This window comes from Eulemur rufifrons, chromosome 5 (genome assembly GCF_041146395.1).
Source record: "Eulemur rufifrons isolate Redbay chromosome 5, OSU_ERuf_1, whole genome shotgun sequence".
In the NCBI taxonomy this organism is placed as follows: Eukaryota; Metazoa; Chordata; class Mammalia; order Primates; family Lemuridae; genus Eulemur; species Eulemur rufifrons.
Window position 1 is genome coordinate 54375390 of NC_090987.1, and position 127347 is coordinate 54502736.

A 127347-nucleotide genomic window follows, 5' to 3' on the forward strand; every position below is an offset into this window, starting at 1 on the left:
TTGGAAAATAGCCTGACAGATTCTCAAAAATTTAAAGATAGAGTTAGCATACCCAAGAGAAATGAAAATGTATGTCCACACAAGGACTTATACACAAATGTCCACAGCAGCTTTATTTCCGATAGCCAAAGATTGGGCATAACCCAGATTTCCGTCAACAGGTGATTGGATAAACAACTGCGGTGTTTACACACAATGGGCTACTACTCAGCAATAGAAAGGAATGTTGATATACCCAATAATGTGGATACATTTCAAAATAATTATGCAAAGTACAAGGAACTAGGTTTTTTTAAAAAGTACATATCGTATTATACCATTTGCAGAAAATTCTAGAAAATGAAAACTAATCTATGACGACAGAAGCAGATCAGTGGTGTCCTGTGTGAGGAGTGGTAGGAAGGATTACTAAGGGCACAAGGAAATTTGGGGGGATGTCTTAGTCCGTTCCTGCTGCTATAACAAAATCGTTTAGACTGGGTAATTTATAAATATAGTCATGTGCCACATGTATTGGTTAACAATGAGCCACATATACAATAGTGGTCCCATAAGATTATAATACCATATTTTTGCTGTACCTTTTCTATGTGATGTTTAGATGCACAAATGCTTACCATTGTGTTATGATTGTCTACAGTATTCAGTACAGTACCGTGCTATACAGGTGTACACAGGAGCTCCGGGTTCCCAGAAGCAAAAATAGGCCCCACCATATAGCCTAGGTGTGTAGTGCCATCTAGGTTTGGTTAGTACACTCTGTGACGTTCACGCAATGATGAAATCTTCTAATGACACGTTTCTCAAAACATATCCAGTGACACAAAATTGCAATAGACATTTATTTCTCACAGTTCTGGAGGCTGGAAAGCCCAAGATCAAGGTGCCAGTGGATTTGGTGTCCGGTGAAGACCTGCTGTCTCTCTGCTCCAGAGGTGGTGGGTGCCTTGCCACTGGGTCCTCACGTGGGGGAAAGAGGCAAACATGTTCACTTCAATCTCTTTTTCAAGGACACTAATCCCATTCACAAGGCCCACCTCCTAATACTATCACATTGAGGATTAAGTTTCAACATATGAATTTTGGGGGTACACCAACTTTCAGACCACAGCAGAACGTGATGTGTATGTTCATCACCTTGATTGTGGCGATGGTTTCATGGGTGTACACATGTCAAAATTCATCATATTATACATTTTTTAAATGTTCAGTTAATTTTTCACAAAAAAGTTGAGATAATAAAATAGGCAATACTTATAAATTCTTTTCAAAAAGAATGCTGTATGTTTTTGGAGGCTATCTTGTATGTAGAGATTCCTTTCTTTTTTTGGTTTACTAAGAATTTTTCTCTTAGGTGGCTGTTGAATTTTATAAAATGGTTTTTCTGCATCTATTGAGATTATTATATGGTTTTTCTCTTTTAATCTGTTGCTGTGGTATATTTATAGATTTTTCTAACATTAATCACTTTTATGTTTCTGGGATAAACTCAACTTAGTTATGACAAATTGCCATTTTAATACACTGTTGAATTTGGTTTGCTAATAATTTTTAGGGACTTTTGCATTTATCTTTTTGTTACTGACTTCTAATTTAATTGCTTCTATCTTCTTAATAAGATTGGCCTGTGATTTTTTTTTTTTTGTCATGGAGCCCTTGCCTGTCTCTGTTACCAGGGTTACATTGGACCTGAGCTGAGAAATGTTTTCTTTTTTTCTGTTCTCCGAAAGAGTTTTTTGTTTTATAGTTGGAATGATCTGTTCCTTGACAGTTGATGGAACTTGCCTATAAAGCCATTTGGGGCCAGGCGTGGTGGCTCACGCCTGTAATCCTAGCACTCTGGGAGGCCGACGTGGGAGGATTACTTGAGGTCAGGAGTTCGAGACCAGCCTGAGCAAGAGTGAGACCCTGTCTCTACTAAAAACAGAAAAAAATTAGCCAGTCAACTAAAAACAGAAACAAAAAATTGGCCAGGCACGGTGGCTGGTGCCTATAGTCCCAGCTACTTGGGAGGCTGAGGCAGGAGGATTGCTTAAGCTCAGGAGTTTGAGGTTGCTGTGAGCTAGGCTGACGCCACGGCACTCTAGCCCAGCAACAGAGCGAGACTCTGTCTCAAATAAATTAAAAAAAAACCATTTGGGCTTGGTATTTTCTTTGTGGGGAGATTTTTAATTAATAACTCAATCTTTTTAATGGTTACCAAAAAAACCTCAAGCTCCTTTTTTAACTATTTTTTTTCTTTTGAGACAGGGTCTTGCTCTGTCAGCTGGGCTGGAGTGCAGTGGCGTGACCATAGCTCACAGCAACCTCAAACTCCTGGACTCAAGTGATCCTCCTGCCTCAGCCTCCCAAGTAGCTGGGATTACAGGCACATACCACCAGGCCTGGCTAATTTATTTTTATTTTTACTTTTTGTAGAGATGGGGTCTCGATATGTTGCCTAGGCTGGTCTCAAATTCCTGCGTTCTCAAGCTTCTTTTTTTTTCCTCTTCTTTTGAAAAAAATTTATTATGGAAAATATAAACCATATACAAAATAAGAGAGAATACTATAATATAATAAACCTTGATGTGCTCATTACCCAGATTCTATAATTAACAGTTGATGAACAAACCTGTTTCATCCATACTCCCACCCACTTCCCCTACCCATATCATAGACTATTTGGAAACTAATTGCAAGTATCATATCACTTTATCTGTGACTATTCCAGTAGCATCTCTAAAAGATAAGGACTATTTTTTAAAAACCCTAATATATTGCACTCACAAAAATTTAGCAAGACTGCAATGTAAAATATTCAGTCTGTTTTCATCTTTCTCCAATTGTCTTATGTGTTGTTTTTGTTGCTGGTGTTATTTTTTGTTAATTTTATTTATATATTTTAGTTTGTTTGAAGCAAGAGCCAAATAAAGTCCTCTCTCTCTCTCTCTCTCTCTCTCTCTCGGTCTCCTCACAGATCTGCTCGAGATCTGCGAGCCCCATCTCCACTCCCTCCCCCGTCTGTCTTTCCTTCTCAAGACATACACAGGACTGGTTAAAAATGGGCAAAGGGGGCCGGGCGAGGTGGCCCAAGCTTGTAATCCTAACACTTTGGGAGACCAAGGCAGAGGAGGACTGCTTGAGCCCAGGAGTTTGAGGTTGCAGTGAGCTGTGATGACACCACTGCACTGTAACTGGGGCAACAGAGGAAGACTCTGTCTCTGAAAAAAAAAACAACAGACTAGGTATTGGATGTTACACTGTTGTTAGGTTTGTATATGTGCAATATAGGAGGGGGAAAAGAGCAGCAGGCACACCTTAGTGATGGCTCCCAAGGGGGCAGAGGCCACAGCCCCTCCTTTGTGGCTTCAAGGACAGCCCATGCTGGGCCCAGCCTTAGGTCACTCCTGCTCCCAGGGCCCCAAACAAGGCCCCATCCTGCCTCAGCCTTGGCTTCCTTGCAGTGTTCTTGGGGACCAAGCAGGCTTTCGTGGGCCTTGGGTCCCTGCCACAGCCCACCCTGATGGCCACCAGGCTTCTGTGCTCATCTGCCCCACACGTGTGCAGATGCACGTGGGAAAGCACTGGGCACAGGATCTGAGTTATCTAGTCCCTCTCTGCAGCGTGCGTGAGCACAGACAGGCAAGGCAGTGCAGGGAAGGGGGCTTGCACGCTGACCAGGCTGGGGGTCATCATGGTACGAATGGTCTCAAGAGCATCATGGCAGATTTGGGACCAACATTTGAGTGTTGGAACTGATGGGTGAGGCAGAAGCAAGACTAAAGTGACAACGGGAAGCCATTCAGAGCTGAGCAAGATGAGGGTAGGAAAAGTAGAAAAATGAGGGCCAATGGCTGAGTGCAGTGGCTCACGCCTGTAATCCTAGCACTGTGGGAGGCCAAGGCGGGTGGATTGCTCGAGGTCAGGAGTTCGAGGCCAGCCTGAGCAAGAACGAGACCCTGTCTCTACTAAAAATAGAAAGAAATGATTTGGACAGCTAAAAATATATATAGAAAAAAAATTAGCTGGGCGTGGTGGCATGTGCCTGTAGTCCCAGCTGCTTGGGAGGCTGAGGCAGGAGGATTGCTTGAGCCCAAGAGTTTGAGGTTGCTGTGAGCTAGGCAGATGCTACGACACTCTAGCCCAGGCAACAGAGTGAGACTCTGTCTCAAAAAAAAAAAAAAAAAAAAAAAAAAAGAAAAGAAAGAAAAAGAAAAAAACCATAAATGAGGGCCAAGACTGTGAACACTTTGCTCCTTCCCAGACAAAGGGCAGGCAAGTGGCTTTCTGAAAAATACCCCAGGCCAGCTGTAATCAGACAGCCCAGGACCCCTGAGAAGAGAAGGAGGGCCCAGCCCTACCCCATCCAACACAGGGCCAATGCATGGATCCTCCTTGGGACCCGTAACCATGGCACATGCCCACTCGCAGTCACATCTGTTCCTCTCCCCTTTTATCCTGCACGTGTTCTCTTAAGCACTCTGTCCTGGTAATTTGCAGGTTCTGTTTTCTAGACAGATTCTCTCTCATATGTTTTTCATCTTAAAAGTTGAGGGCTGGACGCAGTAATTCACACCTATAATCCCAGCACTTTAGGAGGCCGAGACAGAAGAATCTCTTGAGGCCAGGAGTTTGAGACCACCCTGGGCAACATAGCAAGACCTCATCTCTACAAAAAATAAAAATAAAAAATAATGAGCCAGATGTGGTGGTATGTGCCTGTAGTCCCAGCTACTCAGGAGGCTGAGACAGGAGGATCCTTTGAGCTCAGGAGTTTGAGGTTGCTGTGAGCTAGGCTGACACCACGGCACTCTAGCCTGGGCAACAGAGCGAGACTCTGTCTCAAAAAAAAAAAAAAAAAAAAGTTGTGCTTCCTGTGCTCTTTTTGCTAATATTCCAGTCTGGTATGCCCACCTCTCCATGGTCACCGCTGACCATTTTTACCAGCTCTCATTGTAGTCCCAGTCCTGTGCTGGCGGCTGGGCTGAGGCACACAGTGCCCGCCGCAAGTCAAGGTCCTGATCTTGTCGCTGCTGCCTGCTGAGCCTGCTTCCGACGCTGGGATTCGCCGGCAAGGGCTGTGGTTTGGGGCCCGAGAGAAGAGCCTCCCTGTGCCTCACAGTCACGTCCTGCAGGCCGCACCTCGGCACCACCCACTGCCCAGCTCCGCCCTGGTCCTGGCACTGGTGCGGCTCTCACTCCACATTCTCAAATGTGCAGGAAATGTGGTTTTAAAATGTTTTTCCGTAATGCGATTTGTAGGCCAAACCTGCCACTCCACTGTAGTGGTAGAAAGTGAACTTCAGACAGTTTGGAGGTTTCCCTACTGCCGTTCCCAGGGGTGCGTCTAAATACTGAGCCAGTACTGAAGCGCTGTGCCAGGAGGACTGTCAGATCTCCGTGGCACCACCCTCCTTGTCCCGAACCCCTTCCACTAGTCACACTGTGGCCCCCTTTCTTTGGTTGGCTGCCCATCTATTTTGCCCCCGTGAACACTGTGACATATTATTGTCATTGCCGCAGATCCCTGAGAAGCAACCCCCAACCACCACCCCCTTGCCATTCCAGTTTTGCTGCACCGAATGGGAAGAATGGCCTCCTGGCTTCTGGTGGTTAGGAATTGTTAAGAATGGTTGAGAATTGCATGGCAGCATCTCCTGCTGTCAACCCTGGCCCACAGAGGATAGCCACCAACCACTTTCTATGACACTGCACATTCTGTATTGCCTTAGTGAACAGAGCCTCCTCTGGGCAACTCCAGGAAACACCTTCTCATCTCCAACATTTCCACTTCCCTGAGCCTTTAGACTCCTTTAAAACTTTGCCAAGGTGGTGCCGGCATCTCCATCTCATCAACTGTAGGCCTGTCCAAGCTTCTGGGAGCCGTCTGGTAGCACATGAGAACCAGCTCCAGGTGTCCTTGGCAGGACTTCATTGATTTTTTTTATTTTTTGAGACAGTGTCTCACTCTGTCACCCCAGCTAGAGTGCAGTGGCATCATCATAGCTCACTGCAACCTTAAACTCCTGGGCTCAAGTGATCCTCCTGCTTCAATAGCTGGGACTACAGGTGCACATCACCATGCTGAGCTAATTTTTCTTAGTTTTTGTAGAGTTGGGGTCTCACTATGTTGCCCAGGCTGGTCTCAAACTCCTGGGTTCAAGCAATCTTTCTGCCTCAGCCTCCCAAGTAGCTGGGACTAAAGGTGCACGCCACCATGCCCGGCTAAGTTTTTCTATTTTTAGTAGAGTCGGGGTCTTGCTCTTGCTCAGGCTGGTCTCAAACTCCTGACCTCAAGGCATCCTCCTGCCTTGGCCTCCCAGAGTGCTAGGATTACAGGCATGAGCCACCTCGCCTGGCCCTTGGAAGAACTTTAAATCCTGAGTCATGGAGGATGCTCTCCTGTCAATCAACTCCTATCCAGTCTAATACATCACCCTCCCCCCAGGTCTGGTACCCTCAAGATCCACTCCCACAGGTGTTCTCCCAGGTCCTGCAACTTCTTGGGTGACTGAGCTATTTCCTCCTGGAGTAGGGAATACTTCACTGCTTGGGCTGTGTTGAGACCTGATCCTGGTTATCGGTCTGGAGGCAATAAACTGAGGTGGGTCTGGAGGCGGAGGTCATCTGAGAAGGAGCTCACCACAGTGGAGATCTTTGCATTGCCTCCAGGCTAGATGAAGCTGTTCTTTCTCAATGAGAAGGAGGCAGATTTTGCTGGCCAGGAGGGTTGAGGGGACTCTGGGATCTTAAGGGTCTTTGGCACATCCACCCAAACATCCCACACCAGGCCTCAGGGTTCCATTCCTTCCCTTTAAAAGCCCCAACTTTAATATAGGAAACTGTTAAGGATGCACTGGGCGTCCTTTGGAGCTCTGCTGCCCTTATGATTGTATCTTGGGCCTCATTTTCAGCATGCTCTGCCTCCTGGCCATGGAAGTGAGGGTTTTTTCTTTCTTTTTTTGAGACAGAGTCTGTCTCTATCACCTGGGCTGGAGTGCAGTGACATCATCATATCACACTGCAACCTCAAACTCCGAGGCTCAAGGGATCCTCCCACCTCAGCCTCTCGAGTAGCTAGTACTACAGGTGTATGCCACCATCCCCAATCAATATTTCTGCTTTTTGTAGAGATGGGGTCTCCCTATGTTGCTCAGGCTGGTTTCGAACTCCTGACCTCAATGGATCCTCCCTCCTTGGCCTCCCAAACTACTAGCATTACAAGTGTGAGCCACTGTGCCTGGCTGAGGGCTTCTGTACATGCTGCCTGGGGAGAGTTTCTGGCTTTCACAGCACGCTCTGAGTTGATAGTGAGCCAACCAGAGCCTTTCACCTTCTTTCTCCAAAGCTTCTCAGGCAGTTTAGAGTAGCTGGCTACCTGCATGATCCTTGCAATTACACAGCATCCAAGCTAAAGCTGCTGCGTAAGCCACACTTTCCCTTCAACTTCTATTTCATTCCCACCTACCACAGGTTTGAGTCTTTGAGGACACCAGGTTATCACTTACCAACACTGTGTGTTGGGGTTGTCTTTGCTGCCTTATGAGTGGTAAGTGATCCAGTTCTGTAAGGGATTCCTATCCCAAGGGTCTGCCTTCTAATGCTACTTCCAGTACCAACTGCCTCAGCTTGAATCCCCCCAAAAGCAGAGCTTGAGTCTAGAACATGGATAGATTTTATTTGGTAGATTCCAGGAAACAGGTAATAGAGAGCAGAAAGAGTGACACGGGGTGGGAAGGAAATTTAATGAAGTGTTTTGGCTTCTGTCCCCTGCTGGTTGGAAGTTGCCTCATAAGGCCTTAATTGTCCTCACTACCAGGCTGTGTCTGTGGGTTGAGAGAGCCCCTGAAGCTGAGGAGAAAGCCCCAGTAGACACTGGAGGTGAGGGCTGACAGTGTACACAAGGTCACCCACCACGGCTGCGGCTGAAGTCAGAATAGGGCTGATTCGATACGAATAGAAATTCCAAGAGTATCTGCTGCACTTTTTCTGCCTTCTAGGGGCTCAGAAATCTGTGACAATGGCCAAGGTCAAATGCTATCTATTTCCTTGAGATTCAAGTGCCTATTTCTTGTGGACCTTTGTTCATTCTAGAAATATTTGTAGAGGACCTAATGAGTATTAAGCACTTCTCTACGCTGAGATATAGGAGATAACAGAACAAAAAGCCCCGTGGAGCTTACCTTTTGGTTGGGGGAGAATGACAATTAATAAATTATGTAGGCTGGGCACGGTGGCTTACGTGTGTGATCCCAGCACTTTTGGAGGCCAAGGTGGAAGGATCACTTGAGCCCACAATTAGAAAACCGCCTCAGCAACATAGTGAGACCCTATCCCTACAAAAAATTAAAAATTAGGCCAGGCGTAGTGGCTCACGCCTGTAATCCTAGCACTCTGGGAGGCCGAGGTGGGTGGATCGTTTGAGCTCAGGAGTTCGAGACCAGCCTGAGCAACAGTGAGACCCCCGTCTCTACCAAAAAAAAAAAAAAAAAAAATAGGAAGAAATTAGCTGGGCAACTAAAAATATATAGAAAAAATTAGGCGGGCATGGTGGCGCATACCTGTAGTCCCAGCTACTCGGGAGGCTGAGGCAGGAGGATTGCTTGAGCCCAGGAGTTTGAGGTTGCTGTGAGTTAGGCTGACGCCACGGCACTCTAGCCTGGGCAACAGAGCAAGACTCTGTCTGAAAAAAAAAATAAATAAATAAAAAGTAGCTGGGTGTCGTGGTGCATGCCTGTAGTCCTAGCTACTTCGGAGGCTGAGGCAGGAGGATCGCTTGAGCCCAGGAGTCCCGGGCTACAGTGAGCTATCGGCACCACTGCATTGCAGCTTGGCTGACAGAGCAAGACCCTGTCTTTAAAAAATATTTTTTAATCAAAAAAGATAAATAAAAAATAGAATATGTAGCATGTTAAATGGTAACAGATGCTAGAAAACACAGAAGAGGAAGGGAGGACATGTCGTGCTGGTTTGGTTGTGGGCGGGGGAGAAGGTGTGCTCTTAGAAATAAAGTCATTGGGGAACACCTCACAGAAGTGACACTTAAGGGAATACCTGAAAGAAGTGAGAATAAGTGAAACCAGCAGCACTCTGTGAAGGCACAGCCGTGAGTGGGGTAGGAGGGAAATCAGAAGAGCATGGCGCCCTAGAAGCCGCATGGAGCCAGTGATTCAAGGAGGAAGAGGGGTCAATGCAGGAAATGCTGCCAATGTGCCAAGATGAGGACAGAGAATTGGCAACAGGACTTGACCACAGAGAGGTCACTGGCATCCCTGACAAGAGCAGGGTGGAGAGAGTGGGGGCTGAGAAGTCTGAAGGGGATCATGAGCAAACAGGGAGGGGAGGAATTGGAGACTGGAATATAAGCAACTTTTTGGAATTTAGTTATAAAGGGGAGCAGAGAAATGAGGCAGTAGCTGGAAGGACAATGTGGGATCCAGAAAGGATTTTTTTCCAAGATGGGAGACATATTGGAGCTCTCCTCTTGCTATAGACAAACCTACAGCCTTTGATGTGCCTCCTCAAACCCAAAAATATCTTTGCAAAGCTCTAGTCTGCAGAAGGCTCTGAGCTGCAGGTGGAGAAAACCAGTCTTCAGTTCTGCTTTTAGCCCTGTCACTTCCCTCTCCTGGGGCAACGAACTTGGCTGCCTCAAGCAGGGAGTGAAATTCCAGAACAGAAAGAACAAAGTCAGATATCTCAGAATATCATCTTACTCCATTTAATTCAGGCCCTTTATCCACAGATGCCCCTTTCCAAACAGGGCCCACGCTGCGGGGCTCCCTGCCTGGCTGCTGCCAGCTTGGCAGGGCAAATCCCTTTCTTTACCCTAGACTGTTTGTGTTCAGGTATCCTGGCCAAAGCTATATTCCCTAAGCTTCAGGCATTCTTGGGAACTTTTATGATTTTGCTATGTTGGCATACCACACTGACTTTTTACTTTATGTTTTGATCATGTAAGCACCTCCTTTACTTTTCTATTATTGTGGTAAAATTCACATAACAAAATCCACCGTTTTAAAGGGTGTAATTCAGTGGCTTTTAGTACATTTATAATGTTGTGCAACAATTACCACTGTAGTTCTGAAATATTTTTCATCATCCCAAAAGGAAACCCCATTAAGCAACTCCCTCCTCCCATCTCCTGGTAACCTAACCTTTCTGTTCCTGTGGCTCGATTATGGATATCCTTTTTTCAAGAGTCAGGTTCCTGCTATGTTGCCGAGTCTGGCCTCAAACTCCTGGAGTCAAAGGATTCTCCCACTTCAGCCTCCCGAGTAGCTGAGACTACAGGTGTGAGCCACTGCCCCTGGGAATTCTGGATATCTTATATAAATGGAATCATACAATATGTGGTCCTTTATGTATGGCTTCTTTCACTTAATATGTTTTCTCCATTACTAGCCCATTTTGTGCTTAATTTTTTTTTTCTTGTGCATTGTATTTTTTTTTTTTTGGGAGACAGAGTCTTACTCTGTCACCAGAGCACAGTGGTGTCATCATATCATCATAGCTCACTGCAACCTCAAACTCCTGGGCTCAAGCGATCTTCCTGCCTCAGCCTCTCGTGTAGCTGGGACTACAGGCACATGCCACCATGCCCAACTAATTTTTCAATTTTTAGTAAAGACAGGGTCGCTCTTGCTCAGGCTGGTCTCCTGGCCTCAAGTGATCCTCCCCCCACACACACACAAAGTGCTAAGATTACAGGCATGAGCCACCATGCCTAGCTCTTACCTATTTTTAAAGGAAATCTTATTTCACAACCACTATAATTAGGTTATTTACTCAATCCCTATTAAATACAGGATTAAAATACAAAAGAATATTTCTCAAAAGAAGTCATTTTCAAGCTTAGTGCCTAATGACATGTTTTGTGTTTTGCTGATTAGCAAGACCACATTTTTACAGGAAATGGTGGTTTAGTAATCCCTAATCTACTCCTGAAAGCAAGTCAGGCTGAGGAAGGACACCCACATTCTCTCATGGTAGGGAAAAGGTCCCAATCCCGTAGAACTTACAACGTTGTCTTGAATACCAAATGGTTTGTCTACATTCAGGTGGAAGTTTGCAGATTGCAGGGACCAGTGGCCCCATCTTTGTTCTGCATCCGTAAGTATCTTTCACAAATACAACACACTCTCTTTCGCAACAACTCATATAATACTTCATGTACATGTGTGGGTGTGGGTGGGTGCTCCCCACAGATCTACGACGGGCACCTACGGCAGAAAAAGAGTGAAGCTGGCCAAGAGGTGATAGAGAGCAACAGTTCAGCTAAAGGCAACCGCTGCTAGGCAGAAGGAAGGTCCAGGTGGCCAAGTCTTCCTGATTTTTCAGGGGAGTACAAGAAATCTGGATTTTTAATGGGATATCTCCAAATTCTAAAACATTGACAACTAATGCAAATTTTTTTATTTTTAAAGTGGGTCAAACAGGACCCCTCATTCTTCGGAGGAGAAAAAGGAGGCCTGTAACGGAGACGCCACTCTCCAAAAAGACAAACAGGCAGGTGGGGGCGGCAGAGCCCAAGATTTTTGGAAAGCTTTCGTCCGGTAAGTAAAATAAATACACTTATAAGACCTGGGATTCTTAGTCTCTAAACCCTCCTGCGCCTAGGGCCCAAAGGACCAAGGACAAAGTCCCCTCTCCGCCCACCCCAGCTTCCTCACCGCCCTCCGCGCCACACCCTCCATTCCCTGAGCGCCGCGGGTTCCTCTGTCTCCTGGACCTCGCCCTCGGTTCCTTGGACGTCGCAAGAGTGCCACTATCTACCCCCTCGCCCCGCACTGCCTGTTGCAAGCCTGGCTGCCACTCTGCGCTCCCGGAGGGCGGCACACAGACCCTGCCCCACGGCCCCACCGCGCACTCCCGAGACACGTGGCTCAGGTGTGCGGCCCCGTCGGCACCGACGGACAGGCCCGGAGAGCACACAGCCCGCCGCAGGTACAGCAAGCGCCAGGGTCCCAGCGCTCGAGGCGCCAGGCGCGCGTGCCCGGACGGGGCTTTATTGCGTCACCGCGACTCCAGAGCGCGCGGCTCGATCATGAGCACGCCGCCGGCACCTTCGCGCTTGCGCATCTTCCTCTGCCAGGCGCGCGCCGCGGCCGCCGGGCTGACCTCGGGGTTGAGCTGCTTCTCCAGCAGGTGCATGCGCGCCGTGGTCTCAGTCAGCATGTCCATGAGCAGTTCCTGCTGCAGCTTCAGGTAGTTGTTTTCCTCCAACAGCACCTGGCTCTTGACCCGGTGCACCTGCGCCTTCCAGCCCGACATGGTCGGCGAGGGCAGCGGCGGCCGTGTCCGCGCCTGCTCGCCCTCCGTGACCCAGCGGCCGTCGTGGAACACGAAGGCCTCCTCGGTGAGGCGCGTGCGCGGCGCGCCGTAGTTGAGGCCGAGCTCGGCCTGGCGCGTCCGGTGGTCCAGCATGTAGAAGGTGGACATGGAGGAGATGCGGCGCAGCGGCGGCCGCCGCGGCGAGAAGCGTCGGGAGCAGTGGTCGGTCCAGAACCGCCGCAGCTGCTCCCACAGGCTGCCGGCCTGGCTCGCAGCCAGGCACTCGAAGGCTGCCAGGGTGAGGGCCGGGTGGGCCTCGTGGGGCGCGCAGGTGCCGGGAGGGGAGCCGCGGCGACGGTGGCGATCCGGGCTGCACCCTTGTCTTGAATGTCCTGGACCCGGTGTCCTGAATGATGAAGGCGGGCCAGGGGCGCTGCTGGGGAGCAAGAGTCCAGGTGACCAGCCTGCGCGGCACAGGCCGCCCCCTCACACCGCGAGGCCCAGTGGACGTGGCTGTAGGCCTGCGGCCTGCGCGGGGCTAATCAGCTGCGCCTGCTGAGGACCCCATCCCTCCACACTCGCCCCAGCAGCAGTCTCTCCGAAACCACCTTCCCCAAAGACCACTCGGTGTCAGGCCCCGGGGACAGATATACCATCCCCTGTTCTCTGAGCTGCACCTGGAAGGGGTTATGAGTAGGGGAGAAGGGAATAGTGATTAAAGGTGGAGCAGGACTGTGCTGGTGGGTTGGGGGTGGGAAATGCTAGGCAGAGTGAAGAGCCGGCAAGGCTTTCACGTTCCAGATGTGAGGAAGAGGTTGGGTGGGATCGATGTTGGGAGCAGCAGAAGAGGAAGGTGGACCAGGGCCCTCTGTGAGGGCCGTGTACAGGCGGGCTCAGAAGTTTAGACTTCATTCTGCAGGTAAAAGGGACCTGCTGAAGGACTACGAAGCCAGGGTTAGATTTGGACTCTGAGAAGAATCTGGTGGGACGTCAAGCATAGCCAACACCTTTACTGCCCTCATTGTTATTTGACACCTTTGCACTGGCACCTACTCCGTACTAGGCCCCAGGCTGGTCCCAGCACAGCCTGTGCCTGCCCTCAAGATGCTCCAGGTCCAGCTGGGAAAACAGACGTGTGTGGGGGTCACAGTCTGATGTATTCAGTGCCATCCTGGGGCATGTGACATGTGCTTAAGGCTCCAGGTAACAGGGATTGTGCACATGACTTTTGTTCCAAGCAGACTACACCCTCCAAGAATCTAAAGTCCAGATAACAGACAAATCCCATTCGGCCCACCTCTTCCCTTCTAGTATGTGCTGATTCCATTGTGTGAGAAAGGAAGCTACATGTTTTTGATTCTTCTTCTGCCCACAGAGAGTGAAAAGAGAAAGAACTGGGGAGGATTCCCTATGTCATGTCTTTGTTAGTTCAACACACACTTATTCCTCACATATAGCTGGGCAGAGGCTGGATGGTATCATCCCCTAGAACTGGTTCAGGGAGACCTCCTCCGGAAGCCCACATCCAGGCCCACCCCTAAGGTTGCATCTTCCCAGAGGCCCCTCCCCCAATAATCCTCACTGCATGCTGTGTCTCACCTGGAAGATGTGGAGGTGCCGGTGCCTAGGTGCTGTCCAGGCCCGGCCCCGTCTCTGAGCCTCAGCTCCTGTTTACCGGCTGTGACTCACAATGCCTCCAGGCCAGGCCAGCCCAGGACAGAAGGGGCATCAGTTGCTGAGCTGTGAAACAGACTTCGGCTCTCCCCTGCCTGCATTCAGTGCAGTTATTGAGCACTTACTGTGTTGCAGGCACTGTTTTAAGGAATTAAAGAAGATATTCCTTCATTAAGCTATCATTCATGGGGGAGAGGGGGGTCATCAGCAGAGTCTGAGACTGGAATTTGTTATAGGGGAATTAACAATTTAGTCCCTCATGACGCTAATGTAAGATGTCATGGGTCAGTTTCCCTAGAAGCAGAGCCTACCATGAGCATTCCTGTTGGAGGGGTTTAGTGAGGAAGTGCTCTCAGGAGAAGGGAGGGAGGGAAGCAGGGCAGGGTAAAAGGCTAAAGCTGAGCTAGAGTGTGGTCTGGAGTGGAGACCAGCCTCAGCCTGATCCCATTGGGAACACTGAGCACCAGTGGCCCCAGAATTAGGTGTTCTTGAGGCAAGAAAGCCAGTCCTTTGTACCCTCCCCCACCTTTCCCTCCGTTACTGGCAGAGGCTACTGGGTTTTGTAAGCCAACACTTATCAGCACCACCAGTGATAGGGATCTGAGTGGGGTGCCCACCAGCATAGAGGAGGGGGGAAGAGAATAGATGATAAAAATGAAAGGAAATTACTAAATGAATAATAATTTCTGATTGTGATACATGCAGTGAAAAAACCAGGGAAATACAGAAAGTGACTTTTGGATAAGGTGAGGGGTGGAAACTAATTTAGGCATGATACTCAGTGAAGGCACTTGTGACGTCCATGCTAACACCTGCGTGATGAGGAGACCCTAGCCCCTTGATGATCTGGGGGCTAGAGGCAGGGAGGAGCTGGGCATGTTGGAAGTGCCCGTGCTATGTGCTGGGACAGTGGAAGGAAGTAAGCTCAGCCCTACCAGCCATGCCGACCCTTCCCATCCCTCTACTTGGCACTCCTGACCCCAGAGGCCTCTTCCAGAGCCTCCCAGGTAATCCTCCCTTTCGCATGGCTCTGCAAGGGGGCAGACCCACCTCTAGGGGAGCTCACAGCTGGGGCAGAGCCAGGCGGTAGTAGTGCCACCTCCTACAAAACTTTTCTTCTTTAACAGTTTTATTGAGGTATCATTGGCATACCTCAATTGAGGTATAATCAACTACATATATTTACAGTGTATAATTTGATAGGTTTTGATCATTTGTCATATGAAATCAGTCCCAAAATCAAGATAATGAAGGTATCCATTACTTCCAGAAATTTCTTCTGCTTCTATCACTATATATTAGTTTTTAGTTTCTAGAATTTTATAATATATGAATGGAATTATTCAGCATATACTTATTTTGGTAGTGGCTTTTTGTAGCATAATTAAGATTTATCCATGTTGTTGCATTTATTAACAATTCATTACTTTTTATTGGTGAGTAGTATTCTGTTGCATGGAAATACCACAAAATTTGTTTTTCCACTTGTTGATGCTAATTCAGGTTGTTTCCATTTGGGGGACTATCATAAAGAAAACTATTATGCACATGTCTGTATAAGTCTTTGTGTAGACATATGCTTTTTTTTTGTTTGTTTGTTTTTTGAGATGGAGTCTCACTCTTTTGCTCGGGCTAGAGTGCTGTGGTGTCTGCCTAGCTCACAGCAACCTCAAACTCCTGGGCTTAAGCAATCGTTTGCCTCAGCCTCCCGACTACAGGCATGTGCCACCATACCTGGCTAATTTTTTCTATATATTTTTAATTGTCCAGCTAATTTCTTTCTACTTTTAGTAGAGACGGGGTCTCACTGTTGCTCAGGCTGGTCTCGAACTCTTGAGCTCAAATGATCCTTCCACCTCGGCCTCCCAGAGTGCAAAGATTACAGGCATGAACCACCATGCCCAGCCTAGACATATGCTTTCATTTCTTTTGAATAAATACCTAGGAGTGGAATGGCTGGGTCATATGGCAGATGTTTGTTTACCTTTTTATGAAGCTGCCAAACTTTTTTTCCAAAATGGTTGTACCACATCCCCACCAACAGTGATTGAAATTTTCTGTCCCTCCATATCCTGGCTGACACTTGGTATAGTAAATCTTTTTAATTTTAGCCATTGTAGTTGTGTGTATAAATTGTGGTTTTAATTTGTATTTCTCAAAAGACTAACGATGTTGAGTATCTTTTCATATTTGTTACCCATTTTGATGGTTGTTCAAATCTTTCACCCATTTTTTAAAAATTGGATTGTTTGTCATATTGAATAATGGTAGGTCTTTCTTTTTTTTTTTTTTTCTTTGAGACAGAGTCTTGCTCTGTTACCCAGGCTAGAGTGCCGTGGCGTCATAACTTACTGCAACCTCAAACTCCAGGGCTCAAGTGATCCTCCTGCCTCAGCCTCCTTAATAGCTGGGACTATAGGTACAAGCCACCACGCCCAGCTAATTTTTCTATTTTTTGTAGAGACAAGAGTCTCGTTCTTGCTTAGGCTGGTCTTGAACTCCTGGCCTCAAGCAATCCTCCTGCCTCAGCTGCCCAGAGTGCTAGGATTACAGGTGTGAGCCACTGTGACCAGCCTGAACTGTAGTTCCTTAATGCTAAAAAAGTCCTTTGTTAATATGTTTTGCAAATATTTCCTCCTAGTCTGTGGCTTGCCTTATCAGGCAAAAGTTTTTAGTTTTGATGGAGTCCAATTTATTAGTTTTTTTCTTTTTCATGCTTTTTGTGTCATGTTTAAGAATTCTTCATTAAACATAAGATTACTATGATTTTCTCCTCTGTTTTCTTCCACAAGTTTTATAGTTTTGGCTTTACATTTAGGTCTGTGCTCCATTTTGAGTTAATTTTTGTTTGTGATTTTTTTTTTCATATTAGATGTTAAATTGAGTCAGCACCATTTATAGAAAAAAGTAGCCTTTTCCCCACATAATGCAGTGATGTTTTTGTTGTACATCATGTGACTGTGTGTGTCACTTTCTGTGCTCTCTGTTCTTTTTCTTGTCTCTTTATTCTCACACCAATGCCACATTTTCTTAATTATTGCAGCTTACTGTGAGTCTTGATATCTGGTAGTGCAAATCTTGCAGTAATAGTCATTAAGATTGCTTTGGCTTTCTAGGTCTTTTGTATTTCCATATAAATTTTAGAATTAGAATGTCAGTTTCCACAAATAAATCCTCTCCCTCACTGTTTAAAGCTCTCTCATCTTGTCATCAGGACACACGGAGAGCTCAGAGCAAACCTCAGAAGGTTGTCTGATGGGCAAGGAATCAGAGCCCAGGAATATTTTAATTGAGCCAGTGGTTCATTTTTTTTTCTCTTCCTTTCTCTCTCTCTCCCTCCTTCCTTCCCACCCTCCCTCCATGTCTCTCTCTCTCCTAATTGTGTCTATGCTATTAAGATTAATTTTGTTAAAAATCATGCTATTTCAGGCAGGTCATAAGCAACCTCCAGGAATGGTATGCAACAACTTTCAATTTCCCTTATATCCATGGACTGCCAAAAAGGGAAAGTTACAAAGCCCAAGGAAGTCTTTATTTGATGATTTGAACAGGGAAAGTTAAGAGAGATGAGGGATAATTCCCATTTAACATGTTAACTCCTTTCCCAAGAAGACCTTGATTTTGAAGAAGTTTAATTAAAACTGCAGAATTTAAAGATTCACAATAAAAAAACAATGGTTCCTGGCTCCTCTGAGGGAATCCATCTCAATGTGGTCAATGAAAAGTCTGGATTTGGAGCCTGTGAGGGAGGGGGTGCCAAGTCCCAACAGGTCTGAGTTTAAAGACATAAAGTTCATTCTGATGCAGAGAGGAAAGGAGAAGAGGACCTAAATGTGATTTTTGAAATTTCCCCCCACACAGGCATTTGTGCCACACCTGCTAGGGGTATGAACATCAATGGGTCTTTTTTCCTGGCAATCAGGAGAAATACTCTGCAAACCAAGGAAGTTAAGTTTTTACCCATTGCAATTTCAATCTGGCTTCTGTGATACTCTGTTAGTGATATTTGCCCTTCCTGGAAACAATAAGGTGTTCTCTGCTAATATAGCTTTAAAAAAAGTAAAAATTCTGCATTTGTATAAAATTTGATAAAAATATCATTCAAGGGGTCTGGGTTCTCAGTTGAAGCCAAGGGGAAAAATTAAAAAAAAAAAAAGAAAAGAAAAAATATCATTAAAAAATACAGAACACAAGAATTGCACAGTTATTTTAAAAAAAAAAAAAGCATGGGCTTCATTGAGCACTTCTACTTTCTCTCACTTTTTTGCAAAGTACCTTTTTAGGAAGAGCATAGCATCTCCTCTGTAGTTCTTCCTTCACTTGGGCTTTTTCCTGTCTTTGGTGTTTCTCTAGGGCTCAGTGGTGATAGGAGATGGTGGATGCACAAAAGATCGTGGCAGTAGTAGTGGTTTGGGGCTGCTATTGATCCTGCCCCTGTGCTGATCCCAACCCAGTGTTCCTTAAAATTAATTCCATGGATGTTCATTGGACTTTTCTGGGTTTTTTTTCTTTTTTAGACAAAGTGTTGCTCTGTTGCCCAGGGCTACAGTGCAGTGCCGTCAGCCTAGCTCACAGCAACCTCAAACTTCTGAGCTCAAGCGATCCTCTCACCTAGGCCTCTCAAGAGTGCTAGGATTACAGGCATGAGCCTCCACACCCCGTCCTTGAGGTCAGGAGTTCGAGACCAGCCACAGCAAGAGCGAGACCCGGCTCTACTAAAAATAGACAAAATTAGCTGGGCGTGGTGGTGTGGGCCTGTAGTCCCAGCTGCTCAGGAGGCTGAGGTAGGAGGATTGCTTGAGCCTAGGAGTTTGAGATTACAGTGAGCTATGGTGATGCCACTGCATTCCAGCCTGGGCTACAGAGCAAGACCCTGTCTCAAAAAAAAAAAAAAAAAAATCTGTTTTCAGAAAAAAAAAAAATGTTGATGCATGTTCTCTCTGCTCTGGATGACTATCTCTTTTTTTTTTTTTTTTTTTGAGACAGAGTCTCACTTTGTTGCCTGGGCTAGAGTGCCATGGTGTTAGCCTCCCAAGTAGCTGGGACTACAGGCATGCACCACTATGCCTGGCTAATTTTTTCTATATATTTTTAGTTGTCCATATAATTTCTTTCTATTTTTAGTAGAGATGGGGTCTTGCTCTTGCTCAGGCTGGTCTTGAACTCCTGAGCTCAAACTATCCGCCCGCCTCAGCCTCCCAGAGTGCTAGGATTACAGGCATGAGCCACCGGGCCCGGCCTGGATAACTATCTCATAACCAGGGTGTCAACAGAACTTGAGAGGCTGGAGAACCAACCATGTGATTAGAGGGTTGGAACTTTCAACCCCTGCCCCCCACCTCCAGAAACTAGAGAGGGGCTAGAGATTGAGTTCAATCACCTATGGGCAGTGATTTAGTCAATCATGCTTACTATGTAAAGGAACCTCCATAGAAAACCTTAACCAGTGGGGTTTGGAGAGCTTCCAGGCTGATCAACAACTGACGTGCCCGGAGGGTGGCATACCCAGAGAGGGCATGGAAGCTTCTCATACCCTCCTACCTCATCCCTTACTCTATGAATCTCTTCTGTTTGGCTGCTCCTGACTTATATCCTTTATAATAAACCAGAAAATGTAAGTAAAACACTTTCCTGAGTTCTGTGTTGAAGTCAAATAAAATATAGGATGAATCTTTAAGTTTAAAACATTTTGTTGGGGAAGTAAGAATTGCAATTCGGGGTATACATGGAGACTGGGTGGTCTTTGGTTTGTCCGTAGAACAAAGAGAAGGTTAGAGGTTTTATAAAAAAGATATATATTTTTCACAAGAAAGTCCACTGGCACTAGTAAAGTTTTGGGCAGCTAGCAGGCTCTGATTGGTGAGTGACAGCGCTGGATCACACTAGTTTGAGTTGCAGCAGGTTGTGTCAGCAGCTATTAGATAAACTGATTCCAGGTCACAGCAGGCAGTTTCAGCAGCCAGGCTTGCAGAGATTTACATCCTTGGAACAATGTTTTGTGCCTTGAGTGTTTTTTTCCCCCTGGCCTCTCAAGTCTGTTTTAGTTGGGTATAAAAAGAATGACCCAATTTGTATGATCAACTTTGACATCTGTGAGTGGTTCTAGCTAGCAAATTAGGAAACCTGAGGGAGGCTTGTGGAACGCTGAAATTTGTAGTTGGCTGGGCAGAAATATGGATGGCCTGGGGACCTCATTTGCAGCAGGCCTCTAAAGTGAGGGCAGTCTGTGGGGTTGAACCCCTAAATCTGTGGAGTGTCAGATTGAATTGAATTGACAAAAATGATGTGTCTTAGCCTGTTTTCTATTGCTATAACAGAATGCTACAGACTGGGTATTTTATAAAGAAAAGTTGTTTCTTTCTTTTTTCTTTTTTTTAAAAAAAGCTATTCAGGCAGATGAATTTTATTTCTCAGAGTCTAATGTTGAGGGTCCACATCTGGTGAGGGCCTTCTTACTGCATGATGACATGGTGAAGGGTATCACATGGCAAGAGGGCAAGAACATGCCAGCTGGGTCTCTCTTCCTCTTCTTACAAAGCCACCAGTCCTATCCTGGGGGCCCCACTCTGATGACCTTATCTAATTGTCATTACCTCCCAAAGGCCCCACATCCAAATGCCATCAACATATGAATTTGGGGATTAAATTTCCACCACATGAAATTTGGGGGACACGTTCACACCATAGTATAGTGTCAGAAAAAAAGACATCACAATTGGTCTCAGAAGACAACACCCTGTATTTGGTATCAGGGAAAAGAAAACTTCAGAGGAACATGTTTGGGTAATGGGAATGTTCTGTATCTTTACCATGATAGTGATGACATGATATATACTGTATATTTTTCAAAATCATGGAACTGTAGGCTGGGCAAGATGGCTCATGCCTGTAATCCCTGGCACTTTGGGAGGCTGAGGTAGGGGGATCACTTGAGGCCAGGAGGGTTTTTGTTTGTCTGTTTGGTTGGTTGGTTTTTTTTTTTGAGACAGCCTCGCTGTGTTTCCTGGGCTAGAGTGCCATGGCGTCAGCCTAATTCACAGCAACCTCAAATTCCTGGGCTCAAGCAATCCTCCTGCCCCAGCCTCCCGAGTAGCTGGGACTACAGGCGCATGCCACCATGCCCAGCTAATTTTTTCCATTTTTTTTCTTTTTTTTAGTAGAGATGGGGTCTCACTCGTACTCAGGCTGGTCTTGAACTCCTGGACTTAAGCAATCCTCCTGTCTTGGCCTCCCAGAGTGCTAGAATTATAGGAGTGAGTCACCATGCCTGGCCAACGCCAGGAGTTTTGAGACCAGCCTGGGCAACATAGCAAGACCCTGTATCTATGAAAAAAAAAATCAGCCGGGTGTGGTAGCCCATGCCTATAGTCCCAGCTGCTGGGGACGCTGAGGCAGGAAGAACACTTGAGCCAGGAGTTTGACACTGCCGTGAGCTATGATCGTGCCACTACACTGCAGCCTAGGGATGGAGCCTGAAGATATGACTGAGTTCTGCAATCTCATGGTAAAACTTTAACAGATGAGAAGTTGCTTCTTATGGATAAGCAAAGTAAGTGGTTTCTTGAGATGGAATCTACTCCTGGCGAAGATGCTGTGAACATTTGTTGAAATGACAACAAAGAATTTAGAATATTACATTACTTAGTTAATATAGCAGCAGCAGGGGCTGAGAGGATTGAGTCTAATTTTGAAAGTTCTACTGTGGGTAAAATGCTTTCAAACAGCATCACATGCTACAGAGAAATCTTTCATGAAAGGAAGAGTTAATAAATGCAGCAAGCTTTATTGTTGTCTTATTTTAGGAAACTGCCACAGCCACCCCAACCTTCAGCAACCACCACCCTCATCAGTCAGCAGCCAGGGAATTGCTGGGTCAAAGGATCTGTGCATGTTATAATGCATATAAATAATTTATTTTGAAAACCTTCTTGCAGATTATATCATAATGTCAGAATACATTAAAATTTTCTGTACCTTCTACATCTAAGAACTATAAAATGATTATTTCTCTCAATAAAATACTTTAATGCCTCAAAGTACTTTTTGGATTACCAGGAAAAGATGTCATTCTTCAGGGTTTTGTTCTCAGCTTCCTCCCTTGAATAACATACTTTAGTTGAAAAATCCCCATCTCCAGTCCTTTGTCTCGGGCCCAGACCCAGGATCAGCCAAGCTTGGCTTTCCTTTCTTTTGGGTCTCTACACTTTACCTCCAGTCACCCAGTCTCAAACCCTCAGTGTCAGCTTTGCTTCCTCTTTTTCCCTATCCTCCTGAGTCCAACGGCAACATTTAATGGTTTTATTTCTATATACCTTGCTATTCACTAATCCTGCCCTTTTTATCAACAGCAAGGGGTGGTTTCCTAACTGGCTTCATAGCTGCTACACTCTATTAGATCTCCCTGGAATAGTTTTAAAATAATTCTGCCCTAAATTATAATATATAATCATTACATAATTATATAATTGTATGTATTAATAAATTATGACCCAAATCTGAAATATCTCCCCACAAACTCCCTGGCTACACCTTCAAGGCCTGGTCCCAACCCAAATCTAGAGCTGACTTCCCATTACTCACTTTTCTAACACTCTTCTTCAGCCATAACACTCTTGTACGTGGTGTCCCCAGTCCCCAAACATGATGCCTGTGTTCCTTCCTTTGCACATGCTGTTTCCTCATCTAAAGGAGCCTTTTTCCAACTCTTCACCTATAGAAACCCTGCATGTCCTACCAGGTCTAGCTCAAGTCTTACCTCTTTCCCCATCCATTCTATATAATATAAGTATTCCCTCAGAACCCCATTAAATTCTCTTCAGTATCACACTCTTTTAGCACGTACCTTTGCTGGAGTAGCTGTTTTGCTCACATATAAAATTCCATTTTAAGCTCATTATTTGGAATATGTGGCACCCCGAATTTTATTTTTCTTTGAATACCCACTTCCCCACGTAAATAGGAAAGCAAAATTCTCCTACACAAATTTGGGGGCTGAGAGTTGGAGAATGCTAAACTTATGCAGACACCAAACCCTGCCTCCTTTCTTCTTCCAGGTGGCGGGAGGGAATAAAGCTGGCTACTCAGTTGGTACTAGTTTTTTCCACCCTTGAGAGCCTTTGGGTCTCCAAACAAATGGAGGACAGAGGTCAGGCCCTCTAAAGGTCTAGATGTGCTGAGTGGGTTACTAACACGGTGGTGTGTGTTAAATCTTTCCATTGTACCACCCTTCTCTCTCAATCCTGTCCTCCGTGTGTCTCCGTGCCCTTACGTCTGATGTTTCTTCAAGAAACATCACAAAGTGAAAGCTGAAAGACGGAACCTCGACTGTTCCGCACTGCGTGTTAGGTTAGGTAGTGAGGCGGCCGCAGGCTCCAGGGCCCAGAGCGATGACTCTGCAGGAGCGGTGGCGCCTGCCTACACGGCGCGGTGCGGTCACCTCCAGGCCCGGCCAGGCAGCAAGGGCCGGTTCCGTTGGCGTCCCGTTGGAGCCCGCACTCGCGGCAAATGCCCCTTCCTGATGGCCGACCGGACCTCCCACCCTTTCTGCCAGCTGCCATTTGCCCCTTCAGCGAAGGCCGCCGGATGCCGGTCCCGGGTCCGGGTCTAGGCACCCGACGGCTGCCGACCACAGGGGCGAGAAGAGCCGACCGTCCGGCCCACTAAGGCACCAGGGCAAACGCGCGCGGGAACGCCCGCCGCGCCGGGCCGCCCCGCCCCAGACGCGCGCGCCCGGTGTCCCTGATCTACCGTGACCGCCCCCTCACCTCTCGCCCAACCGACAGCCACTTCCTGCCTCACTCTCGGCAAATCCTCACACTCCACGAAGAATAGCCCTAGGGGGCGTATGGGAAGGTGCATGGAGCGACGCCCGCGCCGACCAACCGAATACTGGAGCTTGCGCGGGGGGGCGGGACTTAGCGTTGGCTGTAGCTTCTCAGGAGGGAGGGGCGGACGCGAGGCCGGACTTCGTGTGGTGGGGCTCGCTCGCGCGGCTGTGGTAGCCGAGGCCTCTTGGTTTTGCGGCACGTGACGGTCGGACCCCCCTTCACTGCCGTGTCCACTGCAGCGCGGGGCCAGGTGTGCGGGCGGGAGAAGGCGTGGGCACTGCCGGCGGTCCCAGGGAGGCTGGAGGTGAGGCCGAAGGCCTGCGCGCGTCTTGGGGCCTGTGAGGACCCGGGGGGACCAGGAGCGCGCTTTCGCGGCCGAGGGGTCGGGCGTGGCCGGGGGCCGCGGGGTCGGGCTGGCTTTAGACCGCCCAGGCCTTGGCAGACGTGCCTGCGCCGAGGGACGAGGCCCGAACGCCGGCGCCTTCGGTTGGGGAGCCAGGCCCAGGCCGCGCCGCCGGATTCGGGAGGCGTGGCAGGTGCCCTAGAACCTTTCTTGACCTCTGGGGAAGCTAACTGATTGCTGTAGCTTTGCTTTTAGGGCTTTCTTAGGCCGCTTGTTGGCTGCCTGGGCAGCCGCATGGTGGGCTGAAGTAACCAGGCAAACGTCTGGAGTGGGATTGGGCCTACTAGGTACCCCTCCTAGTGGGGAGAGGTGATGTTAGATCGAGAGAATATTTAGCATTAATGTTACTGTTGAGTATTCGAAAATAAAACCCGAAAGCGAAGACTGGATCCTAGCACCCTAAAGAATAAGAGGAATGTACTAGAACGAGAACGTGCAGTGGTTGAGAAACTTTAGTCTTAACAGTTAAAGCACCTATTTGGGAGTGGGGAGTAATCCAGTCAGAGAGTCACAGGACGTTAGAAGCGGCAAAGCACCCAAAAGCTAAGTGCACCTTGTTTTATTACGGTGGAGGCCTAGAGGGCTGAAATGACTGGCCCAAGGTCATGTGATTAGTTTAATGATCACTGGGATTATAGTTGAGGGCCAGGCAGTTTGGGTGTAGTGGTTAAAGTGAAGGCCCTGGTTCAGGTCCTTAATCGCTCATTTGTTACTATGTGAATCAGCCTGGGCAGTTCTTACCCTTTCCTTTGTGCCCATTTCTTGCAGAGTGGTGGTTAACTGATGGACTTGTGAGGATTAAATTAAGATGTGTATAAAATAAGACAGGGAAGTCTGATACATAGTAACCAATGAATAAATAATTATTGCAATAAATTATTATAATCTGAATGCTTTTGGTGCACTACACTGACATCCTGGTCTTTCAGTTGGTTGAGTCCTGTTTCCCAGGACCCGAAGTATTTATGGCAACGGAGGAAGAAACTGACATTGTGGATTGACTGCTGGGCATGACACAAGTGATTGCTAGTTTAGGGAAGTTAAACTGAGCTGAATATTAAAAGCTTAGGAGGACAAAGGTGAACCACAGTTAAGTCTCTTTACCTCTAATTTAGGTAATGGAAGATTTCGCTTAATTTTTTAATAAGTTTTTGTTTTCATTTTTAAGGAAAAGAATTGTATTGATCTCTAAAATTGTATCAATCTTTTCCCAGCAGGGTTTGAGAGTCATAAATAGACATGAATAGACTCAACCATTATGTTGATCAAATATACATTTGCTCTAATTATGTCTAGAGCAGAGGTAAAGAGTTGTGGGACTATGTGGGAGTTCTCCTTTCTGTTAGCCAGAGTGCACAAACAAGCCCAGGTAACTGGATCATGAGAAGGCTCCAGTGAACTATGTATTAGAGTAATTTTCTAACCTATCTGAAAATGGGTGCCAGCATTCTCTGCCCCACCCCCTTCACTATCTTAAGTCTACAGTTCATTTAGCACATTATCTTCCAGGGGCCACAAGAGGTAAATGTTATGACAAAAGTCAGTTGCTGCAGTTTTCGCAATCACACTATTGCATCCTTTTAGTTACAGAGTTCACTTTGCCCTGTAAGATAGATAGCTTAAAGGGATGAAGTGGCAGTTGGTAAGCATAAATGCAGGCTCATGAGATGTGAATCCTGGCCCAGTGTGATAACTAGCTTATGTACCACTTTGGTTTCCATAACTTAAAATGAGAATGAGAAATCTCCTGGATGCCTCACCTTTAGCGGGCAATGAGAGGGGCAAATAAAATGTTGAACATAAAATTACTTTGAGGCCGGGCGCGGTGTCTCATGCCTGTAATCCTAGCACTTCTGGGAGGCCAAGGCAGAAGGATCGCTCAAGGTCAGGAGTTCGAGACCAGCCAGAGCAAGAGCGGGACCCCGTCTCTACTAAAAATAGAAAGACATTAGCTGGACAACTAAAAATATATAGAAAAAATTAGCCAGTCATGGTGGCACATGCCTGTAGTCCCAGCTACTTGGGATGCTAAGGCAGAAGGATCGCTTAAGCCCAGGAGTTTGAGGTTGCTGTGAAGTAGGCTGACGCCATGGTACTCTAGCCCGGGCAACAGAGTGAGACTCTGTCTCCAAAAAAAAAAAAAAAAATTACTTTGAGAAGTGTAATGAACTGCAAATAAGAGAATTGGCAGCTAATAATAATTCATAGGAAATAATAAAAGTGCCCAAACAGTTGTAACCTATATAGCTTATGGTAAAACTTGTCAGGAAAGTGCTAGTTAAATGCTTTGTTACTGCAACAGAAGTACTTGTAAATTAAGCTTAACTGTGAAGCTGTAAAAATTATTTGAGAATTTTGTTTTTTAAAGAATTTAGAAATCTAAATTCTATTTTGAGTATTTACATCTTAAACCTACTTTAAAGTTTATAGGGAAAAAGAAAGTGCTATGCAAAAATCAATTCTAATGTTTCTGTCAATTAAAAACAAAATCCAAAAATGTAAGTAAGGCAGTGTAGATTTATTTTAAGATGGATTAGCATTTATAATAAAGACCACTTTGATTTTATGTATTTTGCCCCTTTAAATGCTTTTATTTGTTATTTTTTTTTCTGAAAGGGGATAAGACCTGGATAAATGTTTTTATTTTTTGATTAGATGCATATGGTAGTAAAATCAGAAGCTACCAAAAGTAGTATAGCTTGTGTCCCTTATTTAACATGCTTGGGTCAGAATTGTTCCGATTTTGGATTTAGGGAGATTTGCATTATATTTATCAGTTGAGTATCCCAAATAAAAAATGTTATGTTACTGAGCAACATTTAGTAGTAATAATAATCACTGTTAATACTGAGCAGGTGCTGTAAACCAGGCACTGTCATAAGCACTTTATATGCATTTTGTTTATACAAGAGTTCTAAGAGGTAGATATTGTTAATTGTCATTTTAGAGTTGAGGAAACTGAGGCCCAGAGGTTAGTAATTCACCGAGATGACAAGTTATTAAGTAGCCAGGGTTCCTTCAGCTGACTTGAGTTCCAGCTTGTGAACACTGCTCTATCTCTATCTTTGACTTTGGACAGACAATGTAATTTTTCTTAGTTTTAGTGTCCTCATGTGTAGAATGGGGATGGTAGAGTCTTCTGGGGTTCTTGTAAGGGTTATTAGATTACCTAAAGTGTCTACAAACTACAAGACAAAATTTTAAAAGTGTGTATTAGATGAATAGATGGCTTACATGAAAGACTGCCTCTTCCTTATGCACCACCTATTTTAAAAGTCACCTAATATTTTTTAAAAACAACCAAGAACATTAACTTAGGTCGTTTTTTCTATTTCTCTTTCCAGTTTCTCATTGATTAAAGGAATTAAGGCTCAAATTTCTTAACTTCTTTTGAAAGACAGTCTCACAAGTAAAAACAGAGACCCAAATGGCTTGTTTCACTGGTGAATTCTGCTGAATACTTAGGGAAGAATTAATACCAATCTTTCACAAACTCTTGAAAAAATGAAGGATGGGGAACACTTCCCTACTCACTCTGTGAGGTCAATATTACCCTGATAATATCAAAATAAGACAAAGACTTTACAAAAAAAGAAAACCATAAACCACTATCTCAAACCCTCCCCCCTTTTCTTTAAGAAGGTCTCATCATGTTGCCCAGGATGGCCTCTAATTCTTGGGCTCAAATGATCCTCCTGCCTGCTTCCTGAGTAGCTGGGATTATAGAGGCATACCACTGTGCCCAGCTAGACCAATATCTTTTCTGAAAAACGGGGGCAAAAATCTTCACTCAAATGCTAGGAAAGTAAATCCAGCAACATATAAAAAAGGTGATACACCATGACCAACTGGTATTTATCCCAGGAATGCAAGGTTAGTTCAATGTATAGAAATGAATGTATTATAATATACCACATTAATAAAGAACAGATGCATTTAAGGACTGTAGGCTAAAGGGAAAGAAAAAAAAAGAAAGAACAGAAACCACATGATCATTTCCATAGTTGGAGAAAAACACCCTTTCATGATAAACATTCAACAAACTATCAGTAGAAAGGGACTTCCTTAGCCTGATTCAGAGACAAAGAAATGATCTCATCACTTGAAAAATAAAATATAAAAAGAAACCTGGAAATAGTTTGAGCCCACAATTTTTTTTTTTTTCCTTTTTTTCTTTTGGAGACAGAGTCTTGCTCTGTTGCCCGGGCTAGAGTGCCATGGTGTCAGCGTAGCTCACAGCAACCTCAAACTCCTGGGCTCAAGCAATCCTACTGCCCCAGCCTCCCAAGTAGCTGGGATGACAGGCATGCGCCACCGTGCCCGGCCAATTTTTTCTGTATATGTTTAAATGTCCAACTAATTTCTTTCTATTTTTAGTAGAGATGGGGTCTTGCTCTTGCTCAGGCTGGTCTCGAACTCCTGACCTCGAGCGATCCTCCCGCCTCGGCCTCCCAGAGTGCTAGGATTACAGGTGTGAGCCACCGCGCCCGGCCTGGACTGTCTTTTTTAAGGATGTGTGCTGAGACTAGGCGTGGTGGCTCACACCCATAATTCTAGGACTTTGAGAGGCAGAGGCAGAAGGAACACTTGAGCTCAGGAGTTTGAGACCAATCTGAGCAAGAGTCAGACCCAGTTCTCTACCAAAAATAGAAAAAATTAGCCAGTCATGGTATGCAAGCCTGTAGTCCCAGCTACTTGGGAGGCTGAGGCAGGAGGATCACTTGAGCCCAGTAGTTTGAGGTTGCAATGAGCTATGATGACACCACTGCACGCTACCCAGGGTGACAGTGAGACTCTGGGAAAAAAAAAAGTGTGCTGAGAACAGAATTGTAATCAAAAAATGTTGATTTAGGAAAATTCACAAAGAAAAGTAATTATTTGATGAAGCAGGAATAAATAGCAGATAAATACAAATTTCCGTATCCAAATGCTAAAATTACATATACACTGTTGCAAGGAAGAGTTAAGAAGAAATTGTATAACATAATTGGAAGAAAGCAAGTTTTTCTTGTTATGTAAAATCATCCAGGAATATTAGACCTTTTGGTCAGGTGTGAGAATTTAAAATTTTTCAATATGATCGTACGAATTGTGTTTCTTTTTTTTTTTTTTTTCTTTTTTTTTTTTTTTGTTGAGACAGAGTCTCACTTTGTTGCCCAAGCTAGAGTGAGTGCCGTGGCGTCAGCTTAGCTCACAGCAACCTCAGACTCCTCGGCTTAAGCGATCCTACTGCCTCAGCCTCCCGAGTAGCTGGGACTACAGGCATGCGCCACTATGCCCGGCTAATTTTTGGAATATAAATTTTTAGTTGTCCATATAATGTCTTTCTATTTTTAGTAGAGACGGGGTCTCGCTCTTGCTCAGGCTGGTCTCGAACTCCTGACCTCGAGCAATCCACCCGCCTCGGCCTCCCAGAGTGCTAGGATTACAGGCGTGAGCCACCGCGCCCGGCCACGAATTGTGTTTCAAAGAACAAAACATTTGAATATGCCTATGAAGTACTGGATTGTGGTAGACTTTATATTACCTTTTTGTATTTTCATAGCAAGCCTTTGAGACAGTAGTACTATTATCCACATCTATAAAATAGGGAAAGAGGACTTCTGGAGTTAAATAAATTGACCAAGGCCACCCAGAGGACCTGAAGAGACTGGGACCCAGGTTTCTCTGACTTGACAAGTTATTCCACCACATGCACCATGCTACCTTGTGTATGAGGAATAAATTCTCTGAATCATCAGCTTAAAATAAGCTTCCACCTCTAGAATTTAATTCACTCTTTCAGAAAAGTGGACTGAAATATTAAATGTGAGTAGATTAGGTAATCTTGAAAGTTCCTTCTGATCTGAGGATTTGAGCCCTGGGCCTTTTTGCTCTGTCTTTGATAATCAAACCAGAAAGCTGTATGTTATAAATGTGTACATGTTTGGCTTGTATTTTCTTGGCTTTGTGTACATTTGTTCACATTTATATCTGTGATCCTAGAAGATAGAGAATCTTTTACCTGGGTACAGATAGAGAACTATATTTGATTACCAAATTCAAAACCCTTCTTAATTGAAAAGAAGGGGAAAATACTTACCTCATCAAGCTCAAATTTCTAATCCAGATCATATTTCTGAGTCTGTCTTTATTGTTTTGTGCTTTAAAGCAGTGGTCCTCAACCTTTTTGGCACCAGGGACCGGTTTCGTAGAAGATGATTTTTCCATAGAGGGGAGGGCAGGTGGTTTACCTCTCTGCTAATGATAATCTGTATTTGCAGCGGCTCCCCTGCGCTAGCATCACCACCTCAGCTCTACTTCAGATCGTCAGGCATTAGATTGTCATAAGGGGCACGCATCCTAGATCCCTTGCATGTGCAGTTTGTAGTTTATGGTAGGTCCATGCACCTATGAGAATCTAATGCCTCTGCTGCTCTGACAGAAGGCGGAGCTTATGCGGTGATGCAAGTGATGGGGAGTGGCTGTAAATGCGGATGAAGCTTCCCTCGCTTACCTGCCACTCCTGGTGTGTCTGGTTCTTAATAGGCCAGGGACCAGTACTGGTCCTCTGTCTATAGCTTTAGAGGACTGGGTCAATTTTAAGTTTGTTTCTAGACAACTTTGATCAACTCTAAAGAACCATTTTCACAGATCCAGTAATACATTTTTTTAAAAAACTTTTAATTTTGAAGTAATTGCAGTCCCACAAGAAGTTGTAAAAATATTACAGAGAGGTCCCTTGTACCCATCACCCACCTTCCCCCAGTGGTGACTAACTGTAGTATTTAATATCAAGACCAGGAAGTTGACATTGATACAATTTATAGACCTTGATTTCACCAGTTTCTATGTGCTGTGTGTATAGTTCTGTGCAATTTTATGTCAGTAATTGGTTTTGGAAATTTACCTTTTTTTACTTTTTTTATTTATTTATTTTTTTTTTTGAGACAGAGTCTCTCTCTGTTGCCCAGGCTAGAGTGAGTGCCGTGGCATCAGCCTAGCTCACAGCAACCTCAAACTCCTGAGCTCAAGCGATCCTCCTGTCTCAGCCTCCCGAGTAGCTGGGACTACAGGCATGCGCCACTATGCCCGGCTAATTTTTTCTATATATATTTTTAGCTGTCCATATAACTTCTTTCTACTTTTAGTAGAGATGGGGTCTCGCTCTTGCTCAGGCTGGTCTCGAACTCCTGAGCTCAAACGATCCGCCCACCTCGGCCTCCCAGAGTGCTAGGATTACAGGCGTGAGCCACCGCGCCCGGCCTTTTTACTTTTTTTAATAGAAGGAAAAGTCTAGTGTGAGTCTTAAGTAGTACTAACAAATTTGTATGCATTTTTGCAAGTTAGATAAGAGATAGGTTATAATATTGTAAGTTTATCTTGATACTAAATTAAACTCAAAAACTTGATTAGTAGAACTAATACCACAGTTTATTCATAAACCCAGAAAACATGGGCAGATATATGCAATATCATCAAGGTCACCCTCAATCCATTTTTTAAAAATTTTGTTACTAGCCCAGGCACTGTGGCTCATGCCTGTAATCATAGCACTTTGGAGGCCAGGAGTTTGAGACCAGCCTGAGCAAGAGTCATATCCTGTCTCTACAAAAAAAAAAATAGAAAAATTAGCTGGGTGTAGTGGCACATGCCTGTAGTCCTAGCTACTTGGGAGGCTGAGGTCAGGGGATCACTTGAGCCCAGGAGTTTGAGCTTTAGATTAGAAAAAAATTTTTTTTTTTTTTTTTTTATAAGTGTGTGTGAATGTGAGAAGGAGAGAGAAAATGGCTCCTAAAAGAAGACGAGTGAATGAAGTGCTCCAAGAAAGTAAGAAAGTGATGGCTTTTAAGCAGAAAATAAAAATATGAGGGAAACTGCAACAGTGGAATTTGAGAAACCTTGCCCTAAAGAAGCTCACCTATCTTTTAGTACAAGCTGGGAAATAGAGAATCCTAAGAAAGGTGGTGTTTCGTTACTACAGGAAAGTATTAATTGGTTTAAAAGTAATTTCTAAGCATTCCAAATCTAGTGACTACTTGCTCTATAGCTTTGGGGTAGGGAGAACCACGCTGTTTGTTTTTTAAAAGCATTGTTACTTTGTTCTTGAGCTACTTGCTATATATTTCCTTTCCATAATCTTAGAAACAGTGGATGACAACAGAAAAGAATGCTGTCTGTTTTAACAGTCAGTAAATGTAAAGACAAATGAAGACTTAAGATGGGAAAAAAGTTGTGAAATCCTCATAGAGGTTAAAATATATGAAAAATCATTTTGTGTCTTTAAGATAAAAGAGGTATAGAATTAGCAAGTAGGGTGTACTGTACTGGGAGTCAGAAACCTTGGCTTCTGATCCTCATTCTGCCAATAGCTGTGTAATTTTGGGCACATCACTCTCTGGACCTCAGTTTTTCAACAAGGAAAGTTAGACTAGATTCCTATGGTATATTTCAGCCCCAGGATTTTTTGTTGGAGGGATGGGGGCTCAATCACTTGAGGCATTATAGTGGAACATCCTGTTTTTTTAAAAAATTAACTTTAGTTTTTGGAACAGTCACAGATGTGTAAAAAAATTGCAAAGATAGTACAGAGGATTTCTGTATACTTGACACCTACTTTTCCCTATTATTTTTAACAACTTAGGAGGCTTAGGTGGGAGGATTGCTTGAGGCCAAGAGTTTGAGCTGTGTGAGCTGTGTTCTTGCACTGCACTCCATCCTGGGTGACAGAGTAAGACCATGTCTTTTAAAAACAAAAAACAGGCTGTACGCAGTGACTCATACCTGTAATCCTAGCACTTTGAGAGACTAAGGAGGGAAGATTGCTTGAGGCCAGGAGTTTGAGACCAGCCTGAGCAACATAGGGAGACCCCGTCTCTGCAAAACATAGAAAAATTAGGTGGGTGTGGTGGCACGCACCTGTAGTACTAGCTATTCAGGAGGCTGAGGCAGGAGGATCATTTGAGCCTAGTAGCTAGAGGTTGCAGTGAGCTATGATGACAACACTGGGGTCTGGCCCAGGCAACAGAGCAAGACCTTGTCTCAAAAACCAACAAAAACCTCCCAAAAAACAACTTACATTACTATGGTACATTTGTTACAATTAATGAACAAATATTGATACTGATAATATTAAGTCCATACTTAATTGAGATTTCCTTTGCTTTTCCTACCATCCTTTAATTTTTAATTTTTAGTTTTGTTTCTTATCATTATTTTTTTAGAGACAGGGTCTTGCTGTGTTGCTCAGGTTAGACTTGAACTCCTGGGCTCATGCCGTACTGGCACCTCAGCCTCCCACATAGCTGGGACTACAGGCACATGCTCCCCCCCAGCCCCCCACTGCTGTCCTTTTCTGTTCCAGGATACCACGTAGTGTTTCGTCATGATGTCTCTTTAGACTCCTCTCAGCTGTGATGGTTTTTCAGACTTTCCTTGTTTTTTGATAACCTTAACATTTTTGAGGAGTACTGGTCAGGTATTTTGTAAGATGTCCCTCTACTGGGATTTGTCTGTTTTTTTCCTCCCTCATGATTAGACTGGGGACATGAGTCTTTGGGAGGAAGACCACAGGAGTTAAATTGCCATCTTCATCACACTATATCACTTGACATGACCTGTCACTCTTGATGTTGGCCTTGACCACCTGATTGAGGTAGTGTTTGCCAGATTTCTCTGCTGCAAAGTTAGCCTGTGTTTTCCGTCTCTTTTCATACTGTACTTTTTGGAAGGATGTCATTATGTGCAGCTCACAGTTAAGGAGTGGGGAGTTAACGAGTCTATCTCCTTGAAGGCAGAGTATCTACATAAATTACTTGGAATTTTGCATGGGAAATTTGTCTCGTCTTCCTCATTTAATTATTTGGTTATATATTTGTATCAGTATGGACTCATGGGTATTTTTACCTTGGGTTGTAATCTAGTGCCACTTATTTTATTGCTCATACTGTTCCGGTTTCGGCCATTGAGAACTTCCAGTAGGTTCTTGTAACATATCCCCGTTTTTTCTTTCTTTTTGATCTTCAATTTGAAGAATTTGTTTCTTAGTTTTTGAGCACTTTACTTTCTGGCACTACAGGATGCTCCAGGCTTGTCTTATATATTTCCTGCCCCACTTATAGAATCAGCCATTTTTCCAAGGAGTGTTGTTTGTCTTTTTTGGAGAATGATATGAGAAATGAAGATCTTGGCATTAGTTGTGTTTATTGCTGCTGGAATATAGTTTTCTTCTAGGCTCTACCAACTGACGGCAAGGAAGTATATGTGTACATCCTAACTGGTACACATATGCACATATCTACAAATACTTCTATATGTAACTCTGTATCTTAAGCTGAACGTAAGCTTGTACTGATGTCTCCAGTTCTCTTCTAATACTATATGGATTTCTCTAGTCCCCTTCTCTTGCTTATCTGTAAATTCCCACTTCAACAGTGAAAAAGTAGCTCTCACCATCCATCACCCATTTAATTGTTCAGTTACAATATACATGTATAGCAATGTCAGAATTGTTAATCTGTATATGAATGGGAAACACCTTTTTTTCCCCCCAGAGTATCATGGGGATATAAATCCTTTGGTTACGTAAATTGCCTTTGCCCTACCCGACAAGCGTGCCATCCCCCAAACAGCTCGCACTGCATCCATTAGGTGTGGATTTAGCCATCCCCTCTTCCCGGAAACAACTTTATTAACCAGAACAGTGCTCTTGTACAGTCTAATATTGCAGACTCGTTTTTTTTCTAATTTTTTTCTTTTATTATTTTTTTATGTAGAGACAGAGGTCTTGCTATGTTTCCCAGGCTGGTCTTGAACTCATGTCCTCAAGCAATCCTCCTGCTTCAGCCTCCCAAAGTACTGGGATTACAGACATGAGCCACCATGCCTAGCCTTGTACTCATTTCCAAAGTTTCTTAAATGAGGACCTTTTCCCTCCCCCCCTTCAGTGAGATTGTTTCAAAGATTTGTAATAGAGTTAGATTGTTTTATCATATTTTGCATGTTATCCTTGGATCACTTAACCTCCTAAATGATTTTTTCAAATTTTCATGTATTAGGATTTATTCACTCTTTTTTTTTTCACATTTCTTTTTTTTTTTTTTTTTTTGAGACAGAGTCTCACTCTGTTGCCCGGGCTAGAGTGAGTGCCGTGGCGTCAGTCTAGCTCACAGCAACCTCAAACTCCTGGGCTTAAGCGATCCTACTGCCTCAGCCTCCCAAGTAGCTAGGACTACAGGCATGCGCCACCATGCCTGGCTGGATTTATTCACTCTTTGTGCTACAAAGTTTTATGGGTTTTGACAAATGCACAGTGTCATGTATCCACAATCATAGTAACATTAAGAATAATTTCAGGCCGGGCGCGGTGGCTCACGCCTGTAATCCTAGCACTCTGGGAGGCCGAGGCGGGTGGATCGCTCGAGGTCAGGAGTTCGAGACCAGCCTGAGCAAGAGTGAGACCCCGTCTCTACTAAAAATAGAAAGAAATTATATAGACAACTAAAATATATATATACAAAAAATTAGCCGGGCATGGTGGTGCATGCCTGTAGTCCCAGCTACTCGGGAGGCTGAGGCAGTAGGATCGCTTAAGCCCAGGAGTTTGAGGTTGCTGTGAGCTAGACTGACGCCATGGCACTCACTCTAGCCTGGGCAACAGAGTGAGACTCTGTCTAAAAAAAAAAAAAAAATAGAATAATTTCAATGCCTATAAAAATCCCCTGTGCTTTACCTATTCAACCTGATTTCCTCCCCCAAACCCCTTGGCAGCAACTGATCCTTTTACTGTGTTTGTTTTTGCTTTTTTTAGAAGGTCATATAATTGGATTTATATAGCATGTTCCTTTTTCAGCCTGGCTTCTTATACTTAGCAACATGCATTTAAGATTCATCCATGTCTTTTTGTGGCTTGATGGCTCATTTCTTTTCACTGCTGAACAATCAATATTCCATTGTATGGATATATTGCAATTTGTCCATTTACCTATTGAAGAACATTTTGGTTGCTTCCAGTTTGGGGTGATTATGAGTAAAGCTGCCATAAACATTGGTGTATAGATTCTCTCCAGCCTTAGCGACAGAGTGACCCTGCTCTAAAAAAAAAAAAAATAACTAACTATAACCATTGTAACCATATATTGTTTTAGCTGTGTTTTATACTGATTTGGTTTTGTAGCCTATCTTTGGGACTCTGACCACAATTTATAGCATTGTTTCTATGAGTGGTCACTTGGATAGAGTTGATTTAGATAGAAGTGTTGAATTAACCTGTGTAGTTTTTGAGAATCTCTTGTAGTTGTATATCAAGGCAATATGCCATGCTTTGCATTTTATTGTATATTATTTTATATCATATATTATTGCATATTATTTTGATGGTACAGAATAATGGTCTTTCCAATGAATAAATGATTATTGTATTTCTTTTTTTTTTTTTTTTTTTTTGAGACAGAGTCTCACTCTGTTGCCCAGGCTAGAGTGAGTGCCGTGGCGTCAGCCTAGCTCACAGCAACCTCAAACTCCTGAGCTCAAGGGATCCTCCTGTCTCAGCCTCCCGAGTAGCTGGGACTACAGGCATGCACCACCATGCCCGGCTAATTTTTTTTCTATATATATTTTTTAGCTGTCCATATAATTTCTTTCTATTTTTAGTAGAGATGGGGTCTCGCTCTTGCTCAGGCTGGTCTCGAACTCCTGAGCTCAAACGATCCGCCCACCTCGGCCTCCCAGAGTGCTAGGATTACAGGCGTGAGCCACCGCGCCCGGCCAGATTATTGTATTTCTTAAGTACATAAGAAACCATAGCAGAATGTTAACATTGCAATTGTCTTCTAAAAACTAATATCAGTCCTAGGAAAGGTTACAAATGATTTTATTTAGTACTTTATTTTCTGCACTGACTGCTGAGCATTTAGGAATCAGTGGATTTGACTTTGTTTCATTTTGTGAATGTAGTCCCAAGATGTCTACATAAAAGAAATGCCACCAAACCTGATACCTGAAATTCTAATTCTGTGTCCTAAGTTACTCATTTTATTTTTTAAATTTTTTATGTTTCCCCTTTTGGGTTTTTTTTTTTTTTTTCCTTTTGGATACAGAGTCTCACTATGTTGCCTGGGCTAGAGTGCCATAGCATCAGCCTAGCTCACAGCAACCTCAAACTCCTGGGCTCAAGCAATCCTCCTGCCTTAGCCTCCCGAGAAGCTGGGACTACAGGCATGCACCACCATGCCTGGCTAATCTTTTCTACATATTTTTAGTTGTCCTGCTAATTTCTTTCTATTTTTAGTAGAGACAGGGTCCCGCTCTTGCTCAGGCTGGTCTTGAACTCCTGAGCTCAAATGATCCTCCTGCCTCAGCCTCCTGGAGTGCTAGGATTATAGGGGTGAGCCACTGGGCCTCGGCCAAGTTACTCACTTTATTTTATTTTATTATTTTTTTTAAGGCTGGTCAAGTGGAGCAGTGGGAATGGAGAAGGAACAAAGGCATCTGTAACTGGTTGTGATCAATTAGTTGTAAACACCACTGCACCAGGACCAACCAAGTTACTCACTTTAAATGATTATAGAGTTTATAAGGAATTTGGAGTTTTGCATTAGAATAAGTTGATTTACATTTTTCTAGGAACTTAATTGGTCAAAATGGCTTCTGTGAATCAATGGGCTAGCTAAGTTTATGAAGGAGCCCCCTTAATTTAGGTTTTCTTTGTTTCTTTGAGGGTGGGAGAGGGCCTTAGCCTGAAAAATAAAGGTCTCTCCTGCTCCACTGTAAATAGGAGACCAAAACTTAGGCTCAGCTTTGCCTCTTTTCCTTCCTTCCTTTCTTGGTCTTTAAAAAAAATTTTTTTTAGAAAGTTGTGGTAAAAAACACATGAAATTTGCCATCTTAACCATTTTTCAGTGTACAGTGTAGTAATATTAAGCATATTAACACTGTTGTGAAACATCTTCAGAACTTTTTCATTTTGCACAATTGAAACTCTATACCCTTTAACAACTCTCCTTTGCTGCCTCCCCTCATCCTCTGGTAGCCACCATTCTGCTTTTCCATATCAGTGAATTTCACTACTTTATATACCTTATATAAATGGAATCATATAGTATTTGTTCTTTTGTGACTGGCTTATTTTACTTAGTATGATGTAGGTTCATCCATATTATAGCATGTGACAGAATTTCCTTCCTTTTTTGGAGAGACACGGTTTCACTATGTTGCCCTGGCTGTTAGAAAACTCCTGGCTTCAAGCGATTCTCCTGCCTCCCAAAGCGCTGGGATTACAGTGCCTGGCTGATTTCCTTCCTTTTTAAGGTTGAATTGTATTCCATTGTGTGTGTATACAGTATTTTCTTTATCCTTTCATCTATTGATGGATATTTAAAAGTTTCTTCCACCTCTTTGCTGTTGTGAGTAGTGCTGCTATGACATGAGTGTACAGATATCTCTTGGAGACTCTGCTCTTAATTATTTTGGATATACACCTAGAATTGGGATTACTGGATCATACAGTAGTTTTCCATAGCGGCTGCACCATTTTACAGTCCCTTTCAATAGTGCACAAGAGTTCTGACTTCTCCATATTCCCGTCAATACTTGTTGAATTTTATATGATAGAGCTTGATTACACTTTTAGTAAAAGCTTCATGAAAAACTTTTTTTTTTTTTTTTTTTGAGTTTTCAGACTTGAATGTTCTTACTACGATATCTTTACATAGTGATTTTTAGCTAAAACCTTGGGCTCATGTTCTTATTTCAGAATATGGAAAGGGACATAGCCTGGGAAGAAAGCAAACTAGTGGGCAAAAGTAGGTTGTGGCAGTTGGGGAGGAAGGTGAGCAGAATCCATAGAGTTTGTCGTAAAGAGAAAAATTAAGAGGAAAACAATACTTCTGGTGTACATTTTAGTTTTTTTAATGGTATGTTAAGGGAACAGAGGGGAAAATGAATAACAAACCTTGGTGTGCATATGGGAAATGTCTAGCCCAGAGGGAGTGGAGGATTCTTAGGGAAATATCATGGAGAGCAGCTACAGAGGGAGAGGGTTCTGACTGCTAACTAGAGGACTTAGATTTTTGCAAACGGGCTCTCATTAACGAGAACTTGGGTAAGCCTGTCATCTGGGTGTAGTATGGCTTGAAAGAGGAAGAAGAAACCGGACACCATAGTAATACAAGGTACCAGTAAATCTCCTGATATTGGTAATGGAGAATGAAAGACTAGGGTTGATTGGGGGACTGTGTGGGCACAGGAAGTAAGGAAAAAGCATGCCATGTGAGTTTATACATGTATTTTTATGTCTTCTACTTTTTTTTTCCCCAACCTCTTGGCTCTACTTTCTCAGGCCCCAAAATGAAAATCCACTACTACCAAATCATTTTGTGCATCTATGTGGCCCACTTTTTATTGGTTTTGATCTATGGTCCTTGGAAAGAGAGCCCACTACCACCTGGACAGTCTAATATCATACACAGAGTACTTAAGTGGTTAGAAAATAAAAGATAAAAGTAGCTGGTTCTTGCTTTAATATTTTTGTTGTTGAATCTAAAAACACTAGTTTGAAAACATGTCTACACTTGATCTTTGGACAATAATGGCAGTATCCGTATTAAGTCATTAATGTGAGGCTAGTTATCTCCTGTTATTTCATTATAATATTTTCATCAGTATGCATTATAAATTAGTATGTGAAAGAAAGGGCTTTTATCCATTGTAAAGCACTTTACAAATGCAAGAGGTTAATTGGGAATTGTATTTGAATATCCTAGATCTGTGTAGCCAATATGTTATTCTCTATGGGGACAGTTGTGTATGTTTGAGTTTTATTTTGAAATATTCTTGAAATTAAATCTTAACTGATTTTAGGAAATCCTCTTAATCTCTCTGGGCTCACTTTCCTTATCTATAAATTAAATACTCAATTAAATTCTAAAGTTCCTTTTCGCTCTGATTTGAAAGCTTTAGTTTTTTTTTTTTTTTTTTTTTTTTTTTTTGAGACAGAGTCTCACTCTGTTGCCCAGGCTAGAGTGAGTGCCGTGGCGTCAGCCTAGCTCACAGCAACCTCAAACTCCTGAGCTCAAGCGATCCTCCTGTCTCAGCCTCCCGAGTAGTTGGGACTACAGGCATGCACCACCATGCCCGGCTAATTTTTTTTCTATATATATTTTTAGCTGTCCATATAATTTCTTTCTATTTTTAGTAGAGATGGGGTCTCGCTCTTGCTCAGGCTGGTCTCGAACTCCTGAGCTCAAACGATCCGCCCACCTCGGCCTCCCAGAGTGCTAGGATTACAGGCGTGAGCCACCACGCCCGGCCTGAAAGCTTTAGTTTTAAATGAGAGAGGTTAGTGGTCACTATGAAGTTTAAGATAGACAATATGTTTAACTTATTTTACTCTTTTTATATGTAGATCATGGAAGGGAAGTGGTTACTGTGTATGTTACTGGCCCTTGGAACTGCTGTCCTTCAGGCTCATGATGGACACGATGATGATGTGATTGATATTGAGGATGACCTTGATGATGTCATTGAAGAGGTAGAAGACTCAAAGTCAGATACCAGCACTCCTCCTCCGTCTCCAAAGGTTTGAAGTGTTTGAATCTATTCCTTTTACCTCTTGATGATAAAATTTTGAAAACAGTGGGGTGCAGTGGGGTGCACCTGTAGTCCTAGTTACTTGAGAGGTTGAGGTGGGAATATCACTTGAGTTCAAGACCAGCCTGGGCAACATAGCAAGACCCCATCTCTGAAAAAGAAAAAAAGTTATGCAGGTAAATCTGGATCCTTCTCAAAGAGAAAGCAAAGTTTGCTGAAATACCCATTGATCTCTCTGACAGCCTTTGTTCTATCTTGCCAAAGGCCAGAAATATAGATCAAATTTGAATGCTGGCTATGAAAGTTTTATGACAATAGGAAACAAACCAAGAGAATAAAATCTAGTAAAAAAAGGCATGTTGCTTTTTTAATTCATTTATATATTTAACACAGGTCACCTATAAAGCTCCAGTTCCAACAGGGGAAGTATATTTTGCTGATTCCTTTGACAGAGGGACTCTGTCAGGGTAAGTGTTTCCTAGAGGGAAAAATTCTTGGAGGCAAATATCATGTAAATAAGGTGGGTAAAAGTGGATTCTTTTCTGGGTAGCCTCTTACATAGTGAAATGTCTAACTTTTATATCTCCAGTGTTCCCATCCATTTAGGAGAATAGTCTCTGGAACTTGTGGTTCTTCCATTCCTTTCCTTCCCCTACGCCACCCTATATTTTATTCTTTGAGAAAATTTTTTTTCTCTTGAGTCTTAAAAAAAGGAAATTATCTCATAGGTTGGTACTTTTTCATATAGGTTTGTGAGTTGAATATAATGTTATCAATACCACGTGTATGGCATTTAGAAGTTGAAAGCAGAGTGGTTAAGTAGGCTAAGAAGAGCAGGATAAAGTTCTTTTATGAGCATTTACATTGTTTTTCTTCACAGGTGAACTGTCATTTGAATCTTAATTTTGGTATTTGTCTTAATTACAGGTGGATTTTATCCAAAGCCAAGAAAGATGATACTGATGATGAAATTGCCAAATATGATGGTGAGAATTACGTTTTGTTTAGATAGCAGATAGAAGTTTGACATGTTGTCTCCATGGCGTCTCTTAAGACTAGTTTAAAAGGAGATATAAGCCTCAAGATTTTCCTTTGGAAGTTTTGCCATTTTTGTGTGTTGCCTCATATTTAATAGTATTATACCTCTGTAATCACCTATGCAGCTGAATGTTGGAAATAGTAATAGAAGGTCTTTTCTAGGCAGTGGCTTAATAAATAAGCTACAAGTGAAAAAACTCATATCCTAATATTTGTCAAATATATGCATATATGTGTTTAGTATTAATAGGCTAACTCCCATAGATAAATGGAATATGTTAAAAATTTGTCAGTATGATAGACTTGTACAACTTGGGAGTTTAGTTTGTTACCATTTAAAGGACCTTCAGACGTGTGGAGCTTTCTTGTGTTGTCTTGTAGGAAAGTGGGAGGTAGATGAGATGAAAGAATCAAAGCTTCCAGGTGATAAAGGACTTGTATTGATGTCTCGGGCCAAGCATCATGCCATCTCTGCTAAACTGAACAAGCCCTTTGTGTTTGATACCAAGCCTCTCATTGTTCAGTAAGTGAAATGCTTGTATGATAAAAGCTTTCTAGAAAGAGTAATCTCAGAAGACATCTTATTATAAAACTTTTACTCTATGTAGAAAAAATTATGAGCGTATATGTTACAATAGGGATTTTGGGGTGAATTTAAGCATCTTATAATTAATATTTTTTTCTGCCCAATAAATCAGTTTGAAACAAACTGGTTTGCAAAAAGTATTTATCAGGAATCTGCATTAAGGTTTAATGTAATGTAATTTTATTTATTTTTGTGGGATTGGGTAGCTGTAAAAAGCAATAGAAGGTGGAATCTTTCTTAAGGATAAACATATGACCAAGATGGAGAAAAGGGGAAATAAATTAAGAGAGGCAATCTTTCAAAACGCCATACTGGTTTCTGCTTTCCTTTTTGAAATTAGGTATGAGGTTAATTTCCAAAATGGAATAGAATGTGGCGGTGCCTATGTGAAACTGCTTTCTAAAATACCAGAACTCAACCTGGTAGGTAATTCCTATTTCCTTATGTGGCTGGCCACCCACAATTATAAGCTTAGAGAAAAGGAAAGAAAATTTTGTAAGACCTGTGAAAGTCAAGACTTTTTCCTCTGCGGTTTAAATCTTTTAGAAGGTTAGAAATATTGACTTTGACACTAATGTGCTATTTATTTGAAATGTGAATTTCAGAGCTATTACCAACTTTTATCTTATCTCTGATTTCTGTTCTGTGTAGATTTTTGTTTTAGCAAACTTATTTCTTGATTTTATGAAGGAAACTAGATATATGTATTTTTTTTAAAGCACTTAACTATGTTCTTATTTTAAATTTCCTGATAATTGCTGGTTATTCCATTTCACTTAAAAAACCTTATAATCAGCTTTTCAACATTAATAGTGACTAATTTATTTGGAATTTTATAAGAGGAAATATTATATACTTTTGAAAGGTTGCTTTTGAACACTTTGACTAGAGTTACTTAAAATGATTTATTTTTATTTCTGAAGGATCAGTTCCACGACAAGACCCCTTATACGATTATGTTTGGTCCAGATAAATGTGGAGAGGATTATAAATTACACTTCATCTTCCGCCACAAAAACCCTAAGACGGGTATTTATGAAGAAAAGCATGCTAAGAGGCCAGATGCAGATCTGAAGACCTATTTTACTGATAAGAAAACACATCTTTATACATTAAGTAAGAAAAACTATTAGTTTGGGGGTCATATGGCATTACAAATGTATCATCCATTTAAAGATTGCTCATCCTGCAAATTACCCAAGCCTACAGATAAGACAGTCTTGACTTAGTATCTTAGCGGAGAAATGAGCTTACTTTGTCAGCATTAAAACAAAGTTCTCTTTCACAGGTTGAACTGAGAACTGAAGTTTGAGACAATTTCAGGAATAGGGTTTTATGTCCCATGCAGAGGTTCTCTGCTGATTTCCCTCTTTTCTTCCCTTTGTGTATTTTCTTGTTGATAAAAATGTTGGATAATACGATATACAATAGAAATATATACAAGCTTTCAAAATTATCTTTTAGTTGAACTTTCTTTGGATGTTCCAGTACCACCTGAACAATTGAGTTTAGTCATTTGGCCATTAGAATAAGTTTTGTTTTGGTTTTTAAATGAAGCTTTCCCTGCTGGTTTGAGATCATTTACAGACATGCCTCTTTTTGTAAAGAATGTAATAACCTTTTTTTTAGAATTACAAAAGTAACATATATTTAGAATACAGGAATTCAGAAGATGTGAATAAGCACAAAAAAGATGTTTAAGGTGCTGAGCCGGTGGCTCACGCCTGTAATCCTAGCACTCTGGGTTGCCAAGGCGGAAGGATCCCTTGAGCTCAGGAGTTCAAGACCAGCCTGAGCAAGAGTGAGACCCCATCTCTACTAAAAATAGAAAAAATTAGCCAGGTGTGGTGGTGCACACTTACAGCTACTCAGGAGGCCGAGGCAGGAGGATCGCTTGAGCCCAGGAATTTGAGGTTGCGGTGAGCTATGATGACACCATTACACTCTAGCTGGGACAATAGAGCAAGACTTTGTCTCTAAATCAATCAATAAAGAATAAATAAATAGACACTTAAGGATTTGGGGGAATGAAGAGAAGTTGGTTAATGGGTACAGAAATACAGTTTAGTTAGATAAAAGGAATAAGTTCTAGTATTCAGCAGTACAGTAGGGAAATTATAGTTAACAGCAATTTATTGGCCGGGCGCGGTGGCTCACGCCTGTAATCCTAGCTCTCTGGGAGGCCGAGGTGGGCGGATCGTTTGAGCTCAGGAGTTCGAGACCAGCCTGAGCAAGAGCGAGACCCCATCTCTACTAAAAAATAGAAAGAAATTATATGGACAGCTAAAAATATATATAGAAAAAATTAGGCCGGGCGCGGTGGCTCACGCCTGTAATCCTAGCACTCTGGGAGGCCGAGGTGGGCGGATCGTTTGAGCTCAGGAGTTCGAGACCAGCCTGAGCAAGAGCGAGACCCCATCTCTACTAAAAATAGAAAGAAATTATATGGACAGCTAAAATATATATATAGAAAAAATTAGCCGGGCATGGTGGTGCATGCCTGTAGTCCCAGCTACTCGGGAGGCTGAGACAGGAGGATCGCTTGAGCTCAGGAGTTTGAGGTTGCTGTGAGCTAGGCTAACGCCACGGCACTCACTCTAGTCTGGGCAACAGAGTGAGACTCTGTCTCAGAAAAAAAAAAAAAAAAGATGATTTTATGGATTTCAAATTGTGTTTCCATTCTCTATTGGACTTCAAAAGTACAACCATGAGTAAACCTGTGTTTTAATAAATAAAATAAAAGGTTTGTGTAATTCAGATAGTTGGTAACATACATGGTAATACCACTTCTATTAAAAAATGAAGAAATGGGCCTTTTCTACTGGGAGGAAGTTATGAGAAATACACTCACTTACCTGCTGACTGGTGCACAACAATTTGTGTCAGACCAATAATTAAGTTAATTGTTACAGGTTTTTTGACGTTCTTATTGTCCATAAGTGCAGTCTTTTGGTGTTATAAATTTTAGCTATTATTTGTTATAATTCCTAGAAACCTGAGGATCTAGCACCTAATTTTGTAGATAAGGAAAAGGGGTTCAAAGGTGGTTCCAAAAAAAAAAAAAAAAACCAGGAAAGGAAAAGGGGGTTAAGTTGCCCAAGGCCCCCCAAGAGCCAGGCATTGGTGATCCTGTTACGACCCTAGTGCCTGTGGTCGTTCCTCCATGTTTTTCCACGTTGCTGCTTCCTATAAGACATCACCATCTTTTGGTTTATAATAAAGAGAGCTTGGGAGTGAATGGTTAATTAACTATTTTTAATTGCATTTAACTTTTTTTTTTCAGTCTTGAATCCAGATAATAGTTTTGAAATATTAGTTGACCAGTCTGTTGTGAACAGTGGAAATCTGCTAAATGACATGACTCCTGCTGTAAATCCTTCACGTGAAATTGAGGACCCAGAAGACCGGAAACCCGAGGATTGGGATGAAAGACCAAAAATACCAGATCCAGATGCTGTCAAGCCAGATGACTGGTGAGTCTTGGGGGCCTAGGGTCTTTGAGTATAAGGGAACGTTTTGTATATTCCCCACGGCTTTAGCAACCAAATATTGGTTGAGTAAGATCTGATAATTTCAACAATCTATGATGCAGTCTAAACTGTAGGAAAAAATGTAGACTGCTGTAGCTGGAAAGAAGCCATAGTGTCACCATCTAGATCAGAGGTCCCCAACCTTTTTGGCAACAGGTACCGTTTTCATGGAAGACAATTATGCCATGGACTGGCGATAGGGGGGCATGATTTCGGTATGGTTTCAAGTATATTACATGTATTGTGCATTTTATTTCTATCATTATTACATTGTAATATATAATGAAATAATTATACAACTCACCGTAGGTTGGGGACCCCTGACCTAGATTTTTGTAGCATTTTATAAATCACAAAATGCTGAAATTGATTATGCAGATTGCCTGTGGTCAGTTTGTGGCAGAACCTCAGGTCTTGTGGCCTGGCCATTCTAGTGCTGCTTTCAATTCACATTTAAAGTTAAAGTACTGAAATTTTAAATTGAAAAGTAACCTTTTTCCTATTTCCTATTTAAAACAATACTTAGAGATCTCTGCTCTGTGTTGGGCAGTGGAATACAAAGGCACAGGACACTACCATCTGCCTACCCAGAGCTCCAAGTCCAGTTGTAAGGCAAGTAAATAAAATTGGCGTGTAGTTATGGTAAGGGTCCACAAGAAGGTGCTACTAGGGGACCAGAGCACCAGGTGTGCCTAACCCAGGCATGGGTTCTGGGAGCAGGGCAAATTAAATTGAGACTTAAAAGCAAAATGAGAGTTAATTAAGTGGTGAGGATGGAAGAGGAGGGTGTTCCTGGTTGAAGAACATTATACGCAAAAACAGAGGAGCGGGATTGATCTAGACATGCATGAGAGAAGTTTTTTTTTTTTTTTTTCTTAGACAGGGTCTCACTCTGTCACTTAGGCTGGATGAGAGTGGTGTCATCATAACTCACTGCAGCCTCAGACTTCTGGGCTCAAGCAATCCTCCTGCCTCAGCCTCCCGAGTAGCTGGGCCTATAGGCACATGCCACTATGCCTGACTGATTTTTTTTTATTTTTATTTTTTGTAGAGATGGGATCTTGCTATGTTTCTCAGGCTGGTCTCGAACTCCTGGGCTCAAACGATATTCCCACATTGGCCTCCCAAAGTGCTGGGATTACAGGCGTGAGCTACCTCACCTAGACAATTTTGAGTATTATATGGCCTTTTATGTAGGGTTCAAATTGGAGAGTGATGAGAAATGAAGACAGGTGGGGTCAGACTATCATATTTGGCTATATTTGAAATCCAGTACAGTGACTTCCAGCAATGTTAGAATTTCAACAAAGAAATAAATTGTTCTTACAGTTTGTAAAAGTATCTTCCTATGCTTAGCAATTAAATTCTAGATAATCTTTTTCTTCCCTGAAAGGTAAGATATTTGTACCTGAAATTTTATGCTGCACTAATACAGATGCTAAATTTATTTGTGTATTTGGTGAACATTAGATTTGGAGTCAGCCTTGTTCAGTATTACATTCCTTAACTAGCTTTATCACCCCAAAAGAAACCTATACTCATTAAGCAGTCACTCCCCATATCTCCCTTTCCCTGGCCTCTGGCAACCACTACTCTGCTTGCTACCTCTCTGGATTTACATTTCATATAAATGGAATCATGCAATATGTGACCTTTCGTGACTAGCTGCTTTTATTTAGCATAATGTCAGGGTTCTTCCATATTGAAGCATGTATCAGTACTTCATTATTTCTTTTTATGACTGGATGATATTCAGTTGTGTTGATAATGCCACATTTTATTTATCCACCCTTTAATTGATGGAAATTTAGGTTGTTTCTCCTTTTTGGCTGTGGTTATGTAGAATGCTGCTATGAACATTCAAATACCAGTTTTTGTGTAGATACATATTTTCATTTCCACCTAAAAATGTAATTGCTGGGTCATGTGGTAACTCTGTTTAACTTTTTGAGGAACTGCCAAACTATTTTCCAAAGTGGCTGCACCATTTTACTTTCCCACCAGCAATGTATGAGGATTCTACATGCTCATCAACACTTGTTTTTATCAGTCTTTTTTACTATAGCCACTTCATGGATGTGATGTGGTATTATGGTTTTGATTTGCATTTTTCTGATGTCTGTTGATGTTAACCATCTTTTCATGTGCTCATTGGTCATTTGTGTATGTTCTTTGGAGAGATGTCTGTTCAAATCCTTTGCTGATTTTTTTAGATGGGTCTTTTTTTATTACTGAGTTGCAAGCAAGAGTTCTTTTACTAGGCCCCTATCAGATATATGATTTACAAATATTTTCTAGGAGCAATTATTTTAAATTTTGAGATTATGACCTAAATCTTTTTTTTTTTTTTCCCTGAGATATTGCTCTGTCTCCCAGGCTGGAGTACAATGGTGTAACCATAGCTCATTGCTGCCTGGAACTCTGGGTCTCAAGTGATCCTCCTGCCTCAGCCTCTCAAGTAGCTAGGACTACAGGTGTGCACCATGCCACCATGAAGGACTCTTTTTTTTTTTTTTTGTAGAGACGAGATCTCGCTATGCTATGTTGCTTAGGCTGGTCTCAAACTCCTGGCCTTGGGTGATCTTCTCACCATGGCTTCCCAGAATGCTGGGATTACAGGGCCCTATATATTTTTAGAATGCTCTGTTTCAGATTCACAAAGTGGGAGTACTCTGATTCACTGGCCAGTGTTGTCATAACTGGCTTTTTCTTTTGTGTTTAAGGGATGAAGATGCCCCTGCTAAGATTCCAGATGAAGAGGCCACAAAACCTGAAGGTTGGTTAGATGATGAGCCTGAATATGTACCTGATCCAGATGCAGAGAAGCCAGAGGATTGGTAAGAGCTTCAGATAACCTTTTTAATTATCTTTTTTTCTTTTATTTATTTATTTATTTTTTTCTTCACAACCATCAGAAGAAGAGAATAAATTATCTTTTTTGTAATTGAAGTAAAATTTATTTTAATTTAATTTTATTTTTTTTTGAGACAGAGTCTCACTCTGTTGCCCAGGCTAGAGTGCCGTGGCGTCAGCCTAGCTCACAGCAAGGGCTCAAGCGATCCTTCTGCCTCAGCCTCCCACGTAGCTGGGACTACAGCCATGCGCCACCATGCCCGGCTAATTTTTTCTGTATATTTTAGCTGTCCATATAATTTCTTTCTATTTTTAGTAGAGACGGGGTCTCACTCTTGCTCAGGCTGGTCCCAAACTCCTGAGCTCAAACGATCCGCCCACCTCGGCCTCCCAGAGTGCTAGGATTACAGGTGTGAGCCACCGAGACCGGCCCGAAGTAAAATTTAATACTTAAATACAAGCTCTGATTTGCGGGGGGTGCCATGGGCAATATATGTAGCCTAAACTTTTGTACCCATAATATGCTGAAATAAAAAAAAAAATACTTAAATACAGCCAACTGCCCAGATTTTAGGGTAGAGCTTGACGAATTTAATTACATTTTCAACTTTTTTTTTTTTTTTTTTTGAGACAGAGTCTCACTTTGTTGCCCAGGCTAGAGTGAGTGCCGTGGCGTCAGCTTAGCTCACAGCAACCTCAGACTCCTGGGCTTAAGCGATCCTCCTGCCTCAGCCTCCCGAGTAGCTGGGACTACAGGCATGCGCCACTATGCCCGGCTAATTTTTCTATATATAGTTTTAGTTGTCCATATAATTTCTTTCTATTTTTAGTAGAGACGGGGTCTCGCTCTTTGCTCAGGCTGGTCTCGAACTCCTGACCTTGAGCGATCCACCCGCCTCGGCCTCCCAGAGTGCTAGGATTACAGGTGTGAGCCACCGCGCCCGGCCTCAACTTTTTTTTTTTTTTTTTTTTTTTTTCTGCATCTGTCATGAAAAACTGTTGTTACTGAAAATACAAACAAGAGAAGATGGTCTTGCATAGTATGACAATGTGAAAACATTTCAGTAGGACCTCAGGGGAGCACTGGCCAGCGAGCTGTTCATAGTCCTGTATCACAGAACCCATTTGTAATTTGTTGTTTTTATATTTCCAAAGGGATGAAGACATGGATGGAGAATGGGAGGCTCCTCAAATTGCCAACCCGAAGTGTGAGTCAGCCCCTGGGTGTGGTGTCTGGCAGCGACCTATGATTGACAACCCCAATTATAAGGGCAAATGGAAGCCTCCTATGATGGACAATCCTAACTACCAGGTTTGTGCATCTTGATGGTTGAGTTGCTTTCATTGATCTGTTTGCATTCAGATAGAAGTTTTGTCTGCAGTGAGGCTGCCAGGATGATCATTATATTCAAGCTGTTGAATTAAAGCAGAAAGTAAACTTCGTAAATTGAGAGAGAGCTTAATTGGTTAGGTGCTGCAAAGATAAACCTAGAAACTGGAGAGAATAGCTCTTACAATTCCTTCATAACTATGTTTAGAAACAAAAAGAAAAGAGAAATGGAAAACTTGTGATTGGGCACCCTGCTGTCAGGCGGCAGGGGTGCTTTAGTCACAAGATCCAAATCCCAGGCTTGGCAATCTGTGTGACATGGTGGATAAGAGGACTGTGAGAGGAGCTGGTACCCCAGCCACGTCAGAACAGCTCGCTGCTTAGCCTTAATGTCTTCAACTGTACAAAGTCTCAGGCTCAGATGAGATGGTAAGGATCTAAGTAGTGAGGTTATGAAGTTTCAGGTCTATGAAATGTATCCCCTTGGACCCTTTCTTTATCCTAGTAAAATTATTTATAATCATTAATTTCCACTTTGTCAAACTTTAAGGTATAGGTGTATCTATATGCATATACTAGATGTATGTTTTTCTGTTTTTTAATATATTTTTAATTGCGCTATCAAACAATGAGATAAAATAAAAAATTCACTTTAAAAAAATTGCCCTTTAGCTGTTCTCCTGTTGGTAGCCATTTAGGTGGATTGTCAGTTTTCCTTTTAGAGTCAGTGCTGCCGTAATCATCCTTAAATATGCCTGAATGTATGTAGTGAGTATTTGTCTAGGTAGTTATCTAGACGTGAATTGCTGGTTGAAGACAAGGTACATTTTATTTTAAATTACCACTGAAAAAGTAGTCAGAGTTTAGAAATCTTAGAGGCAGGGTGTGTAAAACATCAAGTAGCATTTATTGTCTTCTTCCTCTTGCTCATTTAAGTTTCACAAAGTCAGCATTTATCTCTGTTGATTAAGTAGAATTCATCTTACAGTAGGCTCCTCATAAGTTTTTGTTGATCATTATCTGAAATAATTTTTTAAAACATTGTTTGCTAGGGAATCTGGAAACCCAGGAAAATACCAAACCCAGATTTCTTTGAAGATCTTGAACCTTTCAAAATGACTCCTTTTAGTGCTATTGGTTTGGAGCTGTGGTCCATGACCTCTGACATTTTTTTTGACAACTTTATCATCTGTGCTGATCGAAGAGTAGTTGATGATTGGGCTAGTGATGGATGGGGCCTGAAGAAAGCTGCTGATGGGGCTGCTGAGGTTTGTGTTTGCTTGTTTCTTGTGCATTTATATCTGTTGCTATGGGTAACTTTTGTGAAAAGGTATGTTTGAGGGTTTATTTTTTCCCTTATTTGGGAATCTTGGCATAAAAAGTATAACCGTGTGCCTGCTAAAGACAAAATGTTGGGTTTTTGGCTATGATTTCATTAGTCTAATATGGTGGCTTTAGATTCCCTATTTGTTATGTGCAGAATTTTTTTTTAAAAATTATTTGTGTGTCTGTGTGTATATGTATCTTAAAATCTGCCATTTAGGTTATATTGTAATGCAGACTTGAATCTTGATTTATATCCAACATGCAGAATTTTCAGAGAACTGGTCATATGTCCAAGCTACAAATTGGAGAGCCAGAGATAACTGAGATCAAAAAATTTCTTGATTCACTGGTTTGAGGTTAAGGGAGCTTTTTGCTGGTGAATAAGATGCCAGCTTCGGTACCTATGAAAGTGAAATCACCTTGATGATAAGGAGAGCAGGAAGATGGAAACATTTCTCTATAATTCCATTTTTATGTTGTATGGACATCTTGGGTTGGACCCTTCGAAAAAGGCTTTGTTCTAATTGAACAGTAGAACAAATGGTGCAGCCTATATTTGATTTCAAAAGCCAGAACTTTCAATCCTGTCTTGTTTTTCAGCCAGGCGTAGTGGGGCAGATGATTGAGGCAGCTGAAGAGCGCCCGTGGCTCTGGGTGGTCTACATTTTGACTGTGGCTCTGCCCGTGTTCCTTGTTATCCTCTTCTGCTGTTCTGGAAAGGTATGAATTATTATTATTCTTTTTTGGCATCCCTTTTAGAAAGAACTCTTATGATGTTAAAAATAATGAAGATAGGCCGGGCGAGGTGGCTCATGCCTGTAATCCTAGCACTTTTCGAGGCAGAGGCGGGTGGATCATTTGAGCTCAGGAGTTCCAGACCAGCCTGAGCAAGAGCGAGAGACCCCATCTCTACTGAAAAAAAAAAAAAAAAAGAAAGAAATTAGCTGGACAACTAAAAATATATAGAAAAAATTAGCCGGGCATGGTGGTGCATGCCTGTAGTTCCAGCTACTCGGTAGGCTAAGGCAGGAGGATTGCTTGAGCCCGGGAGTTTGAGGCTGCTGTGAGCTAGGCTGACGCCATGGCACTCTAGCCCGGGCAACAGAGTGAGACTCTGTCTCAAAACAAACAAACAAAAAAAAAACAAACCCAAAGATATATTGCCTGAAGTTTACTTTGTAGCAGCTCAGTAATGGCGGGGCCATATTTGATGTTGACTTCTGAAACTTTATTCACTACTCCTCAATGGCCATTTATCGTGCCCAGATGGGAGTAGAATTTATAGCCCCTCGGTTGCTAGTATTTATCCTGCTCTATTTCTCTCTGTAATATTTGGCAGCAACTTTCTTAAAAAAAATAAACTTAGATACAAAACCAGCTATCTGGGAACAAACAAGCTCTTTCTCCTGCCATGGGTATTTCTGTTATTATACTTTATAATTCGATCTTTGACTTCTCATTATCCATTCCTCTCTCACCAACCCCCCCCCCCCAAAAAAACAATACATGTGGAGGTACTATTGCCTTATTGTTAGTTTTCTTATTTAGCCCTTGTTGCATACAATCATAAAAAAAGAATATCTTATTTAGGCTCTCTACTTCCAAGTGAGGATTACGCTTCACCTTGCATTCAAAACACTTTGTAACTGGATCCAAAGTTCTTTTTCCAGCCTTACTCTCCACCACTGTTCTGTGTATCTGTGCCTCAGTCAGCTTGACTATTTAGACCTGTACACACGCATATTCAATGAAGAGAAAGCTATTCAGGGTAGGAATTGATATCTTACTCATTTCTATATATCTACCCCTATATACAGCCTAGAACAGAACTTTACTAGTGCCTGTAGGCATTCAGTAATTATATGATAACATAATATCTGACAATGTAAATAAAATTGTTGCACTTTGGGGACTATTTCAGAGACAACCCAGTGCTGTGGAGTATAAGAAGACTGATGCTCCTCAGCCAGATGTGAAGGAGGAGGAAGAAGAGAAAGAGGAGGAAAAGGACAAGGGAGATGAGGAGGAGGAAGCAGAAGAGAAACTTGGTAAGAAGTTGGCCCCAAAACCCTGCTTTAAGCCAAGACCCTAAGATGTTGTTTTCAAACACTTACAATCAACTTACAGTAAAGATTTTTTTAGATCTAGAGATGTATTCTAATGCTAATTGCCTAATCACCAAAACAAGTATACGGTTTTGCTTAGTTGTTTAACTTCTGTCTTAGAAGAGAAACAAAAAAGTGATGCTGAAGAAGATGGTGGCACTGTCAGTCAAGAGGAGGAAGACAGAAAACCTAAAGCAGAGGTAAAAGAAAGGAGTTATGCATTTTGTATTTCCAAATTGAAGGTACATTTAAGTAAAGGGAATATTTTTATAGGGTAGTTTACAATGGCTTGTAGCAGTAAAAATTCTCTTATTGCTGGTTTTGTTGAAGTGAGATTTTTAGCTATATTAGTCAACATTTCATTTGATAATTTTAAGCTATATCTGAATCTCAAAAGTATTTGTTTGTGCCAAAAATGGCTTTCTGGATTAAGCAGAAGGTTGTAGAGGGCAAATAATAAAATGCTTTCTAAGATGGGAACTTTAAGTTATTATTACAGTTCTGTCTCATCTACCTCTTCTCACTGTTCCCTGAAAAGTATTTTTTGCACAAATCACTGCATTCTATATATTTTGTCCCTGGTTTCCATGGATTCATGCCTTCATTTAACAAATATTGAGTTCCCATTTTGTGCCAGACATTGTCAGCAAATAATACAAAGATACCCTGCCTTTGGGGAGTTTAAATTCTAGTGGGGGGGAAACAGGCAATAAACAGTAGACATTATAAGGAAGTAAATGACACTATATGTTAGGAACTGATAAGCTATGAAAAATTAGGACAGGAAAAGGTATTGGAAGTGCTGGAGGTGGGGTAGCTCACAATGTTTAAGTCCCCATTGGAAAGATAACATTTGAGCAAAGGCTTGAAAGAGAAAAAGGACTTTTCCATGAGGATGTCAGTGGCAAGAGTGTTCCAGGCAGAGAGAACAGCCAGTACTAAGGCCTAAAGTGGTTGTCCACAAGGCCAGTATGGCCCATAGAGTGAGAGAGAGTGGAGAAAAAGAGGATGGGGAAGTCTCCTAATTAGGTGGAACTCATAGGCCATTGTATGGACTTGGCTTTTCTTCCTAGTGAAATGGGCAGCCGTTGCATGCTTTGGGGCACAGATGTGACAGGATCTGATTTCTGAGGCTGCTGTGTTTTCTGTAGACCAGGGAGAATCAGGGAGACCAGTTAGGAGACTCCTGTAATAATCCAGGCAAGATATAGTGGCCCTACGCAAGGTGCTTGGAGGAGGAGGGTATGAGAAGTAGTTGAGGTTCTGGATCTAGGTTTTGCTGTGGTTGGATAGATGGGGTATGAGAGAGAGAATAGTCACTGTACCTTTGCTTACCAAGGAACTCTTTTTAGTGCCTCTGTTTTTGAGTCTAGTCCCTCCTTCAAAGCTCTATCCATTTCCAGCTACCACAGTCTTTCTGTTGATAAAGATGAGTGCTATTTATATCTTGATTATGTTTTCAATGGATGTATTCTGTCTCAACAAGAATGCAGTTCTTGAAGGTAGGGACCATGTCTCACTACTTTTTATATCCCCCAAACGGCCTAATGTGTTAAGTTGCTAATGTGTTAAGGAAAGGGAGTATTTTCATAGGGTAATTTATAATGTTAAGAACTTGTGAAAGAGTAGAAACAGCACTGGGCTTGTAGTCTACTTGGATAGTCTTCAGTCTTCATGAATCCTAGGTTTCTCATCCTCAAAAGGGGGCTAATGTACCCATGGGCTAATAGATTAGGATTAAGCAAGATAATGTGAAAGCCCAATGCCTGATTGTTTTCTAAGAAAAGGTTTATGGGTTAGATTGAGAAAAGTATACATTTATGGAACAAAAAAGACTAAACTGAATTAGTCTGCTACCTCTGAGACAGCCATTGTTTTTGGTGCATTTTCTTCTAATTATTTTTCTTGATTTTTCCTCAAATGGGTCACTCTTAGCCTGGCAGATCTTGAAAATATGGTGAACTTTTATTTTTCAAAAATGTGCTAATTATAGTGAATTTCTTTTCTTTTCAACCAATAGGAGGATGAAATTTTGAACAGATCACCAAGAAACAGAAAGCCACGAAGAGAGTGAAACAATCTTAAGAACTTGATCTGTGATTTCCTCTCCCTCCCCTTCCCCTGCAAGTGTGGTCCTAGGAGAGTACCTGGCACACCTTAGGTTGAAACTCAGAAAACCTCAAGACGTCACCATAAACAGGTTCCAGTTGAACACTAGTCTGTGTAATTTTAAACATCTAGCAGTAAATAATTGCAGTTGTGACATAAAGGACCCTGTTTCTGTAGAAAAGAAAACATTTAACATAATGGTTGTGAAATGTAACATAAAGCAACTAACTTGTATTTTTGTTTTTGTTTTTAAACATCTTTGTTTTTTAAAATAGAATGATAGAACTTTGCCAATCTTTAAAATCTTGGCTTAATTTACTACATTAATCTGTCCATGCAGAAATAACACCAACACTTAAAAATGCTAGGGGGATGAGTTGCAGTTTTTATAACAAATTTTTTTTTTAAGTTTGGTATTACAAAACATTCAAATGTCTGTGTCCCTTAAAATTGATAATCATGTTTAAAGTGCAGTCATTTATGGTTTTAATCTTGTTTTGCTTGCTTCCATTACTCATTTTCTCCTAAGGAAATTTAGGAGAGGATTGGACAGAAGCCCAAATTTATATAGAAGTTCTGTTTAAATTGTATTAAAAATAGACATACAAAAAGAAAAAAAACTTTTCACTTGGTGTTGGTTAGACCATAAAATGTGTGTGTTCTGTTGCCCTTGGAACTGCTTAGTTCCCAGACAGCTTCACAGTTAGTGGAGAAGGTGGCTTCATATGGGCACTTGGGTATTCATACTCCATATACAGGGATCATCGGGCTCCGGCCTTCTGGAGCAGGTGGCTTGTTAAGGAACGCACTAGCAGGGCATGGCATGTGAGCTCTGGAGTAGGTGTTTTCATCACTTCTTCCACTGTGTTGACACTGTTTTCCTTACCTATTTCCCCAAATTCCCAGCTTTCTCCTCTGCTATGCATTTTCTTCACAGCGCAGCTTGCAGTCCGTTGCTGAAAATGATTATAAACTCTGCATAGTGTTAAGCTTTATTGTGATTATGTGTATTTCTTTCTTTTAAGCAGACCCATACCTTTCCAGGGTCAAAGTACAGGATAGAATACAATCTTTCATTTTTATCCATTTCTTTTACTCTGTGGAAAGACTTTAGGAGTCTGATTCAGAGGTGAGCCAATTTAGAATTGACTGTAATTGAACACAGGCTAAAAGTATTTATGGGAGGAGTGACACATAGCATGAGTTATCTGATTTTTGTAGCTGCTGAATATTTTAAGCCTTCATTTGCAATTCATGTAATTCATTTGTGTCTTAAATTACACAATAAAGCAGTCCTGTTCAAATTTTTTTTATGTGACTTGTAGAATTTTTTTTAAAATCTTAGGTTTGTTTTTCATGTGGAATGCAGATGGGTGCTATCAAAGCCTCTCCCATACCACTATAGTGTAATATTATTATTATACTACACTGAAACTTACTCAGAATTAGATGTTATTTTAGCTTTATTCTTTCTTCAGAGGTGTTGCACATGTACTGATGATACTGTTCCTTGCACTGAATATATAAACACTCCACAGTGTTTATATTGGGGAGATGTTGGGGAGGATGTATATTTGTAAAAGATGAAGGCTATATCCATTTATTTTATCTTTTTTTTTTTTTTAAACTGATTCACTTAAATTCTTTTGAGGGTTGTATGCATTTTTCTTGCTATTCAGTGCTTTTTCCTTTTCATCTGTTGTTTGTAGTCACAGTGACATTAGCTGTGTAACAGACTTTCCCAAATGTATTGAGTGCAAATAAACAGTTGTTACTTAGCAAGACCTGAAAACATGTCTGCAGATTTCTCCTTGAAGCAAATGTGGGGGATCCTTGCACTTCTAGAAATCTGCCTTCATTCTCTATTGATGTTACATTTCATGCCTCCCTTTCTTCCAGCTGAACGTTAAACCATTAGAGTGTTCATTGCTTTTCCAGGATTATATAGTAAAGTTTATTCAAAATAAAACAAAAACAGTGCCTTTTCTTGGTTCTTTTTTTCAGTTTGTGTTGAAGGTGCAGCATTCTGATTAAAATGTCCGACACATTAGTGAATGACTAGCAGTTTTCAGCTCTTAAAAGGCACTTATATTATGATTTCACATGCTGGTTACCTGTCCCATTGTTGTAAAATGCCCGCTCTCCGTCAGATGTGTTCCTCAATTTTCTCATCCACAAAGTATTCATCAACATTTTTCAAACTGTCACATTACTAAATGGTGTTACATTAAAGCCCTGTGTTAAGTGTCTGCCTTTGACTGAACTTCTTCATAGTAACCTTCAATGTGTGTTTTTTACTGTTTCAATAGTGGGTTAATCTTTTAATTGGCCCCTACATGAGAGTTTGCTAATGTGCAGAAACTATTATAGATGGTGAAATAATTACCTTATCTCACCACATGAGTTTGATTCAGTCTTTTATATTTAGCTCTTGCCTCCTCCTCTTGCTGATTGTGGTTCAGTAGTTTCTATTGTATGCAAGGACAGCAGTTCAGAAAAGGAAGGGATGCCAGCCCCAAGAGGTGGCTCACACCTGTAATTCTAGTGACTTGGGAGGCTGAGGCAGGAGTGTCACTTGAGGCTAGGAGTTTGAGAGGAGTCTGGGCAACATATCGAGACCCCCATCTTTACAAAAAATAAAAAAATTAGCCGGGTACAGTGACTTGGGCCTATAGTCCCAGCTACTTGGGAGGAGGCCAAGGCAGGAGGATTGCTGGAGCCCAGATGATGGAGACTACAGTGAGCTGTGATCATATTCATCTCTTCAGAAAAATTATTTTAAAGGAATGGATGCTACTGGTAATTTGTAGATAATATTGTTTTGTTTTGTTTTTTTTGACAGAGTCTTGCTCTGTTGCCCGGGCTAGAGTGCTGTGGCGTCAGCTTAGCTCACAGCAACCTCAAACTCCTGAGCTCAAGCGATCCTTCTGCCTCAGCCTCCCGAGTAGCTGGGACTACAGGCATGTGCCACCATGCCTGGCTAACTTTTTCTATATAGATTTTTAGTTGTCTGCTAATTTCTTTCTATTTTTAGTTAGAGACGGGGTCTCGCTCTTGCTCAGGCTGGTCTCGAACTCCTGACCTCGAGCAATCTTCCGGCCTTGGCCTCCCAGAGTGCTAGGATTACAGGTGTGAGCCACCGCGCCCAGCCTGTAGATAATATTCTTTAAGACTTAGAGGAACCACTGAACTTTTTTATTAGAAAATAATCTTTGCTCAGAATCAGACTCCATATTTTACATATATGTGAATATTTCAGGGATGTTTTTGAAAATTAGGCCAAAAGGTTTTATGCACTATTAAGCTTTTGGATTGCTTGCTGAAAAGATATACACAAAATGTAGTACTCCTAGTTACTATCTTTTCTATTAAAAAAAAGAATAGTTTAATTCTGGTATAAAATTTATACGTTTGAAGTAAAAAGCAGGGCTGCATTAGGGCATTTTCACCTTGGTGGCCCACTTCCTACACTAAAAATTAGAATTTGTATTTTTCTATTGCATTTGTATAAAAACATTTGACTAAGGTCCATTTTTTTCTCCTGCTTTTAAAATAAAACCTTTTCCTGAGCCCTAGTAAAAAGCAACGAGAAGTTTGATCTGCTGATGCTGCCTCTCAACGTACAGCCTCCTGGCACCTCCTTTTTAACCTTTTAGCAATTAGGGTGACAATACCTATACCTAATATCCCCTGGGGCCTCCCCCATCTAGTTTTAGTACTGACGCTTTCATTGCTCCGCTTTTTCCCATATAGTCCCTTCCACGCCCTCTACCTATTAGTAATACTGGAGCAGAATTGTATTTGGTTGGCTTTAAGGACTATCTTTTAAATGTAAAGAGCTTGCAGTCCAGGCTCCCTGTTTTTAACTGAAGCATCATCCTTTGCATTTCCAGTCCCCTCTAATGGAGCTGGACTCTACTTCATTATCTTTTTCCTCACATCTGCTAAGCTTTTTCTTTTAAGTAGTAATTCTGCACTTGTTCAGACTTTCATAAATAAGTGGAAGTTGACAGCCCCAATGATTCAGAACGGTGTAAGCGGAAACTTCTACCAACTCGCTCGTGGACCATTCTGACCAATTAGGGGGCTGGATGAGGTGAAAGAAAAACGGCTGACGTTGACATAGCGTAGCTACTTTCAGCTTATCAAAGCCAAAATCAAAAGGTTGGAAGAAAATGAATCGCCGTGCTGTGAGCAGATGGCTGGGTGTGGACACCGACTTGGATTCACCTCCTTTCCATCAGGGGGCCGGAAGGGCCTGCCTTCAGGAGGCAGCGTTTGGCAAGCCTCTAGTCACCTCCAGGAAGAGCTCCTGTCAGTCACGCTTAGGCCGCCCCCTGAGGCCCGCCCAGGGGCTTCCCTCCACCCTTCGCTGGAGAGTTCCTTTTAAATACCGCTCCGGAGTCCGAGCGCGTCTCTTACGTGCTCGTCCCCACGCCCTCGGGCGGCCAGTTCTTCCTTTTTTCATTGGCCGGAGCCCCTGTCCATCAGTCGTGACGCGCGAGGTTGCCTGCCGAGGCCCCGCCCTTTTCCGAGGGCCCTGAAAACAATTTTAAGATGGCGACGGCGGCGGCGCGGAAAACAATGGGGCCGGGGCGGCGGGGACAGGCCAAGGCCTGAAGTGGGCAGCGAGCGCCGGCTGGGGGTCGGGCCGAGCGGGGCAGGAGAAAGACCCACCGCCGCGCGTGAGCCCGCTCCACAGCCTGCGGGGGCATGGCGCGGCCGTGAGGCGGACTGGGGCTGCCGCAGGGAGCGGAGCCCGCAGTGCCAGCCGGCCCCGAGAGGCCCGGCCCGTGCAGCCCGCGGCCCATGGTGCTGCCCACCTGCCCCATGGCGGAGTTCGCGCTGCCGCGGCACAGCGCGGTCATGGAGCGCCTCCGCCGGCGCATCGAGCTGTGCCGGCGCCACCACAGCACCTGCGAGGCCCGCTACGAGGCCGTGTCGCCCGAGCGCCTGGAGCTCGAGCGCCAGCACACCTTCGCCCTGCACCAGCGCTGTATCCAGGCCAAGGCCAAGCGCACCGGCGCTAAGCACCGGCAGCCGCCCGCCGCGGCTCCGGCTCCGCCGTCCGCCCCGGCCCCAGCGTCCGCCGCGCCCGCCCCGGCCCCGCGCCTCGACGCCGCCGACGGCTCGGAGCTCGGCCGCCCGGTCGCGGTGAGTAGGGCGCGGGGGCAGTCCCTTCGCCCGAAAATGCGTCCCCTTGACGTAGCTCGGGCCGCCGGGAAACTTCCTCGTGCGCCTGCAGCTCCTGGATCTGGCTCGAGGGAGGGTAACATGGCAGGGAGCTGAGCGGTTGTCATCTTCGGGAAATGGCACTGTGGCATTACTTTGGGAAAATATAACCGAGAGGACCTTGCCTGAGGCTCGGCGTGGGAAGGCTGGCGAACGCTAGCCGAAAGGTTTTTCTCCCAGACTCAATTCTAAAATTTTGAGAACGTTATTTTGGAACATACCAACATTCGAGGTGCCTGTGATGTAGGGAGTTCTTGCACAGTAGGCCTGGCTTCATTTATTCTTCAAATGTTTATTGGGTCTTTGTGCTGTAAGCAGGGTCAGGTCTTTAATATGAAAATAAGTCGGCTTTCGATTGACCAAATCAAACTGTTCTGAATGAAAAATAAAAAAATCTTTGGAAAACTTATAAAATGCATATTGCTGCTCGGTGAGTTGCATAAGAGTATTCCTTCTTTAGGCAGCCTGAAATTTGTGAACTTGAGATTCCTGCAATATTGTTGACAGTTCCAGTTTTAATTTATGAGGCCTGTTTAAAGTCTCTAATATTAGATTGTTGATAAATTATTACGCCCCTTGAGTTCTCAGTAGATACTTGTGAAATTTGCTGGTTAGGTTTTTCTCCCTGAAACTGGTATATAAAAGGGAGACAAGATTTTGTGTGTGTGTGGTTTTCTTGGTAATTTTAGTTTAAAACAAATGCTACAATCCAATTGGTTCGGTATATTTGTAATTCTTGCTTTTATTGTCTCTCACCTGGGCTGTTGTAACTAATGTTAGGCATGTGTTCTCTTTCTGCCTCTCTAATTGATAGAAACCCTTCTGTTGGACCTAACCCCCATCTTTTCATGTCCCTGGCAGGTCCTCTGCTCTGGTTCAATTATTTTCCTCATTCTCTACTACACTAGTGTGGGCTGTTGAACTGGAAGACAAAATACTTGGGTTCAAACCCAGGTTTCATTGCTTATTGTATTGAATGGTCAAGTCATCTCATCCTCACTTTTTTCATTTGTAAACTGGTGGTATGTTGGGCTTCTTATCCCCCAGGGTTCTTTAGGATTCAAAGAAATGAGCGTAAATGTAAAACTACAGTATTCTGTAGACTGATAGGCTGCCTGCAGGGTCCTCCTCAACATCTTTCAGAATCCTACCATGCCATCAGTCCCAGCTCACCTCTCCCCTCTTCTTTAAAGCTAGTTTCTGACCAGTCTAGCCCACGGCAATCAGAATCACCTTTGTCAAAACATTTAGGAAATATATTGTCTGTGCTATTTATTTTTAGCACATGGTCACATACTACTTTAGGTCACGTATTTCCAACTAGACTAAGCTCTTGGAAGCAGGGAGTGCTTGGGCTCAGAGTCCTGCACATACATGTCTGTGGCCCTCAGAGCATGTTTGTTGAGTGATTGATAAAAACTTGTTAGTGCTTTACTCAGTAATCTGTCCTCCTGTGTGCTAACCTCAAAAAGCTAAATGGCTTAACTTCATGAGCCACCTTTACTAACAACTCCTGTTGTCAGGAAAGACTTTTAAAAGTACTAGGTTGTCATTCCAGTTGAAGTAAATAATGAAAGCTCATAAAAATCGTGGTTCTACATACAAGTAGTTGCCTTGAGTACCCCTTAGAAAGTATGTTAGTAGTGATTCAATTTCCAATTAAAGTCATTTTAAGAATGTAGACCTTATATGATTTTTTTTTTTTTTTTTTTTAGTCCTGAATCACTGGAGAGAAATTCAGCGTGCTATATGAAGAGAAATTAATTCTGAGTGTGTTAGAACTTGAATCTAGCTTGTCAGTCATTCCTTTGGTGTCAGAGCCTGATGAGATGTGCCATGTTAAGTTGATAGACATTACATTTAAACCTTGACCCGTGGATTTCCTGATTTTAAATTTTACAGTGGAAGTGCTCTCCTGTGTCTGCTAGGAAGAGGGATCCTTTTCACTTCAGGTTCCAAGTGATTCTAGCTGAGCTCTGTGGCCTTGGAATGGGGTCATAGGAACTAAAGATAAGTATCACTATGAAAACAGTGGCGTTTTCCATTTTAGTGGCTCCTTCAGTTCAGACGGGGAGAGTCCTTGACTGTAGGATTTGGGCTTGGAAAACACAGCTTTGCACAGCAAGATGGCAAGAACGTGCCTCTTAGTCATTGTTATTTTTGACAACTCTGTGTATGTATTTGATCTCATTAATATTCCTTATGTAAAGAATATTAGTCTTATTTTTTTTTCCAAGTGTGCTGTAGTACTGTTAGGCAGTCATTTCATTGCCAAAGTTACTTAATCAGCAAGCCATTTCCACAATTGAAAAGGGATCAGGCCGGGCGCGGTGGCTCACGCCTGTAATCCTAGCTCTCTGGGAGGCCGAGGTGGGCGGATCGTTTGAGCTCAGGAGTTCGAGACCAGCCTGAACAAGAGCGAGACCCCATCTCTACTAAAAATAGAAAGAATTATATGGACAGCTAAAAATATATATAGAAAAAAAAAAATTAGCCGGGCATGGTGGCACATGCCTGTAGTCCCAGCTACTCGGGAGGCTGAGACAGGAGGATCGCTTGAGCTCAGGAGTTTGAGGTTGCTGTGAGCTAGGCTGACGCCACGGCACTCACTCTAGCCTGGGCAACAGAGTGAGACTCTGTCTCAAAAAAAAAAAAAAAAAAGAAAAAAAGAAAAGGGATCAGATTTACTAATAGAGTTTACTTTAATTTCAGTTGATTGTTTTTTTCTTCTTAGGCTATCCCACCACAGCGAAGTGTTCACCACTGTCTGCTTAGTCTGTTAGAGATGAATCAGGAACAGTGCTTCAGGCTTTTTTTTTTTTCTATTCTGGTTTTCGAGGAATGAGCCTATTAGGTTTTCTTTATATTCTCTGTGCTCTTCAAAAACAAATAGTAGCATTCTAATGACAGAATTGACTTCTTTATGTTAGGAATTCTAGGTTAGGGAGACCCATCCACCTGCTTTACACATTCATTCATTCTGTAAGTGAAAATAGTCTTTTACAATAGTGTGAACATTTTCTTTGTGTAATAAAATGCTATAAAGGTTGATTCCCAGTCCCTTTGACTATTGCTACACTTTTGCTGCTGAGCAGAGAGGAACTGTCAATGGTTGTGGTAGTTGACAAAGAAATTTGACAGTAGAATGCCAACCATTCACCATGGAAGTTTCTTTCCCTACTTGGTTTTAGGTGTGTGACATTTCTCTCTCTTTCTCTTTTTTAACCTTTTATTTGTAAATAACTTCAGCCATAGAGGAAAGCTACACAAATAGTACAAAGAACATCTGCATACTCCTTACCTAGAGTTACCCATGGTCACTTTTGTACCCCATTTGCTTTATCATTGATTTGTGTATTCCACCCCCACTTCTCTCTCTCTCTCTCTCCCTCTTTCTTTTCTCTCAAGCTCTTGTTCTCTGAACCTCTGAAGGATATGTTGCACACCTCATGGCTCTCTACCCACAAATATGCCAGTGTGTGTCTTTTAAGAGTTAAGAAAGGTGTGCAGAGTATTAGTAATTTTGTAGACTAAACTCATGTAAGAATTATACAAATGAAATATTATTTCCAGGGAGTAGATATTTCTGAGTATAAAACATATTGTACTGGGATAGTTTTTTTTTTTTTTTTAAAGAGGACTGATGTGGCTTTAAGGTCTCATTTCTTCCTCTAACATCTGTGAGTTTGTCTGGCACCCTTTTTTCTTTTTTATCTTTAGCATCTTCTTTCCCAGGGGGATCCTTCCTTTCAGCTTGAAAACATGAGCAAGTAGAGTCCTTTCTTTTGTGTTTTCTCACTCTCAAAATAGTATTCCATATTTTTCCTTTTTCCCTTTCCACGTGAACTTCCCACTTACTCATTGGCCCATTGTAATATGCTTTCCACCTCTTGGAAAGGACACAAGGATGGAATTGCCAAATTCTTTGGCTTCTTTGTCATTCTTCTTGATGTCTTCCTTCATGAGTCTCTTCTCTTGGCTTCTGCTCTCTTATGATTTTCTTTCCAGCTTTCTGACTTTTTTCCTTAGTCTCCTTCCTACTTTCCCTTTTTAATTCATGCAGCAAATATTTGAGTGGATTCAACCAACCATGGATTGAAAATGTTAGAGAAAAAATTTTTAAAATACCAATACAATAAAAATAATACAAAATTTTAAAAAGTATTACAACTATTTACATAACATTTACATCATATTAGGTATTATAAGTAATCGAGAGATGATTTAAAGTATATGGGAGGATGTGGATGTGTGTAGTAGGTTATACCCCAATATTAATACTAGGCCATTTTATATAAGGGACTTGAGCATCCACAGATTTTGGTATCCTGGAGGGCATCCTGGAACCAATCCCCCATGGATACCAAGGGACGACTGTATTCAGGGCACTAGGGATATAGCAGTGTACAGGACAAATTAAAACTCTGCTCTCATGGGGAAAGAGAAAATCAATTTTAAATATTAAATTATGATAAATGCTAAGCAAAAATTAAAAGCAGAGTAATGTGCTACCAAATGACAGGTTCCATGGAACACTAATTTCATGGGCTATTCGAAGAGTTCTAGAGTGGGACAAATTTGGGAGTCACTGGGCTAAACAGATTTTTTGCCTCTGAGCATTTGCACATATAGGCTAAACAAATTTAAACAGTTTCCTTTATTTAGGACATTTCCAAACCTTTAATATACTGATATGCATGCCAACTTGAGCTCTTATCAAGGGGCATCTAATAGGACTTTGATCCTTTTGGGAAACTAAGCAGAAACACAAAATTATGATAGTAGTTCTTTGAATTTGAGGTTTGAAGTGCCAGAGGCTGGAAGATGAAGCAGGAAAGGTAGGAGTCAGGTCAGGAAGAGCCTTATATTAATATTAGAGACGGGGGTGTTTGGACTAAATAATTTTGAAACACTGTGAACCCCCTCTCACATATTTTTAAGTTGACATCTAAAACTTTTCATCCTAAGTTTGTAGGCTTATCAAAAATTATAACCAATCATTTGTATACTAAATTACTATAATTCAGTTTAGTAAGTGAAAAATACAAAATAAGAAATTTATGTAACACAGCCTTATAAATGCTACATATATTTAAGATGAATTAAGTATTTTAAAAGAAGGGCAAAAAATGCTGTTTATAGTTGCAGGAGATGTAACTTACAGAGAATTATAAATATTTTTAAAAAAAGTTTACATCACTTTTTAAAATGTAGCCAACAGAATCTGAATATCTTAGCAATATGCTATCTTTCATCAACCATTTAAAGAATGCTTTTCTTCAACAGAAGTTTTAAATCATTCTTTGTTTTCTCCTGGAATTTGCTTCCTTTTTACACTTACTCTGTGTAATATGTTTTATTTTAACTTAATACATGTTTGCAAGTCTTTTTATTGATTACTCTAGCATATTTCTCTGCATCAAAAATAGGTATAAACATTGAAATTAAAACTTTTAAATTTATTTTGACCATAAAGCTGTATGCATTTTTTGCTCTTTTTAAAGCTGATTTATACAAAAGAATATATGTAGCATTTATAAGATTCTGTGTTATGTCTATGTCTTGTTTCAGTAAATTGAGTTATAGCAATTTAGTACACAACAGATAACATGCATTATAAATTTTTATAAGTGTTAAGCAAAAAAAATACACTTTTATTAGAAATGCCTCTCTTAATAAGATAAATGAGGCTCCCCTCCCCCCTTGATTTATTCATGTAACCATGGATGAATATTAGTTCTTGCCAAAATGAGAGTTCTCAATTCAGTTCTTATTTTTTGTTTTTGTAAATTTAATCCCCAGAAATCCTTGTTTGCATAAATATTAATAACTATAAAGGAAAGGAAGAAGTTTAGTAATAGCAATGTTATTCAATATTTTGAAACCTCAGTTGTGTGCCAGAAAGTCAGAGTGTCATATCATTAAAAATTAGTTTACTAATTAGCTGACAACTTGGTTGAGTAGTCCTTCAATTTTATTGAAAACAAAGAATTAGAAACCATCTGATTAGTCATTTCCTTTCTCAGTTACTGAGAAATATAACAAAAAGGCTTTACCAAGTTTTTTCAATTGATTGTTGATTATACCTGTTATTCTTTCACTTAGAGGTACCTTGTTTAACCTAACATATACAAAATTTGTTGGGAAAACAAAAGTACTATTCATTTCAGTACACTTTTGCCAATATGCTATTTTTTGATTAAATACTTTTATCTGCTTTAGGTATATTTTCATCAAAACCTTAGAGCTGTGACTATGATGGCTTGTTTAATATATGGAAGATACCTGCTGTATAACCTAATGTGCAAAACCAGTCCTCATTGTCAAATAGTCACATAAGACTCAACTTTCCATCAGAAAGTTTGACTTCATTTTTCAAATATCCATAATAATGTGCATTCCCATGACTACCATCTCACTTCTGAATTCCAGGAGAGATGGTTAAAGAGCATGGAGCCTTGTCATGAGTTTGTTGCCTGCATCAAATAAGGTGTCTTACCTACATATTTCTTACTCATATTCTCTTTGCTCTCCCATGGAACACTCCTTTGAAGAGCCATACATTGTTTGGTTAGTTGAGGATAGAAGAATGTCTTTAAATGAAAAATAGCATCACTTCTGCCCACTCTATGATATATCTGAATTCAAAGCATCCCAACGCACAGGCCAATCACTGGCAACCGCTGGCAGGGGTAGGGAACCTGTGGCCTTCTAGGTCCTTAAGTGCAGCCTTATGGCTGAATCCAAATTTTATGGAACAAATCCGTGCATTAAAAGGGTTGTAGCAGAGAAAGATAAAGCTTTTGTTGTCTCCTTTGGTGTTTTAGAAAAAACAATCTTGAAATCAGAAGGCGGTAGGTTGCCCGCCCCTGCCCGATGAGTCCAGACCCTTTAGGTCAGTGTAGAACTGTTATGCCTGGCAGGACAGAGCAGCAGGAGAGACTGCAGCACATAGCTGAGTATTTGGAGCAGTGTCAGTGTTACCAGGCCTGCTAGAACAGCATGTCATGGGGTGACCTGTTACCATGGAAATGAAGCCTTTGTGAGCCTTACTTCAAGATCCCAGAAATACTTTGAATGTAATTCTTTAAAAATGGCCTAATTTCTCTTGATACCTTCCTATGTATGTCCTTCCCCCAATCTCATGATGTTGGACATTTCACCATTCAGAACTCTGCTCATAATCCATCTCCTCCAGGATACCTTCATAAGTCGGCTCTTCAAGTTGACCTGGCCTTTGTCAGAACAACTACAACACTGAGTTTTAATTTGTGTGTTTTTGCTGCTCTCTCCTGGACTGTGGACAACTTGAGAGTAAGACCATGAGTCTAGCACTATACCTGCCGCATATTCAGGAGTCAGCAGGCATCTGTTGAGTGAATGTTAATGTTGTTATGGAAGGAACTCTCAATTCGGTGTCAGAAGCTATATGGCTGTAGGTCAGGACCGATTCAGAAGTGAGTTGGTAGAGGTAAGACAGTAAGCCCTGATTTACATACCCATGTTTATTGCAGCATTGTTGACACTAGGTGGGAGCAACCTAAATGTCCATCACCAGATGGATGGATAAAGAAAGCGTGGCGTGTACATACAATGGAATATTATGTAGCCTTAAAAAGGACGGCTACATTTAAAAAAGCCTCCTGTTCTGTGCTACAGCATGGATGAACCTTGAGGACATTATGCTAACAGAAATAAGCCACTCACAAAAAGACAAAGATTGTAAGATTCCAATTATATGAGATATCTGAAATTGTCAAACTCAGAAACAGAAAGTAGAATGGTGGTTGTCAGGGGCTGGGGAAGGGGGAAAGGGGGGTTGTTCAATGGATATAGCAGTTTCAGTTTTGCAAGATGAAAAAGTTCTGGTGATTTGTTGTGCAACAATGTGGGTATAATTACTCTACTATATGCTTTAAAAGGTTAAGATGGTAAATTCTATGTGTTTTTGACACAATTTTTAAAACATTAGGAGACAGAAACTATGATTCTACAAACCGTATGTCCTGAAAATTTTCTAACAGTATCATAAGGGCTGCTTTATGAAGGCACATCAAGGAAATTAGAGAGACTAGAGTGATTTTAAAGTCAGTCGAAGAAAGATGGGATAGAGTCTGTGATTCTCTGCGTAGAATATGAAACAAGGAAAAATTTTTATATGCTTGTATCTCTGTTGCTGTATAGTTCTTTATTGCTATATAGTTAAGAACAAAGTCTGTCAATAGAAACAAAGCAAGACAGTGGGCCCTGTGTCTCAGGGAAGGGTGGTGCAGCTAATGAGCAGAAGGAAGAGAATACATTTGTGTGCAAACAGGATGAAGTAAATTATAGGGCAGGAGTCAAAAAACCTGGATGCAGTGACAGTTTTGGCCTAAAGTAATTGTATGACTTTAGGCATGGAAAAGAATCTCTCTGCTCCAATTTTCTCATTTTTAACAGGTGTTAAGGAAAAAAAAAATTCTAAGAGAGCAAAGATTCAAAAAGCTAAATAGAAAAATGCTACCTTCAAGCAGGGAAACCAATCCGGCACAGTCTAGCCTCTGAGGGATGTGGCTCAGGGGAGGAAAAATAGGGTGAGTCTTTTAAAGCCAGAAGACCACGAACCATCTCTGTCCTTATTGGGAAAGCAAAGTCTCTGAGTGTTGCTGATAGGCTAATGATGCCAGGACTTTTTCATTAAGGAAGACCTGGGATGGCTGGAGAGGATCTACTGTGTACAAGAGGCAGCTTTCTTGGGCCTTTGACATCAGCTGCCTGTGTTACTTGCAAGTGCCTGTCTTGGGATCATGGCATTTAATTGGTCTGTGTTGGTATAAGTAGCCTAGCTATTCAGGTCAAAAGGAAAAAAAAATTTTTTTCATGAGACAGAGTCTCACTCAGTCACCCTGGCTAGAATGTAGTGTCATCATCATAGCTCACTGCAACCTCCAACTCCTGGACTGCAGATATATGCCATCACGCCTAGCTAATTTTTTTTTCTTTTTTTTGTATTTTTTGGTAGACACGGCTTCTCGCTCTTTCTCAGGCTGGTCTCAAACTCCTGAGTTCAAGTGATACTGCCGCCTTGGCTTCCAAGAGTGCTAGGATTACAGGCGTGAGCCAACAGAAAATTTAACAAGGACCAGACTCTTTACATATGTTGTCATTGAATCCTCACAGCAGTCTCAAATGGTAAATATTTGTATGCCCAATTTTACATGAAAGGAAATTGAGACTCATAGGTTAATTTGCCAAGATTGCCAACTTAAATGGTAGAAGCAAAATTCAAACCAAAGTCTGATACCAAAGTTGTGTTTCTACTATGTCATTTAGCTTCTGCAGATGAGATCATATATGAGAAAGAACTTTATAAAAACTAGAAGTGCTATTAATATGTTATTTAGTATAGACTAGTGGTTTTGAATCAAAGACATTCTCTGTGGCATATATGTCAGAATTACCTGGAATACTTTTTAACTGTACACCTACTTGCCTACTTATGCCCTCCCTCCTCCGCCTCTCCCCCAACTTTTATCTTTATTGCTATTCAGATGAGTTGCTATTATTCATGGGAATGGCATAGCCCTTAGTTGTGTGAGGGTAGATTAAATGTTCTCAATTCTTCATTCTAGGTCATTTTATATATCCACACCCTTGCCATAGAACAAGAATTTTTAAAATTCAGGAAACAAAATCTTGGAAATTTTTTTAAAATATGAAATATATGTGTACAACATGCATATGAAAAATTAGCAATTCGCCCAAAAGGAAAAAGGGCAAAACAAATGGAAAACAGAAAATTAGAGGACTGAAGGCATGAGTTGCCAGATTAAAAGGGTATGCCTGTGCCCAGCGCTAGGGAAGAAAAGAGACCCACACCAGTCATGAAATTTCTGAACATTGGGTTTAAAGAAAAGATTTACAAGCTTCTGGATGGCATTGTACTAGGTCACGTACTAGGAATCAGAATGTCTTTGGGCTTTATGGCAGCAACATAGGAAGCAAGAAGACAGTGGGAACAGTGCCTTCAGAATTCTGAAGGACAATGACTACCAACCCAGAATTCTATACCTGGCCAAACTATACAACAAGATTGAGTGTAGAATAACATCATTTTAAGAGATCAAAGGTTTAAAAAGTTTAACTATCATATACCCCTTCTTAAGAAGCTGTTGGAAGATGTGCTCCACCAAACTGAAATACTAAATCAAAAAAGAGTAAGACACAAGAGTCAGGAAACAGGAGACCCAACTCAGAAAACATGGCAAGGGAATTCTGTGGAGGATGGTGAAAAGTAATCCTGGGATGACAGCTGTGCACCAGATGTGGAGGGCAACCGAGCTCTACTGCAGCAGGGTGACCCAGGAGGTAGACTGTCATCACCAAGACCCCTACTTGCATCAGGCCATCTTTTTGTTGTTGCTGAGACAGGGTCTCACTGTGTTGCTCTTGGCGTGATAATACCTCACTGCTACCTCAAACTCCTGGGTTCAAAGATGCTTCCGCCTTAGCCTCCTGAGTAGCGGGGATCACAGGCATGTGCCACCACGCCTAGCTAATTTTCCTATTTTTTGTAGAGACAGGGTCTTGCTATGTTGCTCAGGCTGGCTGAGGATGGGCCATCTTTTTAACCTGAGGACAGAATGCCCAGGAGAGCTTGGCCCAGGTTCTCAGCAGGACTTGGCTCGTCCTGACCATGTGCTGATGAGGGTCTCTCCCTTCCTCCTCTGCTGAGGATACGCACATCACTCAAAGAAGTTTCCAGCTTTCTCCTGAGTGCTGGAGGGAGGCCACGGCAAACTTAGGAGCAGAAGGTACAGGACAGCTCTGCCCTGACCATATTTCTGCTTCCTGTCCAGTACATGGCCCACACCTCAGCCCTGCCAGGTGCCCAAACACAGGTGCTGAGCCTTGTGTTTCCCAAGACTGCCTTATGACTTTGCTGATGACTTCCCCAGAAGGGGCCTTGTCAATGCCCAGAGAAGCAGAAGTCAGACCATGACCTGGAGGCTGATACACTCACCTCCTCCTGGAGTCTCCATCCAGCAGGGGCAGTGCCACCCTTTCCTTATGGCTAGTGTGTGCTTGCCCTCTGCTTTCAAAACTGGGCAGTACAGTTGACCCTTGAACCAACTCGTGGGTTAGGGGCGCCAACTCCCCCACAACCCCCACACAGTCAAAAATCCACATAGAATTTTTGACGCCCAGACACTTAACTCCTAATAGCCTCCTGTTGACCGAAAGCCTTACTGATAACGTAAACAGTTGATTAACATATATTTTGTGTGTTATGTACTGTATTCTTACAATAAAGTAAGCTAGAGAAAAGAAAATGTTAAGAAAATCATAAGGAAGAGAAAATATGTTTACTGTTCATTAAGTGAAAGGGAATCATCATAAAGGTCTTCATCCTCATCGTCTTCATGTTGTGTAGGCTGAGGAGGGGGAGGAGTTGGTCTTGCTGTCTCAGGGGTGGCAAAGGCAGAAGATAATCCATATATAAGTGGACCTCACGGTTCAAACCCATGTTGCTGAAGAGTCATCTGTATATTGTTTGGGGATAACATGAAGGTGGTAGAACTATCAAGAAAAGCAATTAACACAAAATCAGGATAGTGGTTGTCTCTGGGAAAGGTGAAGAGAGGGTAGCAGGGGCTTTGAGACAGGGTCTTGCTCTGCTGCCTGGGCTGGAGTGCAGTGGCCCAGTCATAGCTCACTGCAGCCTCAAACTCCTGGCTTCAAGTGATCCTCCCACCTCAGCCTCCCAAAGTGGTGGGTTTACAGGCATGAGCCACTAGGACTGGCCAGGGATTTCTTTTTAAATGTTTATTTTGTTTTTAATCTCCTGATTATCTCTGTTAATCAAGTATGAGGTTTTTCCACAAGACCTAGACAACCATGGAGTTCTTTCTGGTTTGGCAAACTGGCCAGTCCCAACCAAAAGACAGAATTTTGGGTGTGGTGAATCAAGTCCCATGATGGGTGCTGGAAAAACCAAGGTGAATGAGGAAGAGCCCCTATACGCGAAGCTAATGGAGACAGATGGAGAGGCTGGCCACTCATGTGCTGGGTTTTATGTACCACACTAGAGGGTGGTCCAAAAAGCTTTGGCTACTTGGGAGAGCCAGTGGCAAGCTCTGCAGTCACCCTGGAAATTGAGGAAGACTTCAAGGTGGGCACCGCTTGCTCTTTCCCAGCAAGTGCTGGGGGGTGCCCCCAGAACCCCCTGTGCTCCTGGCAAAGCCACTTCTCTGCCCACCTCCATCCTTAACTCCGCAGCCTGTCAAGACAACGCAGATCAGCCTGACTTCTCTTCTGCCACCTCTCCCTGTATTCTAGCCACACTGAGCCTGCCAGGGACACTCTTCTCCAGAGATCCTTGGGCCAAGCCCGTAGCCCGTACATCAGCTCCACCTTCAACACATACCCAGAACTTGGCCGCTTCTCCCCACCTCTGCCACCACTATCCTGGTCTGAGCCATCATTTCTTTTACCTGCATTGTTGCCTCCTAGTTGGTCTCCCCGTTTCCTGTAGCCCTTCTGCAGTCCACTTTCCCCTCAAAATGATCTTGTTCCTGTGCTGAGACCTCTCCACAGGGCTTCCATCACCCGAGGGAAAAGCCAGCAGCACTTAGCCAGAGTTACATGGCACTGTGTGGTCTGGTGCACCTGTCCCTCCTTCCCGTCCCCCAACCCTGTGCTGTTCACTCCACAGCAGCCACACTGGCCTTACTGATCTGCACACATCAGGTATGTTCCCACCTCAGCCTTTGCACTGTTCATCCCTTGGCCTGGATCTTTCATAGGTGTTGGCGTGGTTCTCTCGTCTCTTACAGGCAGGCTCTTGCTCAGACTTCACGTGCTGTACTGTGAGGCCTTTCCTGAGCACCTTATTTAGGATCGTAAGCCCCACAGACTCCCTCTCTTTCTGTGCTGTATTTTCTGGGAAGTACTGCCCACTAGAATGTGGGCTGCCAGAGAGCAAGGGGTTTTGTCTGTTTTGTTGTCCACTGTCTCCCCAGGCCCCAGATAGTGGCTGGCTCAGTCAGTTCTCAGTAGATTCTTATTGAATAAATTGAATGAGACATGAGGAGTAGTTTGCTAGAAAAAGAAAGGAGGGCAAAGTTGAGTATTTCAGGTGAGGAAGCAGCTGGGACAAAGGTGCCTGGCATGTGGAGCCCCATGTGTAGTAAGGAGCCTAGTGCTGAGACAGGCAGCAAGTTCCCAGGCACTTCCTTTTGTCTTCATTGCTGTCCTGAAAATGTTCGCCCAAGGCTCATCTCTAGAGCTATGCTGTCCATTAAGTTGGCCACCAGTCAGGTAGGGCTCCTAAGCACTTGAAATTAGCCTACTCCAAATTGAGTTGTGCTAAAAGTTTAAAATACACACTGGATTTTGAAAACTTAGTATTTTTTAAATTGAGATTTTTTTGGCACTATGTGTTAATATATTGAGTTAAATAAAATATAATATAAAAATTTGCTTCCTGTTTCTTTTTAATGTGACAACTAGAACATTTAAAGCTGCGTATTTTGCTTATATTTGTGGCTGACATTTCTGTAAGCGCTGTTCAGTAACAAGCAGGTTTTTACTATATTGAGTTTAACACTTTATTAGACACTCTTTAATGCCCTGTTTCATCCGTGGAACTCTTATCTCACTGTCGCTTCACAGTCACAAGAACAGAAAAGACAAATAATAACTTCAGTTTGCTCACCTAAATCCTAGATGCCATTTTTTTAATTACAGGGAGAGAGTGTCTGTATGTGTTGGGGTGGGGGGTCCTGATTCCACTTTTTCTCTCTGGTTTCCGGCAGTCTGCTTTCTATATTGACTATATATAAAACCAGTCTATCCTGATATCTTTATTTTCATTATGCTCTGTGCTACATTTGATATTTGAAATTTTTCTGCATAACTTATGAATAGAAGAATTGCTGTACTTAACTCCCAGATCTATTTGGATAAGTAATTTAAGCTCTCAAGAGTTTTAGTTTTCATATTTGTAAAGGGCATAAGGGTGCCCAGCTGATTAGAAGGGTTTGAGGAGTAAGTGAATGTTCTGGACTTAAAAGTACTTAGTGATTGATGCTCTTAAGAAAGCTAGTGGCAAGGGAGTGAGACGGCAGTAGCTGAGGTGGGTCACAGGATTGAGAAGCATTTTGGGGTTGTTTTAAAATGTGAAGTGGAATTTAAGTTTCAAAGAAGAAGCCACTGCAACAGTGGTTCTCAAATTTAGCATTCATCAAAATCACCTGGAGGACCTTTTTTTTTTTTTTTTTGAGACAGAGCCTCCCTCTGTTGCCTAGGCTAGAGTGCAGTGCTGTCAGCCTAGCTCACAGCAACCTCAAACTTCTGACCTCAAGCTATACTCCCACCTGGGGGCCTCCCAGAGTGCTAGAATTACAGCCATGAGCCACTGCGCAGGCCCTGGAGGGCTTTTTAAACCTGCTTATGGGCCCCACCCCCAGAATTTTTGACTTGGTGGGTCTTGGCAGAGCCTGAGAATTTGCATTGCTAATAGATTCTGGTGCTACAGGTCTGGGACCACACATTGATAACCACAGCTCTAGAGGTGAGAAGGGGAAGAATTCGAAGGGAAAAAGTCTCCAGTGAGGCACACGGTCCAGAGGAAATAAGATGTGATTGAAGGGAGTTAATCTTTGCAAGGAGTAATGTTTTCATCTCAAAGAAGAGGGAAAGAAAAGAGTTAAGATACTAGGAAGTTTTGAGGTGCCAAGGACACATTTGAAGGAATAACATATATTTGAGATTGAATCCTAAAAAAGGAATCACACAAGTTGGACTTTGGGAAGCAGCGTTAAATCATGTAGATCTGTGTTCAGATCCTGGTTCAGCTCTCACATTCCAAGTTTAACTTCTCTAAGCCTTAGTACCTTTATCTTGAAATTAGGAATACTGGTACAACACTGGCCCTGCAGGTTGTTCTGAAGATGAAGTGAGCTAGTACTGCCTCCTGTTTATTGGCCAGAGAGAGTGAGCCTGTGAGACACACTGACAAAGAACTAAGTGACTGTGAAGGGACCAGTGGGGACCGTGGGAAGGTTAATTCCGTGAACCTTCACTGGGCACTCTTAACTTGCTGAGCATTGGACTAGGTTCTGGGGATGAAAAGGTCAAGGTTCTTGCCCTCAGGGATGCAGGGAGATGCAGAGAAACAGTGAACATTTACAGTATGATACAAATGCTCTCCATGAAACTGGAACAGAAGTATTGTGTACCAAGTATTGTTAGAGCACTAGGGATAGTTATTCTTGACCAGCTGTGGGGTAAGTGGTCAGGGAAAAAATACTACAGAGTTGATGTTTGAGCTAAATCTTAAAAGATTAGTAGGAAGTCACCAGGCTGGAGCTATATTTTCAGTCTTGAAAGAGGTTCATTTTAAATTTGGGCCTCAAGGGAATGGCAGGGGATTAAACAGAGAAGTTAATTGGGATCAGGTCAAACAGACCCTATGTGCCAGGTAAACACAATGACTGCCACAACTAGAAAAAAAATTTTTTCCTTGGGGCCATGGTGTTTTATTATGAAAATAGAATAAAAACTTCGAAATCAAACAATCTTTTTTAATTTAAGGAAAAATTTGTTATATTTTATTTTCTGTGCGTGAGTGATATGCAACTCATGCGGCACTAGAATCAATTTTTACACTGCATGCCACTTGAGTTGTATGTGACTCACGGCATACTTAATGAATTTTTTACCAAGAATTGAGTCTGCATATGCTTCATGAGGCCCCGGGCTCAAAACTAGCATGAGTTAAATACAACTCACATGGCAGTTAATATGTTAAGGAGTTTGAACTTTATCTGTAGGTGATGGGGAAATAAGAAGGGTTTAAAATGGTTCCAATAGTGTTTTATAGAGATCACACTGATAACATCATAAAAGGTTAGATCAGAGAAAGATGAGAAACAGAAATCAGCATGAAGTTCTTTCAGTAACCTAGGATAAAACATGAGAAATTGAACCAAGATGGGGGTGGCATGGAGGTGTCTCATTGGAGAGAAGTTTGGACAGGAGAGTCATCAGACCTCAGTGCCCAACCATCTGAGGACAAGGAATGAGCCATGCACGAATCAGGGAGCATGAGAGTAGGGAGCGGATTTGGGGAAGAGGCAAAGAACCCGGTTTGGAGTGTATCCTGTCTGCTTCCACATGGAGATTCCCAGTTTATGGCTGAATATGTAAGTCTAGAGCCACAGAGTCTGAATGGAAAAAGACCTAAACTCTGTGAGATAACTTAAAGAGATTTTTTCTGAGCCAAATATGTGTGACCATGGCCCAGAGAGCCATGCCCAGGAAGCCTTGAGCAACTGGTCTCGCCATGGTTGGGTTATACTTTGGTTTTAGACATTTCATGGAGACTGGAATTACACGTAAAGTCATGAGTCATTGCATGGGAGACGTACATTGGTTTGGCCTGAAAAGGCAGGACATCTTGAAGTGGGGGGGGGGATTACAGGTTATAAGTGGCTTTAAAGATTCTTTGATTTGTGATTGATTAAAGAAATGAAGCTTTGTCTAAATGTTAGGAATGTTTTATTTTTTTTTATTTTATTTTTTGAGACAGAGTCTCACTCTCTTGCCTGGACTAGGGTGCCATGGCATCAGCCTAGCTCACAGCAACCTCAAACTCCTGGGCTCAAGCAATTCTCCTGCCTCAGCCTCCCGAGTAGCTGGGACTACAGGCGTGCACCACCATGCCCGGCTAATTTTTTCTCCTTTTAGTTGTTTGGCTAATTTCTTTCTATTTTTAGCAGAGATGGGGGTCTCGCTCTTACTCAGGCTGGTCTTGAACTCCTGAGCTCAAGCAATCCTCCCACCTCAGCCTCCCAGAGTGCTAGAATTACAGGCGTGAGCCACCGCTCCTGGGCCACGGCCCGGCCTAAATGTTAGGAATGTTTTAAATTAAGATAAGTCAGTTAAGCCACCTGACATATACCCAGACTCAAGTGGTCTGTTAAGCATTTAGGTCATTAAATATGAAATGTCCGATTTCACATCAAAAGTGTAATTTATTGCATCTCAAACAAAAGGAGTACAAGTAATCAAAGTATGTGCCTAAACTGTCAACACTGTTTTGCCATCTTAATAGTAGCTTGTTTATACCAGCAGCGAAGATGTCTGGAGAGCGAGTGGCAGTGAAATTGTGAAAGGCATTTTCCACAGCTTGTTGAGAATTGAATATTTTTCCTTGCAAGAAGTGGTCCAAAGCCTGGAAGAAGTGGTGGTCAGTTGGTGCAAGGTCTGGTGAATGCAGTGGATGACAGAGAGTTCCCAGGTCCAGCTTCTGTAATTTGAGCAGCATTGTTTGTGCGACATGTGGTGGAACATTGTCTTGCAAGAGGGCTGGCCTGTCTCTATTGACCAATTTCGGCTACTTAATCACAAGCATCCTCAGCATTTTGTCCAGTTGGCTGCAGTAGACATCCACTGTAATCCTTTCACCATGTTTCATGAAGCTGTAGTAGATAATACCAGTGCTAGACCACCATACAGACACCATTACCTTTCTTTGATGAATATTTGGTTTCGGACTGTGTTTCAGCACTTCATCTTTATCCAGCCATTGTGCCGAACACTTGCGATTGTCAAAAAGAATCCATTTTTATCACACGTAACAATACAGTATAGAAATGGTTTGCCTTTATGTCGTGACAGCAAAGAAAGGCAAGCTTCGAGAAGATTTCTCTTCTGACACTCATTTAATTCATTCTAGAACCCATCTATCCAGCTTGCTTTTTTTTTTTTTTTTTTTTTTTTTTGAGACAGAGTCTCACTCTGTTGCCTGGGCTAGAGTGCCGTGACGTCAGCCTTGCCCACAGCAACCTCAAACTCCTGGGCTCAAGCAATCCTCCTGCCTCAGCCTCCCGAGTAGCTGGGCCTATAGGCATGCACCACCATGCCCAGCTAATTTTTTCTACATGTATTTTTAGTTGTCCAGCTAATTTCTTTCTATTTTTAGTAGAGACAGGGTCTCGTTCTTGCTCAGGCTGTCTCGAACCCCTGAGCTCAAATGATCCACCCACCTCGGCCTCCCAGAGTGCTAGGATTACAGGTGTGAGCCACCGCGCCCGGCCTATCCAGCTTCTTTACCTTGCCGATTTGTTTCAAATGGTCCAATGTTGGAATAGTACTCTTAAACCTTGCTGCTAATTCAAGCGTAGATTGAGATGGATTCGCTTCCATTGCAGCTTTTAGCTCATCATTATCCACCTTGGTCTCAGGTCGCCCACGTGGCTCTTGTTCAAGATTAAAATCACCAGAATGGAACTTCTCAAACCATCGATGTACTATGCATTCATTAGCCACATCGCTCCCAAACACTTCGCTGATATTTCGAGCTGTCTGTGCTTCATTGGTTCCACGATGGAACTCATATTTGAAAATAACACAAATTTTTTTACATGTCCATGGTTTCACAAAAATTGCTCTAAAAAAATGTGACAGATAATCACAAGCCAAAATGCGTGTTTGCAAGACTAAGGAGGTACCTTCACAATAAAAATAAAACAGAAAATGTCAGAGATATCAACTGTTAAACTTAGTACTTAAGGAAATCGGGTATTTCATACTTAATAACCTAAATAAATTGATGACCTGCAGGTGTGGTTTAAGCTTTGTCTCATATAGCTTTAGTCCTGTTAATGAGTTACAAAGCCTATCTCCGAGAAGGGAAGGGAGCATGACGAGGCATGTCTGACCTCCCTTCTCAGCCAGGAATTCACCTATAGGGTACTTCTGGGGTCCCCTTAGCCAAAAGGGCTCTATTCAGTCAGCTGGGAGGCTTAAGAGTTTATTGTAGTTCACAGGATAGAGGGTGGGGCAGGAAAGGTGAAGACTAGGAAATGTCAGTGCCTGCTCTGGGCCAGGTTGTCAGGCAGTAGTTGAAACCCTGAGTGTGGATGGAGTTGCTTGGGGAGAGGACATCAGTGAAAAGGGATGAAGGCCCTGCAGGCGTGAGAAGGGGCAGGCTGCAAAGAGTAGCTTTGGAGGCAGGAGCATGGGCATCAAGGGAGGAAGAGGTTTAGAGAAGGGAGGAGTGGTCATCAGTGCCTGGTGCCTCAGAGAGGTCAAGGAGATACACTCTGAAAAGGCTTCTTGGATTTAAGAACCTGGAGGTCACCTTAAAGTAGAGACCAGATTTTGAAGAAGCTATGAGGGGAAGAAGGAGGATTAGCTGGACAGGAAAAGCATTACTAGGTGCTCAGTAAGTAGTGGTGAAATGTCTCACAGCTGCCCCAGGAAGTGTCTAAGACACCCTCCTCCCCCATCTTTTTAAGGTAAGGTACCCAATGAAGGAAACACACTACAGGTAAACATCCTAAGGGGATTCAAAGCATGTCTTGCTGTGCTCTTAACACTATGCTAAATGGTCCATGGAATAGGACCTCATTAAAAGATGGGAGGTACTGTGAGCATTAGTCATTGGTTAGGGGTGAAAAGAACCAGCAAAGAGGAAGAATGGAAAACAGAGAAAAGCATGGTGACTGAATGAAGGAAGGCCTCGAAGAGCCTGGCTGGGGATGGCAGAGAGCCCAGTGGAGAGCTTGGCTTTGGAAAGGAAGGGCATCACCCTTGCATGCACAGAACCCCTCACTTAAGTCAGAATTTCTCCATAAATGGGAAGATCTTGATGTTTATGCCTTCAGGAGTTGTCATACATCTTTTTCATATGGAAGAGCCTGATTGCATTCATAGAATACCATTGTTCCTGAGGATTTTAGAGAGATCTAGTTTAATCAACAAGTAATTATGTGCTGTTCTGTAAGTGAGCTCAAGTCTGTTACTCCAAAATAACCCTCCTTTGACCCTCTCTGGCTACCAACCAGTCTCTCCCCGCCTCCACACTTTTTTGGGGGAGGAGACAGGGTCTCTCTCTTTTGGCCAGGCTGGTGTACAGTGGTGTGACCATAGTTCACTGTAACCTCAAACTCCTGGGCTCAAGCCATCCTCCTACCTCAACCTCCCAAAGTGCTGGGATTACAGGTGTAAGCCACCATGCCCAGGCTCCTACTTTTTTAAAAAACAACTTTATTGAGATACGTAATTCACTTGCCATATAATTCACCCATTTAAGTGTACATTTCAGTGATTTTTCGTGTGTTTACAGAGTTGTGCAACAATCAATTTTAGAATATTTGCATCATCCATCAGTCCTCCCACTGCCCTCCAGTGCTAGACAACCACTAATGTACTCTTGTCTCTTTATCTCCCTTTTAAAACTAAACTTGGGAAAGAACTGTCCATACTGTTTCTATTAATATTTACCTCCCAGTTGTTTCTCAAGTTAAGGGTTTTCTGAAACTGCTCAGGGCAGCATCATCAGTCACCCTATTACTGCCAGAACACAAGGACATGTTCAGCATTGACCTTTCCGTACCTTTCTGATGCCTTTAACCTCTCTCTCTCCCTTGTGCTGTCTCCCTGTGGGCTCTGCACCTGCCCCTTGGCTGGCTTCTCACTCTTCCTGAGGGATCGGATTCACTGACGGTGTCAGCTGCGTGCCCTGCTGATGACTGTCTTTCCACAGAACTCTTAGTGTCATTCAGTGCCCCTTGGATGTTACCTGGATGTCATTTCTTCATGGCTAAAACAGAACTCAATTCTTCCTGCTAAGGAAAACCTTGTTTTTCCTTTGTTTTCTTTCTTTCCCATGCACCCAGATTGTATAGAAACACCTTTCTCCTTCAAATTCCTATACCTGCTGAATTTTCTTCCACCCTTATGTTAAAAATCTTGCTGCTGCTTGCTCATACCCACAATCGGGCCCTCCTCCTCTTTCATGGACTATTTCAACAGTTTCCTACTTGGTCACTCTGGCTGTAGCCTCCCTGAAATTCATTCACTCCACAGTTATTACAGAGAGCTTATAAATATGCAAATCTGACCTCATCTGCTAAGGTCCTGTTAAAAGGAATACACCACCTGTAAGTATTTATGCCCGCCCCCCCAGTCTGAATCCTATCAAGCCTCTGACTGCCAGTTTATAGGAAGGACAGGGGACAGAAGAACTTGTGAAGAACACCTTGGGGATTCATCAGCCAGCTATGGAAGTGGGAAATTCTACAGGACAGGTGACTAAGCTGCTTAAACAAGTAAATGGGAAAGGGAAAAAAAGAGGGAGAGAGAACTGTTACGTATTGAAAGAGTCTTAAGAGCATGCCAACCAAATATAATGTATTTGATCCTGATATGAATAAACCAACTGTAAAAACAATTTGATTTTTTTGAGCAGTCAGTAATCATGGGGTTATTTTTTAAAGAGCTTTTATATTTTAGAGCTGTGTGCTGAAATATTTAAGGAGAAATGATATGATTCCCAGGTTAGCCCAGGGAGTGGGTATTGTACAAATGAGACAAGATTGGCCATGTGTTTCAGTTGGGCAGTGGGCACGTGGGGTCCATTATACCTTTGTACTTTTGGTGTATGTTTAAAATCTTCCATATAATGAAGGGGTTATTTTGTTTTTCTTTAAAAGATATTAATGAGGCCAGGCACAATAGCTCATACTTGTAATCTCAGTGCTTGGGGGGTGCCAAGACAGGAGGATCACTTGAGGCCAGGAGTTTGAGACTAGTCTGGGCAACATAGTGAGACCCCGTCTCTACAAAAAAATTTAAAAATCAGCTGGGCGTGGTGGGACACGTCTGCGGTCCCAGCTACATGGGAGGCTAAGGCAGGAGGATCGCTTGAGCCTAGGAGTTGGAGGCTGCAGTGAGCTATGATCACGCCAGTGCTCTCCAGCCTGGGCAACAGAGCGAGACCCCATTTCAAAAATAAAAAAAGATAATAATAAAAAGATATTAATGAGACAGGGAAATTTTGAACCCTGATGGGATGTGGGATGACAAAGAATTATTTTTAGGCCAGGCCTAATGGCTCATACCTGTAATCATAGCCCTTCCGGAGGCTAAGACAGAAGGATCACTTGAGACCAGGAGTTTGATACCAGCCTGGACAACATAGCGAGACCCTGTCTCTACAAAAAAATTTAAAAAGAATTATTTTAAAAAACTTTTATTATAAAATTTACATGGCATAAAATTTAGCGTCTTAACTGTATTTAAATGTACAGTACAATGTCATTAAGTACATTCACATTGTTGTGCAACCACCATCACCATCCACCTCCTAAACTCTTTTCATCTTGCAAAACTAAAACTATATCCATTAAACAATAACTGTCCATTCCCCCATCCCCTGCCAATCACCATCTACTTTCTATTTCTATGAATTTGACTACTCTAGGTACCTCATTTAAGTGGGATCAATATAGTATTTGTCCTTTTATCACCAGCTTATTTTACTTGATGTAAATGTCCTAAAGGTTCATCCATGTTATACACATGTGTCAGAATTTCCTTTCTTTTAAAGGCTGAATAACATTCTATTGTATGTGTATGCCATGTTTTGTTTATCTTTTCGGCTATAAACAGGCACTTGGATTTCTTCCGCTTTTTGACTATTGCGAATAATGCTGCTGTGAACACAGGTGCACATATATCTCTGAGTCCTTCCTATCAGTTCTTTCGAGTCTGTGCTCAGAAGTAGGATTGCTGGAGCGTATATGGTAATTCTGGTTTCGTTCTGTGAGGAATGGCTACACTGTTTTCAACAGCAGCTACATCATTTTACATTCTTGCTAATAGTGCACCAAAGTTCCAGGTTCTCCACAGCCTTGATAGTACTTGTTATTTTCTGGTTTGGGTTTTGTTTGTTTGTTTTTTATCATAGCCAACCCTCACGAGTGTGAGGTAGTAATAATAAAAAATTATTAATGTTTTAGGTATAATAATGCTACTATGATGTTACATACACACATAAGTTTTTAAGAGTTCTTACTTTTTGGAGATACACACTGAAAAGGATTTGTGATTAATGATACAATGCCTAGGATTTGTTTTTTAAATAATCCAGTTGGCAGAGGGAGAGAGGTAGAAATGAAACAAAATTGGCTAAATACTGATACTGTCCAAGTTGGGTGATGGTTGTATGGGGGGTTCATCACACTGTTCTCTGTAGTTTTGTGTATTTTGAAATTTTCCCGTAAGTGATATTTTGGGACCATCGTGATCCATTCCCAGCCTCTCTCTTTGAACACTCCCTGTTGTGCCGTTTGTCAGCCGCGTTCAACTACTGCTGGTTCTTCTCTGCGTGCCGCCTCTGTCCGCTCCCATTCACTGTTCATTTGTGTACTTGCCTTTGCCTCTCAGCCTGGAATGCTCTCCCCTCTGCTGGGTGACTTCTCTGCTCCTTTAATCCTTAACTCTGGTGTCCCCTTCTCCAGGAAGTCTTCCCTGCCATCCCCTCCACCCTCTATTCTCCTTCCTCCCATAATACCCTGGCCTGCCTCCATCTCCATAGCTTCTCCATCACATCCCAGGAGGAGGGACAGATCAATATGTCTTATTAATCTTTTTATCCCCTTGTGCCTATTGCTCTGCCTAGAATATAGGGGAAAAAAAAAAAAAAAAAACCCAGTGAATTTTGAATGAATTGTGCTGTACCATCATTTTATGCACAGTCTGTATTGGGCAATGTCTGGTACATAGTAGGCCTTGATGAATGAGTACTGCATGAAGCCCTGAGTGTCTCCCTGTACAGGGTCAGTAATTAATATTAGAAGGATAGCATTATGGACCTTTAACCCAGGCATCTTCATTTTATAGGCCAAGAAAGCAGATTCTAAATGGATTATGTCTTAAAGTCACACAGCCAGTTGGCAATGGGCCTGCTTTGTACTTCATGTCTACCAAGAAACCTTCTGAGCCTCATTTGGTTCCCAAATTAGTTTTTCTATAGTGAAAACATACTGCCTGCCTGCCTGCCAAGCACAAGAATCAGTCTACTTAACAATTTTGTTTCTCAGTGAATTTCTAATTTTCTGTTTTATTATATAATCCTGCAGAAATAAATTATATTATGTTAAATACTTACATAGCCCATAGCCTTGCTTTCTTAAATAGCTTTTTTAAAAAAGCTTTGTTTTGTTTTGTTTTTTGAGACAGAGTCTCACTCTGTCACCCAGAATATGGTGTAGTAGCATTATCATAGCTCACTGCAACCTCAAACTCCTGGGCTCAAGCAATCCTCCGTCCTCAGTCTCCCAAAGTGCTAGGATTACAAACATTAGCTACCATGCCTGGCCTGGCCTCTTTAAAAGCTTTCTTTCAAAAAAATAGTGGTGGTCTTGTGCTAAGATGACATAGAACTTGTAGGGGTGTGGGGAAACTCACAATAAGGCAGATTAATAAGAGAAAGAGATTAATTTGCTGTGTGCTTGGGGAGAATCATGAGAGTGATTACCAAATATCCCAATGGGGTCCAGAAATTTAAGCACCCTCATTTTAGAGGGGGAGATGAGGAATGTAGGTAATTCTGTTGAGTGGCAATAGGTGGTTGCTAGGGAGGATGAATAGATAACTAGGAAGAATAAATGGATGGGGGAAACAGATTGACTTATAAGTGATTCTCTTTGGAAATTAAATTAACCTGAGAGACAGGTATTATATTAAAAATGATTTGGACCAGGTCTGGTTGCATTCTTGATCTTTTCTGCAACATATTGAGATAAAAGGAGGGGAAGGGAAGTCACTTCTTTTTGATGGGTCTGATTTTTTTTTGTGAAGAAAGAGGGAAGGCCCTTCCAATGTCTGTTGATCTTTAAGGGCCTTTAATTTAAAACACTCTTTATCTCAAGGAATCATATTTTGGAGTGAAATTTCCTGAGCTCCTTCAAATTATATGCTCACATTATACCTGTCTCAAATGCCTGGTTTTGGTATCATGCTATTATTTTGTAACATACAACCGTTGGGGGCAGCTGGGTGAAGGATACACATGACCTCTCTGTACTACCTTGCAGTTTCCTATGAATCTATAATTATTTCAGAATAAAAAGATTTTTTTTTTTTTTTTTTTTTGAGACAGGGTCTCACTCTGTTGCCTGGGCTAGAGTGCTGTGGCGTCAGCCTAGCTCACAGCAACCTGAAACTCCTGGGCTCAAGCAATCCTCCTGCCTCAGCCTCCCAAGTTGCTGGGACTACAGGCATGCTCCACCATGCCCGGCTAACTTTTTCTATATATTTTTAGTTGTCTGGTTAATTTCTTTCTATTTTTTAGTGGAGAGGGGGTCTCGCTATTGCTCAGGCTGGTCTCGAACTCCTGACTTTGAGCAATCCTCCCACCTCGGCCTCCCAGAGTGCCAGCCGTGAGCCACCGCACCTTCAACCAAAAAGATTTTTTAGCAAGGTGATGGTGTAAATGTTTAGGCACCAAATTATAAAGTTTTCTGGAAAATAAATTGCTCTGGAACTTACCATCGTCTGTATGTCCTTGACAAGTAGATTCAGTGACAAGAGTGGAGCTTACAGAGATCTTTAGTACTCACCATGCTGGGTTGTTTGCATTCTAAATCAATGACCATTCCACACTACTAAGACAAATAATGTCTTTTTTTTTTTTTAATTTTTTTTTTGAGACAGAGTCTCGCTCTGTTGCCCGGGCTAGAGTGCCGTGGTGTCAGCCTAGCTCACAACAACCTCAAACTCCTGGGCTCAAGCGATCCTTCTGCCTCAGCCTCCCGAGTAGCTGGGACTACAGGCATGCGCCACCATGCCCGGCTAATTTTTTCTGTATATATTTTTAGCTGTCCAAATCATTTCTTTGTATTTTTAGTAGAGACGGGGGTCTCACTCTTGCTCAGCCTGGTCTTGAACTCCTGACCTCGAGCGATCCTCCTGCCTCGGCCTCCCAGAGTGCTAGGATTACAGGCGTGGCCACCGTGCCCGGCCAATAATGTCTTAAAGTTGGTAATTTTTAGTATTTTAAATATTTCACAAAGAATTGTCTGTGGGCATGGTGTATGGGATTTCATCACAGCACAGCCCGTTTTTCTGGTAATGACTCCTTGATAGGGCTCTTCATACATTGCCTAGGGAGGATGCTCTTTTTTGCACAGTTTGAAACTCTGACTCACTGCATTCGGCTGCTGGTGTTTCATACGCACGCTCCTCTTTCAGCATCACTCCTGGAAGTGGGATTAATTTGGGCCCCATTCTCATTCTGACACAGGTGGCTGGGCTATGGGGATTGGCAGCAGACCCCCGACGTTCACAAGGGATCCTTCCCAAGACATCTGAATGCTCAAACCTCAGAAAACCTCTCATAATTTTCTGAGTTTCACTGGCTGTAAAACAAAGACAGTGATACTTATCCTCCAGGGTTGTTCTGAACGTTAAGTTTTGAAGGTTAAGTGAGATCTTGAATTAACTGAGAATTGTAAGTTAATGATAATAATAATGGGAAGAAATAATAAGAAATAAGCTGGGTGTGGTGGTGGCACCTGTAGTCTCAGCTACTCAGGAGGCTGAGGCAGGAGGACCACTTGAGCCCAGGAGTTTGAGGTTACAATGAGCTATGATGATGCCACTGCAGCCTGGCCCGGGTGATAGAGCGAGACCCTATCTCAAAATAAACAAATAAATGAATAAAAAGAAGAAGAAGAAATAACTGGGAATGAGTGTTTGGTGAGGTACACTAGGTAACTAGTGACTTGTCCCTACAGCACTTCAAATTTGTGCCTTTTCAGAGTAACACGCTGCTACTTGACATGGCTTTCCCTTCCTCAAATTATTGAAACCTTGAATGTTGCACGTAAATGGATCTACTTTACCTGAAGAGAGGGTCTTTTCCAGCAACAGTCAGGGTTTCTGAGGGTCCTCTGAGTATACGTGCGGGGTACTGGAAGAGCTCCTGGGAAAAAGAAAACAGCATGGTATTAAGTTGAGATTGCCAGTATTCAATAATTGTTACCTTGGAAACTTCCGGTGTTACAGCTTCGAACCTATCCTTCTGCTGAGTACCAGTGAACAGCACCATGGGAGTGCAGCCTGGGCGAGGTTGGAGAGAGGGTGGGCCGTTAGTCCTTGTGGGAGCCAAGCTCAGGGTTGTGAAGACCTGAGGGCAACCAGGAGCCATTGAAAGGCTTTAAGGAAAAGAGTGACCTGATCAGATTCGTCCTTCAGCATCATCCTTGTGACCATGGCGTGCAATACAGATGGGGTGGGGGGTCTCGACAAGAGCCTTCCTACAATACTTCGTTAACACATAACTGCCGTGTGAGTTATATTTAACTTACGCTAGTTTTCAGCCTGGGGTCTCGTGAAGCATATGTAACTGCAGTTGGTTCGTGAAAATCTTACTTGTTGGTGTTCTTATTGTTACAATTAATATTGACAACTTAATTGCATGTAACTCATGCACACAAAACAATAAAAAATCAATTTTTCATTAAATTAGAAAGGATCGTTTTGTTTTTGAAGTTTTTATTCTATTGTTGTGATAAAACATGTGGCCCCAAAGAAAAATTTTTTTTTCTAGTGTGATAGTCAATGTGTTAATTCAAGTGAGGTCAGGCGTGGTGGCTCATGCCCGTAATCCCAGCATTTTGGGAGGCCCAAGCAGGAGGATCACTTGAGGCCAAGAATTGAAGACCAGCTTGGGCAACATAGTAAGACCTCATCTCTGAAAGAAAAACAAGAAAAATTAGCTGGGACTAAAGGTGGTACACAACTTTGTCCCAGCTACTCAGGAGGCTGAGGTGGGAGGATCACTTGAGCCTGAGCCCAGGAGTCCTAGGCTGCAGAAAGCTCTGATCACACCACTGCACTCCAGCCTAGGCAACAGAGCAAGAACTCGTCTCTAAAAAATTAAATTAAATGATTCAAGTGACAGAGATTGATGTTGGTGAATGGAGAGAAGTGGACGAGGAGGTGGACTCTGTAGGACTTGGGCACTGATTGGATGTGGGGAGTGGAGGAGGGGTAGCTGTCTGGTTTCTGGTTTCTGTGGCTGGGTGGCCAGTAGTGTCCTTCTCTGAGATAGGAACGGGGAAAGGAAGATAGGACTGGGGAGAAGCTGGCATAAACTTTGGACAGATTTCACTTGAATTATCGGTGTGCACTCAAGAAGAGGCGTGCTAGGTAAGTCTTTGGGCGGGCAGGAGTCAGGAGCTCTGCAGAGGTGGGTGGATTAGGTACAGAAATACTCATTGAGTGCTAGGCACTGTCCTAAGTGCTGGGGTCTCTGCTCTTCATCCTAATGGGGGAGCTAGGCTCATTCAGCTGGGTGCCTCCGATGGGGAACCATCAAGGAAGTCTGTGGGGAGGAGTAGGTGATGGTGAGTGACTGAAGAGATCAGCCACCTGCGTTATGCGATGCGTCGTCATCCAGGAAGGATCAGAGGGAAGCAGCTTTCTGGGCAAAGGAGCACAGGAATGAGCAGGCGCATCCCAGATGCTCTAAGGAGGCCGTATGACCCAACGTGGGACACACTGGGGGTGGTGAAAGGAGCTTGGGCTGGGTGGGGGTCGGTGTTCGGTCCCGGGGCAGCTGGGTTTGTTCTGAGCTGTTTGCTCCTAGGAGTTTGAAGACATGGGAATGGGTGGCAAATCTCAGGGAGAGAGCACAGAGTGAAAAGGGGAGAGCACTTCCGTATTTAATCCAAGGGCAGGAGAAAAGGAGACTTCTCAAAGGAAACTGAGAGGAAACAACCAGAAAAGTAGAAGAGAAGACAAGAGAATGTTGTAGAGAAGTGTGAGGAAAGAGAACTTGAAAGATGGAGGGGAGTATGAAGTGGCAGATGGTGGAGGGCGGGGCGAGTGGGAAAGAAGGACTGAAAGTGCGGCCTGCGTGTGGCAGCGTGAAGAACATTGCCGGGCCGAGCTGCCCCATATTGCAGCAGACCGAGGTGCTGGCTTGCAGGGGTGGCGATGTGTGGTGCCTGGCTCGTAGGAGGACGACAGAAGAAGCAAAGAAGAGGGGGAAGGAGAAGAAGCAAGTTTCCCAGTGCGGAAGGGCAGGAGGCAGCAGTGGCTGTCCCAGGTCGCTACCTGTGCATAGGAAGCACTGATGAGAGAGCCACACCTGTCTCCAACAGCCACATCTGCTAGCTCAGAGTGGAGGAGTGTAGGTGCTGTCATTCTTAGGTGAGTTTGAGCACAGAGCACCCTGGGGTTGCAGTGGTGGGTGGTTGAAGGGGGAAGTGGAGACTGGGTGAGGGACCCTCCTATCAGGCTAGTGCGTGGGGGGTGACAGGATGCTGCTTAGCGGTCCACAAGGTGTGACTAGCTCCAGTTTGATTCAGAGCAGTGTGGACATCCTGGAGCCAGCCTTTCCAGAGCAGAAGATGGGGTGGCACCTGAGGCGCAGGCCTCCCAGGAGGGAGCGGGCACTGGCCAGTGGGAGTCAGGCTGCAGTGTCCTTGGTGGAAGGCAGACTCGGTGCACACACTGCTCCCCAGCAGACCGTGGACCTCTGACCGCAATCTCTCCCAGAACTGGGTCTTCCTGGAGCCCATGCGCGGAGAGCCTCTGAGCTGAGTGCCCAGAAGTACCAGATACGATGAGAACAGGCTCATGTGTTTATTATTTTTATTTTTTCATGCATTTATTTACGGCAGCCAGTCTTACATTGCTTTATAACATCTTGTGTGTTTGTTTCTACATAACTTGTAATCTGTTCAGGCTGTTTTCCCACCTCTATTGGAGCTTAGGCTGGAAGGCTTACTCATTTTTGCCTTCCTCTGTAGTGCCCTGCACATACCAGGCACTCTGCAAATGCTCAAGGCTAAAAAATCTGCCAGGACCACCACATTCCACACTCCCCGTTCCTGCCTACCTCATTCCAGTTAAATTTTGTGAGTAGTTGAGAAAACGGCCCAGTGTTTCCTTTGGCTAAAAGCAATTGGTGTTGCAAAATTGAGTTCTCACTTTGGAACTTGCCTGCAGCTGTTTGCATGTGGATATTGAAAGAGGGAGTGGTAGCTTTTATAACTGTTAGGGCAGAGAAGGGTTCTGTTTCTAATCTGGGATGACCAGCTGACTCATCAAGTGCCTTGACCCCTTGGGTTCCATCTTTCCCCGTAGGAATATGGAAAACTGAGCTCCCAGGTTTGCAGACAGCCCAGACCTGGCACTTGTGGAGCAAAAGGAAATAATAGAAAAAACAAAAATCCAAGAAATGTTAGCAGCTCATTTTTAGTTTTTCTGACCTTCAATAGGTATGACTTTACCTTCCCCAGAGGAAAACTTTTCAAACAATGGCTTTTATAAAGGGTTCATTTTATTTTTTATTTTTTTTTTTTTGAGACAGAGTCTCACTCTGTTGCCCGGGCTAGAGTGAGTGCCGTGGCGTCAGCCTAGCTCACAGCAACCTCAAACTCCTGGGCTTAAGCGATCCTACTGCCTCAGCCTCCCGAGTAGCTGGGACTACAGGCATGAGCCACCATGCCCGGCTAATTTTTTTGTATATATATATATTTTAGTTGTCCATATAATTTCTTTCTATTTTTAGTAGAGACGGGGTCTCACTCTTGCTCAGGCTGGTCTCGAACTCCTGACCTCGAGCGATCCACCTGCCTCGGCCTCCCAGAGTGCTAGGATTACAGGCGTGAGCCACCGCGCCCGGCCATAAAGGGTTCATTTTAGGAGCATGGTTCCCATCCCCTTTCCCCCTAGGTGGCAGCAGGAAGCAGCAGAATCTACATGAAAGTAAAGTCCTGTTCTTGAACTGGGGCCTAGGATTGAGTTACTTACCTCTGCCCTACAGTTACATTTGTCAGGCATTCCTAAGGTTTTTTTCAGACCATCTTAGGCACCCATATATGGATTTAAAGAAATACTGACTCAGCTAGGGTTTGTGGAGCACTGTGCAGTCAGCTTTAACAGTTAAAGGGGGAAGAAACAAATGGGAGCATTAGAATTGGGACTTTGAGGTTGAGAAAATGGTCCTCTTTGGTGTCCAGTGGGTACTGAGAGCTACTGAGAGCTGGTGCCCTCGGAGCTGCCTTGGGCGGGACACCGGGGTTGGAATACGTCTGCACTCTGCGCCCGGGTGGGCGTGGTCGGGGGGCCCTCGCTGCAACGGGAGGAACAGCACAGAGTGCTGACTCCTCAGAAATCTCTTAAAGATAATAATTAAAGATGTTATTTGGGACATTTTTTAATAACACACTGGAGATGTTTAGTGTTAGGAGGGAGGGATGACATTGGGGGTGGGGGCTGAAACGCACAACTGTAACACAGGTAAACATAGGAAAGGAACAGTACATGTTCAGAGGCTGAGCAAAGGCACCTCTTCTGGGCAATGGAGGAGTCAAATCCTGACAGCTGAACATGAGGCTGGGGACATAGTGGAAAGATACCATCTCTCTCCTCCCTCTCCTACCTCTGTCGTGTTCTCATCATGAAATCCCTGCCCCAGAACTCTGAGGGTGCTCATTAGTACACTGTTCTTGTTCTGTAGTCACGTCCCATGTCCTAGAAGACTGGGAGCCCACGAGAGCAGGAACCACCTTATTCGTCTTTACGTGCCCCACGGCACTTGTCTCTGGCACAAGGTGGACTCTTAGTAAGGTTAGCTGAAGGCATCTCGCTGGGGAGAAAATGGGAAGAGAGAATTACGGTGCCAGACCAAACATGATTGTGTCCACATGCACGGTCTTGGTAAGAAGTGGCCAGGTCTGTGTGGGTGGTGGTTGGGAGCAGGGGTGTGGGTTGACGGGGAGGAAAGTGGGACAAGAGCTGCGAGGCAGTCGCCTGCCCAGCATGTGAGGGAGCAGCCCAGCCTGGGGAGAAGAGCTGGGCACGAGGAGGGCGTGAACACTGGCCTGTGTAGTCAGACGGAGGCGTGGTGCTCTGGTCAGCACCAACACCTGAGGGAGAAACCTTACTCGTCAGGGCTCCTTCAGTTGACTGCAACAGAAATTCAAGTTAAACTGGCTTAACACAGGAAGGAAGTTATTGATTGACATAAGGAGAAAGTCTAGGGGGTAGCTGGTCTCAGGTACACCTAAATCCAGGGCTCAGTGACATACTCAACAATGCAGGTGCATCCTTGGGCCCTTTTTCACTGGCTCCATTCTCGGCAAACCCTCAGACGAGGTGGCTGTGGGCAGCATCAGGCTTGTATCCTGCACAAAGAGAGGACTGCAGAGGTCCAGGGACTGAGACCTCACTTCCCCACGGCTGAACTAGACATCGATTCTGCCCAGTACAGAGCTGGTGAGAGGCGGCGTTGTCGGGGATAGAGGTGTGTTCCCAGAAGAGGGGGGTGAGCCTGGGCAAGCAGCCCCCAGGAGCACTGCAGAGCACAGGCCCTGGCTTTCGTTGCTGCTGCAAGCAGGGAGGCCTCGTGCATGAAGTGTACCTACATCTCTCTTTTTCATTGTTTTTCAGCATCTTCATGATACGGTGAAGAGGAATCTTGACAGCGCCGCCTCCCCTCAGAATGGCGATCAACAGAATGGCTACGGAGAACTCTTCCCCGGGCATAAGAAGACCCGCCGGGAGGCCCCTCTGGCAGGAGCCGTCTCTTCCAATGGACTGCCTCCAGCCTCCCCGTGTGGGCAGCCTGACAAGCCTCCTGGGGGAGAGGCCTTGCAGTCCAGTGGGAAGCACCCTCTGGGGCTAGACTCTGTCAACAAAAAATGCCTGGCTGACTCGAGCCTCCACTTGAATGGAGGGAGTAACCCCAGTGAGTCATTTGCTCTGAGCCTGAGTAAAGAACTGAAGCAGGAACCTGTCGATGACCTGCCTTGCATGATTGCTGGGGCCGGAGGCTCCATAGCGCAAAGCAACCTCATGCCTGACCTCAACCTGAACGAACAGGAGTGGAAGGAGCTCATCGAGGAGCTGAACAGGTCAGTGCCCGATGAAGACATGAAGGACCTGTTTAATGAGGACTTTGAGGAGAAGAAGGACCCAGAGTCTTCTGGTTCTGCCACGCAAACCGCCTTGGCACAGGACGTTAATATTAAGACGGAATTCTCTCCAGCAGCCTTTGAGCAAGAACAGTTAGGCTCTCCACAAGTGAGGGCTGGGTCTGCAGGACAGACCTTTTTGGGGCCTTCATCCGCCCCTGTGAGCACAGATTCTCCCAGCCTGGGAGGCTCTCAGACCCTGTTCCACGCCTCTGGTCAGCCTGGGGCAGACAATACCAGTCCAAACCTGATGCCGGCATCAGCCCAAGCCCAGAATACACAAAGAGCCCTCGCGAGTGTAGTGTTGCCTACCCAGGGTCCAGGAGGGGCCTCAGAGCTGTCCTCTGCCCACCAGCTCCAGCAGATCGCTGCCAAGCAGAAGCGCGAGCACATGCTCCAGAACCCACAGCAGGCTGCCCCAGCACCAGCCCCCAGCCAGATGTCCACATGGCAGCAGACGGGGCCCTCCCACAGTCCCTTAGATGCCCCTTACCCCATGGAGAAGCCTGCCAGCCCTCCCGGCTATAAGCAAGACTTCACTAACTCCAAACTGCTCATGATGCCTAGTGTGAATAAGAGTTCCCCTCGGCCTGGAGGACCCTACCTCCAGCCCAGCCATGTGAACCTGCTGAGTCACCAGCCACCAAGTAACTTGAATCAGAACTCTGTGAATAACCCAGGGTCGGTGCTGGACTATGGCAATACCAAACCCCTTTCTCATTACAAAGCAGACTGCGGGCAAGGCAGCCCTGGGTCTGGCCAGAGCAAGCCAGCCCTAGTGGCTTATCTTCCCCAGCAGCTGTCCCATCTGAGCAATGAGCAAAACCCCTTGTTTCTGATGAAACCAAAGCCAGGAAGTATGCCCTTCCGATCACTGGTTCCACCTGGCCAGGTGAGTATGTGGCTTCCTTTTCTGTCACTGCTGCAGATACTTCAGTGAGGTTACTCGCTAAGTTGGATGTAAATTCGGTCCAAAGTAGTCGTGGGAACAGAGGGAGGAGGAGCAGCTGCTGTCCTTTGACTCCTTTGGGAGTGAAATCTATAAAATAAACCAGAGTCAATTCTTAATAAACAAAAATAGAGTAAAATTCCCTAGTATAATTTGATTTTAAATGCATAAACATTGGAAAAATTACCTGCATTTAGTCCAGTGTCTCTTTCATGCCATAGGATTTAAATTAAGTCATTTGTGGCTGTGCTTTTACAGGTAAAGATCACATTCAATGTGCTTCTTAGAGGTTTTGCTTTTTTACCACCTTTCAGATCTCTATGTTCAAAATCCCTTAGTTTTTTGTATGCTTGTAGCATTTTAGGTCTGTGCTGCTTCCCAGCACGTCTAAACCCTGTAGTTACGTAGTCATGATGCTCAAGCCGAGCAGAGTCACGTGGCTCTGGAGGGGAGAAAGAGCCCTGTAGGTTGGCTCCTGTTTCCCACTACTATACGTAAACCTTTGTGTATGTGTAGCACACTCTAAAAGTTTAAAAATCAAAAATTTAAAAACTCAATGCTGGTAATATCTTGAGGAAATTGACACACTCCTATATTGGTGAGGGTGTGTAACTGGGCACACTGCTTTTGGGAAGTAATTGGCATTACGTGTTTTTCATAAGCCACAAAAATGTCCATAAATATTGACATATTCTACCCCCTGCAAGTTTGTCTAAAGAAATAATCCAGAACAAAAAAGTTATATATAAGAGATAGTCATTGCATGATTATGTCTAATAGCCAAAACTTTGAAGCAGTTTAAGCATCTCCCAGTTGGAGAATCCACGTATAAATATTGATACTTCCACTTATTTCAGCCATTAAAATGTTACATAGCCATGAAACACAACCTTAGCAAAGGCAAAGCAACACAGTGATAAATGTCATTTAAGTAGTGCTTTGCGCTGTACTCTCAGTAGTCCTTAAGCTTCTGGTGACTGGAATGAAATCACACCACAGAATCTAAGATTAGAATCTTGAGAAGATTAAATATACAAACGAATAAGAACTGGAAAGGAGCTCAAAAAGTTGAACTTGTTTAAATAATAATTTCTTTTTGCCTTCTTCCTGTGCTTAGTTTTCCCCTTTTCTTTTAAATGTAAGTTACGATGTTGGATAATATTGTGGTAGCCTTGGCTATGACTCTCACTTCCAGTTTATGTGTTAACAGAAAATATCTGTTAAAGTTCTCATTGATATTCTGTATTTTATGGAACATGGGTATCTGACAAAAGCTAAGCATTCTCTTCCCAGTGAAATGCTTGTACACAAGTGGACAGACATCCAGTTTCAGGCAGTTCAGAAACAGCCCCAGAGGCTCACGCACATGGACTGTTGTGTGTCTGTCAACCAAAGCCCTCTTCAGAGTGTTCTTCTGTGGGTCTCCGCATTCAGACATTCTGCTAGTCGAGTGTTTAAAGCCTCGGTTGCTTACTGGAACTATCTTGTGCAAGTGTGAGAGCTTCAATATGTTTAATGTAAAACCACATTTTTGCCGCTGATGAATCATAGTGAGCAAGGCTAACGTGTGGAGTGGTTGTTCACTGCTAAGTGCCTGCATGCTGGGATGTCATTGCTCTGGGCTGCGCCCCAGCCCTGTGGGATGGTGATGGTGAGAGTCAGCAGAGGCTTGGCTTCAAGAGAGTGAGCCTTGAAAGAGGCTCTCACTGGGTGGGGCATATCTGGTCTGATCAGAGCTTGGAGACTTCACTGGCTCCCCTGTGTTGACAGGAGCAGAACCCTTCCAGTGTCCCTGTACCAGCCCCGGCCGCCAGTGTTGGGACCCAGCCGCCTGCTGTGTCCGTGGCCAGCTCTCACAACAGCTCCCCCTATCTCAGCAGCCAGCAGCAGGCGGCTGTAATGAAGCAGCATCAGATGATTTTGGACCAACAGAAACAGAGGGAGCAGCAGCAAAAGCATTTGCAGCAACAGCAGTTCCTTCAAAGGCAACAGCACCTTCTGGCAGAACAGGTAAAAAGAAAGATGGAAGAAAACTGCCCCACTCCCTACCTTCGCCTGCTTCCTGAATCACCGCAGTGGTCACAAGCTCCACTTGTGCATGTAGCTCGGCACTGATTTTGTAGGCGTGGTGTTAGAGTAGTTTGCCCTTTAAAAACTCCTTTCCAGCAGTGGTGCATTTCTCAGCCAGAGGTGGCCTATGTCAGAAGCTGCCTTGTGTCACTTAGTGGGGCTAATGAAGGTAGAATCTGTGGCTAGAACTTCACGTAAGGGGCATTTTCCCATGTTGCTGGTTGGCAGCTTCCAAACCACTGAACTCACTTGTCCATCCATCTGCTGTGGGGCCCAGCTTTGCTGTAAATACAGTTTGTTATAAGCCAGAGCATGAAGAGTGAAGATGTCCTTAAGGTTCTAGAATCAGGACACATAGTTCACTCACTTAGTCACCAAGTGCAGTGTGCAGGCACGAAGGGTAACAAGTGTGAGTTCACAGGATTTTAAATTACACCTTAAGACAATGGAACTAGCTCCAGAGAGTGAAGTTGATTCAGGATGATCACTGCCTTAGTTTTGCCATTTAGAAAAATAACAGCTTTATTGGGATATAATTCACATAACATTTAAAGTAAACAATTCAGTGGGTTTTAGTATATTTACAAAGTTGTACAACCGTCAGCACAGTCCATGGTATAACCTTTCCATCACCCACAAACAAACCCTGTACCTCTGAGCAGCCATTCTCCCACCCCCAGCCTCCGCAGCCCTCGCTGACAGCTAGTCTCTCTCTGCGTCTACAGCCCTGCCTGCTCTGGGCATTTCGTACGATGTTTTCACGATGCAGCCATGTGCCCGTATCAGTACTTCATAGGATTCCACTGTATGTCCAGGACAGGCTACATTGTATTCGTTCACTATTGAAGAGCATTTGGGTTGTTTCCCCCTTTTGGCTGTTACGAACAGTGTTGCTGTGAGCATTTACATGCAGGTTTTCATGTGAACATGTTTTCATTTTTCTTGGATATATATCTAGGAGTGAAGTTGCTGGGTCGTGTGGTAATTTTTACGTTTCACCTTTGGAGGAACTGCCAGAGTGTTTTCCGCAGTGGCTGTACCATTTTACATTCCCCCCAGCAGTGTATGAGGGTGCCGGTTTCTCCACATCCTCAGCAATGCTTGTTAATGTCTGAGTTTTGATTCTAGCCATCCTAGTAGGTGTGAGGTGGGATCTCATCATGGCTTTGATTTTCATTTGCCTAATCTGCCCTCTTTTTTTTTTTTTTTTTTTTTTGAGACAGAGTCTCGCTCTGTTGCCCGGGCTAGAGTGCCATGGCATCAGCCTAGCTCACAGCAACCTCCAACTCCTGGGCTCAAGCGATCCTCCTGCCTCAGCCTCCGGAGTAGCTGGGACTACAGGCATGTGCCACCATGCCCGGCTAATTTTTTCTGTATGTTTTTAGTTGTCCAGCTAATTTCTTTCTATTTTTTTTTAGTAGAGGTGGGGTCTCGCTCTTGCTCAGGCCGGTGCCCTCCATTTTTTTAAACTGATAGACCTACCTTTTTTCTTATCCATTGCTCCTTAGATCTGTTTCATACTATTTATTAAAACCCCCCGAAGTAGACCAGGTGCAGTGGCTCACACCTGTAATCCTAGCACTCTGGGAGGCCGAGGTGGGTGGATCGTTTGAGCTCAGGAGTTCGAGACCAGCCTGAGCACGAGTGAGACCCTGTCTTTACTAAAAATAGAAAGAAATTATGTGGCCAACTAAAAATATATATAGAAAAAATTAGCCAGGCATGGTGGCACATGCCTGTTGTCCCAGCTACTCGGGAGGCTGAGGCAGGAGGATCGCTTGAGCCCAGGAGTTTGAGGTTGCTGTGAGCTAGGCTGACGCCACGGCACTCGCCCAGGCAACAGAGTGAGACTCTGTCTAAAAAAAAAAAAAAAAAACCCGAAGTAAAATCATTAGCACTATTTCCACAGGAGCCCATATGTGAGTGAGACACTTGGATGATTTACTTTTCTCTGGCCTAACTCTGTTTGGTTTTGTTTTATGTGGGTTTTGCTGTTTTGTTGTTCTTGGCGTTTTCTAGGAGAAGCAGCAGTTTCAGCGCCATTTGACCCGCCCACCACCCCAGTACCAAGACCCAACACAAAGCACCTTTCCGCAGCAGGTCGGACAGTTCCCAGGTAAGGGGCGCCTGAGCAAGAAAGCAGGAGCAGGGAGGCAGGCCGCAGGCGGGGCGTGCCCAGGGAGCGTCACTGCTCGTGTTGGTCACTGTGCGGTGCTGGTTGAGTTCCTGCTCTCTGCCTAGCTTTACGCTCGGGACTAATGCCTTTACTTTATCATCTCAACTTCAGTCTGTCTAAGGAGCCTGGCTTTCTAGTTACCCGGCCCCAGGAGAAGAGGGCATAGAGGCAGACCACTGGAAATACTTCTGCTGGGTCTCTGGCCATACAGGAAGTGGCTTCCGTAATTCTTAAGAAAATTCTTGGCCGGGCGCGGTGGCTCACGCCTGTAATCCTAGCACTCTGGGAGGCCGAGGTGGGCGGATCGTTTGAGCTCAGGAGTTCGAGACCAGCCTGAGCAAGAGCGAGACCCCATCTCTACTAAAAATAGAAAGAAATTATATGGACAGCTAAAAATATATATAGAAAAAATTAGCCGGGCATGGTGGCACATGCCTGTAATCCCAGCTACTCGGGAGGCTGAGACAGGAGGATCGCTTGAGCTCAGGAGTTTGAGGTTGCTGTGAGCTAGGCTGACGCCACGGCATTCACTCTAGCCTGGGCAACAAAGTGAGACTCTGTCTCAAAAAAAAAAAAAAAAGAAAATTCTTTGCTTCTGCCTTTATTGTGTTTTCAAAAAATGACCCTCTCCTGTTTTCCAGTTAAAGAGAGACTTGATGTGGTTGTGTGGCCTTTTGCTTCTTTTGTCTCCTCCTGCTGACTCACTTTGGTGTCACAGATGGCAGCGTCAGCAGTGGACGGTTGGCCAGAAAGGGCAGGAAGTACACTGTGGTCTCAGCTGTCGCCTCTGAGCTGTGCCAGGGGAACTTGCTTAGACTGCCCCTCTAGAAATGCGTAGAAATTTCACAGGATAGATGCAGTAAGATCTGGCCTGCACCTGCCTCTTGTTACCCCTCTTGGAGTGTCTCAGAAACCTCTCTTCTTCGCTTAGTACTCTCGCTCTAAGTGTCCCAGAGAGACTGACCACAGGACTGACCCAGTCCTGGCGGAGAGTAGAGGGGCTACGTGTGCTAACTGGGAACGTGGAGTGGAAGACTTAACGCATCTCAGAAGCCTGGGCTTGGCCCGTGGCTCCTGCCTTCAGTCCCCTCTGACATGGCGTGGGCTGTCAATGGGAGTGAGATCGGCTATTTCAGCTCTCCTCTTTTCTTCAACCCGATTTTTATTTAGGCGCTAGTGGACAGAGGACGAGGAAAAACATTAGGGCCAATCCCTGAATAATCCCGCTTTATCTGGAAAATAGGAGAGGGTCATTTTTTGAAGACACGTAAAGGCAGAAGCAAAGAACTTTTCTTAAGAATTACAGAAGCCACTTCCTGTATGGCTCAGGGACTCTCCTACCCACAAAAACCTGTCTCGGTTAACAGGTTTTGCCACGTGTCCCTTGTTCATACCAGAAGCCCAGGGCCGCAGGCTCCCTGAGCACAGGGCTCTCTCTGTCTGTTCCGTGCTGTCTCCCAGCAGGTGCTCAGAAATTATCTGGTGATCTCATGCCAGCCTCCTTCCTCTCTTGACCATCTTGTCATTTTGGGATAAACAGTAAGGTCTCAGAAATGTCTCCACGTGTCCGGATGCCCTGCCTTGCCACACTGCGTCACTCCCTCATCTAAGTCAGATCAGAACTGCTTCTCGCAGCAGGGTCTGAGCTGCAGTCCCAGCCCCATCAGCGTGGGCTTTGCAGCCCTGTTCCTCACATGCTGGCCACAGCTCTTCCCTGTCTGGCCTGGGCTGGCTTTTCCATCTTATCTCTAAACAGCTGGCCCCTGCCTCCACACCCCAGCCATGGGCAGCCTCTTCGAGTTCTCCACGCGGACTGCCTTTCATAATTCTGCCTTTGCACATTCTTTTCTCTGCCTAGAATATACTTTTTCTCCAAACTGTTGAATTGCTAAATTTCTATGCTTTTTAAACCTGGTATACCTTTACCATCTCTCTGAGGCCCTCACCACATCTTTCCCAGACACTGAAGCTTCAGGCGCCTGTGTTCCCACACCCTGCTGTCCAGGCTGGGACCCTGTCATACCACGTGGTGACTTTGCCTCTTCAGGGCAGATCTTGGGTTGGATCCATCCTGAAGGCCCCAGTGCCTAGCTTAGGGCCCCCACAGAGCAGAAATTTCATGTGTGTTTGAAAATTGAATGAACCATTTCACTGGCTTTCCCTCCCCTTTGCCTTTCTGAAGCCTGTCATTGTTCCAGACGTGGCCTCCATTCCACCGTGGGGGAGATTTTCTACCCCTCCAGCCCCCAGAGCTCTCTTCCTCACCTTGTACCACTGACCACGCGATGTCTGGTGTTACGATTTTACATGTAGGATAGGGGCTGTAACTTGGGTCTCAGAGGCGTCTCCACAGTGGGGGTCAAGAAATGCCAGCTTGGCTGGGCATGGTGGCTCACCCCTGTAATTCTAGCACTTTGGGAGGCCAAGGTGGGGGGATCACTTGAGGCCTGGAGTTTGAGGCCAGCCTGGGCAACATAGCAAGACTCCACTCTACAAATAAAATTTTAAAATTATCCAGGCACGGTGGCATACACCTATAGTCCCAGCTACTCTGGAAGCTGAGGCAGGAGGATCGCTGAAGCCCAGGAGTTTGAGGTTGCTGTGAGCTGTGATCAGTCCAGTGCACTTCAGCATGGGCAACAGAACAACACCCTGTCTCTAAAAGAGAAAAAAATATATATATATATAACAAAAAAAAAAAAGAAATGCCAGCTTGATTGACAAAATCTTCTCTGTCTTCTAGGGTCGTCTGCTGCCATGCCTGGCCTGAACAACTTGGGTCCGTCCAACTCCAGCTGCCCTCGAGTGTTCCCTCAGGCTGGGAGTCTGATACCAATGGGCCCTGCACACACTTCGGTTTCCTCTCTCCCCTCAAACTCAGGCCAGCAGGACCGGGCTGTGGCTCAGTTCGCCGGCTCCCAAAGCATGCCTCAGAGCAGCCTCTATGGCATGTCCTCTGGCATAACCCAGATAGTTGCCCAGCCCCCCACGCAGGCCACCAACGGACATGGCCACATTCCACGGCAGACCAGCGTGGGCCAGAACACCTCGGTCTCAGCTCCCTATGGGCAGAACTCTCTAGGAAGCTCTGGCCTCTCCCAGCAGCACAATAAGGGGACCCTCAACGCTGGTTTAACTAAGCCACCGGTCCCAAGGGTGTCAGCCGCCATTGGAGGCCAGAATCCCTCGTGGCAGCATCAGGGAATGCCGAACCTGAGTGGCCAGACCCCAGGGAACAGCAGCGTAAGCCCCTTCACTGCAGCCTCCGGCTTCCACATGCAGCAGGCCCACCTGAAAATGTCCAGCCCGCAGTTCTCCCAGGCGATGCCCAGCAGGCCCATGGCCCCCATGAGCTCAGCAGCTGCAGCCGGGTCCTTGCTGCCCCCGGTGAGCGCGCAGCAGAGGACCAGCGCCCCTGCCCCAGCGCCTCCCCAGGCAGCCACGCAGCAGGGCTTGCCTGGCCTGAGCCCAGCAGGGCCTGAGTTGGGGGCCTTCAGCCAGAGCCCAGCCTCACAGCTGGGCGGCCGGGTGGGGCTGCATTGCGCCCAGGCCTACCCCGTGCGGACCGCGGGCCAGGAACTGCCCTTTGCCTACAGCGGGCAGCCGGGCAGCAGCGGGCTGTCCAGTGTGGCTGGGCACACCGATCTGATTGACTCCCTGCTGAAGAACAGGACTTCTGAGGAGTGGATGAATGATTTGGATGACCTTTTAGGGTCTCAATAGTGGAGGGATTTGTGGTGGTTTTAGTATTCATACATCCTATATTTTTGTTCTCAGATTCAAGAAAGAGCAATTACTTTGGACCAAAAGCTTATGGCCCAGGGAGCTGGACAGGTGGAGCCCAAGCCCTGGCCGCGGCCTGGCCTGGTCGGGGTCCATGGGCATGTGGCTCCCCGGCCAGCAGTTGTGGTCTGCTGGGCTGGCCCCAGCCCGGCTGCTGGCATCATTACCTGGTATTGGGACAGCAGGACAGGATTCTAAAGGTGGTTTTGTATCCAAATGACCAAAAAACCAACAGTAACAACGGTGAAACCCCACAGTGTCAGGCTTATAAAAACCTTTGCCGTCATGTTGACTTTATCTAAGATTTCTTCACTTTCCCCAATGTTGGGGACAAGTTTTTGTTGAAACTTTATATAGCAGAATTTTTTGCAATTTGTAGCATAGGGAAGATTTTTAAAAAATTTTTAGAAGGTTTTTAAACAGATTAGGATAGGTGGTGGTTTAAGTCAATCAAGTGGCATTGGAGACCTAGGGTTTCCTTTCGATTAAGAGCCTTTTTTGTTTCTGCTCTTTGTCAGCTCTCAAGGGAGAAGGCGGCCATTGGAAAGTCATTTCCGTAGTGCAGGCTGTGACTGCGCGTGCCAAGAAGGAGCAGGATGCCGTGGGATGGCAGATCTGGTGGCCCAGACAGGGTCTTCCTAGCAGCTCCTCCTCCTCCCCGGGCCCCCAGGAGCCCCTTCCTGCCATGCCCTGGCAGCAGGAGCCCAGGCAGATGCTGCAGGTGGAGATTTGGGGTTCCTGCGCCCTCTGTCGTGCCACCCCACCTTCCGAGGTTCCTCTGAACACTCTTGTTGAACGCAGGGGGAGCGTGGTGACTGTGTGGCTGTCACAGGTGTCTTTCCTTTACCCGTCTTCAGTTCCCATGATCTTCTCTCTGCCTCCTCTTCCTCCTCTCTCCAGCCAAAGTGGAAAGCAATGGTTTGCTACACTGGAGGGGAAGGAAAGTCATAGAACCCCTGGGGGCACCTTAGCATTGCACAGGTTTGGGGAAGGAGGCTCAGGCTGGCCCACAGGAAGGAGCTCTACTTCTCCTAACGACCTCCGCCACTCCCGTGTTGGACGACTTGCACTTTTTAAAGAGATTGCTTTAGAACACTAACACATCCTTCCTAAAGATCCAGGTGGACTTGACTAAGCCAAGGGTCCACGAGAGAGAATGCGGCGTGTGGCTGTTGGTGAGAAGGGAAGGGGGAGAGGGCACTTCCCCGTAACGAAAGCACAGCGGTAAGCGCAGGGCGACGAGCCCGGTGGAGAGAAAGGAGTAGCTGAAGAGTGGCTTCTGTGCAGAGCGGCGCTGAGAAACCACAGCCCCGTTTTCATTTTCATGCAGTCTCAAAATGGATCATTCAAGGAGCATCACACATAAAGAATTGAGCCAAGGAAAGTATTCACGCGACCAGCCTAAGTTGCTTTGAGAGGCTGAGAGGGTTGTACATGCATGGGTAATTATTTTGCACCAGCAGTGCCTTTCTCACTGAGGTTACTTAGACCCTCAGATCTTCTTCTCTAATAGCCATTTGCCACCCTTGGTGGCATACGGGCCATTTCCCCTTAAAACACCCTCCCTGCCTTCCCCATATGCTTAGTTTAGCTCTCAAAGAAGGAGACGAATCATAAAGCCAGTGAAGACACCCTTTGAGTGAGTTCCCCAATCTGAAGGGGAAGGGAGTGACTTCAGCAGGTTTTCTGCCAAAAATAGGGCTGACAGCTGGTTATGGATCCTTTTCCTCTCCTATCTCCCTCCAGCTGCTGCCCGCCTCCTGCCTCTGTCCCCAGGGCACTCGCCGGCCCCTGCACTCTGCCTTAGTCCTGGGCCGGCCACGCAGCCTGGGGCCCCTCACTTGCTGCAATGTCATAGCAATAAAATGTGATTCTTGGGGTCCCCCAGGAGCTGCCCATGGCTTTATTTATAAATCTGGTTTGGGAGTCAGGGGAGGAGGACTGCTTCTGTGCACAGCCCCGTCTTCCAGGAGCCACGACTCAGAAGAAAAGGGTGCTCGGACTTTTATTATACACATTTGCTTTGTGTAAATAAATGTTTACAATTTTATATTAAAGACGGAATAAGCGTTAGAGCTTCCAACTGTATATTTTTTACTTTTATAGATTTTTAAACTATGATCTTATATATGTGTTTTGGGGGAGCTATGATAAGTTTTATGGCAAACGGTTGGTATTGTTAACTTTTTATTGTCATCAAAAGTGCATAGAAATCCTATTAATCCCCTTATTCTTCTACTGCCCTTAACTCTGGTATACACCAAAAAAAAAAATCTTTCCTTGTTTTATCATTATAAAAATAATAAAAGTATTTTGCTAGTATGGAAACTGCCTGTGTATTTGACTTCGCCTGGGGTCTGCTGGCAGGGAGAGTCGTGGGGTGATGTCCTTCTGTGCCTTAGCTGCTTAGTGTGCGTTATTGGGGGCAGGGGTTGGTTTGACTGAAGCCTCAGGGTAACTTCTGCTATGTGATGGTAGATACTAAACAGAGCTAACGTCACCAGGGAAATCAGTCTCCCTCCTGTGTTTGGGGCTCACCCATGTCCTTGTGTCTAATTGGAGGGAAGTTGGACCAGATAACTCAGTGGTATCTTAGGTCCTTAGTGGTTCTGAGGTTTTATTCGAAACCCTTAGGTTTACCCCCAAAGCATTTTTACTCTGGGTCCCATTTCGTTTCTCTTCAGGATGGGTTTTGTCTTTTCCCTTTTCTGTTGTAAGAGTGGCGTGCTCTGGCGTGTCCATCCTACCCGTCAGTGTCACACTGTGAAGAGGGACCAGATGGTGGAGCCTGGACTTCAGGGGAGAGGGGGCCCCTCTCGCCAGAACTCCTCCCTGCTCTGGTCCCCTGTGAGCTGGAGGCAGGTCGGCCCAGGAAGCCGGAGTTCCAGAAAGGGTGGGGGAGTGAGGAAACACGTCCCGTGATAGAATTAAAAAAATAATAAACGGGGAGAATCTGTGACAAATATGAAATAACGTGCACAGCCTTGCCATGTAAGGCTCAGTAAAGGGAAAAACTCCCCGTGAAAACTGCGTGGCCTCTGCAGTCGCGGGAGGATGCCGCCTTCGGGTTTCGCCTGTCAGAGGCGCGGCGACAGTGACAGGGCGGCTCGGGGCGGGCGTGGTGTGCTGAGCAGGCTGCTAGGCGATTTTTGTGGGAAGAAAGTTTGCAAAAGTTACCAAGCTCCTTAAAGTGTTCACGCCATGGCTGACCCTACGATTCCAATTCTAAGAAGCCGTCCTTGAAGTGATTCTGGATACAGAAAAAAGGATAATCTGAACGGCCGCCATAGGGGATTGGTTAAGTAAATTGTGCTTCTACTTGAGGAGATAGGATGCAATTATTTTAAATATTTATGAAGGTTTTGAACAAAGTAATTTGGAATAATAGTTTTGTTGGGGCTCTTCCATTGCAAGCCAGTAAGAAAGTCTGGCTGATATAACCCTAAAAATTCCCTCCCCACAGCCCGTTTTCAAGGTTCCCAGGTAACTTTCAGAACCGAAGGGGGCATGAACAGCCAGCCTCGGGGTGTCGAGGGCCAGGCCGTCCCGCGTCTCCGCAGCTCCACCACCACCCTCGCCTGCCTGGGGCTCCTGCCGTGTGGCGTGGCCTGGCAGGGGACAGGCAGGAGTCACGTGAGTGTAGGAAGGTAAGGTCTCTGCTCCCTGGAGCTCACAGTGTCACGTGAAGCGGACACCGCACAGGTCAGTGAGCTAATGTCGGAGGTAAGTGTTGAGAAGAAACCAAAGTGGGGTGATGAGATGGAGGGAGGGCAGGCTGCAGACTGCTGTAGACACGAAGGCCAGGCCAGGTCTCTAAGAAGGTGACATTTAACTGAGGCCCAGAAGCTGGAAAGGAGCCAGCCAGCCAGACCTTCGGGAAGAGGAATTGGCCATTGCAAAGGCCCTGAAGCCACATGGGACGGGAGAGGACGTTCCTCCAAAGAAAGGGGTGCTGAGAAGGCAAAGTTAACAGATGCCTGCCACGTGTTAAAGAGCAAAAGATGGACCGTTGCATCTAGTAGAGGAGGGGCCCTCACCTGTCCTCTAGGTACTTTTGAGCCGCAGCGCAGGCCCGTGCTGTTCTGGGACCTCTGCCAGCCCACACAGACTTACCAGCCTGCCCAGCCCTAGGAGATGCCCAAGGTAAGTTGAGGGCAAGCTCAGGGGTGTCCTGTTCATCCTGGGGCCGGACTGCCATGCCATGTTAGCAGTGTTGTCAATAGGGCTGTCTTAAGGCCACCCAGCTGCTGTGGCCTGGAACTGGCAGTGTGACTGTGAAGCTGCTGAGGTGCAAAACGGTGGCTGCCTGCAGGCTTGGTCCAAGGCTGGCGGCAGAAGCGCAGTGTCCGGCGCTCCCCTGCCCAGCGCCAGAGATGGTGGGTGGCAAGTTTGCCCGACGGGCCTTTCCCCCTTTTGTCTTTGAGCTGTGAACGCTCCGGCCACTCTTCAGAGTGGCTGTGCTTACGCGCCAAGCATAATTTGCTCTCTGAATGGTTGCAGCAAGCTGAGCAGCAGTCTGTTCAGTGTGTGAAGACCACTTCATGAAGGTTGAGAAAGATGACTTCAGACTCCCGCCCGAAGCAGAAACCAGCATTGCAAGGACAGAATTCATGGACCACCATTACATCAATTTCCTGGAGTGCCATCTTCTGGGAAGGGTGACCTTCGGTAGGGAAAGCAAGATGCTGTCTGCTGCAAAAACAAATGCCCCGAGTACGGCAGCTGCCATCGGGGGACAGGGCTGCAGCAAGCGACCACATCTGAGGATTTCAGCACTGCAGGCCACAGGGCCCAGTCCTGGTCACACAGGCTGCCCGAGAAGCAGAACAGGCCCGTGCAGGGCATGGAGGGCTGCCAGGGTGCTACCTGGCGTCAGTGCAGAGAGCTCCGTGGTTTTTCTACCTGGAAAGCAGAACTTTTTAAGGTCAAGGAAAGAAAAATGAATTTTACATTCTTATTAAGTTATGAGAAGATCTAACTGCATTTTATGTGGCAGAGACAAATGCTTGCTTCAACTTACTACCTTGGACTTAATTAACTACCACTGATACCATCACCATTCCTTATCGTAAATTTTAAGGTTCTAAGATGGCTCTATCCGGATTCTTTTATTTAACATAAGACAGAGCCCAACCACATGCAGAATCTTCAAGTTTGAGAGCTCTAGATATCACTGTCCTACCCTACTACATTCTGTTGTGCTTACAGCTGGAGGCCTGAGGAGCTCCTAGCCCTCAAGTAGTAAAAAATTTAAATCTTGCCAGGTATGGTTTGCACCTGTAGTCCCAGCTACTCTGGAGGCAGAGGCAGGAGAATCTCTTGAGCCCAGGAGTTTCAGGCTGCAGTGAGCTATGACCATGCCACTACACTCCAGCCTAGACAACAGAACAAGACTTTTTTTTTTTTGAGATAGAGTCTCACTCTATTGCCCCGGGTAGAGTGCAATGGCGTCACAGCTCACTGCAACCTCCAACTCCTGGGCTCAAGCGATCCTCCTGCCTCAGCTTCCTGAGTATCTAGGACTAAGCACACACCACCATGCCCAGCTAATTTTTTTCCATTTTTGGTAGAGACAGGGTCTCACTCTTGCTCAGGATGGTCTTGAACTCCTGACCTTAAGTGATCCTCCTGTGCTGGCTTCTCAGAGTGCTAGGATTACAGGCATGAGCCACTGCGCCCAGCCAAGACCCCATCTCTTAAAAAAACATTGTAGGCCGGGCGCGGTGGCTCACGCCTGTAATCCTAGCACTCTGGGAGGCCGAGGCGGGTGGATTGCTCAAGGTCAGGAGTTCGAGACCAGCCTGAGCGAGACCCCGTCTCTACTAAAAATAGAAAGACATTATATGGACACCTAAAAAAATCTATATAGAAAAAATTAGCCGGGCATGGTGGCGCATGCCTGTAGTCCCAGCTACTCGGGAGGCTGAGGCAGTAGGATCGCTTGAGCCCAGGAGTTTGAGGTTGCTGTGAGCTAAGCTGACGCCACGGCACTCACTCTAGCCTGGGCAACAAAGTGAGACTCTGTCTCAACAAAAAAAAAAAAAAAAAAAAACATTGTAGTACAAAGGCCTAGACCCCTTTGCCTCAATTTGGGACATCAACAAAGGGTCACCCCTGGTCTACTGCGCCTGTAGGATTGGCTGAGGCTTCTGTTGTGACTGCATCTCTGTTCAACCTCCCCTTGCCCTGTCCAGCTACCCCTGCTCCCTTATGGGGGTGTTTTAGCCCATCGAAATCTGCTTCAAGGGAGACTGACCCAAGACAGTATCAGGAGTGGGCTCAGGAAGCTGACTCCAAAGTGGGTGTTGGGAGCTGGCTTACTGCTGGCCGCTGGCCATGATGGCCCCATCATTGGTGCCAGATGGGCTGGCGCACGGTAAAGGGTGTGTGTTGAAACCTTCACCATGGTGATACCAGGATAGGACACTGGGGAAGAGAATGCAGTAATCCTAGGCTTCCAGGAAGTTTAGGGAAGGAGTAGCTGCAAAGAACGGTGGCCTCAAGAGCTGTTGTTGGGGCTACTGGTGACGCTTTGGAGAAAGACAATGACTCAATGACCGTTGTCAATCGCCAATTAAAGGCCAAGTGTGAGACCAGAAGCCTCCTTCACAGCCAGTCAGGAGGGCAGACAAAGCTGAAGGGTCGGCCCAGGATTGTTACTAAGAGCACCAAAGCCCCAATAAGGTTGAACTTCAAACCCTGCCAAGTCTGCCACACCAAGGTCATTGCCTTGGTTAGGAAGGTGGGACCCTGATCCTGGGATGGGACATCTGGATAGATGCTCTAGAAAACCTAGACCCCCCCAGGGTCCCCTGAAACCTCTGACCCTGGTCCTCCCTGTTAGGGGCTGGTGCTTCACTCTTGCTTGGAAGTTGTGCACAGGCTTTTGCCCCGTCCCCTTAGGATCGGCCCCCCACCTCCCCTCCTGACCCCTGGACCAAGAACTAGGTTGGATGGGGGTGCTGGGCCTGCCAGAGAGGAAAGAGACAGGAGCTGGGGCAGGAGCAGGAGAGTGTCTGGGCCTGGGGCTTTGCCATGTAGGAGCACTCTACTGTGACCCAGGACCGGCCACCCTGGCAGAGCCCCCAGGAAACAGTGCCAGTGCGCTGCTAGCTTCACTCCTGGAAGCTGTGAGGAAGCCATGGCCCAGGCAGAGGGGAGCAGCAACACAGGGGCGGCTGGGGCAGGCAGTGGAAGGACGAGCCCAGGTGCTCCGGGAAGTGGGTGCTACGGTGAATGCACGGCCAGCCCTGGACAGCACAAGCCGGAACTGCACAGGTCCGCTTAGACTGTTGTCAATACTGGAAGATTTCTTTGGAGATTCATGACAATTTGAAAAAACTCACAGATGAACGCATTGCCTAGAAATATTGAAAAAATTGGCCAGGCATTGTGGCCAGGTGATCACACCTGTAATCCCAGCACTTGAAAGCTGAGGTGGAAGGATCACTTGATCCAGGAGTTCAAGACCAGCCTGGGCAACATATTGAGACACTGTCTCTACAAAAAAATTAAAACATTAGCCGGGCATGGAGGCCGGGCATGGAGCTGGGACTACACCTGTAGTCCCAGCTACTCAGAAGGCTGAACCAGGAGGATCACTTGAGCCCAGGGACTGGAGGTTGCAGTGAGCTGTGATCACACCTCACACCACTGTACTCCAGCCTGGACAACACAGAGAAAAACCTGTCTCAAAAAAAAAAAGAAATACTGAAAAAATTTAAAATGTCATGAATACATCAAATATAGATAGATACTATTGTATTTTATCATTTATTGCCATAAAATGTACACAAAGTTATAAAAAGTTAAAATTTATCAAAACTTCCTCATACTTGAAGACCATACACAGTGCCAGTCATAATGGAGAGGAATATAAAACAAATACAAGATGTCGCATTAAATCACAACTGCACCGGCCTGAGCAACATACTGAGACCCCCTCGCTACAAAAAATTAGATTATCCAGGCGCGGTGGTGCAGGCACCTGCAGTCCCAGCGACTCGGGAGGCTGAGGCAGGAGGATCGCTGGAGCCCAGGAGTTTGAGGCTGCAGTGAGCTATGATGACACCACTGCACTCCAGCTGGGGCGACACAAAGAGACTCAGTCTCTAAGTAAATAAATGCATAAAATTAACTGCAGTCTATGTGTGCTCGTGTTGCTGTTGAGGTGAGTTCAAGTAAAATATCTGCTTCCCAGCCCTTGTGACATTGATCATCTCCGTGGGAGCAGCTCATCTCCAGTAAATTGCGTCTCACAGTAAAAAGTGATCTGTCGTGGTTCCTGCATTTTTCATATTCAGTGCAACACCGCAAACCCTGAATGACAACATCGACCCATATGAAGTGCCACTAGCGATGCCGGAAGTTCTCCTGAGCAGCAGAGAAACGTCATGACACTGCAAGAAGCGGATGGCTGGGGGTGTCCCGTAGCCCGAGGCCTGCAGGGGGGGTGGGAGGGGCCTGCGCCTTCAGACCACTCGTCTTGTAAACAGACGACATAAACCTGTGCTATCCATAAATGCAGCAAAGACGGTGAATGTATTTTCTCTTCCTTATGATTTTCTTAGTAACATTTCTTTTCTCTAGCTTGCTCTACTGCAGAATGTAGTCTGTGACACACATAACATACTAAATACGTGTGAATCAGCTGTTTAACGTAAGGCTTCCGGTCAGCAGTAGGCTATTAGGAGTTGGGTCTGGGGGAGTCAAAAGTTACACACAGATTCTCAACCGCACGGGAGTCGGTGCCCCTAACCCCCGAGTTGTTCGAGGTTCAGCGGACTCTGTGGCGGCCCTTCAAGCCCACCGGCCACATATGTTCACAGGAGGCTCCCGAGGACACTCCATGTACCACAAACACAAAGCGTACACTGGAGAGGGTCACTGGTGTCGTGGAGAAGCTGTGTGGCTGCTCCTCCCAGGCCCAGACTGATGGGAGAGGTCGCCGGGACCGAGCCCCTCCCCCGACAGCAGCAGGGATGCCGGGACCCGAAGGGAGTCGGGCCAGGCAGCATCATGGGCCTTCCGGAAGCCAGGCGGGAGCGTGGCTGGCGGGTCCTGGGCACAGAGATGCGGCGATGTCAGTGCAGAGCTCTCGGAGGGCTTCGTGTGCGCCAGTGGGAGTCACGGCTGGGCCTTGGCGGCTGGAGGAGGAGGCCCCAGGAGGAAGCACAAAACCTTGCCCAGTTTCCGGACTCAAGGAGGTTCTCAGACGCACACCTGCGGGCTCCAGGGAGGCTGGGTCCCCTGAGGGAGCCTCCCAGCATCAGTGAGCGTGGGCAGAGGTGAGGGCGTGGCAGGGACACTGCCCGGTGCCTCCCGGGGCCTACAGCCATTTCGTGAGGAAGCCACACTCTGGGGAAGAGGAGCACCCAGATTGCTTTCAGGGTTCTTGGACACAAGGTGTGTGTTGACAGTGAGACCTGGAGGGACATAAGATACATGGAATCCTGGCCCAGGCCCCCCTCATGGCAGGACCACTGGGTCCACGGCCCCACCTGGCCATTTCCACAGCCTGATGGAGACTCAGAATGGACACACTTGGTAGCTGGCAGAACCCTCACGTGGGACGTAGGCCTGGGAGACAACAGCTGTCCCCGTGGGGAAGGCCGGGCGGAAGATAGAAACTCTCCTCCCGGCCAGGGAGACGGTGACTAGGTGTGTTGCCTGCCAGTGGGCAGGAGGCAGGCGTGGTGGTCTTCCTTATCATGCCCGCTTAATCTGGCGCCAACAGAAGGCAGATATGTCCCTCCTCCCTCCCCCATCCCAACTAGGGATGCTCGATGGCCTTTGACATCTCCAGGTATCAGCGTCAACACACACCTTGTGTCCACGGACCCTGAAAACAATCCAGGTGCTCCTCTTCCCCGGAGTGTGGTTTTCTCACACTGACTCCTGCCAACTCAGCCCAGGCGAGTCCCGTTCGCAGCTGCCGTGGACGTCAGCCGGCCCCTGTCCTTGGCCCCCGGGGGGACAGGAACTCTAGCAGCGCAGTGGAGGCACAGCGGGGTCCCAGCGTGCGGCTCAGGCTCACCAAGACTAACCCAGCTCTGTCACCCGAACGTCCAGCCTGCCAGCGACAGAGGCCGTGACTGAGCCTCCGAGTCAGCCCATCCCTTGAGACCAGGCCGCCACCTGGGCCAGACCGAGCCCTTCCATGCTGCAAGCGGCAGCAACTCAGCTTTTTTTTTTTTTTTAGCTTTTCATTTTGAAATAATTTCAATTTCAGGTTTACAAAAAAGTTGTGAAAATAGTACAGACCTCAAAAACATGTTATGCCAGACACAAAATACACATATTGTGTGATTCCGTTTATGTGAAATGTCCATAAAAGGCAAATCCATAGAGAGAGAAAACAGATCAGTGGGTGCCGGGGGCTGGGAGCAGGAGGTATGTTATTGGGCGAAGGGAATGTTCTAAAATCAGCTTGTGGTGATGTTTGTACAACTCAGTACATTTACTAAAAATCATTGAATTGATTGCTTGATGTGGGCTATTTTACTTCAATGAAGTTATTTAAATTATACTTCAATGAAGTTATTTAAAAATATAGTACAGAGTGGATGTGTGCCTTTCACCCCCTTTCCTCAAAGCTTAACATCCTATATAAATAAAGTACAATTATTAAAATGGTAAAAATTAATATTAATACAAGAATGTTAACTAATCTACAGACCTTATTCACATTTCAACAATCATCCCATAAATCCCCGTTTCTGGTCCAAGTTCCAATTCGTTGCATTTAGTTTTCCAGCCTACTTAGTCTCCTCCAATCTGGGACAGTTGTTCCTCAGGCCTTGTCACTTATGCCCTTGACATCAGTGACTCACACCTCCAGGGATGGACGTGTAGTCCAAGTGCGTGCTGGCCTGTCCGCGCTCCGAGGGCCTGCCCTCCCCGGGGGCCGAGGGTCTCCTCTGCAGCGGCGCGGCCCAGGCACGGAGCAGCGGGACCCCCGGCAGCTGCACCCTGACGAGTGATGGAGATATTGTTGGAAAGGACAGCTCAGGGACTGCTTAGTGATGAGACCCTGCGAGAATGAGGTGCCGTCCTCACACCCAATCCCACTGCCACGACACGGCCCTGCACGTCCAGGAGGTGCAGGACAGGGTGGGGAACCCGAGAATGGAGGCAGAAGGGGCCCTGCTGGCTGTCACCTGGACACCCACCTTGTGCTTCTCATCCCTGCAACTTCAGGCTCTGTGGGTACGGAGGTCCTGGGTCTCAGAGGGAGAAGGTGTCCACCAGGGGACAAAGTAAGACTCTCACTAAACTTTAAGGGACAGCTGCTGCCTGGTCCATTTGAGCTCCTCATGCCAAGAGTAAGGCAGGCAGTCAGCGGCCTGGCAGGAGTGACCGGCCCTGAGCGTGGGAGGAAGAATGTACAGGGCAGGCACAGCCCCACTGCCACCCTCCAGGGGGCCTGCAGGGCCCAGGAGTTCAAGTGACATAAAACAGATCAACAGGAGAAAAGCACATAAATTTATTGAATATAAGTTGTATGTGGCACCAGAGCCCTCGCAAGGAAATGAAGACCCCAAGAAGCAGTTAGAGTCGCCACTCTGGTCCTGAACTGGAAAGAACAGCTCAGTAGTGAAATGTGCTGAGGCCACCGGGCTGGGGCTGGGGCAGGTGACCAGTGGAGAAGTGACAAGGAAGGAGGGTTGGTGTAACGGGATGTTACGTGCAGATTTCCCCGGTGTCAGCTTCTCATTGATGGTAAGAATGTAACTTTCCTTTGGGTGTAAGGAGGACATCTTTCACATGGGAATATCATCTGCTTTGAAGAAACAGAATGAAGGTCAGAGTGATCTTCTTGTACCTGCTGGTTTTTAAGTGCCTTTAATCCACGGTAGTACGTAGCATATTTGGGGTGGCAGATTCTTAACTTCTTCAAGTGCATCTGGCCCCAGGAGGTCCGCTGGGATGCCCCCTGGTACTCCCTTGCTCGGTTTTGAGGGTGAACAGCCAAGTGCAGCCGCCATGCGCGGACGGGGCCCTGGGGTCGGGCTCAGACCCTCAGGCGCACGGTCTGGGTGAGCGCGGCAAGCCGGGCGCTGGTGAGGAGGAGGCGTCCAGACCGGGCAGCGGAGGGTGCAGACGGCGATGCCCGAGACCAGCGGTGGTGGCCGGGCTGCAGTGTGTCCCACTGGCCTTCTGCTTTTGTTTCCCCAGGAAAGGAGACTAATCAGAGTCCTGATGAGCTGCTCCCAGGTCGACCCTACTGTACGAAGCAAGTGGGTCCAGGTGGCGCAGGGCTGGGGCTCTAGGAGGCGCTGGGGTGGGCTGCCCAGACCCGCTTCAGGTGGAGGCTGTCCTCCCCCAGCCGCCCGGAGTGGTTCCCTGGGGTGGCCTGGCTGAGGGAGCTGCCCCACTCGAGTCGACCGCCCCTGCCCGGGGCCCCCACGTTCAGTGACTGCTCCTTGCAGGGCTGCCCGGCTGCACCTGCTTGCCTCAGCGTGGGACGCAGCTCTGAAGGCCGGCCGGCTGCGGGGCTCCCTCCGCGCCCAGCCGGGGCTCTGCGGCTACTCCTCGGCAGCTCAGTTCCTCCCGGGGCAAGTCCGGCTCCCCTGAGCCATCCGGCAGGTGTTCCTGGGCCCCGTGGGGCTCACCGCCCACGCACGGATGCCCCGCTGCGTCTGCGGCCTGGGAACTTGCTCCAGTACAAATGTAAAGTTTTGCATTTAAGTGTGTTTTTGGTGAGGAGACGGCAAGTTTATCATCATGTCAAAGGCTTTTGCAGCCCAAAATAAGTCCATTGAAAGTCTGCCCCCTTCAGCCTCTGGAAAACGAACATTTTCAGGGTTGAGGATTTTTCCATCTGATTTTAAGTTCTTTTAAAACTGCCAGGTAGAGGATTTCAGTGAATGTCACCAAAAGCCTCACTGGCGATGATGTTTAAATTGGTGTCTATATAATATCGTTTAATAAAGCATTATAGTAGCTGGTGTTTATATTCTTATTTTTGAAACAAGTGAATACTTAGCTATTCAGAAAATTAAGCTTTATGAAATCATTTTATTTAAAAAAATACAACCAGCCGGGTGCCGGTGGCTCACACCTGTAATCCTAGCACTCTGGGAGGCCGAGGTGGGAGGATCACTCGAGGTCAAGAGTTCGAGACCAGCCTGAGCAATAGCGAGACCCCCGTCTCTACTAAAAATAGAAAGAAATTATCTGGACAACTAAAAATATATATAGAAAAAATTAGCCAGGCACGGTGGTGCATGCCTGTAGTCCCAGCTACTCGGGAGGCTGAGGCAGGAGGATCCCTTGAGCCCAGGAGTTTGAGGTTGCTGTGAGCTAGGCTGACGCCACGGCACTCACTCTAGCCTGGGCAACAGAGCGAGACTCTGTCTCAACATAAATAAATAAATAAATACAACCCAAGTGTTCACTGAAGCTTTGTTGGTAATACGAAATATTAGAATAACCCTAAATGCTCATGCGGCAGAACGGGACTGAAGCGTGTTCCGCCCCCGCGGGCGCCCGCAGCCCTAGGGCGGCGCGAGGAAGAGCGGACCGTGCGGGGCCTGCGGGCCGCTGGCGGGGCGAGGAAAGCAAAGCGCAAAGCAGTGTCTCGGTGCGCTGCCGTGGGCACGGGAAAGGAGGGGGAAATGAGACACGTTACGTGTGTCTGTGCACGCGTGCAAATCGCAGCACGGGAAAGATGCCCCGGAGCCGAAGACGAAGAGCGGGAGCTGTGCGCGGGGACGGGGCGGGCGCGGGGACGGGGCGCCGCTTTGAGCGGACCTGTGGGGCCCTGTCGGTGCCTACATTCCCAGAAAAAGCAAACGAATAAAATCAACAAGGACTGGAAGGGGAAAACCTAAAATTGAACATAAACAAACAAACCAACCATCCTGTATTTCGCATAAATGGCAGGTGGACTACATGGGCTCAGGCTGAAGATAAAAGGACCTCTGAACAAGTGCTCAGCTCTGGTGTGCAGGTTTCCGGAGGCGGGAGTTAGCAGTTCTTCTTTTTTTTTTTTTTTTTCCCAGATGTCAAAATAGAGAAAAAATTTATTAATTCATTTAATGAGAAAACACTTTTTAAACTTTTGGACTATTGCTTAAAGAGTATTTACAGAACTATCTCACTTCAAAGCTTCTTTGCCAAGGTGAGAAGTAGCAATCCATGCTCCAGAGATGCACTTTAAGAATGAGCAACTGATAAAAATATTTTTGACTTTCATAACAGTTTCTTCAAGTGGTGATTTTCTGGAACATCATACAGTCGTGCACTGCGTCACAATGGGGACATGTTCTGAGAACTCCATCATAGGCGCTTTCGCCTCTGTGCGAACAGCACTTAGTGCAGGTACACAAGCCTAGATGGCAGCGCAGCTCCACGCCTAGGCTGTGGTAGACCCTGTTGCTCCCGGCTGCAGACCTGCACAGCACCTTGCCGTACCGAAGACTGCAGGCCAGTTAGCAGTTCCGAAACGCCTGTCTGTATGCCTGAGCAAATAACGCTGCCCAAGATAAAGCTGGACCTTAGCTAAAGGCAGTGGAAACAAATTTTGTTCAGTAAGGGCTGCCGTAGGGGAAGGAGCTGAGCTCCATTCTGTTTGCAGAGGTCTTCCAGGGAGAGTGAGGGCATGGGAAGACGGGCAAGCAGGGCTCCCACTCAGTCTGACCACTGTGCCTGCCTCCCAGGGAGACTGGGGGACAAAGGCCCTGTCCTTCCTCAAGGTTACGTTCAAAGGACTGGGCTTGTCCTTGGAAAGACACTCCTGGGGTGTAGAGGATCCATATGCATCTCAAAGGCTTTGCTATTGCAAGCTTTTTAAATAATCCTCTAAGAAACAGAGGTCTAGGCCTGGCTACAACAGAAGGTAAGTGGTTCGTCAGCCTTGAGCTTTCCCGGACAGCAGCCCCAGCAGGGCTGGGTCGGCCCGGGACAGGCCTTCAGATGCTAGAAGCCATGCCCGGATTTGGCACCTCTCAGTGCAGGCTTGGATGTGGCCTTTCCCTGCTGAGAACCTCTGCAGTTCTCACCTTACGGTAGAGAAACTAGCAGGCACCTTCTTAATGTCACGGTTAACATCAGCAGCAGCTGTGGGACAGATTCACGTCTGTGCTTCCTGACATAATGCACTGATCACCCCTCTGATATCTTGGTCAAAAGTGCGTAAATCGAGTATAATCTGGCAGAAACCTCAGGCAGCCCATATTGGTGGACTAACGCAAAACGGCGGCCCCGCACTCACGAAAGACAAGAAAGGCCCGTGAGCTCATGAGCTTTCCCAGACTAAGGGAAAGCAAGGAAGCTTGACAACTGAATACGATGTATAATCCTGGGGGTTCTTTTGCCATAAGGGCAGTATTGGGACAAATGGCAATATCTGATTAAGGTCTGTTGATTGGGTAATAGTATTTATTGTCTTAATATTAATTTGCTGATTTTGATGATCATAGCATAGCTATATACTAGAATGTCCTCATTTTTTAGGAAATACACACCACAGTATCTATGAATAAAGAGGTACTTTGCAAGTCACCCTCAAATGTGTGTGTGTGTGTGCACCATGTGTACATGTGTGTTTGTGTGTGTGTGCGTCTGTGTGTGCATGTGTGTCTGTGTGTGCGCATGTGCATCTGTGTGTGCATGTGTGTTTGTGTGTGCATCTGTGTGTGCATGTGTTTGTGTGTGCATGTGTTTGTGTGTGCGTGTGCGTCTGTGTGTGCATGTGTTTGTGTGTGCATATGTGTTTGTGTGTGCGTGTGCGTCTGTGTGTGCATGTGCATCTGTGTGTGCATGTGTGTTTGTGTGTGCATGTGTGTTTGTGTGTGCGTGTGCATCTGTGTGTGCATGTGTGTTTGTGTGTGCGCATCTGTGTGTGCATGTGCGTCTGTGTGTGCATGTTTGTGTGTGCATGTGTGTTTGTGTGTGCATGTGTGTTTGTGTGTGCGTGTGCGTCTGTGTGTGCATGTGTGTTTGTGTGTGCATGTGCATCTGTGTGTGCATGTGTGTGCGTGCACATCTGTGTGTGCATGTGTGTTTGTGTATGCATGTATGTGTGTGCATGTAGAAAGAGAGCGAAATCAAGTGTAGCAAAATGACAGGTGAAAGGTTGGGGAACCTCACGAGGAGCTCACGGCGTAGGTTGGAGAAAGATTTTTCACACAGAGTTTAGGATAAAAGAAGTACAAAGTTTATTTATTTTCCCAAGAAAGAAAGAAGGAGAGGAGGAGTGAGTGGCCACAGCACATGAACTAAAGAACAAAAGTGCCGGGCAGTTGAGGAAAAGCTGTCTGGAGTTTTAAAAGGTAAAAATGGCTCCTTTTTCCCCTCTGCTTCAGTAGACTGAGAACAGAAGTGTCAGTGAAGCTGTTGCAGGTGATCTTTGTTTTTCTCTTTCTCTGTGAGGCTGGCTTGTCTGAGTCCTTGGAATCTGCTTTGCGGGAGGAACTGGGACAGAGAGTTGGAGCAGCAGCTCGCACCCCTACTGTCTGCGCAGGGCGCTTCAAGGCCCAGAGAGAACTCAGAGATAACAAGTTAGGCCACAGGTGTTTTAATTAAGCAAAGGGTAGTTGTGTTGTGAGTTTTCTTTTCAAAGGGGCAATTATGTGCTGTGAGTTTATTTCTCTCACTTTCTGTTAGTTCGTTTTCCTCTCTCAGGTTGTTAGTAAGGCCACCGCCTTTCAATAGGAGCCTTGGTGAAGTGTATATTGCAATTCTTTCTTGCAAATGTTCTTTTTTTTTTTTTTTTGTAACCCCCTCAACAAGTCCCTGAAAATTTTCTTTTTTTTTTTTTTTTTTTTTTTTTTGAGACAGAGTCTCACTTTGTTGCCCAGGCTAGAGTGAGTGCCATGGCGTCAGCCTAGCTCACAGCAACCTCAAACTCCTGGGCTCAAGGGATCCTCCTGCCTCAGCCTCCCGAGTAGCTGGGACTACAGGCATGCGCCACTATGCCCGGCTAATTTTTCTATATATATATTTTTAGTTGTCCATATAATTTCTTTCTATTTTTAGTAGAGACGGGGTCTCGCTCTTGCTCAGGCTGGTCTCGAACTCCTGACCTTGAGCGATCCACCCGCCTCGGCCTCCCAGAGTGCTAGGATTACAGGCGTGAGCCACCGCACCCGGCCCCTGAAAATTTTCTTTAAGTATGAAATGGCTTCAAAAATTTTTTGAAAAAAAAAAATGCAACCCCAATTTGATGTCATAAGCAAAGTAATTCCAAGTAGATTACAGATCTGAATGTGAAAGGCAAAGTTACCAAGGTTTATAAAGGAGTGTAGGAGAATATCTTGATGACCTCAGAGTTGGAAAGAATTTCTTAGAAAAGACACAAAAGAGCTAAACATAAATTAAAACATTGATTAACTTGTTACAGTCAACTTAAAGTCTTCTGTGCATCAAAAGACACCAGAAGGAGTCTAGAAACACAAGCCATTGGTCAAAGGGAGTCCCTCTCCTGGGGGCCCATGGTGGCCAATGTCAGGGCCAACGTCAATGTACTGGAGCCACAGCCGCGGGTGACGACCCCGGAGCTTGTGTGTTCCACCCAGCTCCAGCCAGAGCACCACTTCCACTGCGTGATGGACGGCTGCTAGGCAGGCCCCACTTTGCGACTTCTTGAATCCAACAGAACCAGCTCATGTGGCAGTCTGCTCTGGCCACATAATCACTTGGCGCCCCAGTGTCCCAAGGTCGAGTTTTGTTTGTTGTATTTTTGTTTTGGAATCGTGTACACTGGGGAATGCACAGCCTCGCTCCAGGACCCCGTGACTCTCTTACCGGGGCTTTCCCTGGAAATACTCATGCCACATGGCCCCCTCTAGCACCAGGAGAGCTGCTGGAGCTTGGGAACCATGCAGGAGAGCGACCAGCCTTGCAGCCCGGCCCTGCCAAAAAGCCCTTTCTTGCTCAGCCCCACTCACAGCTGACAGTTTTCTGTGTCACCTGACAAATGGGTCAGAGCAGGATTCCCAAATGCAGAATACGCTGCATCCAGAACCCCCAGAAGCCCGCCAAGTCTTGTGTTCCCTTTTCTGTGGCAAGAGGTCAACAGTGCTATAACTTGCATTTACTTCCGAGGGGGAGTCTGAGATGCTCTGACTGGTGGAGCTCACCGAGGGTCAAGGCCCCTGACGCTGAACGTTTGCAGAGTCCCCCACCCTCTGCAGCCCATGGGTCTGACCAACACCTCCAAGGGACCTGGCACTTCAGTTAACATGACATCATTGAGATAGCAGCCCAGCGTGATGTCATAGGACATCCAGAGAGTCCAGTTTCCTCTGAAGTGGGACGAATTTAGATCATCCTGGGGGCAAAACTATAAACCTGTAAGGCTGTCCATCCATGGAACGTGAGCTGCTTCTAATCCCCTCGTCAGATGGGGATGGAGGGGGCGTTTGACGGCTGCACACGCTGTGCGGGAGTCTGTGTGAGCGCGCGCGGGCTCTGCGGGGGGCTGCAGTAGCCTGCTGCCCCTGCTAGGACCACCCACTTTTTTGAATGGACTGGAGATATGACAGGAACCACCGCCCCGCATTCTTTCAGGATGGCGCTGATAATCTCCGTCTTTGCTCCCAGATGCGATATTGGTTTTGAATACACTCTCTTGGTGAGGGGGAGGGGGTGACAGTCTTGGGAGATTCCACTTGGCTTTTCCTACTCTGATACCTCTTGATCTATAGGTCAAGGAACCAGTATGTGATTCTGCCTGTGCCGGGGGTCCCTGAGCCACCGAAGGCGCGAGGACTCCCTAGGAGGGCTCGCCGGGCTCAGCAGTGTTGTTGTACTCGGGCCGGTGGTTTATTATGACAGCAGGGTACAGAGCAAAGTCGGCAAAGGGGGAAAGTCCGGGGCAAGCAGACTCGAGTTTCCAAGAGCCCCTTCCCTGTGGAGTCACACAGGACACCCTTAATCCCCCCAGCGATGAGCTGGGACAGCACGTGTTGCCAAGCAGGGGTGTTACTGCTCACGTGGACACCCTCCGCCTGGGATGTACCGGAATTCCAGACTCCCAGAGGAAGCTCGTGCTCTACAGAAATCGTGCCGTCTGCCTGAGCAGTTTAGGCGCAGTGAGCCCCCAGTTAATGGTGGGACCTTCCTGAAACCTAAGCTCCCAGTGCCAGCCGAGGGCCATCCTTGCAGGCAGGACTTTCCAAGGATAGCTGTCTCAGCCTGTCATGTGGACTCCATTTTGCACCTTGCCTGCCAAGTATGACCATTTTAATGACACATCCAGGAACCAGGGAAATGACCCCAGGGGTGTTGGACCCGTGGATTCCTTGTGGGATGGGCCTGGGCTGGAACACACTTGGATTACCTGACCCCCGAGTCTCCCTGCACTAGCAGGGACTTGTGATGGTGCTTTGGGTCCCTAAGTGTCAGCGTCAACTCAATCTCTGTATGTGACACTCCTCAAAGATCTGGGTACTCTACTTTCCCTAGTACACGCCATTTACAGAGATGACGATGGATGCTCTGGGGAGATGGAGATGGGTGAGCATGGTTTAGAGCCCGCAGTGGCCATCTCTGTGGTCTGGGATCCCCAGTGGGAGATACAGAACTGGGCTCCCTTGGAACAATGGGGGTGACAAGAACCAGAAATAACAGGCTGGGGGCAGCATGGAACTGTCAGAGGCCAGGTGTCAACGAGGACCTTGATGGTTGGCAAGATCAGAATGGCAGGCTCTACAGGGATGACCTGCAGAGCATGTGGTATTCCTTGGGACAAGACAGACGGGCAGCTGCAAGGGTGCACTGCCATTCCGAGAGACCAGCCAAGAGTGGGGAAGCAGAAGGCCCGGTGAGCTGCCCCGGGGGAGATGCATAATCACTTACCCAGTTTCCAGACCGAGTAAGTTCTACAGCAACTGCTTCCCCTGATCCTGCCCTATAGGGATCTACTCCCATTTACTCAGTTAACTGTTTTCTTACCATGAACGTTTTTTGTTTTTTTTTTTGACACAGGATCTTGCTCTATCTCCCTGACTGGAGTGTGGTGTTGTCATCACAGCTCACTGCAACCTCCAACTCCTGGGCTCCAGTGATCCCCCTGCCTCAGCCTCCCAAGTAGCTGGGACTACAGGTGTGTGCCACCACGCCCAACTAACTTTTTAAAATTTTTTTGTAGAGCCGGGGTCTCACAATGTTGCCCAGGCTGGTCTCAAACTCCTGGCTTCAAGTGATCCTCCTGCCTTGGCCTCCCACAGTGCTGGGATTACAGGTGTGAGCCACCTTCGTACTAGCAAGTTTTGAATGCTTTATATATTCTGGATACAAGTCTTTTATCAGATAGATGATTTGCTTATATTTTCTCCAAGTCTATGGCTTTCATTCTCTTAACAGTATACTTTGAGGAGCAAAAGTTTTAAATTTTGATAAAGTCCAATTTATTTTTTTCTTTACAGATTTTATCTTATCCAAGAAATCTTTGCCTAACCCAAGAGCAAAAAAGACTCTTTCCAGAAGCTTTATAGTTTTAAGCTTTACATTGAGGTCAGTGATCTGTTTGTAGGCAGTTTTGCACGTGTGAGATTTGTGTGTGTGGGTCCCAGTTCAGTTTTGGGCACGCTCATGCCAACTGTCCTGACACCTTGAAAAGGTTGGCCTTTCTCTACTACAGTCAAAATTCTCACCTTTGTCAAAAATTAATTGTCCATGGGTTTGTTTCTGGACTCTATTTTATTCCACTGGTCTGTTGGGCTAATTTTTAAAATTTATTTTATTTTTATTTTTCATTTTTTATTTTTTTGAGACAGGGTCTCACTCTGTCACCCCGGGTAGAGTGCAGGGTATTATAGCTCGCTGCAGCCTCCAACTCCTGGGCTCAAGTGATCCTCTTGCCTCTCTCCCTCCCCCCGACCCAGTAGCTGGGACTGCAGGCGGCACCACCGCCCCTGGCTAATTTTTCTATTTTTAGTAGAGACGGCGGTCTCACTCTTGCTCAGGCTGGTCTCAACTCCTGAGCTCCAGCAATCCTCGGCCTCCCAGAGTGCCAGGATTACAGGCGCGAGCCACTGCTCTCGGCCCTGTTTGTCTAATTTTACGTCGACACCATGCTGTTTTGATTACCTTCGCTGTAACTAAGTCCTGTGCTAAGCGATGCTGTGCTGAGGGTGCATGGCACACCACGTGGTGTTTGGCTGGCCTGCTGGATGCACACGCGGGACCCTGCTGTGCGGAGGCTGCAGCTGAGACCCGGAGGAGGGGAAGGACGGAGGGGAAGGGCCATGGCTGGCTCAGGGCTTATGCACCAGGCATAGGGTGAATGCCAAGGGCACACTGTGCTGAGCATGACAGAGCCCAGCTCTCACGCTGCCAGGCTAGTGGGAGTCCCTTGGCCCTGGGCTCCCCTCCCTGTGACCTTGGGCACAAAGTTCCCATCTCTGAGCCTCGGCTGCCACATCTGCAAAACAGAGTTCCCGGTGAACACTCGGCAGGGCGGCGTGAAACGCCTGTGCGCTGCGCCCTGGCACAGCAAGGCTTCGCACGATGACTTAGTTGTTATCTTCGTCTCCAAGTCTTCCCTATGACGGACCCATGTTCTGGGCTCGTCTGCTTTCTTACGGTGCTCTCTGTCCCACCCAACTTGCAGCAAACAGAAAGTCCCATCCAAAAGACCTCAGGGTGAGGAGGAGAACTTTCTGTGCTTTCCTCAGGGGACAAGAAACCCCTGGTTGATGAGGGATCAGGTGGTAATAGCCTGTCCCCGTCCCTCAGAAAGTGCCCTTTCACCCTGCACTTGCGGTTTTAAAGCTGTCAATGATTAATGTCTAAGCCTGTGATGTCACCACAGGTTGCGAAATGGGGGTTTTTAAATTCTTCATTCCTTCTTCATGTAGCATCTAGAATTCTACAAAGAAAACAGCTTCCCTTATCTATTATTTGTTTAACCTGACATACAGTTCCAACGAGCACAGCAGGATAAATATTTCTTTTCCTTTACTTGGCAACTTTCAGAAGGATGAGCTGGTCCTTTAGCAGCCTCCAAAGGTGTTCACTGAGGTTTTTAAGTAACATTATGAATTGATGAATGTCTGTATATTTAATGTTTCAATAAATCACGGTCATTATTCTTTATTGACACACTAAACAATATCCCTTCTAGTCTCTGTTTTTAACAGCAACAACAACAAAGTCACAGGCTTTAAGCCCAGGGCAAATCAGAATATCTAGCCAGAATTCAATTACATTGTTTTGTTTTCTATTTATCACAAATAATATTGATTTTATTTTAATGGTGGTGATATAGACTTTCTTTTAAAGGTTTAGAGAAAAATGTTCATAGTCCTCAACAAAGACCAGCAAATTGAACCCAGCAGTATAAAAAGGATGATACACCATGACCAAGTGGGAATTATATCAGGAATGCAACGTTGGTTTAACATTCAAAAATCAATAATGTAATAAACAATATTAATAGAATAAAGGAATAAAACCACATGATCATCTGAACAAAAGCATTTAACAAAACCCAACACCAGCGGGCACGGTGGCGCCTGTCTCGGGAGGCTGAGGTGGGAGGGTCGCTCGAGCTCAGGAGTTCAAGGCTGCAGTGAGCTATGATGACACCAGTGCACCCCAGCCTGGGTGACAGAGTGGGACCCTATTTCTAAACATTAAAAAAAAATCCAACACCCTTTTATGATAAAAAACAGTCAATGAACTAGGATTAGAAAGAACTTACTCTACAAAAGAACATTTTGTAGATAAAGGACATCTACAAAAACCTATAGCAAACATACTTAACGGTGAGAAGCTGAATGCTTTCCCCCAAGATCAGGAACAAGATAAGGCTGTCACTTCTGCCACTTCAGGGTAGGGCACTCAGGCAGGAAAATGAACAGATGTGAAAGGAAGAGAGAGGTAAAACTATTGGTAAATGACACAGTCTTGTGTATGGAAAATAAAAAGAAATCTACTGAAAAACTGTTAGAACTAATAAACAAGGTCAGTTAAAGGATACAAAAGCAACTCACAAAAATCAGTTATATTTTTACACATTTTCAATGAATAATCTGAGAATTAAATTAAGAAAATCATTCCATTTACAACAGCATCAACAAGAATAAAATTATTTAGAAATAAACATAACAGTCTGGGTTTGGTGGCTCACGCCTGTAATCGTAGCACTCTGGGAGGCCGAGCCAGGAGGATTGCTTGAGCTCAGGAGTTCGAGACCAGCCTGAGCAAGAGCGAGACCCTCATCTCTACTAAAAATAGAAACATTAGCCAGGTGTGGCAGCACATGCCTGCAGTCCCAGCTACTCAGGAGGCCTTGGCAGGAAGATCGCTTTGAGCCCCCAGGAGTTTGAAGCTGCAGTGAACTGTGATGAGGCCACTGCACTCTAGTCCAGGCGACAAAGCGAGACTCTGTCTCCAAAAAAAAAAGAAAGAAAGAAAGAAAAGAAAAGAAAGAAATGTAACAAAAGAAATTCAAAACTTATACTCTGAAACTACAAAACATTGTTGAAAAAAATTAAAGAAGATCTAAAAAAGTGGAAAGACATCCCATGTACACAGATCACAGATGTAACATTGTTAAGATGCCAATACTTCCCAAATTAACACACAGATTTAACGCAGTCCCTATCAAATCCCAGCTGGCTTCTTTAGAGAAATGGATAATGTGATCTGGAAATTCAAGGAATACAGAGCCAAAACAACCTTCAGAAAGAAAAACAAATTTGGAGGCCCCACACACCCTGATTTCAAAACTTACTAAAAAGCTACATTCAAAACTCTGATGAAAGAAATCAAATGGAGAAATATTCTATGTTATTGGAAAGGAAGACCAAGTATTGTCAAGATGTTGGTTCTTCACAATTTGATCTCTAGAGTCATTGCAATCCCAATCAAAATCCCTGCAAGTTATTTTGTGGATATGGACACCTGTAATCCCAGCCACTAGGGAGGCTTAGGTGGGAGGATTGCTTGAGGCTAGGAGTTCAAGACCAGCCTGGGCAACATAGTGACACCTTGCCTCCATAAAAAATAAAAAAACAAAAAAATTATCCAGGCGTGGTGGCTCATGCCTGTGGTCTCAATTACTTGGAAGGCTGAAGCAGGAGGATTGCTGGAGCCCAGAAGTTCCAGGCTGCAGTGAGCTACAATCACACTACTGCACTCCAGTCTGGGTAATACAGCGAGACTCTGTCTCTATAGAAATTAAAAAATTAAAAAATAAGTAAACAAAGTTTATCTGGAGAAGCAGAAGACTCAGAATAGCCAACTTGGGATTAAAGGAGAAGAACAAAGTTGGAGGGCTGACGTGATCAACTTCGAGACCTACTACAAAGCTATAGTAATCAAGACATTGTGATATTGGTGAAAGAATAGACTGTTTGTCTATGAGTGGAACACAATAGAGAGCCCAGAAATCAATCCACATTATTATATTCAACTGATCTTTGACAAAGTTCCAAAGGCAATATGATGGAGAAAAGACAGTCTTTTCAACAAATGGTATCGGAACCACAGGATATCCACAGGCAAAAAAAAAAAAATCTAGACTCAGACCTTCCACTCATCACAAAAATTAACTCAGAATGGACCATAGACCTAAATGTAAAAAGCAAAACTATAAAACTCCTAAAAGATAACACAGGAGAAAAATCTAGGTGACCTTAGATATGGCCATGACCTTTTAGATACACCACCAAAGGCACAATCCATGAGAGAAAAAATTGATAAGCTGAACTTCACTGAAATTAAAAACTGCTGCTCTACGAAAGACACTACCTGGGAGAAATATTTGCAAAAGACATATCTAATAAAGGACTGTTATCTAAAATACACAA

The 127347-nt window shown here is 44.8% G+C and overlaps 3 protein-coding genes across 6 annotated transcripts; 2 read left to right on the forward strand and 1 right to left on the reverse strand.

Moving 5' to 3' along the window:
* Window positions 1-11423: 11423 nt before the first annotated feature.
* CANX (calnexin) lies at window positions 11424-56317 on the forward strand. 3 transcript variants are annotated; one of them, XM_069468587.1, is made up of 15 exons: window positions 11424-11537; window positions 40541-40714; window positions 41119-41192; window positions 41653-41711; window positions 42145-42286; window positions 42690-42771; window positions 43273-43465; window positions 45633-45822; window positions 48603-48716; window positions 49888-50044; window positions 51115-51330; window positions 51989-52108; window positions 53310-53436; window positions 53614-53693; window positions 55514-56317. In XM_069468587.1, the coding sequence occupies exons 2-15, from the start codon at window positions 40544-40546 to the stop codon at window positions 55565-55567; spliced, it is 1779 nt and encodes a 592-aa protein (XP_069324688.1). In that variant the 5' UTR covers window positions 11424-11537; window positions 40541-40543; the 3' UTR covers window positions 55568-56317. The 3 variants fall into 3 exon arrangements, with proteins under 3 accessions (XP_069324688.1, XP_069324686.1, XP_069324687.1); XM_069468585.1 differs by lacking the exon at window positions 11424-11537 and adding an exon at window positions 23889-24060; XM_069468586.1 differs by lacking the exon at window positions 11424-11537 and adding an exon at window positions 23889-24006.
* Window positions 11759-13826, reverse strand: CBY3 (chibby family member 3). The gene is made up of 2 exons (XM_069468316.1): window positions 13737-13826; window positions 11759-12694 (listed from the first exon to the last, which is right to left on the reverse strand). The coding sequence occupies exons 1-2, from the start codon at window positions 13778-13780 to the stop codon at window positions 11998-12000; spliced, it is 741 nt and encodes a 246-aa protein (XP_069324417.1). The 5' UTR covers window positions 13781-13826; the 3' UTR covers window positions 11759-11997.
* A 3818-nt stretch (window positions 56318-60135) lies between the features above and the next one.
* MAML1 (mastermind like transcriptional coactivator 1) lies at window positions 60136-104908 on the forward strand. Of its 2 annotated transcripts, none has more exons than XM_069468589.1 (5): window positions 60136-60756; window positions 93079-94494; window positions 96322-96561; window positions 98641-98737; window positions 101541-104908. In XM_069468589.1, the coding sequence occupies exons 1-5, from the start codon at window positions 60412-60414 to the stop codon at window positions 102518-102520; spliced, it is 3078 nt and encodes a 1025-aa protein (XP_069324690.1). In that variant the 5' UTR covers window positions 60136-60411; the 3' UTR covers window positions 102521-104908. The 2 variants fall into 2 exon arrangements, with proteins under 2 accessions (XP_069324690.1, XP_069324691.1); XM_069468590.1 differs by having other exon boundaries at window positions 60351-60756; window positions 96328-96561; window positions 101541-104808.
* Window positions 104909-127347: the final 22439 nt, after the last annotated feature.

Coding starts and splice junctions, on each gene's coding strand:
- CBY3 (XM_069468316.1), bottom strand. CDS start 13,780: ATGTGGGCTTCCGGAGGAGGTCTCCCTGAACCAGTTCTAGGGGA. Junction 12,695..13,736: donor CCTGAACCAGTTCTAGGGGA/TGATACCATCCA, acceptor ACTCTTGCTCCC/CAGCAGCGCCCCTGGCCCGC.
- CANX (XM_069468587.1), top strand. CDS start 40,544: ATGGAAGGGAAGTGGTTACTGTGTATGTTACTGGCCCTTGGAACTGCT. Junction 51,331..51,988: donor CTGCTGATGGGGCTGCTGAG/GTTTGTGTTTGC, acceptor CTTGTTTTTCAG/CCAGGCGTAGTGGGGCAGAT. Junction 53,437..53,613: donor GGAAGCAGAAGAGAAACTTG/GTAAGAAGTTGG, acceptor CTTCTGTCTTAG/AAGAGAAACAAAAAAGTGAT.
- MAML1 (XM_069468589.1), top strand. CDS start 60,412: ATGGTGCTGCCCACCTGCCCCATGGCGGAGTTCGCGCTGCCGCGGCAC. Junction 94,495..96,321: donor CACTGGTTCCACCTGGCCAG/GTGAGTATGTGG, acceptor CTGTGTTGACAG/GAGCAGAACCCTTCCAGTGT. Junction 98,738..101,540: donor GCAGGTCGGACAGTTCCCAG/GTAAGGGGCGCC, acceptor TCTGTCTTCTAG/GGTCGTCTGCTGCCATGCCT.